At 37.6% G+C, this 144,179-nt stretch overlaps 1 protein-coding gene and 2 non-coding genes across 3 annotated transcripts; 2 read left to right on the top strand and 1 right to left on the bottom strand.

The window, feature by feature from the left end:
- Positions 1-51,364: 51,364 nt before the first annotated feature.
- LOC141710349 (small nucleolar RNA R71) lies at positions 51,365-51,469 on the top strand. Its single transcript, XR_012570875.1, has one exon. It is a non-coding gene; the product is annotated as a small nucleolar RNA R71 (small nucleolar RNA).
- A 6,228-nt stretch (positions 51,470-57,697) lies between these two features.
- Positions 57,698-57,804, bottom strand: LOC141710130 (small nucleolar RNA R71). The gene has a single exon (XR_012570665.1). It is a non-coding gene; the product is annotated as a small nucleolar RNA R71 (small nucleolar RNA).
- Positions 57,805-66,987: 9,183 nt separating this feature from the next.
- LOC141695778 (uncharacterized) lies at positions 66,988-135,066 on the top strand. The gene is made up of 3 exons (XM_074499996.1): positions 66,988-67,723; positions 133,889-134,271; positions 134,353-135,066. Exons 1-3 carry the CDS (start codon positions 66,988-66,990, stop codon positions 134,899-134,901), a joined length of 1,668 nt encoding a protein of 555 aa, XP_074356097.1. The 3' UTR covers positions 134,902-135,066.
- The last annotated feature ends 9,113 nt before the right edge of the window (positions 135,067-144,179 follow it).

The raw sequence follows: 144,179 nt of genomic DNA, 5'->3' as shown, positions 1-144,179 counted from the left end.
TCAAATGGGGGTCTCTAGTCCATTTCCTTTGTTGTGGTAGATTAGCTCTAGATGAAGAGGCCTCAAAGTTGTCTTGATGTGTGACTGAGTTTTGATTATGAGAAACTCCCACTGAGTTTATGGATCTTTGACTTGAAGTTGGGGTCCTCTCTATGTATGAGCTATACTGACTTTCAACTTCTATTGATGGTTCAATGGATGTTGAGTTTTGTATTTCGACGGATGATCCAATTTGTCTTTCAACGGATGATGCACATTATCTTTCGACGGATGCAGAATTATGTGCTTCATTTGTTGCTGACATTTCTGTATTTTCCTTAGAGATAACTTCATGATCACTTTAATCATCACTATCATCACAGTTCATCTCAACATTGTCAAATTTGAGGCTTTAATGGAAAACTTCATCTCGCAGTCCTTTAATCTTCTTATCATCAAACACAACATGTACATATTCTATAACAACGTTGGTTATGAGATTGTAGACTCTATATGCTTTTCCAACTGCATACCCGGAATAAATGCCTTCATCTGCTTTGGCATCAAACTTTACAAGCTGCTCAGTTTGATTCCTTTGAAATATAACATTTGCAGCCAAAGAAATGAAGAAAGTTTAGTGTTGGCCTCCTATTCTTGAACAATTGATAAGGAGTCATGCATTTTTCTTGATTGACCCAAGAAATATTCTGAGTATAGCATGTAGTGTTTACAGCTTCTGCCCAAAAGTAAGTTGGTAACTTTGATTCTTTTAGCATTGTCCTTGCAGCTTCAATAAGAGATTTATTCTTTCTTTCCACCACTCCATTTTTTGTGGAGTCCTTGCTGCTGAAAACTCATGCATAATCCCATTTTCTTCACAGAACAACATCATCACAGAATTCTTAAACTCAGTTCTGTTGTCACTCCTGATTCTTCTAACTTTGAGATCAGGATGATTGTTGACTTTCCTTATATGATTGATAATAATTTCACTAGCTTCATCTTTAGATTTGAGGAAATATGTCCAGGTGAACTTTGAGAAATCATCCACAATCACTAGGCAATATCTTTTCTTTGAGATTAACAACACATTGACTGGTCCAAATAAGTCCATGTGCAATAGTTGCAGTGGTTCTTCAATTGTAGATTCAAGCTTCCTTTTGAATGATGCCATGATCTGCTTTCCTTTCTGACAGGCATCACACAGTCCATCTTTTGAGAACTCAACTTGAGGAATGCCTCTGACTAGGTCTTTCATGACTAACTCATTCATAGTTTTGAAGTTCCAATGAGACATCTTCTTGTGCCACAGCCAACTTTCATCTTGACTCGATTTGCTGAAAAGGTAAGTGACTGATTCTGAATTTGATCAGTTGAAGTCAGCTAGATACACGTTTTCTTTTCTCATTCCAGTAAGAACCATATTGTTGTTCTTCTTGTTTGTAACAACACAGGCTTCTGAATTGAATGTTACTGAGTTGCCTTTGTCACATAGCTGACTGACACTCAGTAGGTTGTCCTTGAGTCCATCAACTAAGGCAACTTCTTTAATGATGACATTATATTTATAAATCAAGCCATATCCCACAGTATACCCTTTGGTGTCATCTCAAAAAGTAATACTTGGACCAGCTCTCTCCTTGAGCTCAGTGAGCAGGGTAGAATCTCCAGTCATGTGCCTTGAGCAACCAATATCTAGATACAAAAGATTCTTTCTATTTCCCTGCACACATCAAAATCAAATCAAGTTGATATTGGTACCCAAGTTTCCTTGGATCCTTCCTTGTTAGCCTTCTTTTTAGGTTTCTTAGGCTTGTCCTCATTTGACTTATGTGATTGAGATTCAACCTTGGTCATTGGAGTTGGCTTTGAAAACCATTCATAATTACAGAATTATCATGCATAGGTTGGTTAACGTGAAATGGCAAGAAAGTGCAAACATGTTATTCCAGTAAGACATCCTAAGAGAGGCATTTGTGGCATATTGAAGGCAGCATAATAATGATTTTGTGCAAATGGTATATTACTGAATTCAGCAATTAAATTTTATGCAGGCATAATAGGCATGGCATTCATTGGTAATGTGGACATGTTGGAAAATGAGGGAGGTGCAGACATGGGTGCAGGCATGGCAGATTTGCAATTAACAAACAAATGATTAACACTACCACACTTGACACAGGTTTTTCTAGGTGCATATTTGTCAGGTATGTAGTTGTTATATTTGTTAATTCCTACTTTCCCATTCCTGTTGTTCTTCCTTTTAGAATCTGCCTTGACCTCAATTTTCTCCAGTCTGTCACTCAACTGTTTCATGATAGATGCCCCACATTTACTCTTTTATTCTACTTGGCTTGACTTGATTCTCCTATAACAAAGTTCTTAGAAACTGATCCATATTTTTCATTAAGTTTAGCTAGCTTGGCTCTGCTAATAGGCTTATTTCTATCGACAGTTGTGGTTCCTTTTTGACTATCGACGGATAAACTTCATCATCCGTTGACTCCTCATCCGTTGACACACCTTCTACTAACTCATGATCAAGTTTCTCTTTGCTCTTTTTCCAGGATTCTTCACAGAATGACTCTATTCCTTGAAACTTAGTAATTTGGGCATGTACATCTCTTGATGACTTCCAAGCCTTGATTACCTCTTGGTATCGTTCAAGCTGCTTTCTTATAATCTCCTCTTTCTTCAAAGTTTCAATCAATTCATCTTTTGCAATCTTACACTCTATCTTTAGTTTCTCAAACTCAACAAATTGAGTTTTTAACACAACATTTGTCTCACTTAAAAACTGATTGTTATCTTTACTTCTTATGTTTTATTTAGTGAGTGATTTAAGTGTAACACGTAAATGATATAATTCAGTTGGCATATCATTTATAGCTTCATTACACTCATCTTTAAAAGATTGTGCTAGATTAGTAGTGATTACCTGATTTCTTGAAGAACTTACTTCTGCTTCATCTGATTTGGCCATTAGGGCTAGGTTGACATAGCTTGGTTCTTCATCTTCATCTTCTCCATTTGCTGCCTAGTCATTTTTTTGAGTAAGGAAATCCCTTTCCTTCTGTTTAAACAGTTCAAAGTATTTCTTCTTATAGTCAACTGGCTCAAACTTCTTTTTCTCAGAATTGGGCTTTCTGCATTCACTTGCAAAATGACCACTCAAGCCACATTTGAAACACTTGAATTTGGATTTATTCACCATGTTTCCATTTGGCTTGGCTGCTCCAAAATTCTTTTTGAATTTGAGCTTGGAAAATCTTATTGATAGGAAATCTAGATGTTCATCTATGTCCTCCATCTCATCCTGACTGAGATGATCTTCATGCTCAGCTACTAGCCATTTTCCTTTGCCTTCACAAACCCTAGAGTTTGGTGCAGATTCCATAGCTTCAACCTTCATTTCATTCACTCTCTCTTATTCAGCTACCAGTGCTATAGATCCTCCCTTCTTCCTTCCTTTCTCTATCTACTCATCTTGCTCCAACTCGAGCTCATAAGTTTTTAGAATTCCATACAGTCTCTCCAAAGTGAACTCATTATAATCTTGAGAATTTCTTGGAGAGACAGTCATAGGTTTCCAGTCTTTTGGTAGATATTTGAGGAATTTCAAGTTAAAATCTTTTGTCTGATAGACTCTTTCATGCAGCTTCAGTGCATTTAGTAGTTTTTGAAATCTACTAAAAATGTCACTCAAAGATTCACTGTCTTCACAATGAAAGTGCTCATACTGTTGGATTAGAAGTTGCATCTTATTTTCCCTCACTTGTTCAGTTCCATCACATATGATTTGGATTGTATCCCAAATATCCTTAGCAGATTTATAGTTGATAACATTGTCAAATATATCGCTATCAAGACCATTCAACAAAATATTCATAGCATTTTTATCTTTGTGCAGTTGCTCAATGTCTTCATCTGTCCCCTCAGATTGTAGCTTTGGAATGCTTTGCTCATTGCCTACAGCTCCATCAGCATCTGTAGCAGCTCTTCGAGAACCATGAGGGCCTTTCTCAATGTAATCAACGTACCTTTCATCTTGAGAGAGGAGACGCAGGTGCATTTTCACCTTCCAGTGGTGTTAGTTGTCTTTATCCATAAAAGGGATCTTCACTCCAACATCCTCCATGCTCATGTTGTTAGTTGCTTTGATCTTTAAACTCCTAATGTGTCGAGAGCTTGCCAATTGTTATTCCCGAACAATATAACAACAGAATTACAGAAGGGGGGGTTTAATGGAATTCTGGTTTCTTTTTGGATTTTTGGATTTTTGAAAACTTCTTATGAAGATATGTATATACATAACAGTGTTTGAATAAGCTAGTTGCGGATAAGAAATATTTAAGTATTTAAAAATAAAGTAAATAAACACGAATGTTTAAAAATTTTCTGGTGGATTGATTTTTCCACCAGAGATATATATATATAAATGTAGAAGATCTCTGTGATGCAAAAGCACACAGGTGCTTACAAGAGTTTTTACAAACTTAAACTTGAGGGTTCTTAAAAGATACAGCTTACAAATGCTCTCAAGTTCTTTTTTGTTTTGACATTGTCAATCGATAATTAACTCTTTTCTACTCTTGGTTTATATATCACCAAGTTACGTATATGATAAGATAAACCATACGTCTATTATCTAGGTCTAATCACATGTTGCTTCATTTCTCTGTCCCATGCAATCCAGATAGATATAGCATCTTTGAACGTCCCTGTTTTGCATGAAAAAAGAAATGCTTCTTGATCTTCAAATCCTGATTACAGGCTACCATATTCTATTTGTTTACAATCAACCCATGTGACTGTCAAGTCGCTTTCAACTGCTATTCAGATCTGATTGTTCTTTTAGACTTCAACATTATCCGTTGAATCTGTTATGAATTATCTGTTGAAGGTGGCTTGAGTCATCCGTTGAGGGTTTTACAGATTATCCGTTAATAGTGTTCCTTAGCACTTGATACTCTTTCACTTATGTAGAATTACAATGCATCATCTATTTACAATTATCAAGCCTATTCTGCATATCTTGCTAGTAGTCAACATGACTTGGAATTTCTAAAAATTTCTAAACTTCTAAGATATTGTAGTGTACAGGAATGTCCTACAGACTTATTTACACATAAGCTACTCCATCACTTTGATGGTTACAAAATCATTTAACTTATCTACTTAAAGTGTTTTGTAGAGTTATCATCAAGCCTACAACATATTCCTAACATTTATACTTTTTTAATCTAAACACCCAACCCAAATTTAAACGAATGGAAAGGACAAAATGAATATTAAATAATATATGTAGCTATTAGTAATCTCATCTAATCGACACGATATAAAGTTCGAACATGTCACATATTTTATAATTTGTTTGCATACAAAAGTTAAAATATGTAACTAAAATTTTTATATACTTTTGTAAGTAATAACAATCCATTTTGTAAGTTGTAACAATCCCTGATAAATAAAGATTGGATATTAAAAATATTGACAGATTTAACTTTTTATTAAATATTTTTATCGGGCCGGTGTCCCTTATAGCATTTATTTTAAAATTAAAAAAAATCAATGTGCATTTTATACCGAATTCTTAAGGAAATTTGTAATTATTTTTTGTATTTTCATATCAAAAACCAGATACAATAAAAATTGCATCTACGTCTCCAATTTTGTTAGGAAAAATATTATGGAACTAATTAGTGAGATCACTACGGGTCTGATCTTACGGAATAACAAAAAATGTATCAAGATGGATGAGTTTAGTGACAAGTGACAATGACTTAGCTGGAGAATGAGACTCGTGAAAATTGGAAAACATACGTGTTGCATTTATAATCTATCTTTTGTAAGAAATGGTGAGTTTTGTGAGATACATACTAAGTAAATTTTCTTATTATGAGATGAAATTCCAATGTATACCTATGTGCTTACAAAATAAAACGTGATAAATTTCACGTCACTTTATTTGATAAAAAAATTGGAAACTGATACAGGTTTTTTTTGCGCTCCTCATTTTTTTCTATCTATTATTTAATAAAGATTATTTATCCTTGAGTAATTTCATACAAAATTATATATTTATTATATAAAATATTATGATTAAAAATGGTGTCATAAATAATAATTATCACTTACTTTTTATCTTTATTATCATATTTTATTAGGCTTTTATATTTAAATTAAATTTTATATGTTTGTCCCAAAGTATCGTAGAAATGAGGAGTTGAATATGACACCTACAAGTTTTTTCAATTCTTTTCAAATTTTTTGTTTAAGGTGTGGAATTAAAATAAACATAAAATAATTTGAGAATATATTATTTTATTAATATAATTCTTGAGTTTTCTATACTTTAATCAATTATGATTAATTACATTCATTCATTTTGTGTAGACTTCAATTCTTCTTGGACTGGTGGCACCATTATGTCCATTTGTTTTGAATTGCTTCAAAATGAATGCAGCTGAATATGTCAAGTGAAATGTGTCGACAAAAACTATGTGTCAACAAGAATCCTGAGCCTTGGTCTTAAGTGTCAACATAACTCTTGCCCTTGAAACTAATGTGTCGATAGAAGTCTTGGTCTTGATCCTAATGTGTCGACAACAACCTCAGACTTGGCTAAGTGTTGACAGGAGTCAAAAAATTGGATAAGTGTCGACAGGAGCCAAATAATTGGCTAAGTGTCGGTACATCAAGTCATAGCTATGGAATGTGTCGACATGAACAATGACATGTGTCGACACAAGCCATAGCTTGAATTAGAAACTTTTAGTCTCTGTTCATGTCTTCATTCCTGATATGTTTCTGTTAGATATAATTGATAATATCAGACAGAAACTATCATAAGTTCTTATCAGGACTTATATCAGTATTTACTGAAGAGTGACGTCATCAGTACTTATATCAGTACTTGATGATCAGCAGATAATGTCATCAGGATTTGTCACATCAGTAGATATTCGAGAAGCAAACGGAAAGTAGAAATTCAAGGCGGTGAAGGACTTTATCTCAGAAGCAATCATACATTGATATGTAATAGGTTTCCTTATTGAAATAGAATAGGATTCCTTATTAATTGTGTACGATGCTCTATATAAAGCACATATTAGATTTATGCTATAAGCATTGTATATATTGTTATATCATTCGCATAACCTAGCAGCTCTCAAGGATAATTGTTCATCCTTTGAGAGAGTACTTTTGTAATCAGTTTTTATCTGTTAATATAAAAACTGTTGATTCTATTTAAGCTTCAACGAATTGTTTGCATAAACTATATTTAACCCCCCCCCTCTACAGTTAATTACAGACCTAACAATTGGTATCAGAGGTTGTTGTTGACATACAAACAGTTTAAGATCTAAAAATCAATCTTTAATTGTAGACAAAGATGTTGGGGTTAAACCCAATCTGTGGTATGAGCTTGGTGATACAAGACATAATTGGATTGGGTAATATTTGTATTTGTTGACAATTATTATCATAATGGGATTGAGTAATAATTGTATGTGTTGACGATTATTATCATAATGGGAATGGGTAATAATTGTATGGGCAGATAATTATTATTGTAATTAGATTAGGTATGTCTTGTTGGCTAAGTTTGTGATGGCTATATATAAATAGTCATATTATTGTTTTAACATATGCTTAAGAGATGTAGTCATCCTAGGTATCATGCGAGAGATGCTTGAGTATTGGCTGGCTCAAGTATCAGTTTGGGACACCATTGAGGTGTTATGTATTGATGTATTGTTGATAATTATTTTGATTAATAGTACAAGTTGGGACGTGGGTTTTCCACGTCAAATATATTATTGTGTGTTTGTGTGCGTACTCTGTATTGGTAGAATTGAATCTCGAATATGTGTGTGTGTTTCCTCCTAACAAGTTGTATCAAGAGCCGAGGTTCGAGGTTCGTGATGAATTGGGTTAGAGGAACGTTCGAGGTTCAATTGGTATGGTGGAGCATGTTGATGGATTTGCTGACAAAATTACATGCGGTATGGCGGTTGACTTGCACCATGGATCAATTCATTCGGACTCGAGGTGGAAGATGGATGGGATCATTGTAATAGTTTCAATGGTTTGATGGTTGATCGACCAGGTGAAATTTTTTGGATGATACTCATGATGTTCTTCAAAAGAGGCTGAAGGATTGTGAACGCAAGGATCGGGTGACTCAATGCTGAAAGGAGGCACTCGTGGTTGATGCACGCGATTTTGTGGATGGATATACTGTTAGGATGAAGAACTGTAGTTTGAAGGTATTGGAGGTCACTATACGGGCCTTAGTGATTCTCAAAAGTTAGAAGAACGGGATGAATGGATTCTTGTTCGAGGGGAGGCATCGATGAACAGACGTTGATGTTTTGATGGTTACCATTCAACCTAATCTGGAGTATTGGGTTGAAGGGGAGGATTGTTGGGGTTAAACCCAATATGTGGTATGAGCTTGGTGATACAAGACATAATTGGATTGTGTAATAATTGTATTTGTTGACAATTATTATCATAATAGGATTGAGTAATAATTGTATGCGTTGACAATTAATATCATAATGGGAATGGGTAATAATTGTATGGGTAGATAATTACTATTGTAATCAGATTAGGTATGTTTTGTTGGCTAAGTTTGTGATGGCTATATATACATAGTCATGTTATTGTTTTGACATATGCTTAAGAGATGTAGTCATCTTAGGTATTATGCGAGAGATGCTTGAGCATTGGTTGGCTCAAGTATTAGTTTGGGACACCATTGAGGTGTTATGTATTGATGTATTATTGATAATTGTTTTGATTAATAATACAAGTTGGGACATGGGTTTTCCACATCAAATATATTATTGTGTGTTTGTGTGCGTACTCTTTATTGGTAAAATTGAATCTCGAATATGTGTGTGTGTGTGTCTCCTCCTAACAAAAGAAGGTCCACAGAATCCACCACCACCACCCCCAACCTCATGACAGATTAGCAGCAACATGAGTAGATATGAAGCCATCAAGGTGTCAATCCTGAAGATACATGAATATCCAATCTAGAAAGTCAGGATGGCCATGTGCTTAGAAGCCACAAATCCTGAATATCTAAGCAGGATTTATGATGGTCCTCATAAGCCAATGAAAGTAGTTGTTTCTTTTGTAGGAGAACTAGAAAAGATGGTTGATAAAGACAGGAAGGACTACTCTCCTGAAGATCTTTCATCTGTTATGAAGGATGCAAAAATCAGACACATCTTGCACAACAGTCTTGATAGTGTTATGTCTTATAGGCTTATTGGATGTAAAACATCAAAGAAGATATGGGATGCTTTAGAAGTAAAGTGTCAAAGCACAACTGTTATCAAGAAGAATAGGAGGACATTACTTACTCAAGAATATGAGCACTTTGACTCAAGAGATAATGAGTCCTTAACAGAGATCTATGACATATTTCAAAAGCCGTTGAAGGACTTATCTCTTGTCGATAAGGAATATGATTTAGAGGACTCAAACTTGAAGTTTCTACTTGCACTCCTTGAAAAGTGGGACTTTAAAGTCACATCAATAAGGGATAATTATGAGCTTAATGAAACACCTCTAGATGAGATCTATGGAATACTGAAAACTCATGAACTAGAGATGGGGCAAAGAAGCAAGAAAAAAGGATCCAAGTCGAGACCAGTTGCACTCAAAGTTGAAGAGAAGCCAAAGGAGAAAGCTAGGAGAAAATGCCACTCCAAAAGAAAAGCTATGATTGCAAAGTTAGATACTGAATCATCAAACTCTGATGATGACTCAAATATCGATAATGAATCAAATATTAACAGTGATCATGACAATAATGAAGATATGGAACAAATGGTTGCTCTACTGGTTAAAAGCTTCAAGAAGATGGTCTATAAGAACTTCAAGAAAGGGAGAAGATTTGCCAGAAAAGGTTCCAGTTCCTCAAATTCTGATAAGAGGAATAACAGAAGAAATACTGACTGGAAGGAATCAAAATCTGGAAAACTTGACAAGTCAAAGGAAAGATGCTATAACTATGATGGTATTGGATACTTTGCAGCTGACTGTAGAAAACCCAAAGCTGAGAAGAAACAAGCCTTGATCACAAAGAAGAAAAACTGGGATGATTCATCTGAATTCAGATGATGGGGTTAACTATGCTCTTATGGCAAATGCCGATACTGAGGCTAACAATGCTAAATTAAAGTTACCTCAGACTACCCTTGCTTTTGATACTGATGATATCCATGAATTAAGATTGTTTCTTAAGTCTCTCCATGTTAGTTATAGGGATCAAACCTTAGAGAATAATAGAATAAGAGTGAAAACTCTGAGTTAAAGAAAATGAATGATCGCCTAAAAATTGAGTTGCTTTCCATGCTATAAATCCAAAAAGAAAGAGATAATGTTCTTTATATTAAACAAAAATTGTTAGAAAAGCATGCTTATCTAGAAAAGGAGTTAGCTAAAAAAATAGAGGTTATTAAGCTTTGGACTAACTTAGGAAAAATAACTCAGGAAATCTTAGAGAATGGTTATTGGGGATCAAGATTAGGATATGCCTATAGATCTAATTCTGATAAGAAAATTGGAAAAGAAACTGAGAAGACGAAATCGGTAAATAATGATACTAAGGTCAAACTAAACAAGGTTTACTTGAAGACTATTAAATTTAATCCAAATGCTGATGCTGTTAAATCGGTTAATGAGGTAGGTTCAACCTCAGCACCTAGATCAAATATAATTACAGATAAGAGTGAACAAGTTCATACAAAATTAGTAAATATTGGTTTAATGACTCAGAAACAGCTTAAGAAAAAACTGAAGGATTTACACATGAAAAACAAGGAGAAAATACCTAGGAAAAATAGGAATGGCAAAGTAGGTTTTAATAAAAATGGTAATTATGTAACTGCTTCCAATGCACCTAGAAAAATAAGCTTGAACTGTGGTAGTACTAGTCATCTTGCTAATTTTTGTAGGAAGAATAAAGAGATAAATATTGTTCCTCCTAAATCAGAGTTTAGGAATAAAACAGTTAGATATAAACCTCAAAGTCCTTATTTTCATTGTGGTAGTGTTCGACACTCTACTTATACATTATATATGATTATTATGAACTGAAACCCTCTTTAAATCAAGCAAAATCTGTTTCTGCATGTGTAAATACTGATAGTAAGAATGTTAACATAAACTCTGATATAAAGTCTTCTGCTGCATATGTTAACAAACTTAAAAAGCCCAAAGGATATAAGCAAGTTTGGATCCTTAAACACTAATTGATTTCAAATACTAATTATAGGGTAACATGAGCAATTCTCTAGTCTTGGACAGTGGATGCTCTGGAGATATGACTGGTCATAAATCCCTGCTATCAGAATTTGAGGAGAAAGATGGCCCAATTGTTTCTTATGGAGATGGCAACTTAGAAAAAATCTTGGGATATGGAAAAATTAAAAATGGGAATTTCAACATTGAATATGTAGCTCTGGCTGTAGGACTCAAGCATAATTTGATCAGTGTGAGTCATATTTATGACAGAGGTTACCATGTGAACTTTTATGAGGAATATTGTGAAATTGTCAGTAAGTATGATGGCAAGATTGCAATGACTGGTGTAAGACATGGTATTTTATATGAAGCTAGGGTCTCCACAAATACTGATGAATCATAAATCTGTCTACTTAGTAGAGCATCTGTGGAAGAGAACTGGAACTGGCATAAAAGACTTTCTCACCTCAATTTCAACAATGTCAATGAACTTGTGAGGAAAGATCTTGTGAGAGGATTGCCCAATGTAGTGTTTATTCCTGATGGCTTATGTGATTCATGCCATAAAGCCAAACAAAGGAAAACATCTTTCAAGAGTAAAACTGAATCCTCCATTCTTGAACCATATCATCACCTTCATATTGATCTCTTTGATCCAGTCAATGTTATGTCAATTTCTAAGAAGAGGTATGCACTTGTAATTATTGATGATTATACAAGATACACATCGGTGTATTTTTTGCATACCACAGATGAATCTCCATCTATTATTCTTGATCATGTGAGGGAGCTGGAAAAAGGGTCAACATACAAAGTGATGATTATCAGAAGTGATAATGGAACTGAATTCAAGAATAGTTTTATGGAAGAGTTTTGAAAATATAAGGGGATAAAACAAGAATTTTTTGCTCCTGGAACTCCACAACAAAATGGAGTTGTTGAAAGAAACAATATAACTCTCATAGAAGCTGCAAGAACCATGCTAGAGGAAGCAAGATTTCCTACCTACTTCTGGTGAGGCTGTGCAAATTGCTTGCTTCACACAAAATGTAACACTGATCAACAGGCATGGTATAACACCATTTGATATGGTGAAGGGAAAGAAGCCAAATTTAAAGTACTTTCAAATTTTTGGTTGCAAGTGTTTTGTTCTCAAAACTCATCCGGAGCAGCTTACCAAATTTGATCTAAAAGCTGATGAAGGTATTTTTGTTGGATATCCATTTTCTATAAAAGCCTTCAGAATTTACAACCGAAGAACAAGAACAGTCATGGAATCTATACATATATCTTTTGATGACAAGAAGATTACTGGATTAGAAGATGTAGATGACCATGACCAATTAAGATTTGAAAATGAAGTACCATATGCTGAACAGCTAAATCCTGATACACTGACAAGTTCTAATACAATAAATCCTGAAATCACTCCAAGCTCTGATGATCCACATGAAAGTGGAAATTCTTCAAATACTGAAGCATATGTTGAAGGGCAGCAACATTATTCAAATCCAGAGTCCTCTACAAGTGATTCAACTCAAGGAACATCAGTAAATAAGTCATCAGACTCTCATTCTAATGAGTCAAATACTGATAACAATGGGAACACTAATTCAGGGGGAGCATCAGGGCATGATAGTGTTACTAGTCAAAGAAATAATATAGAGTTCATGGATCAATAGGGAGGTTCTTCTTCAAGGAGTCAACTTCCATCTGCAAGAAAATGGTCTAAGTCACACACACCTGACTTAATCATTGGAAATCCTGAAAGTGGTGTAAGAACCGGGAAAACCACTCAAAATGAATGTCTCTACCATTCTTTTATATCTCAAACTGAACCCAGGAAGGTGGAAGAATCTCTTTAAGATGCTGACTGGGTTACAACAATGCAAGAAGAGCTTAATGAATTTGAAAGGAACAAAGTTTGGACTCTTGTGCCAAAACCAAAGAACATATTAGTTGTTGGTACAAAGTGGGTGTTTAGAAACAAAACTGACAGTGAAGGCATTATTACAAGGAACAAAGCAAGACTGGTTGCAAAGGGCTATTCACAACAAAAAGGCATTAATTATGATGAGACTTTTGCTCCAGTTGCAAGGCTTGAGGCAATCAGAATTTTTCTAGCCTATTTTGCTCATAAGAAGTTTAAAGTGTTCCAAATGGATGTAAAGAGTGCATTTTTAAATGGAAAACTCGAAGGGGAATTTTATGTTGAACATTCTCCAGGGTTCATTGATCCAAAGTATCCAGATCATGTCTACTTACTCGATAAAGCACTCTATGTACTAAAACAACCTCCAAGGGCCTGGTATGAAACACTTGCTCTTTTTTTGTTAGAAAGTGGTTTCACAAGAGGTAGAATTGACAAAACTCTCTTTTATAAATACCATGGTAAGGACTTGTTATTAGTACCGATATTTGTTGATGATATCATTTTTGGATCTACTAATGATGAACTTTGTACGAGATTTGCAAAGCTAATGCAGTCTAGATATCAAATGATTATGATAGGAGATTTGAGTTATTTTCTGGGGTTACAAATAAAACAGACTGATGAAGGATCTTCAAAAATCGATCCAAATACACCAAGAATTTGCTCAAAAGATTTGGAATGCAAGACATCTCAACTGCATCAACTCCCATGGCCACTGCAACCAAGTTATATTTAAATACTGGTTCATCAACAGATATAACTAACTACATAGGTATGATTGGCTCACTCCTATATTTGACTTCTAGTAGACCTGATATCATGTATGCCACCTGTCTCTGTGCAAGGTTCCAAGCTGATCCAAGGGAACCTCATCTATTAGCTGTGAAAAGAATTTTTAAATATCTCAAAGGAACCATGAATCTGGGATTATGGTATCCTAGAGATTCAGATTTTAAGGTAACTGGATATTCAGATGTCGATTTTGCAGGATGCAAAATAGACATGAAAAGCACTTCGGGAAGCTGCCAATTTATTGGTGGCAGATTAGTTTCTTGGTTTAGAAAGAAAAAAAGTCAATTTCCCCATCAACTACAGAAGCTGAATATATTGTTGTAGGAAGCTGTTGTGCTCAGATTCTATGGATGAAGAATCAGCACTGGATTATGGGTTAGATTATTTTGTTATTCCTATATATTGTGATAATCAAAGTGCTATTGCAATGACAGGAAATCCAGTGCAATATTCAATGACTAAACACATCAACATTAGGTATCATTTCATAAGGGAACATGTGGAAGAAGGTATAGTGGAATTTGTCTTTGTTCCAACAGATCAGTAATTAGCAGATATATTCACCAAGCCTCTCTGTGAAGCTACTTTCACAAGATTGGTGAATGAATTGGGAATGAAATGAGGACATTTCTCAAACTCTGATAATTAAGGAATAACTATTGATAGTTAGAGTATGGTATCTTATCATTATGTATCAATACTTGCTAGTTATTGATAATTATATTAAATTCTGATTCCATAATAACATGTTATTAATTTCTATTAATTCTAGCTAGTAGCTGCATGTTGAACTCTGATTATGTGTATAAGCTCTGATATTGGTCAAATTTGTTTTGACTGATAGATCCAGACAATAGTTTTTAAATTATAAAATTGGTCAAACTTGTGTTGACTGATAAATCCTGATAGTTGTTGATTAAATACTGATAATGGTAAAAACTTTGCTTGATTATTAAATTTTAATGATAATTTAAATTTATTTGAAATAAATGGTTATTCAGTATTTTTAATTAACCGTAAGTTAGTGGAAAATCTTTTAATTACTTGCATGGGTTAGCTATTGCTGTAAGTAACTATCGAACACTTGACTACTTAAACTGGGAAAGGAATCTGAAAAGAGAGATTACTTTTTATTTACCTAGATACGCGTAAGAGTGTTTGCATGATGTGTTTAATTATTACATGGTTAATTGTTAGGACGAAAACACGCGCTAATATTTATGCAAGTATACGCGATTGCAAGTAATATAGAATTATTTTTAGTTCATTCCCACAGAGACTGGTTTAGGTTAATTTCAATCAATGCACTTATGCAACAATGGTATGGTTATTATTCAATGCTAAGATGATTAACAAATTGAGATTGTTTATAACTACGATTAACTAAGAGATTATACTAAAGAACATTAAATAAGAGATTTAAAAGAAATTGTTTTACTATATGACACAAACATGGGATTCTAAATTTATTACTACTTCATTCAATGGCCTTTTTGTTCTTAAACTTAGCATGCAATGGTGATGACACTAATCAAATAACACGAAACTAGTAAACGCCAACTTTCATTGTATGAATACCCTACTACCAGACATCCACAAAATAGATAGAAGCTGAATAGACACCAATTATATTGAGACCCTATATGTCTATAGAATTTGACAACATAATGGTTTAACGCACAAGTTATCTATCATGATTATATAGGGCAAGTAAGATGGTTAAAATTACCTACGAATCATGCATATCAAATACATGAACCTATGCTAGTATGGCAAGTTCTAAACCCCTAAATTCATTTTCGCTTCATTAGAGATTAACACACTATCTTATAAGTTCGCAACACTCATAAGATGAATAAGCACATTAAATACTAGGTTATCATACAATCACCACTCACTAAGGCATTAGAACGTATTAACTAAAGAATTCCATAAGTAAATCCGCTAGAACCAAACGATAACGATTAGTCCATAATCGGACTTATCATCAACGTGGGTTCCAATGAAAGCATGATATAATAAACGTAGTCTTTATACTGAATAAATAATAAAACCATGTACGTTACACAAGAGTATAGGTTCACAAATAAGAAAACTAGCATCCAAGATTACAACTTAAAATAAAGAATCACAAGAATAAACTAGATCCTCTTCGCCTTGGTTGAATTGTGCTCTACGGTCTTCTTACGCCTTCTCCTTAAGCTCTGGTATGTCTTGTTATGAAAAATGATCATAAGTTATTAATATATATGTTGTAGAATCAACCAGGGCTTCAAACTCTCAGAATCCAAGTAGAAACAGAATTTTGCCATCCCGACCTGGCGCGACCGCCCGCTACATCAGCGCGGGCGTCCTGTCTTTCTGTAAACCTGGCAAGGTCGCGCTTAGCACAGCGCGAGCGCACTGACTCTCTGGAAAAAATCCTAAAATTCTGTTTTTCTTGCCGGGTTGAGTTAGCGATATACGAGCAATCTTCCTGAACACCATTCTAACACCAATTTAGCACCAAAACAATGTTAAATCTCCTGATTCTTTTAACTATACCTGAAATGCAAAAACAGTACAAAAACACATCAAATACACACATAACTCGAGTATAAAACACCAATTAAAGCCTTTATAGAGCATTCTAAATGAACATTAATGCCACTTAACACACCCCCAAACTTGAACCGATGCTTGTCCTCAAGCATACACAGACTCAAAGAACAAAAAATAAAAATGCATGAAAATAAAAATGCCACTTAACACACCCCCAAACTTGAACCGATGCTTGCAACTAATATGAATGCAACGATCCCCTCAGATTAACTAATCTAACCAATAAGCAACATCTCAATAAATGCAGTTATTCGCACAAAGATCAATCAAATCCCACAAATCAACTTACCAGCCAGAAACGTGCATGTGTGCAAATGCTTACAGATATACTATCGCAACTAGAGCAACAATCATGACTTACTACTCATCAAGGTAATCACAAGGTTATAAATAGAATAAAAGCTAAACTTAAAATGACTTATATGACTTCAATTCTTATATCAGAGTTATACATGGATTCATGCTTTTATTCATAACACATAAATAACACAAATATGCTTATTTGATCGTGCAATGAGTGAGGTCCACAAAAGAGTTATACAATAATTTCCATGTAGCGAGCGTTAGGTTAGTGGATCCCAGACTATAAAAGCCTTAGGTCACTAGTCACAAAGTCTCCTAAGAACTTAATAACTCGAGTATTAAAGAGCTCACCCGTGATCAATTATGCATAACATATTTTTTTATTTTCTTTTTTTTTTCCTTTTTTTTTTCCTTTTTTCATAAATTTCTGAACGAGTGTGTTTCGCTCCATCTCGTTCAACCCTAGACTACTCATATAAAATGAGCCGGCTACTATCCATTTGACATCTAGCCACAACAACTAGCAATGAAATCCAATTTTTTTACTCCAATTTTTAAATATCCATATTATTTTATTATTAAGAGAATATCCTAAATTCTAAATATAAACATGTCATTATACCTCAACAAACAAACCATGATCATGATCTAGCACTCAAGCAACCTATAAGACTTGGTGAAATTATAATTGTCTCTAGCATGCAAATCAACTCGATAGGACTTAACATCACTCTATACGACATCACTACACTAGTATCAATATCACAAATCAATCGGAAAAGCAAACTTAAGGGATCATGTTATAATGTAAATGCATGAACTATATAAAACAATTATCATGCAAAAATTAAAAAAAACTACTAATAAAAAAAAACTACTACATGGCAAATATGCAACTATATGAACTAAACTATCATGAACATGCAAACTATAACATATAATCCTTAACTACTACCCCTAAACTTAAAATATTTACTGTCTTCAATGAAGATAATTGTAAGGAATCAGTAATACATACTCAGAATCAGGGTCATCACCCTCAACGGGTGGAGTGTCTGGAGGCGGGTACACAGAATCCTCACCAAATACTGGCCACTGGATGTCAAATCCCGTGGATCTGAATGCAGTCCCCAACGCCTGGGTAAAGTCCTTTGCAAAATGACTATGGATGTCATGCATCGCATCCATCCTCCTCATCAAGCGCCTATACTGCGTTGAACTCATACCAACACTGTCCTGTGCTTCCTTCTGCTGTTGCTGCTGCGATGGACCGGCCTCCTCACCCAAATCAGCTCTCCAAGCTGCTCTGCTCGCCTGAGTCGTGCCACCAGCATATACCTGAGGAGCTAGCCTTCCACCTGGCAGATGGTCATAAGAATATCCAAGCCCCTTAGAATCGGGCTTACCACCGTACCACTCCTGCATACTCAACAGCGTCGAACTATCAATCGGGGCACTCGGGAGCTGCAGCTGCTCGTGTGGGGGCCAATGAATGCCAACCGCCATACACAACTTTGTCATAATAGACGCATAGGGTATAGAACCCGTAGTACTCCCTCGCAAGAACCTCAGAATATCTTGATGAAACACCATCCCGAGATTCACATAATCTCCCTGAAGAATCCCCCACAACAACCGTGCACGCTCCACAGTAACATCATGCACGTGAGAAGATGGTGTGATGTTGGTACAAATAAAAGAATTACATGCACTTGCAAACTTGTTCATGCACGAGGCAGGAAAGTGGCATACTCGTTCGTGCCCTTCTTGAACTTTCACTGAGTCTCAGGCACACACAGGGTAGCAACGATCAAATCCAAATTAAAATTATCCCCCGTCTTCTCGTTCCAGTTTTCCTATTCTGTCCTCCTCGCGGGCTGCTCAATCGCTCTCTGAATTGCTTCAGCATTATAGTCCATCGTCAATCCCCTCACCACAGTGAAACGGTTCTTCTCCGTCTTTGCATTCGTGTAGAACTCGCGAACCACACTCATAGGTGCCGCAGAAGGTGCCTCACAAAAAGCTATCCACCCTATCTCCACAATCATCTCCAACAACTGACCATCCCTTTCCAATGGCAGAAAACCTCACTCCTTGGTTATGGGCTTCGAAAGCAGCCTCGTATACTCCGCCTCAGCCTCCAGAGTTGAAAACCAGGGCCTCACACCACCCACACTCGAAGAATTAGTGGTGTTGCTGCTAACTTGGGTTCGTTGTCTTTTGGGTGCCATTGAGATTGAATAAAAGAGAATAAAAGATGTGTGTATAAGAGAGATTTGTGTTTGAGAATTTGAGAAGTGATGGAGAAGTTTGTGTATATGTGTATGTATATATAGGAGATTAGGAAGAGAATTAGTTATGGAAAAGAAGTGGGATTAATGGGAGTGATGGGGGTAATGGAATTGATTTGGAATAGAAATTTTGGGAAGTGGAGGAGGGAAATTCGGGTAGAAATTGATTTTGTATTGAAGTCCCTGAAATTCTGTTTATTTCCTTCTTCTTTTTTTCGACTACAGGGACTCAGCGCGGTCGCCCCGCCTAGCAGCGCGGGCGTACCGTGCTTCTGGAAAACCAGCACAGCCGCCCCGCTACTCAGCGCGGGCACGCCGTGCTTCTGTAGTTGAACTTGAATTTTTTTTCTTTCTGATTTTTTTGTGATTTTCTCCCTCTATCTACTAATGTACAACAAACTTGGGTTGCCTCCCAAGAAGCGCTTGCTTTACATCGTTAGCTTGACGTAGAAACTCAAGATCAAGTAGACAATAAAACAGCACTACCCACCTCACGGTTTTCCGTATCCCCATAGTAATGCTTCAACCTCTGTCCATTCACCTTGAGCGCTTGGCCTGGATCATTTTCAAAAAACTCCACCACTCCATGTGGAAACACAGTTTTGGTAATAAACAGCCCTGACCACCTCGACTTTAACTTTCCAGGAAAAAGACGGAGACGAGAGTTGAACAAAAGAACTTGTTGCCCCGACACAAATGATTTGAGCACTAGACCCTTATCGTGCCACCTCTTGACTTTCTCCTTATACATATTATTGTTCTCATACGCTTGAAGCTGAAACTCATCGAGTTCATTCAATTGAAGCATTCTTTTCTTACCAACTGCATCGAAATCAAGGTTTAACTTCTTCAAAGCCCAATACGCTTTATGCTCAAGCTCCATAGGCAAATGACATTTCTTACCATAAACCAACTGAAACGGCGACATGCCAAGTGGAGTCTTGTATGTTGTTCGATACGCCCAAATAGCTTCATCATTTATTGGCAAAGCCTTGACTTCAACCAATTTCGAGACATAATCAACCGCCAACAAGATATACTGATTATTGCAAGATAAGACAAACGGCCCCATGAAGTCAATTTCCCAAACATCGAAGACCTCAACCTCGAGAAGCACATTAAGAGACATCTCATCCCTCTTAGACATATTACCCACACGCTGGCATCAATCACACTTCAAAACAAATTGATGCGCATCCTTAAACAATATAGGCCAGAAAAATCCTGGTTGAAGGATACGAGTTCCTGTCTTTTCTCCACCATAGTGGCCTCCATACGCAGTCGAATGGAAATCTCGCAAGATCCCCCCTGTTTCGCTGTACGGAATACATCTCCTGATGATCTGGTCAGCTCCTTGCCTAAACAAATATGGTTCATCCCACATGTACCACTTCACCTCTTGAAGAAACTTCTTCCTTTGAGCAAAAGACAAGTCTGGAGGCATGATATTGCTCACAAGGTAGTTCACAATGTCTGCATCTTCCTCCTGCACTCCAAACAACTGATCATCGGGAAAAAACTCATTTATCAATGTCTTATCTTGTGAAGTTGCATTTGGATCTTCTAAACAAGAGAGAAGATCAGCGACTTGATTCTCAGTACCCTTTCTGTCCTTGATCTCTAACTCAAATTCCTGAAGTAAAAGAACCCATCGAATCAATCTAGGCTTCGAGTCCTTTTTCGAGAGGAGATAGCGAATAGCAGCGTGATCGGTGAAAACTATCACCTTCGTCTCAAGCAAATCAGATCGAAACTTCTCAAAACCGTAGGCAATGGCTAGGAGTTCTTTCTCAATAGTAGTATAATTCAGTTGAGCAACATTAAGGGTCTTACTAGCATAGTAGACCACATGAAATATGTTGTTCTTTCTCTACCCAAGACCTGCTCCAACTGCATAGTCACTTGCATCGCACATCATCTCAAAAGGTTCATCCCAATTATGTGCAGTTATGACAGGTGCCATGATTAAACTCTTCTTTAAGAACTCAAAAGCAGCTAGGCACTCGTCATCAAACTTGAACGAGGCATCTTTCTCTAGAAGATTGCACAAAGGTTTAGAGATTTTTGAGAAGTCCTTGATAAAACGCCTATAGACACCCGCATGACCAAGAAAGTTGCGGACTCCCTTAACAGAAATTGGTGAAGGAAGGTTTTCGATAACCCCCACCTTGGCTTTATCCACCTCAAGATCTTTACTAGAGACCATGTGCCCCAGAATAATGCCTTGTCGTACCATAAAATGACATTTCTCCCAGCTGAGAACCAGATTGGTCTCAACACATCTTTTAAGAATGGTGCCAAGATTTTGCAAGCATTCGTCAAAAGAATCACCAAACACAGAGAAATTGTACATGAACACCTCCACATTATGGCCAATCATGTCAGAGAAGATAGCCATTATGCATTTCTGAAATGTGGCAGGTGCTTCACACAACCCAAAACAAACTCTTCTGAAGGCAAAAGTTCCAAACGGACAAGTGAAGTTAGTCTTTTCCTGATCCTCTGGAGCAATGTAAATCTGATTATAACCCGAATAGCCATCCGAAAGACAATAGTACTCATGCCCAGCCAACCTATCAAGCATCTGATCAATAAAAGGAAGAGGGAAGTGATCATTCCTCGTGGTCTTATTCAGCTTCCTATAATCCATGCAAACACTCCACCCCGTGACTGCTCGAGTTGGGATGAGCTCATTCTTCTCATTAGAAATAACTGTAATACCTCATTTCTTCGGTACATACTAAATTGGACTCACCCAAGAACTATCATAAATGGGATAGATGATCCCTGCATCTAGCCATTTAAGGATTTCTTTCTGCACAGCTTCTTTCATGATTGGATTAAGCCTTCTCTGTTGCTCAATATTAGGCATGCTACCTTCCTCTAGCAGAATTTTATGCATGCAATAAAAAGGTGTTAGGAATATGTTGTGTACTTGATGATAAGCTAAACAAAAAACCTTAGTAGATTTAACTTAGTGAATTTTGTAGCACCCTACGGTTGATCAATTATAGTCTCGACGGATGATTCAATATAGTCCCAACGGATGACTAGTTGATATTCACCGGGTGAGTAGCTTATATAACAATAAGTACTGTAGCACATTTCTGCAAACAACTTTGTATAGATTCTGTAGTAGCTTATGAATTATGTAGACTGCTAGTAGATGTGCAGAATAGGTTGATTAAATGTAAATATAAGATGTCTTGTAATTCTGCACAAATGAAATGGAGTCAAGTGATAAATGGCTACCCGACGGATGATCAACAAAGCTACCCGACGGATGATCAACAAAGCTACCCGACGGATGATCAACAAGGCTACCCGACGGATGATCAATTCAAATATCTGTTCACAGTGACAATATAGTCACATGTGTCGAGTTTTTGCAAAAGGAATGTGGCAGCCTGTTTAGCAGGGTTTTGAGAACAAAGAAGCAATACCATTTCCATGCTATTATGAAGATGTTCAAAGATGCTGGAATAGAGTAGTGAAGTAGCATGGAGTTAGACTTGATAGGTTTTGTTATATTATCTTGTCTTATTACTATGTAAACTTGGTAATATATATACCAAGTGTAGCAAGTAGAACAACAAACAAGACTAAGCAAATACATTCTTAGAGAAACATTTGTAAGCTGTATCATGTAGCATTTCTCTATAAGTTTAGTTGTTCATATTTGTAAGTAGCTGTGAGCTATTCAAGCTTCACAGGGTTCTCACCTCAAGCTGTGAGCAGTTGTTCATTCTTAGAGAAATATTTGTAAGCAGATATATATATATATATATATATATATATATATATATATATATATATATATACGGTGGATACATTCAAATCCACCAAAAAGTTTTAAAAACCTGAGTTTTTATTACTTTGTGTTTGATTTACTTAACTCTTATTCCGCACTTTGCAAATCAAACAGTTAGATATAAATTGAGTTAGAATCATTGTTTATAAATCTCAAAAAGAAGCCAGAATTACATTCAACCCCCTTCTATAATTCTTGTTGTATTTTTAGGGAATAACAATTGGTATCAGAGCAAGCTCTTGAAGTAAAAGGAGTTTAAAGATCACAACAAACAACAAGATGAACAAGAAGGATGTTGGAGTTAAGATTCCATTTCTGGATAAAGACAATTATCACCACTGGAAGGTGAAGATGCACCTTCATCTTCTTTCTCAAGATGAGGCCTATGTGGATTGCATAGAGAGAGGTCTTCATGTACCAATGAGAGCTGCAACAGGGAATGAACCATATGTTCCCAAGCCTAGGCATGAATGGTCAGATCCTGATATTGAGCAAGTCAGGAAAGACAAGAAGGCCATGAATATATTGTTCAATGGAGTTGATGTGATTTGTTTGATAACATCATTAACTGCAAAATAGCCAAGGAGGTTTGGGACACAATTCAGATTATCTGTGATGGTACTGAGCAAGTAAGGGAGAATAAAATACAGCCGCTAATTCAGCAATATGAGCACTTTCATTGTGAAGATATTGAATCTCTCACTGTCATTTTTAGTAGGTTTCAAAAACTACTAAATTCTCTGAAGTTGCATGGAAGAGTCTATCAGACAAAAGACTCCAATCTCAAGTTCCTTAGATCTCTTCCAAAGGAATGGAAACCAATGACAGTCTTATTGAGAAACTCTCAAGATTATAAGGAGTTTACCTTGGAGAGACTGTATGGCATCCTGAAAACTTATGAGCTTGAAATAGAGCAAGATGAGAGGATGGAGAAAGGAAGGAAGAAAGGAGGGTCCATAGCACTGGTTGCTGAATTAGAGAAAAAGAAAGAGATGAAGGTTGAAGCTGTTGAATCTACTTCAAAGGTCTGTGAGAACAAGGGTAAAGGGCTGGTAGCTGAAAATGAAGACAATTTGAGCCAAGATGATATGGATGATATTGATGAGCATTTAGCATTCCATTCCAGAAGATTTTCCAAGCTCAAGTTCAAAAAGAACTTTGGAACAGCTAAGCCAAATAGAATCATGGTGGATAAATCCAAATTCAAGTGTTTCAAATGTGGCTTGGCAGGGCATTTTGCCAGTGAGTGTAGAAAGTCAAATTCCAGTAAAAAGAAGTTTGAGCCTGTTGATTATAAACATAAGTATTTTGAGTTACTCAAGCAAAAGGAAAGGGCTTTCATTACACAAGAAAATGACTGGGCAGCTGATGGTTTGGATGAAGATAAAGATGTCAGCTATGTCAATCTAGCCCTAATGGCCAAGTCTGATGAAACAGAAACAATCTCTTTAAGTAATCAGGTAATCACCACTAACCTAGCACATTTATCTAAAGCTGAGTGTAATGATGTAATTAATGACATGTCTACAGAATTATATAATTTACGTGTTACACTTAAGTTCCTCACTAAGGAAAATGCTAAAATCAAAGAAAATAATCTATTTTAAAGTGAGAGGAATAATGTGCTAGAGTCTCAGTTCATTGAATTTGAAAAATTGAGAATTGAATGTAAGATTGCTAAGGATGAATTAACTGAGTCCTTGAAGAAAGAGGAGATTTTGAAAAAGCAACTTGAATGAGAAAAGGAGTGATTAAAACATGGAAATCATCCAGAGATGTCCATGCTCAAATCATTAAAGTTCAAGGTATTGAGTCCTTTTGTGATACAGCCTGGAAAAAGAGTAAGGAGAAGCTGGAATCCAATTTGGTTGAAGGATTGCTAACAGATGTAGACTCGACGGATGATGAGAGTCATCCGTTGGATTATCTAAAGGATTATTCATCGAGTGACATAAATCCTCATCCGTCGGCTGTGAGCAAACCTGTGAGCAAAGACAAACTTGCCAAGTTAAATGAAAAACATGGATCAGTTTCCAAAAACTTTGTTCCAGGAGAATCTAGTCAAGTGAAGAAGGAGAAGAAAGTGAATGTTGGACATCTGTCCATCAAGCAATTGAATGATAGACTAGAAAAGATTGAGGTTAAAACAGAATCTAAAAAGAAAAACAATAAGAAATGGGAAAGTAGGGATTAACAAATATAACAACTACACACCTGATAAGTATGCTCTAAGAAAAATCTGTGTTAAGTGTGGTAGTATTAATCATTTGTCTGTTAATTGCAAACTTGCCATGCCTACTTCTATATCTGTACCATCTTCTTTTCCCAACATGAATGTCATGCCTTCTATGCCTATGAATGCTATGTCTGCTCAGAATATGAATGCACAATTTGCTAATATGTCATTTGCACCTAATCCTTATTATGTTGCATTTAGTATGCCTCAAATGCCATTTAGCATGCCTTACTGGAATAACATGTTTACAAATAGCATGCCTTTTCCTGTTAATCAAAATGTGCATGATAATTATGTTTTAATGACTGGTTTCAAAGGTCCAACTCATATGACTAAGGATGAATTAGATATCCCCAAGTAAAATGAGATCAAACCTAAGAAACAAAAGAAGAAAGCTAACAAGGCAGGACCCAAGGAAACTTGGGTACCAAAATCAACTTGATTTGGTTTTGATGTGTGCAGGGAAACAGAAAGAATCTTTGGTACCTGGATAGTGGTTGTTCAAGGCACATGACTGGATATTCTACCCTGGTCACAGAGTTCAAGGAGAGAGCTGGCCCAAGTATTACTTTTAGAGATGACAGCAAGGGTTATACTGTGGGGTATGGCTTGATTTCAAAAGACAATGTCATCATTGAGGAGGTTGCCCTAGTGGATGGTCTCAAGCATAATTTGCTGAGTATCAGCCAGCTTTGTGATAAGGGCAATTCAGTAACCTTCAATTCAAGAGCCTGTGTTGTGACTAACAAAAGAACCAACAAAGTGGTTCTCACTGGTGTGATAAGAGGAAATGTGTATCTAGCTGACTTCAACTCATCAAATGCAGAATTTGTTACTTGCCTTCTCAGTAAAGCAAGTCAAAATGAAAGTTGGTTGTGGCACAAGAAGCTATCCCATCTAAACTTCAAGACCATGAATGAGCTTGTCAAGAAAGAACTGGTTAGAGGCATTCCTCAAGTGGAGTTTTTTAAGGATGGACTGTGTGATGCCTGCCAAAACGGGAAGCAGATCAAAGCATCATTCAGAAAGAAGCTTGATTCAACAATTGAAGAACCTATACAATTGCTACATATGGATCTATTTGGACCAGTCAATTTGTTGTCAATCTCAAGAAAAAGATTTTGCCTAGTAATTGTAGATGATTTCTCACAGTTCTCTTGGACATATTTTCTAAAGTCTAAATATGAGGCTAGTGAAATCATCATCAATCACATAAGGCAAGTTAACAACCATCATGATTTCAAAGTTAGAAGAATCAGGAGTGACAATGGAACTGAGTTCAAGAATTCTGTGATGAGATTATTTTGTGAAGAGAATGGAATAATGCATGAGTTTTCTGCAGCAAGAACCCCATAACAAAATGGAGTGGTAGAAAGGAAAAATAGATCTCTTATTAAAGCTGCAAGGACAATGCTTGAAGAATCAAAGTTACCAACATATTTCTGGGCTAAAGCTGTGAACACTGCCTGCTACACTCAGAATATTTCTTTGGTGAATCAAGCAAAGTGCATGACACCATATCAATTATTCAAGAACAAGAAACCAACTCTAAATTTTCTTCATGACTTTGGCTGAAAATGTTATATCTTGAGAAATCAGACAGATCAACATGGGAAGTTTGATGTTAAAGCAGATGAAGGAATTTTTGTTGGATATGTTGTGCGAAAAGCATATAGAGTCTACAATCTAAGAACCAACATTGTTATGGAATCAATACATATTGTGTTTGATGATAAAAATATTGAAGGACTACAAGATGAAGATTCTCATGAGAGTCTCAAATTTGATAATGTGGAGATGGTTAGTGATGACAGTGATGATGAAAGTGATCAGGAAATAATGGCGAAGGATAATGATGAAAAATCTACTACTAATGAAGCATAAAATTTAACATCTGTCGAGTTGTAAAATGCTTCATCTGTCGGGAGATAATCTGCTTTATCTGTCGGGAGACAATCAGCCTCCTCCGTCGGAACACAAAGTGCGCCATCCGTCGGGTCTTCAAAAGAAGCTGAAAGTCAGAATAGATCACTTACAGAAAATTCTCCTTTCTCAAATCAAGATTCACAAACTCAGGGGGAGTTTCTAATAATCAAAACTCAGTCACACATCAAGACAACAATGAGGCCTCTTCATCTAAAGTTAATCTACCTCAACAAAGGAAATGGAGAAAAGATCATCCTTTTGAGCTCATCATTGGTGATGTGTCTTCTAGAGTTCAAACAAGGAGAGCAACTCAGGAAGAATGTCTATATAGCAGCTTCCTATTTAAGGAAGAACCAAAGAAGGTAGAAGAAGCTTTGTTGGATCCTGATTGGATTTTAGCTATGCAGGAGGAGCTAAACCAATTTGAAAGGAATAAAGTATGGGAGCTGGTACCCAACCCTAAAGGAAATAATCCAATTGACACCAAATGGGTAGTCAGAAACAAGATGGATGAAAATGGCATAGTGGTCAGGAACAAAGCTAGATTAGTTGTTAAGGGCTATTGTCAACAAGAAGGAATAGATTTTGATGAAACTTTTGCTCCTGTTGTAAGACTTGAAGCCATAAGAATTTTTTTAGCCTATGCAGCTCATGCCAATTTCAAAGTCTATCAAATGGATGTCAAAAGTGCATTTCTGAATGGAGATTTGAAGGAGGAAGTCTATGTTAGTCAGCCTCCTGGTTTTGAAGATCCAAATTTCCCAAATCATGTCTACTATATTTTGAAAGCACTTTATGGACTGAAGCAAGCACCTAGAGCCTGGTATGATACTTTATCAAAGTTTTTTTTGGAAAATCACTTCACAAGAGGTACTGTTGATAATACCTTATTCTTTAGAAATGTTAATGGCTCTAGTATACTTGTTCAAGTTTATGTAGATGATATTATATTTGGCTCTACAAATGAAAAAATTTGCCAAAAGTTTGCCAAATTAATGCAAAGTAAGTATGAAATAAGCATGATGGGAGAACTAACTTACTTTCTTGGTTTGCAAGTTAAGCAAGTTAGTGATGAAATATTCATTAGTCAAACTAAATACATTCATGATCTTTTAAGAAGTTTGATCTAATGGATTGCACATCTGCAAAAACTCTCATGGCCACTGCAACTAAGCTTGAATTAAACACTACTGAAAAATCTGTGGATATTTCAAGCTATAGGGGCATGGTTGGTTCACTTCTGTACTTAACAGCTAGTAGGCCAGATATAATGTTTGCTACTTGTCTTTGTGCTAGATTTCAGGTTGATCCTAGAGAATCTCATTTAGTAGCTATTAAGAGAATTTTCAGATATCTCAAGGGAACACCAAAACTTGGCATTTGGTACCCTAGAGATTCTGGTTTTGATCTAAATGGTTATTCAGATGCAGATTATGCAGGTTGTAAAATAGACAGAAAAAGTACAACAGGAACCTGTCAATTTCTAGGAAACAAGCTTATGTCCTGGTTCAGTAAAAAACAAAATTCAGTTTCTACTTCTATAGCTGAAGCTGAATATATTGTTGTGGGTAGTTGTTGTGCATAGATTTTGTGGATGAAAAACTAATTGTTGGACTATGGTCTACAAGTGGATAGGATTCCTATTTTCTGTGATAACACAAGTGCAATTGCCATCACTGAAAATCCAGTACAGCATTCAAGAACAAAGCACATAGACATCAAGTACCACTTCATAAGGGGACATGTGATGAATGGTACTGTGGAACTGCATTTTATTCCAAGTAAAAAGCAGCTTGCAGACATATTTACCAAGCCACTGGATGAATCCACCTTCTCAAGGTTGGTAAGTGAGTTAGGTATGCTTAATTATTCCTGAATCATTTCAGATATTTTGCAAGTTGTTATGCAGCCAGAAATTTAATTGATTTTTCTGTTTTGGATGAAATTTTGGCTAAGTCAAAATTTACATCCCGACGGATGATCATTATCCATCGAGTTTGCTCATACATCGGAATACAATTTGTCTATAAATCAATTATTTTTCTGGAATATTTTATAACTCGACAGATAACTAATTTATCCTCATCCGTCGAACTGTCTCAATCCTAGCCGTTAATTCTCTGATCATTATCCATCGAGTATACTTACAGTCTATAAGCATGACACGACGGATAAGTGACGGAATTTTTTACAGTTTATTTATTTTTAAACGGCTATTTTAGGCAATTTTTATTGGTCCTTTATTTTACTTTATTATTTTGTCAGTTTATTTCTGAGATATTACAAAACCATATTCATTTTTTTTATTCTTTTCTTTTATCATTCTCAAGATTCAATTGCTCTAACTTCTTTCTTCTCAAAAGCAAACTCTCTCTCTGCAAATTCCACATCTCTAATAATGGCACCTGTAGTAAAAATCATGTCTCAAACCGGTTACATCTATGAGAAAAACAACTTCTCAGCTTTAGTAAACAAGGAGATTCAACAATCTGGTGACTATCACAAAATAATGGATTTTGTGAAGAACTGCAAACTCAACTATACCATGTTGGAATCACCCACCATTTATTGTGAGGTTGTAGAGGAGATGTGGACAATTGTAGTGTACAACTCAACAAACAAGACCATCCATTTCACTCTAAAATGTAAGCAGTTTTGCATAAATAGTGATATTATCAAAGCATGCTTTAGGATTCCTGATAATACTGTAACTGCTCCACACATAGACACTGACATTGTTAACATGCTTAATTCTATGGGCTATGCACTCACTACCTCTAAGTTAAGTGAAATTAGAAGGTTGGGTCTTAGGAAAGAATGGAGTTATCTTTGTGATGTGGTAACTAAAGTATTTTCTGGTAAGATTAGCAACTTTGATTCTATCAATATATCCATGTTCAACATGCTTTACATGCTAGTTACTGATAAGTATTTCAATTTCAGTGACTTCGTTTTGTTTGAGTTAGGCTTTAAGTTAGGAGAACTTAATAAGAGAGGTAAAAGTGTCTATTATGCTAGATTCTTTATGATGTTTGCTAACCATCTTATTGAGAATATTGAGATTGAGAACCCAACCAACAAGCTGAATTGTTGGGTTCAAGAAAGAAGGATTATTGCAGATTTAAATAGAGCAAATAATCACAAGGAGGTGCCCTTGTACTATTTTTCAGTAATGGAGGGACCTCAGGTAAGTGAGGTAATTTCTACTGTCTCTACTCTTCCAACCACACACATTTCTTTGCATTCTAGTGTAGTTATGGCATCTGTGTCAATGACCCAACAAATGCCTACCCAAGCTACCAAACCAACAAAAGTTTCTAAATCTAAAGCTAAGAAAGCCCCCTCTGATTTCTTTCAAAAGAAATCAGTTGTAAAATCTACTAAACCTAAAGAGGGGAGTGTGAAGGAGGGTAAGAAAGGTGAGGGACAGGGTGAAAAGCAAAGAAGCCTTAAGGATAAGGCTGGTGAGAAGAGTGTACCCAAACCTAGCCACACCACAGTTTCCTAACAAACTGTGGTTGTTAATAAGGAAATTAGCTCATTACTGGTTTCATCCTCCCAAAAGGATGTTACCATTGAAACAAGCTTTTAACCAGGAGCACAGGCCAAGAGAGGTAGGGACACCAGCTCACCACAAACTTATGCTAGAAAGAAAAGATCAAAAACCCCTGGGGATGCACAGGGCTCACACACTGTGCAAACTGGTGCTAAAGACACAGTCACTGCACCTTCTCAAAGTCATGTTGATATGGCTCCAATAAATGTGGAGCCACAGCCAAAATCTCTCATAATGGAAGCACCTGATACACCAAATTCTCCTACACACTCACTGGATGTGGACATGATTAATACATCACTTCCAAATTCTCCATCTTTAACTCTCTTGGAGAAGCTAAAAATCCAAGTGAGCATCATCTTTTAGATGATTTGTTGGCTCATTTACCATTTCTTTCTGAGACTGTTGACACATCTGTGCCAAAATTCTCATTAATCTGCACAGAGTCTACAATAGTCTCCACTCCAAACTCTTTCATTTCTACTATCCCGATGGATATTCATCATCCATCGAGTAGTGATTGTATCCCGACGGATAAGCCTAACAGCAGTCATCCGTCGGATAGCCATACTACTAACCCGATGGATAATCCTAATACATCGGGTGTCCCTGTACAACTTCAAATTTCTTCAATTCTTACAAGTGCAGAAGACTTAGTAGTAGTGAAATCACTATTAGGACTGAGGGAAGGGAGTGATTTGAGTGAGAGTCTGGGTTGCTCCCAGGAAAAAGGAGAGAAAAAGAGTGAACAACTGCAATTCATTTCTTCAAGACTGGAAAAAGTGAGTGAGAGGAGTCCCACCTTTGATGGTGAAGGTGAGGGTGTGAGGGTGGGGAGCCAAGGGGAGCCCTTGATGCAAAAACAGAGAGAAAATGAGAAAAAGGTAGGGACAGGAGAAATAAGGATGGATATCATTGCTAGTGAGTCAATAAATGCCAATGATGTAGACATTGAGAAACTATCTCAGCATAATCAAGCTGTTATAGGTTCCATCTCTTTGGATGCTGAGGCATTTACTCATCCTGTTCCAGCATATCAAATTTTGGCTGGACAGGGCAATGAAGATGCAGAAAGGATGCTGAACTTGGTGCACACCACCCAGTAAATATAAAGAGCTAAGGATGCCATCACATCTATGCCACCTAGAGCTGATGATGATGTTGACTATGGGACTGGGGAATCTACTGATTTCTTTGGTGATGTAAGTGAAGAGGGGTCACTGGACATAGGGGGAGAAGTAGGCCCTAGTTCCAGATTTGCTATGCCATCTTGGGCATTTTTAAAGAAGTGTGATGAACACTATTTCAAGACCACCCTCATTCAACTTATAAGTCTGACACACTTTGCTCTTCAATCCACAACAAATGCCAGCACCAAGAAGCTCCTACAAGCACACCTTGCTTCTCTTCAATTACAAAAAATCCAAGGTTTTCAACATACTCAGGATTTCACTTCTATCAAAGGTGAAATTGATCAAATGAAAAGGGACATTTCTGAAAGGTTGGATTCTAAACTTCCAGAAGCTACAATGCTTGATATTAAGAGACAACTCAGGAAGAATTTTGATCTTGCCACAAAGATAGATTCCTTTGATACCTGAATGACTGCAATGGAAGCTTCTTTAACAGCTATACATCTACATCAAGCTCAGCAAACTCATCTGCTACAATAACTAGTGGCTGCACAATCTTCATCCTCCACTCTACTTGATGATAAAAAAGGGGGAGAAAAGCTCAAGTAAGGGTGAGGGGGAGAAAGGCTCTAGTAAGGGGGAGCTTCAGCTAAACATACAAGTCAGCAAAGTGATTATGCCAATAATTGCTTTCACAAAACCACCAGTGTTGGATAACATTGATCTAATCCAAAGAGCAGCTGAAAAGCTTGAGTCAAAATAAAATCCTAAGATGCTTGATGTTACAGCTTTAGAGAAGGAAATAAAAGAAAAATGGAGAAAGATAGATGCAGATATTCAACAAAAGTTTGTCCCAATTCAGAAGCCAGACAAAGTCTTCAGTCATCACTCTCAAGTCATGAAAATCTCTATGAATGACATAAGTATGAACTATCTGGAAAGGGCTCAAACTTCCTGCATCAAATCTCCAAAGAAAGATCTCATTATGAAGGCCAAAAGGAACTACTCTAAGTTTTCAGACAAGAATCCTATGGATACAGTATTTGAAACACCTAGGCCAGATGAGAAGAAACTGTTGGCTAGGTCTATTGCATTTTACAAGGATCCAACTAATTCAGTGCTTAAAAGGAGAATTACTAAAATTTATAATTTGTGTGGTGGCTGGACACCCACTGTTTGTGGAAGCTAAGAAGGAAGAGAAAGAAAGAATCAGACTAGTAAAGAAGCAAGCTGCCTTGGATACTAAGAAGCACAGACAAAAGAGGGAGCAAGCTGCTATCTTGGCCAAGCTTCAAGATGTAAAAACCATAACAGAAACCTCTGCACAACCATCTGTAATTGCTGAATCTCAAGATCTAAAGGTGCAAGTTGAACCACAACAGAAAATAACTTTCAGATACAAGGAAAGGGCCAAAAGGAAATTGAACTTTAATGATGAGGAAAAGGAAGACCAAGTTCTCAAAAAGTCTACAACTACAACTCAGACATCAAAACCCTCAGTGGTATTTGAAGAATTCAAGGTGGTAGATCCAACAAGGAATATACATAGTGAGCCCATAATTCCAAATAGATGAACCAGTGGACTGGGATAGTCTACCAATTCCTGAGCTGGAATTTCCCATCTTCAAGACAAAGAAGACAAAGATAAGAGCTAGCAAGAAAGTGAATCCAGTAATTCTCAGAACCAAGACACCAATCAAAGCCAAATCTACAATTAATAAGGGAGACATGTTGTACATCTGTGACATCAAGGAGTTTTCTGACATAAACCTGTACTTAGATGAATTGGAAGAAGTTAGAGGAATTGATGCTCACAAACATATCCCTGAAAGGCTGGTGTTCAAATACAAGGGAGGAAGAGAGATCATATGGCCACTTCACAGGATTCTTCTAGAAAGCCAATCTGTGCTAATAAAAGTGTACTCTTCATTCAAAAAGAACTTTGGATACAATGTGACAGCAAGAAGATTAGTTCTAAAGAAGATTGAGGAGCTGAGGAGTAATAGAGCCAAAGATGCACTACCAAAGACTCTGTCAATTCCCTTTACAGGAAAGATAGTGATCTGAGGCCCTATTGGCTGATGGAATTCAGGGATGAAAAAAGAGTTAGAAGATTCTTCAGATTGGAGGACCAATTGAGTATTTCTAGCAATGAGACTCTTTTGGAAATTCAGGAAATGCTAGATCTCTCAAAAGCTGATGAACTTGAATTCCACAGACAACTCTAGAATCAAATTGAAGAAAACTACAGAAGGCTTGGGAAGAAATCCAGACAATCAAGAAAATAAATTTATCTGCTCAGACTAGAGGAGCACCTTGATAACAATTGTGAGCAATTTCTTTGTGTATTTTGCATTGTTCAATTTTTAGCAATTTGTAGCACTTATCAGTTTTATCTACTATTTTTCAATCTGTATCTTTAGGATGTTTTGTTATCATCAAGTTTCTCTTAATTTATGGCTACAATTCCAGTAGACATAAATTGGGGGAGATTGTTAGGAATATGTTGTGTACTTGATGATAAGCTAAACAAAACACCTTAGTAGATTTAACTTAGTGAATTTTGTATTACCCAACGGATAATCAATTATAGTCCTGACGGATGATTCAATATAGTCCCGATGGATGACTAATTGATATTCGCCAGGTGAGTAGCTTATGTAACAATAAGTACTGTAGCATATTTCTGTAAACAACTTTGTAGAGATTCTGTAGTAGCTTATGAATCATATAGAATGCTAGTAGATGTGCAGAATAGGTTGATTAAATGTAAATATAAGATGTCTTGTAATTCTGCACAAATGAAATGGAGTCAAGTAATAAATGGCTACCCGACGGATGATCAACAAAGCTACCCGACGGATGATCAACAAGGCTACCCGACGGATAACAAGCATGTACCCGATGGATGATCAATTCAAATATATGTTGACAGTGACAACACAGTCACATGCATCGAGTGTTTACAAAAGGAATATGGCAGCCTGTTTAGCAGGGTTTTGAGAACAAAGAAGCATTACCATTTCCATGTTATTATGAATATGTTCAAAGATGATGGAATAGAGTAGTGAAGCAGCATGGAGTTAGACTTTATAGGTTTTGTTTTATTATCTTGTCTTATTACTATATAAATTGGTGATATATATGTAAAGCATAATGTAATGTAACATGTAATCTAGAATTTATAACTCAACATGAAAACAGAAAAAGATAAACAATATTAAACTGTGAAGCACAGGATCCCTTCAGATGAAGACATGATAAACACAAAGAACCAAATGATGTGATTGATTCATTAAGTCCTTTAACAGATCATGGTAAGAATTTTATTGTTATGTTTAAGCACCCATGAAGAATAAGACATCAAAGGGCTTTAGACATCAGTTGCATATATTGATCTCAAGTGTTAATAGATCAAGGGTTCAGTGAAAGAAGCAATGGATAAACATCAGTCTGTATCAACTCAGGAACATAAGACAAATTGAATTAGGATCCTCACAATGCTAGCTGTTTGTGAACCAGACCAGTACACCAAATATCAGCATTCAAGAAAGTATTTTGATTCAATCAATAGAAGAAAAATGATTGATACATTGAGGAATGGTTTGACACAGAGCCAAAATATTCTAAGTTATGACAGCTCACTCTACCTGTCGCCACAGAATCTGTAACCACAGAGAAATTGCTAAGGCAACTCTGTCGCCACAGAGGTGTCGCCACAGAAGCTGTAACCACAGAGAAATTGCTAAGGCAACTCTGTCGCCACAGAGGTGTCACCACAGAAGCTGTAACCACAGAGAAATTGCTAAGGCAACTATTTTTCCACAGAGGTTGTCGCCACAGAGGTGTCACCACAGAAGCTGTAACCATAGAAGAAGCATAGGTGAAAGCTTGTCACCACAGAGCTGTCGCCATAGATGATTTTATTCACAGAATTGAATGCAACAAAATTAATGACTTGTGTGGTCAATAATTGGCCACCTGTCCATTAAATTTTGAAAGATTACAAAGCAGCAATTGAATGTAATTCATTCAGTTAGTTATCTTCTTCAGTAAGCACAGAAAGTTTACGAGAGCTCCATTAAAGCTTCACATTTATTATCCTTGTAAACATATTGTTATGCTGCTGAATTTATTGTAGCTAATCAATACTTTGATTAGATTGTAGAAACCTCAAGGTTTATATTAATAAAACTATATATTCCTCGAATTGTTTTATGTTGTTTTTGATTCCGTAATTTTAACGAAGAACTTGAAATGAATCGAAAAAGATTGTAGGTATCGTATTCAACCCCCCCCCCCTTCTATAATACTTTGGGACTAACAATTGGTATCAGAGATTGTTGATTGACATAAAATCAAGATCCGAAGAAAGGAACAAGTTCTTGAAAAATTCTTGAATTTTTTAATTTTCAAAAATTCTCATTTCTTGAAATTTTGAATTTTAAATAATTTAATTCCGCCAAGATAATGAATAACCAAAGAATTGGAAGTATAAAGGTTCCCCCTTGACAGAGACAATTACAACCTATGGAAGAAAAAGATGATGTTTTTTATGAAAGCTTCAAATCCACTTTACATTGGGATATTACTGAATGGACCTTATGTTCCGATGGAAGTAATTGCTGAATCCACAACCATAACTGGTGTGAGAATTCCTTCCTCATCCACTCCCAGGGATCCATTTAAATATACAGAAACCGATAAGGAGTTGATAAATCTGGACACAAGCCTTCAACTCATAATTGTGGAATCAATCGATAATGATAAGAGCCATCAACTTCTAGGAAGTAATCGTGCAAAAGATATGTGGGACACCATTGAGCTTTTGATGGAAGGAACAGAGGAAGTCAAAGAAAACAGGATGGATATTCTGACGACTCAGTCTGAGGCATTCAAACTTTAACCCGGAGAAGCACTGTCTTCACTCTTTGAGAGATATATAAGACTGTTAAGTGAATTAAAGCTGCAAGGGAAAGTCTATCCCATACGAGAGTCTAACAGAAAGTTTATGCTGACGCTCCTAGTTCAACTGGAATAAATGAACACATCAATCAGGGAAAGAGCATATTTTATCACTATGTCCCTGGATGTGATCTATGGTAAGTTAAGAACACATGAGCTGGAGCAAGAGCAAAGAGCCATTATCTATGGACCTGGTTCTATTGACAGTAAGAGTACGATACTTGCAAAAACCACCGCACTTGTAGTTCGTGAACCAGAATCTCAAGAAAATAAGGTTGCACCCTCCTCAACAATTAAAGAAATTTTCGTAGCTGAAATTACTGATGGTGAGCCAGAGGATGAAAATGAGTTATATACTCAAGAGGAACTTGAACAGTTGGAGGACAAATTTATGGCATACATGGCTGCAAAATTTAGTCATGTTAGATTCAGAAGAAAGCCCAACTACAAACCAAGGGGTTCATCAGGTAGATTTCAGAAAGGAAGCTACTCGTCAGGGTCAAGCTCTAGAGGAGGCTACAAGTCAAGTTGGATTGACAAGAGCAAAACTAGATGCTACAACTGCAATGAGTTAGGGCACTTTGCATCTGATTGCAGAAAGCCTAAGGCAGTTAAATCAAATGACTCCTATGAAAAGAAGGAAACTTATGAAGATCTGAAAAGGAAAAATGAGAAGCTGAAACAGAAGCTGAATGCTTATGTGGTAAAGGAAAAAGGAAGAGCATACATTGCTGAAGGAAAAAGCTGGAATGATACTGATTCAGATGAAGAGAAAGAGTATGTGAATCTGGCCCTTATGGAAGACTCTGCAGAGGCATCACCACAATCATCTCGGGTTCCTGAACTTACCACTATAGATATGTCTGTATCTGAATACAAATCTACTGTGCATGAACTTACTTTAGAATTGTATAATGTTCATACAAGCATGCTTGCATATAAAATGGAAAATGATAAGTTAGTTCTTAAATCTGAGAGTTTAATATCTAGGAATGAAGAATTAGAATTGTGTGTAGTTGGACTAGAAGACCTTAAGCAAAAGAATGAGTATCTAGAGAATAAGGTTAAGTGCAATACAGACATAGAAGCTATTCTTAGAACCCAAATTGCTGACTTAGAAAAGAAGTTACAGGCGTTTAAGAATGCAGCTCTGACTCAGAAAGGGATAATAGATAGTCAAAGATTTAAATCTAAGACTTTAATAGGACTTGACTACTCTAAGCTGAACAGTAAGAAATATAGTGGTACATCAGAGATAAACATGTTTGTCTCAGAAAAGGTTCCATATGTTATTAAGGATGCTGTATCTCCTCTATTCACTGAGTCTGTTTCAGAACCTTTGGATGAAGTAAGTTTTTTAATCAATGAGGAATTGATTGCTGAAGATAGAGAGAATGAAGAGGAATCCCCTAAGACTCCTAAGGCTCCAGCTACGAAATCAAAATCCATAGTTGACCTAGGTACCAAGGTGGATAGAAAGGAACCTGAAACACTTAAGAAACTAGACCCAATAGTCAACCCTAAGACAGGTGAGAGTGCTAAGGTTAAGACTAAGAAGAACAGGAATGGCAAGGTAGGTGTTAATAAGAAATCTGATTTTGCATCTTCCTCATCTGCATCTAGGAAGCTTTGTAATAATTGCAATTCTGTTGCACATCTTACACATGCATGCACTAAAAGTAAAGTAGAATTTGTTGCAACTTCCAGTATGCTTGCTATGCCTAACATGCCTAGTTTTCATGAACCTTGTGGTATAGTTGGATGTATGCCATGTGCATTTGTTACCATGTCTGAATATTTTAAAGCTTTTCATGCAACTGCTAGCACTTGCATCAACACTAAGACAAGCATGAGTAATAAGCACACACAAGACAAGACTGCTACTCCTATCTCTAAGTCTGACAACACTGTTGAGACTAACACTGAGAAGGAGCCAGTTAAAGTGAAAGCTAAGCCTGTTAAGGTTTCAATTATTGATTCCGTTTCTACCCCTAAACCTTCAGGACCCAAGAAAACTTGGGTACCAAAGTCTTCTTAATCAATCTGTGTTTATAGGGTAAGGTAAGAAAAGAAAAGATCATGTGGATTCTGGACAGTGGGTGTTCTAGGCACATGACAGGAGAAAAGGCCCTGCTCACAGGTGTGGTTGAGAAAGATGGCCCTATAGTTACCTTTGGAGATGACAGCAAATGATTTACTAAGGGATATGCCAATTTGAAGATTGGCAATGTCATCATTGAAAACATCTCTCTTGTGGAAGGATTAAAGCATAATCTTCTGAGCATAAGTCAGTTTTGTGATAGGGGATACAATGCTGATTTCAGAACAGAAAGATGTTTGATATCTCACAGGAAAGATGAGAAGCTTGTTTTACAAGGAGTAAGGAAAGGTAATCTGTACGTAGCTGACTTGAAGTCTGCCGGTGATGGAGTAAGCAAATGTTTCTACAGCAAAGCTTCATCAGAACTAAGTTGGCTATGGCACAAGAAGCTCTTGCACTTGAACTTCAAGACAATGAACTCTCTGATCAAGAGAGAACTAGTGAGCGGACTACCATGGATGGAATTCTATCAAGAAGGACTCTGTGAGGCATGTGAAAAAGGGAAATCAAATAAAGCATCGCATAGAAGCAAGGAAATGAAAAGTATAACTGAACCTCTTCAGTTGATTCACATGGATTTATTTGGTCCAGTGAACGTATTGTCACTATCAAGGAAAAGATATGCTCTAGTAATGGTCGATGATTTCTCCAAGTACACATGCGTGTTGTTTTTACAATCCAAGGATGAAGCACCCCAGCTGATAGTGGATCATATAAAGAAGATTGAGTTGGAAGCGAAATTACCTATTAGAAAGATCAGATCTGATAATGGGACAGAATTCAAAAATGCATTTCTAAATGAATTTTATATGGAGAAAGGTATTTCGAGAAAATACTCAGCTCCAAGGACACCACAACAAAACGAGGTAGTAGATAAGAAGAACCGTACCTTGGTTGAAGCAACAAGGACTATGCTAAGTGAATCAAGACTTCCTACCTACTTCTGGGTTGAAGCTGTCAACACAGCGTGTTCTCAAAATCATACCCTGATTAACAAAGATCATGACAAGACTCCTTATGATATTATGGCTGATAAGAAACCAACACTGAAATACTTTCATGTGTTTGGTGCTAAATGCTTTGTGCTAAAGGAAGGAAATGAACATCTAGGAAAGTTTGATGCTAAAGTAGAAGAAGGTATATTTCTTGGCTACTTTCTAGAATCTAAAGCTTACAGGGTTTATATAATTTCTGATTAGAAGGTGATTGAAAGCCTTAAAGTAAAATTCGACGACACCAAGCTGACAAGCCTGCAGAGAGAAAATGATTCTGAATCTCTGGAATTTGAGAATCTATCAGATGATCCTTTGGACATTATAGTTACTGAGGTTGCTAGAACTGTGCCTGTAGTTCAGGGCAATGCAGATTCAGGATCAAGTGGTGATAATGGTGGAAACAATGATCATGATAATCATTCAGGAACCCCACCAAGAACCACTACAAATAGATCAGAATCATTCAGTCATAGTGACAGCAACTCATGGGGAGCAGGAAGAGGATCTACAGTTCACACTCAACATCAGGCTGAACAAGGGGAAACATCAAGATCTTATCTTCCTCATCAAAGAGTTTTGAACATGGACCATCCCTTTGAATTGATCATTGGTGATCCTGCCACAGGAGTAAGAACTAGACATTCCACTCAGAATGAATGCCACTTTTCAGGGTTTCTTTCAGAAATGGAACCTAAGAAAGTGGATGAGGTACTGGAAGATCCAGATTGGGTTATTGCTATGCAAGAAGAACTCAATCAGTTTAAGAGGCAGAAGGTATGGAAGCTGGTACCCCAACCAAAGAACAAGTCAGTAATAGGCACTAAATGGGTATTCAGGAACAAGCTAGATGAAGATGGCATAGTAACGAGAAACAAAGCCAGACTGGTAGCTAAAGGTTACTCTCAAGAAGAGGGTATAGATTATGATGAAACATATACACTAGTAGCTAGACTTGAGGAAATCAAGATGTTTCTGGCATTCGCAGCACATTCAGAATTCAAAGTTTATCAAATGGGCGTGAAGAGTGCATTCCTGAATGGGGAGCTAGAAGAAGAAGTGTAGATGGAACAACCACCAGGTTTTGAAGATCCAAATCTGGGTGATTTTGTCTACTTTCATTCAAAGCTCTCTACGGTCTTAAGCAAGCTCCAAGGACATGGTATGACACTCTCTCTGAGTTTTTACTTGAAAATGGTTTTACTAGAGGTGTCATACATAAAACTCTATTTTATAAAATGCATAAATCTGATATGATATTAGTTCAAGTATATGTTGACGATATTATATTTGGTTCTACTAATGATGATCTTTGCAAGAGGATCTCTAAGCTAATGCAGAGCAAGTATGAGATGAGTATGATGGGAGAGTTGGACTACTTTCTTGGTCTACAAGTGAGTCAAAGGAAAGATGGAATATTCATTTATCAATCCAAATATATCAAAGAACTTCTTAAGAAGTATAATCTGGAAGATTTAACTCCAGCAAAGACTCCCATGCCAACAGCCTCCAAGCTTGATCAGGACAAAACTGGTAAGAAAGTTGACATCACAAGCTACAGAGGTATGATAGGCTCATTACTTTATCTCATAGCAAGTAGACCAGATATCATGTTTGCAACATGCTTATGTGCTAGATTTCAAGCTGAACCAAAAGAATCTCATCTAATAGTTGTTAAAAGAATATTTAGATACCTTAAGGGAACTCCAAATCTTGGAATTTGGTACCATAAAGGTACAGGTTTTGACCTAGTTGGCTATACAGATTCAGATTTTTCAGGTTGTAAGATTGACCGAAAAAGTATATCAGGAAGCTGTCAGTTTCTTGGAAGAAGATTGGTATCCTGGCATATCAAGAAGCATCACTCAGTATCCACATCAACTGCTGAAGCTGAATACATAGCTGCTGGAAGCTGTTGTGCTCAAATCTTGTGGATGAGGAACCAACTCCGGGATTATGGTCTCTTGGTGTCAAAGATCCCAATATTCTGTGATAATACAAGTGTAATAACAATCTCAAATCCAGTTCAGCACTCGAGAACAAAACATATTGATATCAGGTATCACTTTATCATAGAGCATGTCACAAATGGCACTGTGGAGTTATACTTTGTTCCCACAGAGGATCAAATTACAGACATCTTCACCAAACCACTTGATGAAAACACTTTCTCTAAGTTGGTTAGTGAACTTGGGATGTTAAATATTTCTAATTAATTTTAGAAGTCAATAACTGCAATTTATTCTGGTTAAATTCACTTGTTGTTTAAATTCAATATCTTAAGGACATCTGAATTTATATTCCATTAATTATTTCTTGTAAATCAATCATTTATGTGCTTACATACAATTTATATATATGATTGAGCACATTCATATTGATAAAGCTATTTAATTGAATTTCAGTGGACTTTAAGTAATTAATATTTAAAGGGGTTCATTGAAATTAATATTAAATATATTGCAGCATAATTATTTTTCACAAAAATATAATGTCATTAATAAAATGATAACATTTGTATAAGTAGTGAAATATACTTGTGATTTATTTTTTTTTAACTTGAGCAGCTCAGAAGGTGTTAGGTCGCAATAGATAAAATGACTTAGAAATTTTCTAAGTATACCTCATCTGTGTCGCCACAGAGAGATTGACTTAGAAATTTTCTAAGTATAACTCTTCTGTGTCGCCACAGAGAAGTTACTCAGTAAATTCTCTAACTAATCTCCAGTGTCGCCACAGAGGATTAACTTAGAATTTTTTATAAGTGTAGTTCGTCTGTGTCGCCACAGAAGAATCATTAGCACCAACTCATATTTGTGTCACCACAGAGACACTACAGTACTCTGTGGTCGCCACAAGTAGCTGTCTCCACAGAAACACTTGTGTTTCTAATTTGCTAGTGTGTTGCAAGCATATATATACATACATCTCAGTTTTGTCATTCATATACACATAACAGCAAAATCGCTGGAGAAAGAAATTATTTTTGTGTTGATCAAATCATTAACAGACCTCTGCCGAATTTTTTATTTTTTACAGATTCGGAGAGCCCATTATACAAGGATCATTTTAAGACCAGTTTCAACAAATTCCACTGATTATTTGTTGAAATCAATTTGCACTTAACTTTGTGTGTTTAAGGCTTTGTTTGGCAGTTTTAATTGATTTGGTTTTTAACCTAATATCTTCCTTAGGGCTGTGTTTGGTTAATTAATTGAGTATGTGTTAGAAGTTTATTACGATTTATTTATTTCTTTTAATAATTCGAAGGGCACAGTTGAATTTGTTTTAAATCTAAATTTTTATTCTCATTTTATTTAAATGGCGAATAATATTCAGATTCCAAAAACAAATTTTGTTTCTATTATTGAACGTGATCCAGTGAAAATGGTACACTTTGAGACTTGGATCCATTTTTTAAACGAACACTCAATTGTGCGTTTCGCATTAACTACTAATGTGAAATTGAATGTTGAGCTTCTCAGGCATGTACATACAACATCTACAGATTCTTCTGAAGATGCAAAGTTAGCTTTTTCCTTAAACATTGGTGATGATACAATCAGAATTACAGAGGACGACTTCAATGAACATCTTCAGTTACCTCGTGATAATTTTGATGACACTCCAGAAGATTGGGAATTACTCAGTTTCTTCAGAGCAATAAGGAGCACAATGACAGTAAATGATGACTTACCAAGTCATTTTAACAAAAGTCATCTTCCGAAGGAATGGAATCTATTCTTCAATATACTATCTCACCGCTTTGCTCCCAAGACGGCTGGATTCCACGGACTAACTATCTTCAATCAAGTTGTTGAGGTTGTTGTTGCAAATAATCTTTGCATCGACTTTGGGCGGTTATTCATGAAGCACATTTTGGAGAACCAATCACAACGTTAGAACTTTATCTTATATGCAAGGTTCCTTCAGATTGTGCTCAATGGAAAACTGTCAGAGGCCCAAAAGACATCAACTCACAGTGACATATTGGAAGATCCTCCAGTCTTGTCTCAACTATTAGTGACTAAGTTACACAAGAAAGGGAACTATCCAAACTCCGAGGTTGTTTTCCTAACAGACCACGTGATAGATGCCTTTGCCACTATCAATGCTCAATATGAAGAAGAAGAAGAAGTGGAAGATGCACCCGAAGCTGAAGATGAACCTCAAGCTGAAAATGACCCACTGGAAAACATTGATCATGAACCTGAAGAGAATGTGAATGCAGAAGCAGATCAACCTGATCCTAAGCATGGTAATCAAGCAGAGGCTGAAGTTGGACAAGAAGCTGAACCTGAAGATTCTCCACAACCTCAACCTGAAGCTGCTAGTCCACCACATCAAGTTGCCGAGTCTACTCATTCTAATACATCTGTCTACAGACCAATCTTCTCAGGTATGGGTACTTCTGCTATGAGTCATACTTTTGAAGCATGCTCTGATTTCATTAGCATAGATCAATTACACCTTGATTCTCAGCACACACAGATACTTGTTGAACAAGTAGATAGGCTAGGGAGTGAATTTGGCATGCCACAAATTCATAACCACCCTCTAGAGCCCAACCAAACACCGTCAACACTTCTAGCTCAAACCCTGGAGTATAAGGACCCCATGTAAATAGAAGGAGAAATTGCACTAGATGCAGCAAATAAGGAAGGTACTTTAAGAGAACCCGCAGCTCTATATCCTATGAAGCAAAGTAGTGAACATCCTGAGACAACTATAAACCTCCAAGTATCTTCTCAAAAGGATTCTCTGGCTAAAAAGGCAACTACACAGTTACTAGATCTATCTTCTCAACAAGGTAGATCCATTGAAATTCGCCCATCAGCCATGACATCATGTAATGAGTCAAACACCTTATCCAATATCCAAGCTCTTGAAGCTTTAAATGAGTCGATTAGGAGAGTACTATTTGGTGAGGAAGTATTGACGGAAACAGGGAATTCAACCATTTTACGGTTAGAATATCCTGTTCAAGGTCCTTCAATGGATCAACTGCCTTCACAGGTGTTAGGAGAGAGTGTTATAATCGCTGCCAAATCTAGCACAACACTTACCTCCCCAGGACTAATAAACCTGGATGCATATACGGATAGTGGATCTGACATAGGCGCGGATCGGCAACCCATTGGCGATGAACCAGATTTAACTGGTGAGCCTGAGGGGAATGTATCTTCACAGATACAAGGGGAAGTTGAGAATCAGATGCCAAATATGAAGGCCCCAGTGCTCCCCTCAGCGATTCTAACTCTGGATGAGTCATCTCCTGATGACAGGCAACTTATATCAGACAAGGATAGAGATTTGCGAACTCCCATTGCACCACTACTGACCTCCTTAAGGATGGCTCAAATGTCTTCTGCGGTACACTTGGAACTCGGAGCTTTGAGCAGAGTGAACTTGTGAGAACGAGTGACACACATGACCCTAAACCGAGTGATAGAGTGATGAGCGATACACTGCAAGAAGCCTGTGAGACACCTACCATCCAAACTACACCTATAGATCAATCAAACTATGTCACTAAAGATTATCTTAAAGAGCAGCTAGCTTTCAAAGACAATTATCTCAAGGAACAGCTGGCTCTTAAAGACCAACACTTTCAGACAGAACTATCTCTCAGATATCATCAGATCGCCAATCTTTCCGATCAACTTGAACATCAGCAAGCAGCATTCGCTAGTTTACGGGAATTCATTGAGTGATCTCTCTCTCTCATACAGGAAAAGGGAAAGCAATTTCCAAAACTGAGCCAAAGATCTCAGTTAGCAAGCAAGCGCCGCTCCCGGTCTCATCTGAAGCAGCTCTTGCCAGTACTGGGCCAATGACCTCAGTTAGGAAGCAACTGCCTATTCCTCTTGAGATCCATGTTTTAACCTTACATGCTCAATCAACACCAGCTCTGAAGGATAACCCGACTGAGGGGGAGAAAAAGGTAGTAGAACAAGAAAAAGTAGATGTTGTTGTTAACCTACTTCAAGATGCCTTTCAGGCTGCTGGTACTTATGATGAATTTGGAGATGGGATGGGGGAAGAACTAGAAGAGAGAATTGATGAAAGGGTGCTCCTCAAGGAAAGATTTTCTAAGGTAAGTGCAACATCTCAGGGGGAGCAATCAGGACATCTGAGCCAAATCCTTACAACTCAGAGAAATCTAATGTCTCAGATATATGCTCCAAAACCCCTATTCTCTGAAGATGAACTAGAAGAAGGTGAAATAGATGAAAGTGATGTTCCGATGGGGTGTGAGCCAAGATTCGAGAAAGTGGCTACAGAAGAAAGAAAGATTATCTCTGAGGATGAAGAGTTTGAAGATGAAGATGCTTTCTCAGATGACTGTCTGTTCTATGGACTTCCAGAGAAAATAAGCGCTCTTATGTAGAGATTCAAGAAGAAATGGAAAGATCAAAAGCAAGAATTTAAAGAGCTATTCAAAGAAGGAGGAACAGAGAAGAGAGAGAAGCATATCTTTGAGCTAACAGGAAAGGAAGCAAATGGGAAGATATAAGGAAGAAAATGGACAAACCAGAAACATATCACTATTCAGACCCTGGTAACTCTAATCTGCTGAGAACTGTGGAACATTACAGAAAAGAACATGATAACATCCATGAGTTCTATGATCAATTCAACAAAATAATTACTGGAACTACTGTGAACATTCTGAAGAATGGATGGAGAATCACTATCAATCAAAAGATGGTCTACAGATGAAGGTGTCTACCAGTGTACTGAAAAAGTTGAACATTGTTGAGCTATTTGTCCTAGCATCAAAAATCTCATGGCTGAAATCGAATGAGAACGGATACTTCAGAGACAAACTTTGGAGAATGATGATGGATGTATCTCCTCAAGAATTTATGTATCCATTTATGATCAAAGTATTTGCAGGTGGTAGGATGCAAAACAGCACCATGTCTGACCAACACATAAGAACCATTCGTTACCTACAACTTACTTTCCTGGAAAGTCAACTAAGGAGCAAAAGAGTTAAACTGGTAGCTCCAGGTGTTAAGAGATCTAAAGCAGACCTCAAAGCTGCTGAAGTTCTATATGCTCATAGGCTCAATGATAAGATGATCAGAGACACAGAGAAGGATATGAAGAAGGTTACAAGAGCGTATCATGAGATGGTGTTCATCAATGGGGAAGCAAAGATTAATCTTCTGAAAGACAATGAACCCATAATCAGCACTGACAGTGAAGGGGAGTTAGTCTTTAGAATTAACAAAAGCAAGATCAGAATCAAAGACTTCAAGATAAGTAAATCAGACTCAATACAGCAAGCCTTGATGGATGTCAAACTATCCACATGCAAAGAAGACAAGGTTATTTGGATTCCTATCATAAAGGTATTTGATAAACTGATGTAGGACGAATCAATCAATGACACCAAGAGAGTACGAGGACATCCTAAAAGGATAACAGTCTTCGTAATGTCCAGAAAATCATCTCTATTGTTTGATCTTGTTCCTAAATACACCAAAGTCAAATACCTTGAGATAATGCTTCATGAACTGAATAATCCACCTCCAGTCAATACACTTGAGATAGAAGCTCGTGATTGTGTGCAAGCTAGATTGAATGAGCTGAAAGAGTCTCCCCCAAAACCTTCAGTTCCCAAGAAGAAAGCCTCTAAGAGAAAATCTGATCAACCTCAAGAAGAAGAAGGAAGCAGGAAGCAGGAAGCAGAAGAAGACAAAGACAAAGAAGACATAGAGTATATGTTCAGGCTAGAGGAACACTTCTTTATAATTTGTATATTAAGAAATCTGGAAATGAATATATAATCCAGAATGTATTTAATATCTTTATCTGTTTTATAGTTCATACTTTTTCTTATTATCAGTTGAGTTATCCTTAGGGATTTGCTTGTCGAACTCTAACAATCAAATAGGGGGAGATTATAAAGCATAATGTAATGTAACATGTAATCGAGGATTTATAACTCAACATGAAAACGGAAATAGATAAACAATATTAAACTGTGAAGCACAGGATCCCTTCAGATGAAGACAGGATAAACACAAAGAACCAAATGATGTGATTGATTCATTAAGTCCTTTAACAGATTATGGGAAGAAGTTCATTGTTATGTTCAAGTAGCCATGAAGAATAAGACATCAAAGGGCTTTAGACATCAGTTACATGTATTGATCTCAAGTGTTAACAGATCAAGGGTTCAGTGAAAGAAGCAATGGATAAACATCAGTCTGTATCAACTCAGGAACATAAGACAAATTGAATTAGGATCCTCACAATGCTAGCTATTTGTGAACCAGACCAGTGCACCAAACATCAGCATTCAAGAAAGTATTTTGATTCAATCAACAGAAGAAAAATGATTGATACATTGAGGAATGGTTTGACACAGAACCAAAATATTCTAAGTTATGACAGCTCACTCTACATGTCGCCATAGAATCTATAACCACAGAGAAATTGCTAAGGTAACTGTGTCGCCACAGAGGTGCCGCCACAGAAGCTGTAACCACAGAGAAATTGCTAACGCAACTCTGTCGCCACAGAGGTGTTACCACAGAGGTGTCGCCACAGAAGCTGTAACCACATAGAAATTGCTAAGGCAACTCTGTCGCCACAGAGGTGTCGCCACAGAAGCTGTAACCATAGAAGAAGCACAGGGGAAAGCTTGTCGCCACAGAGCTGTCGCCATATATGAGTTTATTCACAGAATTGAATGCAGCAAAATTAATGAATTGTGTGGATAATAATTGGCCACCTGTCCATTGAATTTTGAAAGACTATAAAGCAACAATTGAATGTAATTCATTCAGTTAGTTATCTTCTTCAGCAAACACAGAAAGTTTACCAGAGCTTCATTAAAGCTTCACATTTATTATCCTTGTAAACATATTGTTATGCTGCTGAATTTATTGTAGCTAATCAATACTTTGATTAGATTGTAGCAACCTCAAGGTTTATATTAATAAAACAATATATTCCTCAAATTATTTTATGTTGTTTTTGATTCTGTACTTTTAACGAAGAACTTGAAACGAATCAAAAAAGATTGTAGGTATTGTATTCAACCCCCTTCTACGATACTTTGGGACTAACAATATATACCAAGTGTAGCAAGTAAAACAACTAACAAGACTAAGCAAATACATTCTCAGAGAAACATTTGTAAGCTATATCCTGTAGCATTTCTCTGTAAGTTTAGTTGTTCATATTTATAAGCAGCTGTGAGCTATTCAAGCTTCACAGGGTTCTCACTTGATATATATATATATATATATATCTGGTGGATACATTCATATCCACTAGAAAGTTTTAAAAACCTGAGTTTTTATTACTTTGTGTTTGATTTACTTAACTCTTATTCCGCACTTTGCAAATCAAACAGTTAGATATAAATTGAGTTAGAATCATTGTTCATAAATCTTAAAAAGAAGCCAGAATTACATTCAACCCCCCTTCTGTAATTCTTGTTGTATTGTTAGGGAATAACAAAAGGGCTGATTCCCTTAATATCTATTATAGTCTATCCAATTACAGATTTGAACTCTCTCAGAATGCTTAAGAGTTTTTCCTATCACTACCTGAAAGGTCAGATGCAATAATAACAGGCAAAGTAGATGCATCACCTAGAAAAGCATACCTTAAGTGTTCAGGAAATGGTTTAAGCTCAAGTGTAAGAGCTTCCTCAATCAGAAGGCTTGAGGCGCTTTGGAGATTTGCTTAGCTCCTCCATTTCAAGAGATTCAAAGGGCATATCCAACCTTCGCTTCCAGGGAGAAGCATTCAAATACTACAACTGCTCATCACCTTCGTCATCTTCACTATCTGAATTCCCCAACAAGGTCTTCTCTAAGGCATCAGACCTTAGCATTTGATCAAGTTCTGAAGTAACCACAGAATTGAACAACTCCACTTTTAAGCACTCCTCGTTCTCAGTCGGGAATTTGATGGCATTAAAAACATTGAACGTTACATCTCGATCCAACACTCGCATAGTAAGCTCACCCTTTTGCACATCAATCAAGGTTTGACCAATAGCTAAGAATGGGCTTCCCAAGATTATAGGAATCTTCTTATCCTCCTCGAAATCAAGAATTACAAAATCAGCAGGAAGGATGAGTGTATCCACCTTGCCCAAGACATCCTCCACAATGCCTCGTAGATATGTAATAGATCGATCGGCCAACTGCATGGTCATATAAGTAGGCTTTGGATCCAATTTCTTGAAGTTTGACAAGGGCATCAAATTGATGCTAGCTCCCAAGTCACATAAGCATTTGTCAAATAACACTTTTCCAATGGTACAAGGAATAGTGAAGCTTCTCGGATCTTTAAGCTTCGGAGGCAACTTCTGTTGCAATACAGCGCTGCATTCCTCCGTAAGAGCAACTGTCACTAAGTCATCAAGCTTTACTTTCCGAGAGAGAATACCTTTCACAAACTTCACATAACTAGGCATCTGTTTAGGAGCTTCAGCGAAAGGTATGTTGATATGAAGTTTCTTGAACACCTCCAGAAAATTCTCAAACTGCTTATCCAGCTTTTTCTTCTGCAGCCTCTTAGGAAAAGGAGGTGGAGGATAGATCTGTTTCTCCCCTGTATTACCCTCAAGAGGAGTGTGTTCAACAGTAGTCTTCCTTGCTTCGACTTCCACTTCCTTCTGCATTTCTTCTTCAGCCATAGCTTCTTCTTCCAAAACTTGAGAGTGTTCGGGATTTGCAACCTTCCCAGACCTCAATGTAATTGCCTTTACCTGCTCCTTAGCTTCCTTCTTTCCTGGCACTTCAGTGTCACTAGGGAGTGTACCAGGTTGACGATTTAGCAAGGCATTGTCAATTTTTCTAATTTGATTCGCCAAGGTCTTGATAGAAACTGCTTGACTCTTTCACATGAGCCTCAACTCCTCCAATTCAGATTTTTCATTAGACTGTTGCAGCTGGAGTTGTTTTCTTGATACATATTGCGGTTTCTGAAAACCAGGGGGGTTGTATTGCTTTGCTGCATACTGATGATAAGGCTACTGAACCGCATTTTGAGTATTGCTCCAGCTGAAGTTAGGATGATTACAGTTGTTGGGATGATAGGTGGCTGGAACAGGCTACTGCGACCTCTGAAAGTTGCTCACAAACTGAGCTGATTCACTAGAAATAGCATACTGCTCCATCTTATGGGCACCAGCACAAAGCTCACAGACACTAGTGATCTGATTAACTCCATAATTAACCCAAGAATCCACCTTCATCATCAAAGCCTTAAGCTGAGTAACTATAGCAGTAACTACATCCACTTCCAGAATTCATGCTACCTTGCCCTGAGTTAGTCTCTGAGTAGGATTCTGGTATTTATTAGCAGCCATCAGTTCAATCAATTCATAAACTTCATCATAGCTTTTAGCCCATAAGGCTCCTCCTGATGCTGCATCGAGCATGGGTCTAGAAGTAGCACCCAATCCATTATAGAAGCAGTTAATGATCATCCAGTTAGGCATCCCATGGTGAGGACACTTTCTAAGCATCTCCTTGTAGCGATCCCAAGCCTCACATAAAGATTCTCCAGATTGCTGAGCAAATTGAGTTAGTGTGTTTCTGATTAAAGCAGTCTTCGCCAAAGGAAAGAATTTAGTTAGGAACTTTTGAATAAGATCCTCCCATTTGGTGATAGATCCTGGTGGTAGAGAATGTAACCAACACTTAGCTTTATCCTGTAGAGAGAATGGGAAAAGCCTCAATTTAATAACATCTTCAAAAACTCCATTAAACTTGAAAGTATCACAGATCTCGACGAAATCTCGGATGTGCATGTTGGGGTCTTCTGTCGGAGAACCCCCAAACTGAACTGAGTTTTGTATTATCTGAATCATGCTCGACTTGATCTCAAAGGTGTTAGCCGAGATGGCTGGTCAGACAATGCTAGACTGAATATCATTAATCTTCGGTTGAGAGTAATCCATCAAAGCCTTCATATTCGCTTCTGGTTCTCCTATTGTAATAAGAGCCTCTTCTTCAACTTTCTCCTCGACAAGAACTTCCTCGAAAACTTCCTTAGCTACTATAACTTCTTCCTCAACTTGATCCAGTGTTCTCTTAAGAGACCGAGAACGCGTATGCATAACACTCACTAGAGTACCTGAAATACGACAAGAAAATAAGTAAGTAACAATGTACGAGTCAATGAACTTTAACGACCACTGATGACATACATAAACTAAAAATTAACACCGAGTCCCCAGCAGCGGCGCCAAAAACTTGTTAGGATAAAAACACGCACTAATATTCACGCAAGTATACGCGATCACAAGTAATATAGAATTATTTCTAGTTCGTTCCCACATAGACTGGTTTAGGTTAATTTTAATCAATGTACTTATGCAACAATGGTATAGTTATTATTCAATGCTAAGACAATTAACAAATTGAGATTGTTTATAACTACGATTAACCAAGAGATTATACTAAAGAACATTAACTAAGAGATTTAAAAGGAATTGTTTTATTATATGACACAAACATAGGATTCAAACTTCATTACTACTTCATTCAATAGCCTTTTTGTTCTTAACCTTAGCATGCAATGGTGATGACACTAATCAGATAACATGAAACTAGTAAACGCCAACTTTCGTTGTACGAATACCCTACTACCAGACATCCACAAAATAGATAGAAGCTGAATAGACACCAATTATATTGAGACCCCATATGTCTATAGAATTTGACAACATAATGGTTTAATGCACAAGTTATCTATTATGATTACATAGGGCAAGTAAGATGGTTAAAATTACCTACGAATCATGCATATCAAATATATGAACCTATGCTAGCATGGCAAGTTCTAAACTCCTAAATTTACTTTCGCTTCATTAGAGATTAACACGCTATCTTATAAGTTCGCGATGCTCATAAGACGAATAAGCACATCCATTACTAGGTTATTATACAATCACCACTCACTAAGGCATTAGAACATATTAACTAAAGAATTCTATAAGCAAATCCTCCAGAACCCTACGATAACGATTAGCCCATAATCGGACTCATCATCAACGTGGGTTCCAATGAAAGCATGGTATAATAAATGTAGTCTTCATACTAAATAAATAATAAAATCAAGTACGTTACACAAGAGTATAGGTTCACAAATAAGAAAACTAGCATCCAAGATTACAACTTAAAACAAAGAATCACAAGAATAAACTAGATCATCTTCTACTTGGTTGAATTGTGCTCTACGGTCTTCTTACGCCTTATCCTTAAGCTCTGGTACGTCTTGTTAACAATCATAAGTTATTAATATATATGCTATGAATCAACCAGGGCTTCAAACTCTCAGAATCCAAGTATAAACAGAATTCTGCCATCCCGAGCGCGGTCGCGCTGTCTTTCTGCAAACCTGGCGCGATCGTGCGCTAGCACAGCATGGCCACATTGACTCTCTGGAAAAAATTCTAAATTTTATTTTGGGGGAGTCACAGGGTACACACATAGTGCCAACTGAAGTCAAAGACTCAGTTACTGCACCATCTCAAATTCAAATTGATGTATCTCCAACAAATGTGGAGTCAGAGCCAAAATCTCTCATTATCGAAACACCTCATACACAAAACTCTCCAACTATCTCTCTGGATGTGGACATGATAAACACATCAGTTCCTGATTCTTCATCTCTTACATTCATGGAGGAGCCAAAATCTAGTGTAACTAAGCATCATCTTTTTGATGATTTGTTGGCTCAGCTGCCCATTCTTTCTCAAACTATTGAAGTATCTGTGCACCTAAATTTAAAATCAATATCCACAGATTCAACAATAATTTCAACTTCTATCTCTATTATTTCTACATCTTCGATGGATATTTCTCATCCACTGATCAGTGATTGTCCTTCGACGGATAAGCTTAACATCAGCCATTCGTTGATACTCATAGCTACTACTTCAACATATATCATTCATCCGTTGATAGTCTTTGCACCTCCTAATATATCTAAAATCGTTACTAGTGTAGATGATTTAGTAGTTGTTCAATCACTCTTAGGCTTGAGGGAAGGGAGTGGTATGAGTGAGAGGTTGGGTTGCTCCCAGGAAAAAAGAGAGGAAAAGAGTGAACATATGCATGCTATTTCTTCCAGCATGGAAAAAGTGAGTGAGAGGAGTCCCACCTTAGATGGTGAAGGTGAGGGTGTGAGTGTGGTGAGCCAAAGGAATCCCTTGATGCAAAAAGAGAGAGAACATGAGAGAAAGGTAGGTAGGGTGGAAGCCATTGCAAGTGAGTCGATAAGTGTCAATGAGGCAGAAAGGAAAATACTATATCAACAAGAATACAAAGCTGTAATAGATTATATTTCCCAAGATGCTGAGACATTTACTCATTATGTTACAGCCTATCATACTTTGGATGTCCAGAGCAATGAGAAAGCAGAGATGATTCTCAATTTGGTACATACTACAGCTTCAATGCTAAGAGCAAAAAATGCAATCAAATCTCTTCCACCTACAGCTAGTGATGATTTTAAGTATGATTCTGGTGACTCTTTTGGTGATGAGTCTAATGGGGAAGATACTGATGAAGCTGGCATAGACTTATGGGGAGCTGTATGTCCTAGTACCGTTACTAGTACTCCAGCCTGGACGCTAACCAAGATATGCAACTATCACCATTTTAACTCCACAATGTTCAAGCTTATTTCTCAGACTCAATTAGCAATAGAAGCCACTGCCAATGGTAGTACCAGAAGTCTTCTAGAAGCCTACCTTGAATCTCTACAGCTGCACAAAATTCAGACTCATAAAAAGAATCAAGATGTGGAAGAGCTCAAACAAGCCATTGATGTAGTCAAGAAAGACATCAATGACAGAATAGAGGTTAAACTTCTTGAGTCAACTATAACGGATATTCATCAGAAATACAGAAAGGACAATGATCTCAATAGCAAGGTTGAGGCCTTGGATTCCAGAATGACAGCTATTGAGAACTCAGTGGCCAAGATACTTTCAAACCAAGAAGATCAAACTCAATTACTTCAACAGTTGGTGGCTTCTCAAACTTCCAACCTTACTTCTCTTGATGATAACAAAAAGGGGGAGAAGGATGCAATTGTCCAACTCAATAAAGGGGAGAAGGATAGTAAAGGGGGGAAATGTAAATATTCAAGTCAACAAAGTGGTAGTACCAGTTATCACTATCTCTAAGCCACCGACTGTAGACAGTATTGATCTGATCAATCTAGCAGCAGCTGAGCTCAGGATAAAAGAGCAAGTGAAGAAGATTGATGACAGAATTGAGGAGGTTTTTGGCTCAACTGCTACTCAAGCTCAATCAGTGAAACATTTTACTCAGTTGAGACCAATCACCATAAAAGACATGCATCTTGGAGAAGGAGAAAAGGGTGAGCCCTATATGAAGAATGAGTTCAACAACTTTGTGGTGCTAAAACCCAAACAGGCAGATGCCATTATGTCAGCAAAGCATCCAATGTTAGTTGATTATTCTCCTTCTAGGGAAGATGAAGAAAAACTGATGGGTGCTTCAATTAAAAGCCTCAAGACCGCCAAAGATTCTAATTTGACATAAAGAATAACAAAAATCTATAGACATGGCAAGATGATTTGTGTGATGTCTGGACACCCTCAGTTTGATGAAGCAAAAGATGAAGAAAATGCAAGAATGGAAGCTCAGAAAAGAAGATTTAAGTAGACCACTAAAGGAGGAAAAAGGTGTTGAGTGGCATTTATGACACTTTATAATGCTCTATAAAGGCTTGGGTTAATGTTTTGTACTCAAGTTATTTGTGTTTTTGATGTGTTTTATAGTGTTTTTGCATTTCAGGCATATATTGAGGATCCAGGTGATTTGGCATTGTTTTAATGCTAAAATGGTGTTAAGAATGTGTCATTAAGGTTGTTCATGAAAAGGTTGTCTCAAGCAAAATAAAGAAGGAAGAAAAGCAGTTTATCCAGTAGGTCAGCGCGCCCGCGCTGTGTAAGCGCGCGCCCGTGCCGGAGTACAGAAGGACATCGCGCCCGCGCTGATAAAGCGCGTGGCCGCGCTATGTCGGGCTAAGAAAATCATGATTCTATTATAATTCTATTTCCTGGACTCCTGGATTTCTTGGGGGATGTTATATAAACAACTCTAAGTCATTTTTTAAGAGATATCAAGACATAGAGCAAGGAGAAGACAGCAAGAGACCTATAACACAATTCAATAAAGGCGAAGACGATCTAGTTTATTCTTGTGAATCTTTGTTTTGAGTTGTAATCTTGGATGCTCATTTCTTGTTTTGTTGAACCTATACTCTTATTTTATACTTTGTTTTAATTATTCGTTATAAAGACTATGTTTGTTTTACCATGCTTTTATCGGAACCCACGTTGATGATGAGTCTGATTATGGGCTAATCGTTACTATGGGGTTCTAGTGGATTTATTTATGGATTTCTTTAGTCAATTCATTTGATACCTTAGTGTGTGGTGATTGTATGATAACCTAGTATTGGTTGTGCTTATTCGTCTTGTGAGCGTCGCGAACTTATAAGATAGTGTGTTAATTCTTAATGAAGCGAAAGTGAATTTAAGGATTTAGAACTTGCCATGCAAGCATAGGTTCATGTATTGTTATACATGATTCATAGATAATTTTAACCATCTTACTTGCCCTGTGTTATCAAGATAGATAACTTGTGCTTAAACCGTTATGTTGTCAATATCTATAGACATATAGGGTCTCAATATAATTGGTGTCTAATCAGCTTCTATCTCTTTTGTGGATGTTTGGTAGTATGGTACTCGTGCAACGAAAGTTGGTGTTTATCAGTTTCGTGTTATCTGATTATACCATAACCATTGCATGCTAAGGTTAAGAATGAAAAGACTATTGAATGAAGTATTTAATGAAGTTAAAATCCCATGTTTTTTATATATATTAATTCAATCAATCTTATTCTCGTAGTTATAATTATTAGTTAATTCTTAGTTATAATCAACCTTAAATTGTGATTCATCTTAGCATTGAATAATAACCATACATCGTTGCTTAGGTACATGACTTAATTAGTTAACTAATACAGTCTCTGTGGGAACGAACTAGAAAAGATTTTATACTACTTGGGAACTCGTATACTTGCGTGTATTATTAGCGCGTATTTAGCGACTAACAAGTTTTTGGCGCCGCTGCCGGGGACTGCAGTGTTAATTAATAGTTTATGTGCTTTCCATCAGTGTTCGTTAAAGTTCATTGACTCATACATTTTTACTTATCTATTTCCTTGTTTTATTTCAGATGCTCTAGCGAGGGTGTATGCATACGCGTTCGAGTACTCGTAAGAGAACTCTGGATAAAGCTGAGGAAAAACTTGTGGTGGTTCGAAGGGAAGTTTTTGAGGAAGAAAAGAAGGTAGAAGAAGAAAAAGTCGAAGAACCAGTTGTAGTAGCAATGGGAGATCAAGCAGAAAATCCGAAGGCTTTGATGGACTATTCTCAGCCCAAGATTAATGACATTCAGTCGAGCATCGTCAGACTAGCCATCAGGGCTAACACTTTTGAGATCAAGGCAAGCACAATTCAGATGATACATAACTCAGATCAGTTTGGGGGTTCTCCTACTAAAGACCCCAACATGCACATCAGGGATTTCATCGAGATCTGTGACACCTTCAAGTTTAATGATGTGACTGAAGATGCTATCAAGCTGCGACTCTTCCCATTCTCTCTAAGGGACAAGGCTAAGAGCTGGTTACATTCTCTACCACCAGGGTCTATCACTAAATGGGAAGATCTGGCACAAAAGTTTCTCACTAAATTCTTCCCTATGGCGAAGACTGTTACAATCAGGAATGCTCTTACCCAGTTTGCTCAGCAAATAGGAGAATCTCTGTGTGAGGCTTAGGATCGATATAAGGAGATGCTAAAGAAGTGCCCACACCATGGCATGCCTGATTGGATGATTATTAATAGCTTCTATAATGAATTGGGTGCTACTTCTAGACCCATGTTGGATGCAGCATCAGGAGGAGCATTGTGGGCTAAGAGCTACGATGAAGCTTATGAACTTATTGAACTGATGGCTGCTAATAAGTACCGAAATCCTTCCCAGAGGTTGACTCAGGGAAAAGTTACAGAAATTCTGGAGTTGGATGCAGCAACTGCTATCGCTGCCTAACCTAAGGATTTGACAATGAAGGTGGACTCTTTGGCTAATTATGGAGTTAATCAAATCACCAGTGTCTGTGAACTTTGTGTTGGAGCCCATGAGACTGATCAGTGTGCTATTTCTAGTGAATCAGCTTAGTTTGTGAACAATTTTCAGCGTTCACAGCAACCAGTGCCAGCCACCTATCATCCTAACAACCGCAATCATCCTAATTTCAGCTGGAGCAACGCTCAGAATGCGGTTCAACATCCTTATCAGCAATATCCAGCTAAGCAGTACAACCCCCAGGTTTTCAACAACTGCAATATGCACCAAGACAACAACTTCAGCTACAACAAGCCAATGAAATATCTGAACTAGAGGAGTTGAAGCTTCTGTGCAAGAGCCAAGTTGTTTCTATCAAGACCTTGGAAAATCAAATTGGGCAAATTGCCAATGCTTTGCTTAATCGCCAGCCTGGTACATTACCTAGTGACACTGAGGTGCCAGGAAAGAGGGAAGCTAAAGAGTAGGTAAAGGCAATCACTTTGAGGTCTGGAAGGGTTGCGAATACCGAACAAACTCAAAAGTTGACTGAAGAAGCTGAGGCTGAGAAAGAAGTAGAGCAGCAGGAAGTAGAAGTGGAATCAAGGAAGACTACTATTGAGCACACTCTTCCTGAGGGTAATACAGGGGAGAAACAGATCTATCCTCCACCGCCTTTTTCGAAGCGGCTGTAGAAGAAAAAGCTGGACAAGCAATTTGAGAAATTTCTGGAGGTGTTCAAGAAACTTCATATTAATATACCTTTCGCCGAGGCTCTCGAGTAGATGCCTAGTTATGCAAATTTTATGAAAGGTATTCTCTCTCGAAAAGTGAAGCTAGATGATTTAGAGACTGTGGCTCTCACGGAGGAATGTAGTGTTGTACTACAACAGAAGTTACCTCCGAATCTTAAAGATCCTGGAAGCTTCACTATTCCGTGCACTATTGGAAAAGTATCTTTTCATAGATGCTTATTTGACTTGGGAGCTAGCATCAATCTGATGCCCTTATCAATCTTCAAGCAGTTGGACTTGCCTGATCCAAAACTAACTTATAAGACCTTACCGTTGGCCGACCGTTCTATTATGTGTCCGCGAGGTATTGTGGAGGATGTCTTGGTCAAGGTTGATAAACTCATCTTCCCTGTGGATTTCGTTATTCTGGATTTCGAGGAAGATAAGAAGATTCCCATAATCTTGGGAAGACCTTTCTTGGCAACTGGACAAACTTTGATAGATGTGTAGAAGGGTGAGCTCATGATGCGAGTACTGGATCAGGATGTGACTTTTAATATGTTCAATGCTATGAAATTTCCTACTGATAATGAGGAGTGTTTAAAAGTGGAGTTGGTCGATTATGTGGTTACTTCAGAACTTGATCGATTGTTAAGGTCTTATGCCTTAGAGAAAGCCTTATTGGCAAATTTAAATAGCGAAGATGACGAAGGTGAAAAACAATTGCAATACTTGAATGCTTCTCCATAGAAAAGGAAGATTGATATGCCTTTTGAATACCTTGGAATGGAGGAATTGAGCAAAGCTCCTAAACGCCTCAAGCCATCTATCGAGGAAGCGCCCACTCGTGAGCTTAAGCCTTTACCTGAGCATTTAAGGTATGTGTTTTTAGGTGATGCATCTACTCTGCCTGTTATTATTGCATCTAACCTCTCAGGTAGTGACGAGGAAAAACTTTTGAGGATTCTAAGAGAATTCAAATCGGCAATTGGATGGACTATAACAGATATCAAGGGAATCATCCCTTCTTATTGCATGCATAAAATTCTGCTAGAAGAAGGTAGCAAGCCTACGGTCGAGCAGCAAAGACGCCTCAATCAATTCATGAAGGAAGTAGCAAAGAAGGAAATTCTTAAGTGGATAGATGCGGGGATCATCTACCCTATTTTTGACAATTCATGGGTGAGCCCGGTACAATGTGTACCAAAGAAATGTGGTATTACTGTGGTATCCAATGAGAAGAATGAGCTTATTCCTACTAGGACAGTCACTGGGTGGAGAGTTTGCATGGATTATAGGAAGTTGAATAAAGCCACTAGGAAGGATCACTTCCCTTTGCCCTTCATTGACCAGATGCTTGATAGATTGGCTAGTCACGAGTACTACTATCTTCTTGATGGCTATTCAGGTTACAATCAGATTTATATCGCTCCAGAAGATCAGGAAAAGACTACCTTCACTTGTCTATTTGGTACTTTCGCCTTCAGACGAGTTTCGTTTGGTCTGTGTGGTGCACCAACCATATTTCAGAGATGTATGATGGCCATTTTTTCTGATATGATTGGCCAGAATGTGGAGGTGTTCATGGACAACTTCTCTGTATTTGGCGATTCTTTTGATGAATGCTTGCAAAATCATGGACACTTTCTTAAGAGGTATGTTGAGACCAATTTGGTTCTTAATTGGGAGAAATGTCACTTTATGGTGCGACAGGGCATTATTCTCGGGCACAAGGTTTCGAGTAAGGGTCTTGAGGTGGACAAAGCCAAGGTGGGGGTCATTGAGAATCTTCCCCCACCTATTTATGTTAAGGGCATTCGCAGTTTTCTTGGTCATGCGGGTTTCTACAGGCGTTTCATCAAAGTCTTTTCTAAGATTTCAAAGACGCTATACAGTCTGTTAGAAAAAGATGTTCCTTTCAAGTTTGATGACGAGTGCCTTGCAGCTTTTAAAATATTGAAGAAGAGTTTAATCACGGCACCTGTCATAACTGCACCTAATTGGAACCAACCTTTTGAGATGATGTGCGATGTAAGTGACTATGCAGTTGGAGCAGTTCTTGGGCAGAGGAAGAACAACATATTTCATATGGTCTACTACGCTAGTAAGACCCTTAATGGTGCCCAACTGAATTATACGACTACGGAGAAAGTGCTTTTGGTTATCATCTATGGTTTTTGAGAAATTTCGATCTTATCTACTTGGGACTAAGGTGACAGTTTTCCCTGATCATGCCGCAATTCGATATCAAGTCTCAAAGAAGGACTTGATGCCTAGATTGATTAGATGGGTTCTTTTGCTCCAAGAATTTGAACTTGAGATCAAGGACAGAAAAGGAACTAAAAATCAAGTCGCTGATCATCTCTCGCATTTAGAGAATTCTAATGCTACTTCATTAGATAAGACATTGATAAATGAGTTTTTTCCTGACGAGCAGTTGTTTGGAGTGCAAGAAGAAGAACCGTGGTTTGCAGAAATTGTGAACTACCTTGTGAGTAATGTCATGCCTCCCGACTTATCCTATGCTCAAAGAAAGAAGTTTCTACATGAAGTGAAGTGGTATATATGGGATGAGCCATTTATTTTTCGACAAGGAGCTGACCAAATCATCAGGAGATGTATTCCTTACAGCGAAACGGGGGGGGGGGGGGATCTTGCGAGATTGCCACTTAACGGCTTATGGAGGACAGTATGGTGGAGAAAAGACAGCAGCTCATGTTCTTCAGGCAGGTTTCTTTTGGCCGACCATATTTAAAGATGCTTACCAGTTTGTTTTCAAATGCGATCGATGTCAATATGTGGGCAATATGTCTAAGAAGGATGAGATGCCTCTTAGTGTGCTTCTCGAGATTGAGGTCTTTGATGTTTGGGGAATTGACTTCATGGGACCATTCGTCTCATCTTGTAACAATTAGTATATCTTATTGGCGGTTGATTACATGTCAAAATGGGTTGAAGTTAAGGCGTTACCAATGAACGATGCGAAGGTGGTGCTTAATTTTCTTCACAAGCAGATATTCACAAGGTTTGGAACTCCAAGAGTTATAATCAGTGATGAGGGATCGCATTTTTGCAATCGCAAGTTCACTGCTATGATGCAAAGGTATAATGTGAATCATCGCGTTGTCATGGCTTATCATCCTCAGAAAAATGGTCAAGCTGAGGCATCTAACAGAGAGATCAAGCACATTTTAGAGAAGGTGGTGTGTCCATCGAGGAAAGATTGGTCTTTGAAGCTTGATGAAGCTGTTTAGGCTAATAGAACAACATATAAAACTCCTTTGGGAATGTCATCGTTTCAGCTGGTTTATGGTAAGGGGTGTCATTTGCCTGTGGAGCTCGAGCATAAAGCATATGGGCTTTGAAGAAATTGAATCTGGACTTGGATGCAGCTGGAATGAAGAGGATGCTTCAATTGAATGAACTCGACGAGTTTCGACTTCAAGCTTATGAGAACAATAAAATGTATAAGGAAAAGGTCAAGAAGTGGCACGATAGGGGTCTAGTGCTCAAATCGTTCGTGCCGGGACAACAAGTTCTTTTATTCAACTCATGTCTCCATCTTTTCCCTAGAAAGTTGAAGTCAAGATGGTCAGGGCCCTTCACAATCAAAACTGTGTTTCCACATGGAGCAGTGGAAAATTTTGAGAATGATCCGGGCCAAGCATTCAAAGTAAATGGTTAGAGGTTGAAGCATTACTATGGTGACATGGCAAACCGCGAGGTGGTTAGTGCCATTTTATTGTCCGTTTCAGCTCAAGATTCTACGTCGAGCTAACGACGTAAAATAAGCGCTTCTTGGGAGGTAACCCAAGTATGTTGTACATTAGTAGGTAGAAGAAGCAAGAAGAAAGGAGAAAAACACAAAAAAATCAGAAAAAGAAAAAAAAATTCAGGGCCAACTACAGAAGCTAGGCGCGCCAGCGCTGATCAAGCGCGCGGCCGTGCCATTTTTCCAGTAACCAAGCGCACGCGCGCTGATCAAGCGCGCAGCTGCGCCGGTTTTCCAGAGAGCAAGCACGCCCGCACTGTCCTAGCGCGCGGCCGTGCCGGGTCCTGTTCGAAATTAAAACAACAGTTTTATAAGGTAAAATCGGGACTTTTATTCCAAAATCAATTCTAATCCGATTTTTACTCTTCCACATCCCATAATTCCCTATCCTAATTAATTCCATTATTCCCACGATTCCCATAATCAATTCCCACTTATATTCCTTATCAAATTCTTACCTCTCCACCTATAAATACATACACTTATACACAACTTCTCCACCACAGCACAAACTCTCAACACAGATTCTCTCTAAACACTTTCACTTTTATTTTCTCTCATTCAATCCCGATAGCACCCAAGAGACAAAGAACACAAGTAAGCAGCAACACCACCGATTCTTCATCTGCGGGTGGTGTGAGGCCCAGATTTTCTACTCTTGGGGCTGAAGAGGAGTACACGAGGCTTCTCTCGAAGCCTATTGCTAAGGAGTGAGGGTTTTTGCCATCAGGGAATGATGGTAAGCTTTTGGAGATGATTCTTGAGATGGGTTAGTTTCCTTTTTGTGAGGCTCCCGCTGCTGTGCCCATGAGTGTTGTGCGGGAGTTTTATCCTAACGCAAAGGTAGAGAAGAATGGATTCATGGTGGTTAGGGGGATGACTGTCGAGTACAATGCTGATGCTATTAGGAGGGTGATTGAGCAGTCCGTAAGGAAGGTGGGTCAGGACACATGGAACGATAAGACTCCGGAGGACTTTAATTTGGATCTGATCATTACAACGCTCTGTATGCCTAAGACTTATTGGAAGTTCAAGAGGGGCACTATTGATTACTCCATGTTCCCTGCTTCGTGCATGAACAGGTTTGCACGTGCTTGGAACTCATTTATTTGTGCTAATATCATGCCTTCTTCGCATGTGCATGAGATTACTGTGGAGCGTGCTCATCTGTTGTAGGGGATTCTGCAGGGTGATTACATTAATTTAGGGATGGTGATTTACCAGGGGATTCTGATATTTTTTAGGGGAGGTACTACAGGTGCTATTCTGTATGCATCAGTTGTGATGAAGTTGTGCGTGGCAGTTGGTGTTCATTGGCCAGCACATGAGCAGCTGCAGCTTCCTAGTGCTCCTATTGATAGTGCTACGCTGCACAGCATGGTTGAGTGGTATGACGGCAAGCCCGATCCTAGGGGGCTTGGTTACTCTTATGCTTATTTGCCAGGTGGTGTGCCTATGGAGGCAACTACAGCGGGAGGTTCTCAGTATGCCCGTCGAGCAGCTTGGAGAGCTCAGTATGGAGAGGAAGCTGGTCCATCACAGCAGCAGTAGCAGCAGGAAGAGGCAGCAGGAGCAGAGATGGGAGTTGGTTTGAGTTTGATGCAGTATAGGCATCTAGCACGGAGGATGGATGCGATGCACGACATCCACAGTCGTTTTGCACGCGATCTCACCGAGGCACTTGGGACATCTTTTAGAGCCACCGGAGTTGGCATTCAGTGGTCAGTATTTGGTGAGGACTCCGTGTATCCACCTCCGTACACGCCTAACACTCCACCTGTTGAGGGTGAGGATCTGATTCGCAGTAGGTATGCCTGATTCCTTACTATTACCTTCACTGAGGACAGTGAATATTTTTAGTTTGGGGGTAGTAGTTGAAGGAATATAGTTTGTGTTGTGTGAGTCTCATATAGTTGCATGTTCATGATAGTTTAATTCATATAGTTGCATTTTTATTTTTCCATGAAGTTTTTTTTTATTTATTTCATTTTTGGTAGTTTTATGATATTTTGTTCATATAGTTTCATGCATTTGCATTATAACATGATCCCTTAGATGATTTTTCCGATTGAGTGGTATTATTGATGCTAGTGTAGTGATGTCGTGTTTAGAGATGTTAAGTCGTATTAAGTTTATTTGCATGCTAGAGACACTTGTATTTCACTAAGTTTTATAGGTTGCTAAAGTGCTAGATCATAGTTTTGGTTTGTTTATTTGTTTGTCGAGGTTTAATCGCTTGTTTATATTTAGAATTTAGGATATTCTCTTAATAATAAAAGACATGGATATTTAAAAATTGGAGGAAAGTGGATTTCATTGCTAGTTGTATGGCTAGGTGTCAAATGGCTAGTTGTTGGCTCATATTTATATGAGTAGTCTAGGGTTGAATGAGATGGAGCGAAACACACTCATTCAGAAATTGAAAAATAAAAAAAAGAAAAAAAAAGAGAAAAAAAGTTCTTAGGGGACTTTGTGCCTAGTGACCTAAGGCTTGTTTAGTCTAGGATCCACTAACCTATCGTGCGCTACATGAATACTATTGTATAAGTCTTTTGTGGACCTCACTCATTGCACGATCAAATAAGCATATGTGTTTTGTTTTGTTTAAATAAAAGCATGAATCCATGATTAATTACGATATAAGAATTGAAGTATTATAAGTTATTTTGAGTCTAGCTTTTATTCTGTTTATAAACTTGCTATTGTCTTGATAAGTAATGAGTCCTGATTGTCGATCTAGTTGCGATAGTATATCTGTAAGCAGTTGCACACACGCACGTCTTTAGTTTGTGAGTTGATTTGTATGATTTAATTGATCTTTATACGAGTAACTGCATTTGCTGATGTGTTGCTTGTTGATTGGTTGAGTTATTCTAGTGGGGATCATTGCATTTATATTAGTTGCATTCATGCATTTTTATTCTCTTATTTTTTAGTCTGTTTATGCTTGAGGACAAACATTGATTCAAGTTTGGGGGTATGTTGAGCGGCATTTATGACACTTTATAATGCTCTATAAAGGCTTGGGTTGATGTTTTATACTCAAGTTATTTGTGTTTTTGATGTGTTTTGTAGTGTTTTTGCATTTCAGGCATATACTGAGGATCCAGGTGATTTAGCATTATTTTGATGCTAAAATGGTGTTAGGAATGTGTGATAAAGGTTGTTCATGAAAAGGTCATCTCAAACTCAGCAAAATAAAGAAGGAAGAAAAGCAGTTTATCCAGTAGATCAGCGCGCCCGCGCTGTGTAAGCATGGGGCCGCGCCGGAGTATAGAAGGATAACACGCCCGCGCTGATGAAGCGCGCGGCCGCGCTGTGTCGGGCTAAGAAAATCCTGATTCTATTATAATTCTATTTCCTGGACTCCTGGATTGCTTGGGGGCTGCTATATAAACAACTCTAAGTCATTTTTTAAGAGATATCAAGACAGATATCAAGGAGAAGACGGCAAGAGACCTATAGCACAATTCAATAAAGGCGAAGATGATCTAGTTTATTCTTGTGAATCTTTGTTTTGAGTTGTAATCTTGGATGCTCATTTCTTATTTTATTGAACCTATACTCTTGTTTTGTACTTGAATTATTCATTATAAAGACTACGTTTATTTTACCATGCTTTCATCGGAACCCGCGTTGATGATGAGTCCGATTATGGGTTAATCATTATCGTGGGGTTCTAACGGATTTATTTATGGATTTCTTTAGTTAATTTGTTTGATACCTTAGTGTGTGGTGATTGTATGATAACCTAGTATTAGTTGTGCTTATTCGTCTTGTAAGCGTCGCGAACTTATAAGATAGTGTGTTAATTCTTAATGAAGCAAAAATGAATTTAAGGATTTAGAACTTGCCATGCTAGCATAGGTCATGTATTGTTATGCATGATTTATAGGTAATTTTAACCATCTTACTTGCCCTGTGTTATCAAGATAGATAACTTGTGCTTAGACCGTTATGTTGTCAAATTCTATAGACATATAGGGTCTCAATATAATTGGTGTCTATTCAGCTTCTATCTCTTTTGTGGATGTCTGGTAGTATGGTACTCGTGCAACGAAAGTTGGCGTTTATCAGTTTGGTGTTATTTGATTAGTATCATCACCATTGCATGCTAAGCTTAAGAATGAAAAGGCTATTGAATGTAGTATTTAATGAAGTTATAATCCCATGTTTGTCATATATATTAATTCAATCAATCTTATTCTCGTAGTTATAATTATTAGTTAATTCTTAGTTAAAATCAACCTCAAATTGTGATTCGTCTTAGCATTAAATAACAATCATACATTGTTGCTTAAGTGCATGACTTAATTATTTAACCAATACAGTCTCTGTGGGAATTAACTATAAAGATTCTATACTACTTGCGAACTCGTATACTTGCATGTATTATTAGCGCATATTTAGCGACTAACAAAAGGAAACTGAAGATGCCTGCTACTTCAAGTATAACTGAGAAAACTTTAGATGATGACCCAAAGAAGAAAGAATTACGACAAGAGTGGGTAAAAGGAATTAGAAGGAAGGCCAATGCAAAAAGGCTAGTTAGTCCTACTGAAAGTGAAACTGATCAAGTTCAATCTACAACTTCAAGTCAACCAACTGTGTCCACTAAGAAACCTGTTGAAGTTAAGTTTTATCCAGAAATCAACTTTTATGGTGAGCCTATCATACCCAAGGATGAACCTATAGATTGGGACAGTATACCCTTAACTGATTTGAACATTCCAGTACCCACCACAAAGAAAAACAAAAGAAAGAGGAAGATTATAGGAGTCAAGTCAAATCCACTTCAACACAAAGTGATCTCCAAGCCCAAGACCAAAGTCAACAAAGATGACCAATTGTTCATATATGACATCAAGGAATTCTCAGACCTTAATCTCTACCTGGATGAGCTTGATGAAGTAAGTGGAATTGTTGTTAACACCAAGCTACTAAAAAGATTAGTGTTTAGATACAAGGGAGGCAGCGAGATCACTTGGCCTCTATACAGAATCCTCAATGAAAGCCACATTATAATGAAAAATGTGTTATTTGCTACAAAAAATGATTTTGGCTTCACAAAAATAGCCAAAACTGAAGTTCTCAACAGGATCAACCAAATTAGACAAAGTTGGAGAAATCCAAATGCACTGCCTAGAGTTTTAACTATCCCACACACTGGTGATACAATACATTTGGGACCTTACTGGATGATGGAGTTTAAAGATGAAAGGGGAGTCAGAAGATTCTTTAGACTTAAATATTAACTACAAATATCTAGCAATAAAACTCTCAGAGAAATGTAAGATAAACTGGATCCCAATGATGGTAATGAAGCTGAATTTCATAGACAACTCCAACATCAAATTGAGGAGAATAACAAGAAGCTAGGGAAGAGGTCCAGACTTTCAAGAAGAAAAAAATGATCAGCTCAGGCTAAAGGAGTATCTTGAAATGACATGTAACCATACTCAACTTTTGTTAGGTAATGAATCACACACAGAGGGGGGGTGAATGTGTGTTTTTCTGATTTTACGCTTTTCTTGAAAGATAATGGTTGAACAAAGTAAATTAAATCCTGTATAGAAAAGTGTTCATGCAGAAATTAAACTTGCACAAAATAAAGAACACAGATCTTCAAAACTCACTTAATTTTTGTATTAAAAATTAAGATGTTTTGCTACAAAATTTCTAAGCACTTCGAACTTAAAGAGCTCAGATTCTTCTCGAGAGTGTTATAAGAATTTGATCTAAATTGTTACAACTAGAGGACCAGTGTTAACTTTATAGCTCAGTTAACTGCTGGTTTACACAGTGGATAATAAACATGATATTAACTTTTCTAAATTATCATTTTTCATTTCTATTTATAGAAAAGCAAATCTTCCATTTCTAGCTTAACATATCTTTAGCATCCCGTGTTTACTTTAATCTTCCTCTGTCAGTTAATCTTTTCCATTGATCTTGCACACACTTTAAGCTGCTTTTTGTAGACTTGTCAATCCAGCTGTTGGATTGTTTGTTGATTGTTTATCTTGGATATTAAACTGATCTGCAATTCTGTACTTTGAGACTGTACTTCGAGATCTCCAGTTTGAATTATTAGAACACTTGATATCTCGATAAGTACAAAGGCTTATCGAGATCTCTAGTACTCCATAATGAGTCTGGCTTGTAGAGGTCTACAGCTCATTGAGATCTCTAGTCTTCATAACTTCACTTGACTTGTAGATATCTCTGAGTTCTCGAATGGATATAGACTTGTCAATAACTCTGAGTTCTCTAGTGAAAGAATGACTTGTCGATATCTTCTTGAGTTCTCGAGTAGCTTTCCTGACTTCTCTACTCCCGATGGATACTGCTTATCTGTTGCGTAGATATATAGCTCATTCATCGAGTAGATATATAGCTCATCCATCGAGTAGATATTGCTCATCCATCGAGTAGATGTTGTTCATCCATCGAGTAGATATATAGCTCATCCGTCGAGTAGATATTGCTCATCCGTCGAGTAGATATTGCTTATCCGTCGGTACTCTCTGGAGTTTGAATAACTTCTCGATAAGTCATTCTGGAGTTCTCAAATGACTTCTCTATAACATTAAATCTGTGACTTGTAGAGATCTTGACTTAGAACATTTTTCTCCAAACAGATTTATTCAACTCCAAGATTCTTCAAAATTCTTCTGAGGCATGATCTTCTTGATCTTCTTCCAGATAGAATTCTTAGGCTTGATACTGTTTTAGGAAAAAGAATCCAGTCTGCTCCTTTGCAATTTTATAGACATTAAGTGTTACAAGTACAGAATACAAATTTAGATAACAATCCAACTTACTTAGGGTTTGATAAGTTGTTTTAGTCTTGTTAAAGTATAGGCATGTCTTTTACAACAATCTCCCCCAATTTGTGAGAAGATTACTTCACACAAATTCATGCCTGTTAACAAGACTAACCCCAAGTTAAAAACTGATGGAAGATAAGATTAAAACATAAAGCTTGATAGAATTACAACTTGTACAACATAAGATTCACCAGGCTCCAAGATTATAGGAATCAGTTAAAGACAGTTTTTACATCTGCTTCTTCTCTAAGTTTATCCTTCAAGTGATCAAGAATTTCAAGTTCTTTTTATGATGAGTGTTCCACTTAGAGCTTCCACAAGTTTTTGCCTTGCTGCCTTAGGGTACCCCTGGTCCAGATACTTTAAACTGAATCTTGAGAATCCACCAACTTTGATGTTTAGAAATCTACCATCTTTAGAAATTCTGCTCATTCCTTTTGCTTTCAACTCTTCTGATCTTTTTATAATCATATCTATTTCTTCATCATGTTTCCTTCTTCTTTCTTCAGCTTCAGCCTTATCTCTTTTCTTTATTTCCTCCCTTTCAATCAACCATTCAGCCAAAGATGATCTCCAAGTTCTTGTAACAGTGTCCTTGCCTTTTAACAAACTTAACACTCTCTTAATTTCTGCAGGAGTCAAAGAATTCATTAAGTCTTTGTTTAAAAGAGTGAATGTACCATCCTTAAAATAGACTCTAACTTCTCTCAGGGATACAACCCAGACTTTGACAATTTCCTCAGCTGAATTTTGGAAATGGTCTTCATCTGAGATGCACCAATTTAGAGGTAGAAAGTCAGATTCTTTAAAGCAATTACAGATGGCCCTTTTAGCGACTTCCACTTCCTTTACAGGCTTGACTTTCTCAGTCTTTCTCCCCACAGATTTGAGATTGAATTTTAGTGAAGGTTTGGCTAAAGGTAGAGTTGTTATTTTCTTGAGATTTGTGAGACTTGAGGTGATTGGAACTTTTAGGTAGGAGTTGGCAGTTTGTCTGTAAAGAAATTTTGGCTTAGGTGTTTGGGAAGATTCGATGTTAGAGATAGTTGATGTTGTGAGTTGAGCTGAGGTTTGAGGTGGTTGTGTTTGGATTTTTAGGGTTGTTTGAGTTTTTGAATCATCATGAGGTTTTCTGCTCTTCCTTTCCCTTCTTCTCCTCGTGTCTTCATCTTTCTTGTCATCCTCCTTCTTCTTCTCTCCACCCTTCCTTCCAGATGGCTTAGTAGACTAACTTGAATTTAAGCCAGAAGGATTTTGATCATCTTTCTTCTGCTCATCATCATCCAAATCATCTTTGTTGATTTTTGTTTTGGGCAAGTTTGCTTCTGCACTATCCAGATATCTTCTCAACAGTTTTATCATCTCCTCATCTTCAACAGTTTTGTTCCTTTTTACTTTCAGCTCAGTTTCAAGAGTCATAATGAGCCTTTTGGTTGCCATGACACACTGTTTAGGAACTTAAAAATGTTTGAAATATTTGGTAGTAGAATAAATGTATGCCACTCCCTTGCTAGGCTGTAGATAAGCTTCTGGGAAAGCAGCTACTTGTGCATTCTTCAATTCTGTTAGCAAGAGAATATCTTTATGAATCACATTTTTGACTTTGCTTATCAAAACATCTAATTCAGATGCCCTCCTAGAGATAAGATAGTTATGGGACACCTGCATATATATGTCTACCCCTGAGTCATTGAAGTTGACCACTATCCTTCTTTCCTCGAAATTGTCTTTAGTTACCAAGATCACTCTTATTGAGTTTATTATCTTGTCCAATACTTTCTTGTAGGTGAAGAAATTTTTATTGAGAGAAACTCTAAGTGCCTTAAGCAGTTCATCGAATTCTCTGCTTTGCCTGGGACCCTCGGCTGCTTTAAAAAGTCTCTCCATTCTAATATCAATTTTTTGATTTAAACCCTCTTCAGCACTTTGGAATTGTTGTTGAGATGACCTTGATTGTGCCAACCTAGCCTCTATCTCCCCCTTAGTCTTGTTGATAGGCATGAGAAGGGGAGTAGGGATTTCAGGTCTTACTTGTTCAGGCAAAAAAGTTAGTGGTATGTTGAGTTTACCCATGATGGATCCTAAAGCTATGGAATTTTGCATTTGAAGATGCTTATGGGAGTCCACCAGAGTTTGGATGTCTGTTTGTTGGCTCTTGACAAGAGATGTCAAAGCCTGAACTTGTGCAGTGAGAGAAGAGTTGGAGTCTTGCAAAGTTATGACTTGATCTTGTACAGACTGAATATGCAGATTTGTTGAGGTGGATCCAGGTTGATAAAAGCTGCTAAATGTGCCAAAGTTTTCTTCTACAGCCTCTTTGATCCCTTCCACCAGCAATGCTGAAGGCTTATATCTGCTCTGGTGAAGTTGATCCAGCTGGACCTTGGTCTCATTTGAGTGAGTAATTTGTTGCTGGATCACTGTATGGAGATTTGTGAAGGATAGTTTGAGATTTTTGACTTCCTTCTCAATAGAGGCAAGATCCATCCTAGCCATTTGCTCAGAAAAATGCTTGAATTTTGAAGAGATCTGCTCTTGGGATGGTATGATCTTGTCCATTTTCTCATTCACCAGTTTTCTGATTCTGTCTTCATGACCAGTGAGCTTGATTTCAAGAGCCTTACCAAACAGATGAATTATTTTGAGCTGAGCTTTGTATACATCTATAATGGCATCATAAAAAGCTTATGGACTCAAATCTTTTGCATTGCTGCCCAAAATAGTAACATACTCTTCTCTAAATCTGGCCAAAACTTGATTCATCTCCAAGGCAAAGTCCTCAGACAGCCATGCATCCACATTCCCATCTGGCTCAGCATCATTGACAATTTTCTCCTTTTGCTCCTCAACTTCTTCATTATAAGCAAGCATAATGGCTTGATAATCTTGGTTGCTCATGTTTGAAGTTAAAAGATGTTGTGAGATGTTAGCCAGTCTAGAGATCTGCTCTACTAGTAGATCATCTACATGAGTTGGTTGAGAGGCAGATTCTTGCAGCCACTGAGAGAGTATGTGAGGTTGTTGAGGTTAAGAGCTTGATGGTTCATCAGAAACTCCTGTGACTGAAATCACAGTTTGACTCACAGATTTCTCTGTGGTTATGACAGTGTGTTGTCCTCCACTCATAGTGGGAACCTCTATTTGAATTGGAGGGGATTTGACTGGGTTACTGCCATGTGCACTAGCCTCAAACCCTTGTGTGTCTTGCAACACACTGGCACTTGAATGTGCTAAGCTTGCCTCCCCTATGACAGGATCATGGGCAATTGTACTCCTAGCTTCAACTGCAGAGGCAATTTCTGCTAGAGTTGTGAGGGGAGTTGTTCCTTCTTGAGGAACCTCCAATTGAATTGGAGAGGATTTAGATAGCTCCCCCTCAGGAGTACTACCCTCAAACCTTTTAGTCTGTGTAGACTGTTTTGCACATGAAGGTGCATTAGAGGTAATCATGGGGTCTTCAATAAAGACTGATGAATCCCCCATGTTTGTGATGGTGTCATCAAGGTCTACCCTAGCATGTAGTTTCTCACCATCTAAATGAGGTGTCTGGGTGGTGAACAAAGCTTCTTGAGCTAAGTCACTTGATTTTTGGTGCACTTGAGAAATGGATCAAGTGGAGTTGAAATAGAAGAAATATTAGATAAAAGAGATTGTTGCTCAGTTGTGAGTGTTGGCAGCTCCCCCTGAATAAATGTGGAAGCTTCAAGAGATGTGCTCTCACAGTGAGGGCCTTCCTTGTTTCTCCTACCATACACTTGAATTGCTTCTTATGCAGGCTGTGCAGACTCACTCCTGGTTGTTTTAACAACTACATCATGTTGGGAGGATGCAGAGAAAGATAGAGTGGTCAGCTCAGTTTATTTACTTCATTTGGATCTTTTGACCAGAGGTAGTACTCTTTCAGCTTTTTCCTCACCACTCTCATTTAACACAACTAGGTTTATCCCTTTTCTCTTCTTTTTACTGACCTCACCTTTTTGAGAAGATAAGGTAGTTGGTTTCCTAGCTTCTAAAGGTTGTGAAAGAATGGTTGCAGCTTGGGAAGATCCCTATTGGTGATCTTGTATTTGTACTTCCACAGGTTCAGGAATCATAGTTGTACTAGATTGTGCATTAGATCTCATGTCAGGCATAGGATAATGATAAGTCCTAAATCTTTCCAACATAAATGGAGTGATTGTCAGACTTACATTCACCTTATTCTTTGTAGTAAGTGAGCCAAATATTATCTTGGACACTTGCTTACAGTTGCCTATCTTAGTACTATCTATACCATTCAACAAATGTATGTCAGCTACCTTATTATTTAAAGTGGACATAATAAACCTAGGAAAGAAGATTTACTTACCTCTAGTTGTTAGAGGCATAACCAGCCTGGTTGCAAGTTCTTTCAGGATCAGTAGACCAACATTCAGGTGTCTGTTGTCGGCATTTGAATACACCAGCTTTTGCACAACACTTGAGATATTGTCATATCCAGTTTTTCCGCAAGTAAAGGCCCTTACTACAGAGTCAAAGATGAATGATCACTCCTTCCTTAGATTGGTTCTGTTTAAGCTTAACAGGTTGATTCTCCCACCATAATTGATGAAGTTCATAAACTCAGTCAGCTAATCAGGAGTTGGTACCACCACCAAATTCTCAGTTGGCAGCCCCAAAGCTTTATTCACATCTTGATCATTGAATTCTATTTGTTGGCCTCCAATTGTGCATGTCACCACCAGAGAGAGAGAGTTGTTGTTAACATCAGTCCTCACTACAGCTGTAGTCCAGAAATCATGTAGCACATCTAGATACAGTACTAGATATGCAGTCAAAGCACCTGCAAGATAGGATTCAGACAGCAGTTTTACAAACCCCTTGAAACTATCAGGAGCTTGGTTTGCATCAGTGAAAGCAAGATAGTTAGTTCCTTTCTCCGGGATAGATGCCCTAGCAACATTTTGAGCCATAGTTGATTGATGAGAATGAATGGGTAGGAAAGATCTCTGAGAAAGGATGAAAAACGAGAGAGAAAACGGTTATGGATTGAAAGCTAGGTCACTTTAGATCTCGAAAGATGTAAGTATAAGTATGTATCGAGAAGTCTGGGTATTTATAGTATAAGAAGATGACTTGTCGAGAACTCAAAGATAGACATTTAGAGTTTGTCTATCGAGAAGTCATTTAGAGAAGTGAAGTACATATCGAGAAGGCATTTTAAATTACTCTTATAGAGAACTCAAGAAAGACTTATCGAAATGTCAGATAAATGCCCAGTTTTTCCAAAAAAGACTGAATTAATTCTAACTATTATTTGAATAAATTCAAAATAAAATTAGAATAAATTTTCCAAAAGTAATTTACCAAAATAATTTATAAATTTAAATTATCTCAGTTCTGAGTTATTAATAAGTCAAGAATTGTACTTGTAGAGAACTCTGTGAATGAACATTATTAGAGAACTCTATAAGGACTTATCGATAAGTCATTTTAAACCTATCGAGAAGTCACTCGAGAAGTCAGTAAGTTGACTTATTGAAGACTCACTCGAGAAGTCCTAAAATGACTTGTCGAGAAGTCAATTTATACTCATCGAGAACTCAGTTTTCTAGATACTTTTGGTTATTGTAATTCTGCCTTGAGTTAATTTTACATATTTAAGGATGTAAATTAACAACTAAGCAGTTTACTCAGAATTTTGAAAAATTCCACGTTAAATGAATTTGAAATACAAATATGCAGAGATTTCTGAAATATTTATATTTCATACTTCAGTTAATTTCCAATTTAATCAAATTAACTTTGATTTACTGGATATTAATCTGCTGCAAAACATTAGCTAAGTTCTTGCCTTAGGATGAAGAATTGAGCATTCCAATTTTACTTACAAGTCTAGTGAAAGTTGCTTCATCCAAAGGTTTAGTAAAAATGTCAGCTAGTTGTTTTTCTGTTGGTACAAAAATGAGCTCAATGGTACCATTAGTAGCATGTTCTCTAATGAAATGGTACCTCACATCAATGTGCTTTATCTTAGAATGATCAACTGGATTAGCTACTATAGATATAGCACTAGTATTGTCACACATGATAGGAATTTTGTGTAACACTAGGCCATAATCCATTAGTTGATTTCTAATCCAAAGCACTTGAGCACAACAACTTCCTGCAGCTATGTATTCAGCTTCAGCTCTAGAAGTTGATACAGATTGTTAATTCTTGATGTACCAAGATACAAGTCTTTGTCCAAGAAATTGACAGCATCTACTAGTACCCTTTCTGTCAACCCTACATCCAGCAAAATCTGCATATGTGTATCCAACAGCTTCAAAACTGATTCGCTTGGAATGTCATAATCCCAAGTTGAGCTTTCTTCCAGTATCTGAAGATCCTCTTTCTCCCCCTGAGGTTGTGCAATCAAACTCAGGTGTGTGAGATGAGCTTCCATTGCTATGATTCTCTTGTAAAGTAGTTTCTTCATTTCCTTAGTATGACAAACTTTATAAACCTCAACTTGAGCAAGCTTGTTTCTTTCTCCTGATATCTTTGTTATGGCCAGTATTTTGTGGAATATTATTTGTGAACTTTGAATAATATTAGAGCCGATTATAAATATACTTAATGATTGTACGTTTGTGTGAATGGAAATCTCTGCATTATAAATTATTTTATGTAGAATATAAATTTTTTAAAGCAAGAGTTTTATTAATTGCCCTTATTTTTGTTTTATAAGGAATATTCTTTACCATGGGAACATTATCTTTTAAAATTATTTCATTCACAAATTTCAAAATTGATCTCATAAAATTTCTAAAAATCCAAGTTATTTTATGGTATAAATTTTATAATTTTTGAACTTTTATTTTATTTTATAAAAATAAATCTTTGAAAATTAGTTGCTTAGTAATTATCAAATTACATGGTTACCCTTGCATGCAAATACTCTTCCATTCAACTAAGGGGCAAGGAGGGCATTTCCAACCCCACTAACTTTCATTCTACTAGCCAAATTACCACTTTGTCCTTGCATGCAAATCTACCTAACTTTAGCTAGAAGGTTACTCTTGTCATTTCTTAAATCCACTCACTTGTGGTCAAATCAAAAGCATAAAAACCAAACATATATGATGATCACTCCACTTTCACTCCACCATTCCACACCCCCTCCTTTCTCTTCCCTCCCCTCTCGGCCCTCCTCCCTCTCGGCTCTTTTGGCCGAGCCCCACCCCCCTCTTTTCTTTCATTTTTCATTCAAGCTTCTATCTCCCATTCAAGTAAATGTTACTTCCTATATCTTGGTCATATATAATCCAAAGAATTTTGAGTGAAAAGTTTAAGTTTTGAGTTTGCATGTCAAAGTTTTAGTTGGAACTCAAAGTATAATCTTGATTCTCATGGATTTAAGGTTGTATTTTGAGAGAACTACAAGGAATGGTGAAATGCCAAGTCATGAGAATGAGGCTCTTGATTTTAAATGGTCATTTCCCTTCCATTTCATTCGGCCATGACCTTGAGGGAGCTGAATGAATGGTTCTTGAGGTTGTTTTGTTGCCTTGTTTCATTTTTATGTGTTTTTGGTGGTGATAACATGAATTTTGTAGCAAAAACTTGATAAAATCCTTTGCATGCTAAGTGATCATTTAGTTATAGCTTATGCTAGGCTTGCATGTTAATTTCATGGTAAAATTTATTTTGGAAACCATATTGTTTTGGTTTGAATATTCGAAGGCATGCATGCATGTAAACCACTCATGTATTTCGAAAGTTTTTGATCATTTGGATTGATTTTGTTAGTAATCCTTAATTTCAGTAGGATTAAGATATTAATCTTGATTTTTTCTCCTTGATATGTGATGTTAATTTGTATATATTATAAAGAATATATAACTTGTCGTTTTCAAAAACTTGATGACTTGTAATTTGTGTAATGTGTTAACTTTTATTTTGCTATGTTGCACCTTAGGTAAGGATGATCTCCACCAAGCTTATTTTGAGTTTAAGGGAGTTATTTCAGTAGAACACCTTAGTTAAGGTTTGGTTTGGGTTTTTAGTTGTTGTTGGTTGGGTTTGTTAAGTAAGAACCTTGGTGAAAGGAGAGTATTAGTTTCTGCAGAAAATCAGTTTGGTACCCTGAGGTTTAGAGTGAGATTTGACCTTGTCATTGTTGTGCAATTTGAGGCCCAAGCCACCAGAAGCTAGCACTAGGAGTATATAATGGGTTTTAGGTGTTTGTTGGAGGTTTGTAAGATGTTTGGTTAGGTGCACGAGTGGAAACACCAAATCTGTCCAGCAGGGGACAATTTTATTGCAACTTAGAAATGGGAAGTTTTTACCATGTCATAGGTAGGCCCTCATTAGTCCATGTTAGGACTTAGTTAGAGGGAGTGTCAGAGAGATTTTTCCAGCCATAGTTCATAGGATTTAAGTTAGAACCATGTGTCATAAGTTAGTTCAAATTAGGACCCTTTTCTGCCCAGAAAAACAGGGGAATCATGGACTTTAAGCTTAGGCCTAGGGAGGCCCAAGCTAGGCCCTTGAGCCACATCAAGTTTGGGAGTTGCCTTATGATCCTAAGAGTCTAGTGTAGAAGTTTTGAAGGAAAATTTAAACTGTAAGAGTGTCAAACGCACCCAAGAAACCTTAGAGGTCATTCTGAAATTTAACATAATAAGCACCTTCACTTACCACATAGTTTTAGAGCACCTATGATTGAGGCCTAGGTTGACCACCATAGTTGCAAGATAGCATAAAGTCAGTCGAGTGAAAGGCCCAAGTGAGGGTCAATAGGAATTGGATGGTTTAGTAAAGGCACTTCGAGTAGGAAGCCAAAATTTGGAGATTTTGTCTAGTTTAGCGACCAAGTGACTTATGTATGTGGAGCGAGATCATCCAAGCCTAGTGTTGCAAAATGACGTGTTTGATGTTATTTGGTATTTAAATATGGTATGTGAGCATATGTGGCTATGTGTACTATTATGTTATAAGGTGATTATAAATTGCGTGTATATAGGCCTAAGTGCCATTGTGTTTAATTTCGGTTTGCAAATAGGTTGAGTTGGTGAGAATAAATTATAATGAGGTTATCATTATTTGTGTAAGATCTTGAGACGAGGGTAAACTTTCCATAAAGGTCGAGTAAAGCTTACAGTTGCTCCTACCTGCCAGTCCAGTCCAGCCTTTTTCAAGGCAAATGATTCAACCTGCTTTTCTTCTCGTTTACACTGCAAGTGTGTGATAACTACTTGCTATATATGATGCGAGTATTCTAATTTACCTTGATATACATTAACCAAGTGGTTTTCAAATCTATCTTCGTATTATACCATGAGCCCTCAAGTGTCTATTGCAAGTAATTTTACCTTATTTGAAGATTGTTATGCAAGTAGATCAAAAAAGTCATATTATGCTAGTATACCAAAGTAATGGTGATGTTGAACCACGTGTAAGTTATAATCAGTAACCTCGGCTTGAAGCCTAAAAGCCAATCATTCCTTAAAGATTTGTTAATGATTGTTTGATAACCCTATCCTTACCCTAAGCGTGATACCCTGTTATACCTTGAGCTGATGATCACTTTCTTTATATTTAATACCTATATCATACCTGGAACCAGTGATGCTTATCTTCTTCATATTTTAATACCTATACCTTATTTGAAACCATTGCTTTAAGCCAAGTCTAGCATTACTCTTTCATATCATCCGATAGCCTTCTAAATCTCCTTGTCAAAGTCCTTGTAAACAGAAACCTTTCAATTACCCTGGTAGAGTAAAGTCTAGTGGATCATGGCCCTAGTGGATATATTCCCAGTGTTTCATAGTGGATTTATAACCCTTGATAAAGATATTTACTGTTTAAGAAATTAATTGTCAATCGGCATCCGTTTTTGAAATGATCAAAAATTTGGATTTTCAGTCCCAAAGGGGGACAAATGTTTTCTTTAAATAGTGGATCTGGACTGAGACGCAAGTCCTTTCCGCACTTAAATTATAGGCTTAAAAGTTGCCTAGGGATCCCATTAATATTTTAGAACCCATCGAGGTTCGAGATTACTTCGTGGCTGATCACCGGCTGTAATCCGTAGCGTCATAAAATGGTTTTTGATTAAGAAATGATTTTTGGAAATGTTTTAATACAAACAAATGATGTCGTCACCCAACAGTCTATCTCTTGTAATTATTAGCTCTATCTTTCCATTGTTATTCTTTTATCTTATTTTATTGTATAGCACTTGTTGAGCATTCGGCTCACTACTTATTTTCATCCTGATATTACAGCTAGCAGCTATGGTTAGATTCAAGCAGATAGCACGTAAGACTTGTGATGCCGATGCGTATGTTCGAGCTCAGGTAGAATAAGAAATAGTTTGTGTGAGGAATCGATATTAAAAACCAGATTGTAATAGTTAATAGTGTTGGGTTATTCCAAACCCTGAACTGTAAGATCTTGGATTCGGCTATGTTTACTATCTTTTGTTAAATATTGTAAAAATTTGTATATTATTGTCGAGTTGGGGGCGTGACAGGTTTTGGTATCAGAGCTACGGTTTAGAGTCCCTGGACAACCCAGTTAGGTTATAGGATATATGTATAAGTTATAGGATATTATGCGAGAGAGTAGGTTAAGCAAATTTATCATTAATACTCCTCTTATCTATATCTATGTATGGCTTGTCAGTGAAGGGCGCACTCCTCGTCATCCTCAGGGTCGGATGACACTATTGTTTTCTCTATGTATGCTGAGTTGAGGCGCGAGTTCGATATACTTCAGGGCAAGTACGACCGACTGTTGGACCGATTGAAGAACGTGTATCCGGACAGTCGAAACTATGAAGGAAAGCCTAAGGAGCAGATGACTGCGAGACTTGATACTTTGGTTCTATACGTCAATACTAAGCTTGAGGAGATGCCATCACACCGAGACCGTACCAGCCAGTATATCATCCAGATGGTGGAGGACGAGCTCTAGAGTATTGTGAAGATGCTTCGAGAGGAGAAGACTACCAAACCCCATTCTGATGGAGTGGAGCCTTAGTTCTTTCCATTATCTACCTTTCATGTTGTTGTATTATCGGACTTTGTAGAATTCCCTGCTGTTTCCTTTAAATAAGCATGTTATTCCTAGAATCAGACTTTATTCTAATCTTGATGTATCTTGACCTTTAAATTTCAATTATTATGCACTATCGTTCCGTTTGCTTTCAACTGTTATTTTATGCCTTTATATGCATCACCCTATTCATTTAAATTGAAATTTGACCTCATATGTGAACAAGAATGCCATGTGACAACCTCGAATTATCTCATTGATCATACCTGTTTTGACATAACTTTTGTTTCAGGATCATGCCACCCAAAAGGAAGAACCCAACAACCACCTCTACCACAGATCCTAATATTCTTCGATTACTGGAAACCTTACAACAACAAACAAATGATATAGCTCAACAATAACTAACTCTTCAACAACAATTTGAAAACCAAGATAAATGTGAACCACATCAACCACCTGATCCACCAGTACCACCTCGACAAGTTGTTACTTTCAAAGCTTTTCAGAATGTGAATCCACATGTATTTCATGATACCACTGATCCAGTAATAGCTAACACATGGATTAAGGAAATGGAAAGGGCTTTTGAATTGGTACAGTTAGGGGACGATCAGAAGACACCATATGCTACTTACTTCCTCAAGGGCGAAGTCATCTATTGGTGGGATTCAGTGAAAGATATGGAAGCAAATCAACAAGTTTCTTGGGAAAGATTTAAGAAGTTATTTCTGGAAAAGTATTACCCTAAGTACATGCAGAATCAGATGGAGCTTAAATTTCTTGAATTGAAGCAAGGGAGTATGTTTGTACTGGAGTATGAGAAGAAGTTCACAGAGCTGTCAAGGTTTGTGACAAAGTATACCAGCAGTGAGGAGGAAAAAGCAAAATGATTCCAACAAGGATTAGAGTCTTGGATCAGAGATAGAGTGGCTATGTTTGAGCTTGATACTTATGCAGGCGTAGTGCAGAAAGCTGCTCTGATTGAGAGTAATGGGATGCAGTCAAGGAAGGAAAGGGATAATAAGAAGAGGAAGGTTCCATTCTATGGAGAAAAGTCTGAAGCCGGAAACGCACAAGACAGGAATGTAAAAAGGATTGGATTCCACAAAGGCGGAAATTTTCAGAAGAAAGGAAGTTTAAGCAAAAGACAAGAATCAAAGGGGAACAACCAGGCAAGCCATGGACAAGTTGGAGAAAAAAGATTTCAGAGGCCAGAATGCAAGCATTGTGGAAGAAGGCACTCCGGAGTAATAGTGATGCTGAACCACGTGTAAGTTATAATCAGTAACCTCGGCTTGAAGCCTAAAAGCCAGTCATTCCCTAAAGATTTGTTAATGATTGTTTGATAACCCTATCCTTACGCTAAGCGTGATACCCTGTTATACCTTGAGTTGATGATCACTTTCTTTATATTTAATACCTATATCATACTTGGAACCAGTGATGCTTATCTTCTTGATATTTTAATACCTATACCTTATTTGAAATCATTGCTTTAAGCCAAGTCTGGCATTACTCTTTCATATTATCCGATAGCCTTACTAAATCTCCTTGTCAAAGTCCTTGTAAACAGAAACCTTTCAATTACCCTGATAGAGTAAAGTCTAGTGGATCATGGCCCTAGTGGATATATTCCCAGTGTTTCATAGTGGATTTATAACCCTTGATAAAAATATTTACTGTTTAAGAAATTAATTGTCAATCGGCATCCGTTTTTGAAATGATCAAAAATTTGGATTTTCAGTCCTAAAAGGGGACAAATGTTTTCTTTAAATAGTGGATCTGGACTGAGACGCAAGTCCTTTCCGCACTTAAATTATAGGCTTAAAAGTTGACGAGGGATCCCATTAATGTTTTAGAACCCAGCGAGGTTCGAGATTACTTCGCGGCTGATCACCGTCTGTAATCCGTAGCGTCATAAAATGTTTTTGATTAAGAAATGATTTTTGGAAATGTTTTAATACAAACAAATGATGTCGTCACCCAACAGTCTATCTCCTGTAATTATTAGCTCTATCTTTCCATTGTTATTCTTTTATCTTGTTTTATTGTATAGCACTTGTTGAGCATTTGGCTCACTACTTGTTTTCACCCTGATATTACAGCTAGCAGCTATGGTTAGATTCAAGCAGACAACACGTAAGACTTTTGATGCCGATACGTATGTTCGAGCTCAGGTAGAATAAGAAATAGTTTGTATGAGGACTCGATATTAAAAACCAGATTGTAATAGTTAATAGTGTTGGGTTGTTCCAAACCCTGAACTGTAAGATCTTGGATTCGGTTGTGTTTACTATCTTTTGCTAAATATTATAATAATTTGTATATTATTGTCGAGTTGGGGGTGTGACAATCTTGGTGTAGAAGCAACAAATACCATTCTTATTTGTTGAGTCAAAATCTTCAACAAACAAGCTTCATTTCCTTGCTCCCTTAAGAGCAACTTCACCGGTTTTTTTTGTTGATAACAGTGCATTCTCTTTGTAGAATAAGACTTGAGACCATTGTCTACAATATGCTAATTCTGAAAAGACTCACTTCAAGATCAGCTACCAGTGCTACATTAATCAAAGACAATATTTTCAAAACATCCTTGCCATATCCCATTTTGAATCCTTTGCTGTTGTCTCCAAAGGTCACAAATGGGCCAGCTTTCGCCTCAAATTGTGATAGCAGGGTTTTACCACCGGTCATATGCCTGGAACACCCACTGTCTATGATCCAGATGACTTAATTCACTGGCCCTGCACACAATGAGTCTTAAGTGTGTTTGGAAACCCAAGCAGTGTTGGGTAGTTTCTTCTTGATAACTTTTTCAGGAGAAGTAGAATAATAATTTTACAAGAAACAGAATTCAGTGATTGTTGTGCATGTTTTCCTTCTGATGTAGACTCATTTCTTGATTCTTTAAGATCTACTCTCAGTTTATGGCAACTCTTCATTACCTTCATGTTGCAAGTAATGCAGTCAAACTTGTCACAGAATGAATAGGGATCATTAGAATTAGTTTCATTGTATTTGCAAGCTCCTTCAACTGGCTTGCTAACAACCTTTTTACAAAAGGTGAGTTAGATGATTTGAACAGCCACATTTTTCACACTTCTTTCTAGGAGCATTTGCAATATAAGAAAAATTATTACTTTTGTTATCCCTATTTTTCCATTTCTATTTCTCTTTTTCTTTCTTGCATCTTCAGCTTTGGTTTCTTGAACAAGAGTCTTGGGACATTGTTTGTTCATGAGCTTCTTTTCAGTTTTTGAAGACTGAACTGATTCTTCAGTTTTCTTTTCTTTATCTACATCAGCAATTTCTTGCTTGATTATCAATTCTTCTTCACTGAAGTTGACTACACATGCTTTGAATGTAGGTGTATTAACCTCTTTCAAAAAGGTTAGAACATTCCCAGTCTTCTTGGCTTTCCCTTTGTCACCTACAGTCATCTTTTTATTACTCATGTCTTCATAGTCAAGGCCAATAGCAATGTTTGTACATGGCTTATTCTTCTCATGATACTGTTCAACCAGTTCAGATGCATTTTTGAAAGTTTTCATTTTTACTTCATTCTTTTCTAGCTTCTCCCTTAACACTGCTTCAATTTCATTTGCACACTTGATCTTGTTATTGAGATAAGCATTTTCTTGTTTTAAAGCTTCAAGCTCAACCAGCAACAATTCAGTTTCTTGCTTCTCACTCTCAAGCTTCTTATTTATCTTTGTTAATCTGCTAACATCTTCATTAGCAGCAACCATGCTTGTGTGAATGTGAAACATTTCTGTGCTCATCTTTTCAACAGTTTCCTTGTATTGATTTACATTTAAGTCAATAGTGGTAAGAATTGGTGTTTGTCCTTTTGATGAGGATGATTCACCTTGCTCCAAGTCCATTAGAGCATATTTTCCAACTTCTTCATCTTCATCATTATCTGAGTCATCCCAATTATTTCCCTCTGTAATGTAAGCTTTGTTCTATTGCTTTTTCAGAAAAGCTTCATACTTTGCTTCCAGTTCAAGATAAGCTTTGTCTTTCTTTGCCTTCTTGGGTTTCCTACATTCTGTAGCAAAGTGGTCTAGTTTATCACAATTAAAGCACCTTATATTAGATCTGTCAACAGATCCAGTTTTGTAACCACTCTTGCTGTCAGAATTATACTCCCCTTTCTCTTTTCAGCTGTTGTCTTTGTTGAAGGATTATCCTTTATTCCTGAAGTACCTTGGCTTCTTTATTCTAATGTTAGAGAATTTTCTAGCTAGATAGGCCGTAGACTGATCTAGCTCATCCAGTTCTTCAAGAGTGTAAAACTCATCCTTTTCCAACTCTAATATGACTTGCTCCTGTGAATCATTTGTACTCTGCTCACTTGATGAGGCATCTAAAGTTTGGTATTTTAGTTCATTATTGAATGAGTGGCTTTCATTAAAAATGAAGGCACTTGAGCCATCCATAACATGTCCTTGACCAGACCTCAGCGATTGCCTTTGAATCATCTCTAGTTCATATGTTTTGAGAATCCCATACAAAACTTCCAGAGTTATTCTGCTCAAGTCTCTTCCTTCCCTGATTGCTAAGATTTTCTGTTCCAAATGGTCAGGGAGAGTAAGCAAGAACTTTAGATTCACTTCTTCAGCTTAATAGTATTTGTCATGAAGCTGCAAGTCATTTATTAGCTTGTTGAATCTTTCAAACACATCAATAATGCTTTCCTTAGGCTTAGCCGTGAAACCCTCATACTGTGAAATCAGTATCCTTCTTTAATTAGATCTAACCTCCTCAATTCCTTCACATAGTATCTTAATCTTTTCCCATATCTGCTTGGCAGTGTCACAGTTGATAATATTGTTGTACATCACATTGTCAAGTGACTCAATCAATATCATTTGCAAGCTGCTATCCAGGGAAACCTTCTCCTTTTCAGGATATGTATACTCAGCAGGATCTTTTGGGGCATAATGAGCTGGTATGATAATGTCTCCATCTGTAGATTCCTCAACCCTTACCATAAGAATGAAGGGTCCATTCTTGAGGATCTGAATGTAGAATGGATTTGCCATCCTGATAAACAGCATCATTTTCTTTTTCCAAAGAGTGTAGTTAGCTTTGTCAAATATAGGAATTGTGATGCTACTAATTTTCTGTGTATTCATTCTTCCAAGATCTTAAATCTGTTTACTTTCAGATTTTGCTCTGATACCACTTGTTACGTAATGAATCACACACAGGGGGGGGTGAATGTGTGTTTTTCTGATTTTAGGCTTTTCTTGAAAGATAATGGTTGAACAAAGTAAATTAAATCTTGTATAGAATAGTGTTCATGTAGAAATTAAACTTGTACAAAATAAAGAACACAGATCTTCAAAACTCACTTAATTTTTGTATTAAAAATTAAGATGTTTTGCTACAAATTTCTAAGCTCTTCGCAGTTAAAGAGCTCAGCTTCTTCGCAAGAGTGTTACAAGAATTTGATCTAAATTGTTACAACTAACTAGAGGACCAGTGTTAACTTTATAGCTCAGTTAACTGCTGGTTTACACAGTGGATAATAAACATGCTATTAACTTTTCTAAACTATCACTTGTTATTTCTATTTATTAAAAAGCAAATCTTCCATTTCTGGCTTAGCATATCTTTAGCATCCCGTGTTTACTTTAATCTTCATCTGTCAGTTAATCTTTTACATTGATCTTGCACACACTTCAAACTGATTTTTGTAGACTTGTCAATCCAGCAGTTGGATTGTTTGTTAATTGTTTATCTTGGATATTAAACTGATCTGCAATTCTGTACTTTGAGACTGTACTTTGAGATCTCTAGTTTGAATTATTAGAACACTTGATATCTCAATAAGTACAAAGGCTTATCGAGATCTCTAGTACTCCATAATGAGTTTGGCTTATAGAGGTCTTCAGCTCATCGAGATCTCTAGTCTTCATAACTTCACTTGACTTGCAGATATCTCTGAGTTCGCGAATGGATATAGACTTGTCGATAACTCTTAGTTCTCTTGTGAAAGAATGACTTGTCGATATCCTCTTGAGTTCTCGAGTAGCTTTCCTAACTTCTCTACTTCCGGTGGATATTGCTTATCCGTTGAGTAGATATTTAGCTCATCCATCGAGTAGATATATAGCTCATCCATCGAGTAGATATTGCTCATCTGTCGAGTAGATGTTGTTCATCCATCGAGTAGATATATAGCTCATCCGTCGAGTAGATATTGCTCATCCGTCGAGTAGATATTGCTTATCCGTCGATACTCTCTGGAGTGTGAATGACTTCTCGATAAGTCATTCTGGAGTTCTCGAATGACTACTCTATAACATTAAATCTATGACTTGTAGAGATCTTGACTTAGAACATTTTTCTCCAAACAGATTGATTCAACTCCAAGCTTCTTCAAAATTCTTCTGAGGCATGATCTTCTTGATCTTCTTCCAGATAGAATTCTTAGGCTTGATACTATTTTAGGAAAAAGACTTCAGTCTGCTCCTTTGCAGTTTTACAGACATTAAGTGTTACAAGTACATAATACAAATTTAGATAACAATACAACTTACTTAGGGTTGACAAGTTGTCTTAGTCTTGTTAAAGTACAGGCATGTCTTTTACAACAACTTTCTTTATTTTGAAGCATTTTGCAACTTATCTACTGCTTACTGTCTTAGTCTTATTTAGGATGTTTTGTTATCATCAAGTTAATCTGAATTTATGCCTATAAACCTATTAGACATAAATTGGGGGAGATTGTTAGGAATATATTGTAGGCTTGATGATAACTCTACAAAACACTCTAAGTAGATAAGTTAAATGATTTTGTAACCATCAAAATGATAGAGTAGCTTATGTTTAAATAAGTCTATAGCACATTTCTATACACCACAATATATAAGTTGTTAGAAATTCCAAGTCATGTTGATTACTAGCAAGATATACAAAATAGGCTTGCTAATTGTAAATAGATGCATTGTAATTCTGCATAAGTGAAAGAGTATCAAGTGCTAAACAAACACTATCAACGGATAATCTGCAAAGCCCTCAATGGATGACTCAATCCACCTTCAACGGATAATTCATAACAGACTCAACGGATAATGTTGAAGTTTAAAAGAACAATCGGATCTGAATAGCAGTTGAAAGTGACTTGACAGTCAAATGGGTTGATTGTACACAAATGTAATGTGACAGCCTGTAATCAGGATTATGAAGATCAAGAAGAATTTCCTTTTTTATGCAAAACAAGGACGTTCAAAGATGCTATATCTATCTGGATTGCATGGGACAGAGAAATAAAGCAACATATGATTAGACCTAGATAATAGACGTATGGTATGTCTTATCACATATGTAACTTGGTGATATATAAACCAGGAGTAGCAAAGAGTTAATTATCGATTGACACAGTCAAAACAAGCAAGAACCTGAGAGTATTTATAAGTTGTATCTTTTAGGAACTCTCAAGTTTAAATTTGTAAAAACTCTTGTAAGCAGCTGTATGCTTTTACATCACAGAGATCTTCTACATTTATATATATATAGCTCTGGTGGAAAAATCAATCCACCAGAAAGTTTTTAAACATTCGTGTTTATTTACTTTGTGTTTGAATACTTGAATATTTTTATCCACAACTAGCTTATTCAAACATTATTATATATACATATATTCGTAAGAAGTTTTCAAAAATCCAAAAATTCAAAAAGAAACCAGAATTCCATTCAACCCCTCTTCCTTCTGTAATTCTGTCGTTAGATTGTTCGGGAATAACAATAAAGTAGGAGAGAAAGAAAGAAAAATGAGTAACATCATTCGATCAAATAATATTTTATCTATATAGTGAGTGTGGTGAAAGAAATAGTCAATATATTTTTAGATTATGAAATTTTATTACTTTTTTTTAATGTAAACAATTAAGAAAGACATCCAAAAAAGTAAATGTAAACAAACAGTTAGTAAAGAGAAACATGAAACAAGAAGCTCCGGTTTAACATGTTTATCAACAACAAAAAATAATTTCAGTCATGCATGTCTATATATCATTAACTTCTTGCTATTTTAATCACTTTAATCTAATTTTATTAATTTTTTTAGTTCAGTAAAGGAAAAGTTAAAATTTACATTTTTCAAAATTTTAAATGAGAATTTTTTTAGCAAAGATGACAAAAAATTTAATTCGAAAATGTATAAATATAAAATGAATATCAATTTTGATTGTGCTATACACTGTATTCAACCCCCTTCTACAGTGTGTGTGACCTAATTAGTGGTATCAGAGCCTATCTGTTAACACACAAACAGTTTAAGATCCAGAAACAATCATGTCTGAAGCAGAAACTCCAACCAAGCCCACTAAAACTGAAGAACCACCAAAGACTCAAATTCATAGTCGATATGAGGCTATTAGAGTTCCCATACTGAAGCCATCTGAATATCCCATATGGAAGGTGAGGATGACTATATTTCTGGAAGCTACTGATCCAGAATATCTTGACAGAATCCATGAAAGACCTCACAAGCCAACAAAACTCGCTGTTGTAGTTGCAGGTGAAGCAGCAAAGTCTGTACCAAAGGAGAAGAGTGATTACACTGCTGAAGATATTGCTTCAATTGCTAAGGATGCTAAGGTACGACACTTGCTGCATAGTGCCATTGATAATGTAATGTCAAACAGGGTAATTAACTACAAGACTGCAAAGGAGATATGGGATGCCTTGGAGACATGGTGCCATGGAACTGATTCGATTAAGAAGAACATGAAGACAATACTCACTCAAGAGTATGAACACTTTGACTCAAAGCCAAATGAGTCATTGACTGATTTATATGACAGATTTGTCAAACTCTTGAATGATTTGTCACTAGTTGATAAGGAGTATGATATTGAAGATTCAAACCCTAAATTCCTGTTAGCTCTTCCTGAAAGTTGGGATTTGAAGGCAACAATTATAAGAGACAACTATCATCTTGAAGAAACAACTCTTGATGAAATTTAAGGGATGCTCAAGACTCATGAACTTGAGATGGAACAAAGAAGCAAGAGGAAAGGAGGAAAGTCAAGGACAGTTGCTCTTAAGGCTGAAGAAGAATCCCCCAAGGTAGCTACCTCAAGGAAAGACAAGGGAAAAGCGCTCATCACAAAATCTGATACTGAGTCATCAAGTTCTGATAGTGATGATGACTCAGAAACTGAAAGCTTGCATGAGATGGATGTTGATGAAGAGATGATGAAGCTGTGTACTCTTATGGTGAAAGGAATCACAAGGATTGCATACAGGAAGTTCAGGAAGGGAAAGAGGTTTTCCAGGAAAGGTGCAAGTTCTGATAAGAAGAATTTCAGAAAATCTGAAGGCAAAGGAGGGAAGTCTGACAGAGGAGATCACTCAAATGTCAAATGCTACAACTGTGGTGAGAAAGGCCACACATCTCCTGATTGCAAGAAAATGAAGAGTGATAAAGGCAAGGCTCTTGTCACAAAGAAGAAAAGCTGGACAGACACTTCAGATTCTGAAAGTGAGGAGAACTATGCCTTGATGGTAAATGCTGATATGGCAAATGCTGATAGCAGTCCTGAAGCTGCTAAGTTAAAGGTACCTCAAACTACTTATGCCTTTCATACTGATGATATTAATGAGTTGAGAAGATATCTTAAAACCATGTTTATTAGTTATAGAGATCAAACTTTAACATGTGAAAGATTAACTTCTGAAAATCTTGCTTGTAAAAAGAGGAATGATTATTTAGAAAAAGAGTTAGTCATGTTCCATCAAACTTAGAAAGATAGAGATGATGCTTTCTATGTTAGGGATGAAGTACTTAAAATGAATGAATCTCTAAAAACTGAGATAGAAAAGGAAAGAGAGATTATCAGGACTTGGACTAACTCTGGCAGAACAACTCAGAATTTGTTAAGTAGTGGAAACTGGAAAGAGGGCTTAGGTTCTGGAGATGATAAGAATGATAAAGGAACTGTAGAAATTAAGCCTATATTTGTTAAACAAAAGCCAAAGTTAAAACATGTTAAGTTTGTAGCTGTAAAGTCTGAAACTGAAAAATCAGAAGTTAAAGAGGAATTAACTTCTGACAAACTAAAACAGGAAAAGACAACTGAAGTAAATATGGGCTTAACGACCAAGAAGCAGCTTAAGCATAAGCTGAAAGAAGTTAAGAATATAAAAAAGGTAAAGTCACCTAGGAAAAATAGGAATGGAAAGGAAGGTGTAAATAAAAGTAATGATTATAAGCCTGTTCCTAATGCTCCTAGAAAAACATGTCATAAATGTGGAAGTTCTAACCATCTGGCTTCTTTTTGCAGGAAGAATAAGAACATAAACTCCTTACCTTCAAAGTCAGGAGTTAAAAGTCAGTCACTGTAGAAGGGGGTTGAATACAGTGTATAGCACAATCAAATCGAATTCAAATAACACAAGTAACAGAAAACAGACTTTATTCAATGCAATAAACTCTGTTACAATATGGAACCGTCCTCTCTCAGTGATGAACAAATATCACGAGAGCTGCTAGGGTTACAATGAATAATATTCTCAATATTGATAACACTTATAGTGTAAACCCTATATATGTGTTTATATACTACACAGTTACAAGATAATCGCTAATTGATATGGAATATAATTCTGGTTCCTAAAATATATCAATCAGATATCTTTTCTTCCAAGTATTCCATTCTTCATAGAATTCCTTCTTCATGCATATCTCTTCTTACGTTTGTCTCGATCTTCTTTCCTTTCAATCAGCCGCCTTCCTTATCTGAAAGTTTCCTTTAAGTTCTGATATTATCTCCTGATAAATATCTCCTGAACCTTAAGTACTGATCACTTAAGTTCTGACTTCAATATAAGTGCTGATTTCAGTTAAGTACTGATTTGTCCTGTTTAAGTAAGATCTGAAAACTAAACATAAATCATATTAGTCATGACATTATCAAATATATCTAACAATCTCCCCCAACTTGTAAATTAGCATAATATACAAGTTTAATCAGATATGTGATGATGTCAAAAATATTAAGTACAAATGCATGAGAAATTGACTAGATAACTATAACTTATAGTCTTTAAAGCTTTACCAACTTTAATTTCTGATAACAACTTTAGTCTGTATATATATCAGAATTTGAGCAGTTGTAGATCTTGACTTGGCTTCACTTTTTGATCTCTCTGATGTCAGGAGTTGTTCTGAGATAGTTCTTTAACAAACATCTCTCAGCATATCTGAGTTCATCAATCATCCTCCTTTTAGCATCTTTGAGTTCTGCAGAATCTTCACCAGTTTGAAAGATAGCAGCCCTGAGATAATTTATTCTAGCTTTCCTTATGTCCTGATCCAGTCTGATCAAATATGCCTTGTCAGACTCAAGATTGAATTCTACAGCCTTATAACCCAGAAAGGTAGTTATAATCTTAGTAGAGTTAGGCTTCATCTCAACAATATCACCCTTGTGATCTCTGTACTTTGGAAGATATGTGTTGTTAGACTTTACAGAATAAAGCCTTTTCTGTCTCCGAATTTGAGTCTTCAAATAGTTTGCAGCACTTTCTGTTATTCTGCCATTCACTTGAAGTAAGAATAAAACATATTCTAGTTCTTCAAAATACTTTAGTGGTATAGCATTTTCCCTTATATGGTAAACCCTACCATCTGTCATGAAATATAACAAGATGTGTTCTTTCAAGTAGGTATGGTAGACCATCTGTACAGATTCTAGTTGATTCAATCTTTCAGGAGTTGCTCCAACACCTGGTTCACTCAAGGAAGTTGGATCATTGGTTGTGTTCTGCACTCTTCTTTCATCAGCACTACCCAATCCAGATTTATCTTTTACTTCCTTTCCAGTAACCATTCTTGCTTCATAACCATTTGCTGCAGTCTTCAAAGGTTGAGTCTGTTTGGCTTTAATGAAACCTGGTAGGAGTAACCTTGAGGATTTAACATGAGCAATGTTAGAGGTTTCCTTTTATTTATCTTCTGATATCAAGCCAACTTGAGCTATGTCAGAGGTTGCTTGCTTCATTATTATATCAGAACTAACTATATCTTGACTCTGAACAACTTGAGCCATGTCAGAGGTTGTCTTAGAAATCTTCCTTGAAGTCAGAGTAAGATCAACATCTTCAACAGAAATTTCTTCATCCATAGGAGGCACATAAACCTTTATAGGTTCACCAACTTTTTCTTTGCCCTTGAACCTTGGATCTATCTGCAATTGTGATTTGACCTTAGTTGCCACAGGATTTGTCCTTTCTTTTATCATAATGCCTTTAGCCGTAAGAAGTTTCTTTTAACCAACAGAAGCTTCAGATTTGGAGTTGACTTTTTCTGACTTAAGTCTAGCTTCTTCTTCCATTAGATTTTCAAAGTCCATTCCTGGATTTTCTTTCATAAATAACTGTCTTGAAATTTCTTCATCAAGATCCAAAAGTTCATCAGAACTTATCCTTTTACCAGTATCAGAAGTTATTCTTCTCCCTGTATCAGAACTTGTTCTATGACTTGTAGTTCCAGCTCTTCTTGATGAGAGACCTCTACCTTGACCATGACCTCCACCCATTCCAGAGTTTCCCTGGTCATCTTTTTCATCATCCTTCCCCTTCAGTGTCTTAACAGTTTTGTATTTGGACTTAATTACTTTCTCCCCCTTTTTGGCATCAGCAGGTAAAAGAAGAGAGACAAGCAATTCCACTGAGGATTGAATTTCATCGAGTTGAGATTGCTGAGAAGCTTGATTTTTCAAAATTTCATCAATCTGAGATTGTTGCTTCTCTTGGGTTTTCTCAATGTAAGCAACTCTATCAAAGGTAGGTTGGAAAAAACTTTTCTTTTCAAGTTTCATAGTTTTGCTTGAGTAAAGCTTCTTGAATTTTATGCACCTCGGCATGAGTTGTGGAGTGTTGACCTTGAAGGTGTCTAGTACTCAATGCAGTAACTCTCAACTGTGTCTTGAAATCATCATTAACTAGCATCTCATCAGCTTTTGCCAAGTACTCAGCAAGAATTCTTTCATTTGGAACAAAGGTAACTGTGTTCCAATCCTTAGTCCACTCCTGTCCTCTAGGAGTTTCAATCCAACGTACTGGTGCATCTCCTCTAACAAACTTTTTAACTAGTTCATCTTTTGAAGGAGCTTGTAGAGGTGCATGTCCAGAAGGACCAGCTTCATCAGCATCTGCATTTGTAGCAGCATCACCAGTATCATCAGCATTTGCAGCATCAAAACTTACAGAGTCAACATCCTCTGATAAAAAGAACAGTATGAGAGGCTATTGAGGCTTCAACATCAACATCATCCTCTAAGTGCTGATCTGCTTCCAAGTTCTGATCAACAGCCATATTCTGATGCTCACCTATAGTCTGATCTTCAATGTCTAGATGCAGAGAAGGTGTTGTAGACAATTCTGGAGTTTCATTAGCATCAGGAATTGGTGTTGTTGATGGATTGAGTGGAGCTGGTGGAGCTTCTAAGTAGAGAACCTCAGGCATAATTAGGTTGTGAATATCAATCTCAGGACTTGTGCCTGGGTCTGCAGTAGATACTGGTTCATTTACAGGAGACACAGGTGGTGTAGATACTTTATCTTGAGCAGCTTCTTGAGTTGGTGACAATGGAGGTGTAGATGCAGTAGCTTCAGCAAATTCTGGCTCTTTTGAGATCAGAGATTCCTGATCTCCTTCCTTAGCTGCTGCTTCCTCATCCTCTGAAACTAACTCAGCCCTGTACCTTTATGCTCTCTGTTTCTTGTATCGCTTTGAAGGTGGAGATTCCTTGGGAGTTTCAGCAGAATACATCCTTCTAAGCCTTTTGAGAAGCCTAGAGCCCCCAATTCTAGTATCCTTCTGAGAAGAGACCTTCTCAGCTTCTTTGACAACAGGTTTTGACATAGGAACCTGTTCCTCACTGTCTGACTCATCTCTCATAACAATCCTCCTTCTCTTCTGTGGTGTTTGAGGTACAGTCTTTGTCCTCTTGGGCTTTGAAGATGAAGGCCTCACAGTATGTGCTGATGATGAAGGTTGAGATATCTGTGAAGGTTTGATATATGTTCTGATAAAGGGTTGAGTAGGTTGAGGTGTATATGTGGTATGTTTTGATGGTTATTGTGGTGTCTGGGATGTGTTGGTGGGTTGAACATCAGGGTAAACAGATCTGTAGGTTTGAGGATCAGCATTTACCAGGATCTGTTTTACAGACTGAGGTATTTGTAAGGGTCTAACCACCTTTTTCTTAAGGTCAGCATTTACCAAGTCATTAAAAGCCCGTTTTGCAAGCTTAAAAGGTGGAATTAAGTCAGTGGTAGGTTGGGGTTCATCAGCACAACAGAAGTTATATATAAGCTGACAGAATCTAGCAAAGTATACTACATTCCTATCTTCTGTCATCCTATCCCCTATAAAACCTAGCACAGCTCTTGCAAAATCAAAATGAGTTTGGAGAATAATAGCATACCCGATGTGTTGACTCATAATTGGAATGGCATCAAAGTTAGAACACTTATTGGAGAATGCCTTAGTGATGCAGTCGAAGAAAAAGCTCCATTCCTTTCTGACATGTGCTCTTTTCAACTGTCCAAGCTTGGCCAAACTCTTCTCATACCCCAAATTGGCCATGAGCTGCTGTAGAATGGGTTCCTCCGCTGTTGAGAAAATGCAGCCTTCTGGTAAGTGTAGAGCTTTGTGAACTGCTCCAGGAGTTACCACATGCTCAACATCATTTACTTCAAAAATAATGCTTGGAGTACCAGTAGCACCACCATTATCAAAATGTCAAGTCCGCCAGAACGTCAGAACTTGTTGGCTTGAAATTACTTGAGGTCGGGTCAACGCAGACCCAATCTCACTGTGTGCTAGAAGATCTTGCACAAAGTGCAAATCAGAAGGAGCTTCAGCATAGTTCAAGATTGCAGCATAGTTGTTGGGTATAAACTTGGCTCCATCTATAATCCAATCCTTAGGTGCCATGAGAAAAATTGAGAAATAAGGTTGCCTGTAAGGTGTTTGATAAAATGTCTGTATGAAAAAGCGTCAGGAGATGAGAGAGAATAGTAGTAAAAAGAGAGAGATAAAATGTGAAAGTAAATAAAAGATTGTAGAATCTTTTCTCTCTTTTACTTATACACGGTAGAAAAAGTAACCGTTGAACACCTGTCAGACATGCAGCAGTAAAGGATAATTAATGGGCACAGGAATACAGTAATCATTACTTATCACATGCAGTTTTTCAAGGAAAAACTGTTCCACTTACCAAGTAATCCCATTAATTAAGGTAGTTCAGTTTTATTTTAAAATTTAAAACTGTTCCCACTTAATAAATTATTTTCACTGCGAGACCAATATTCTGTAAAAATATGACCAATGAACTTAACAGTCATCAGAACATGATTTCTTAACTCAAAAAATGAATGCCTATTTCTGCAATTCTTCACACAAATTTTGATTTCATTTCTTCAGAACTTAATCATCAGAACTTCCATCAGACCTTGTCCTCAGAATTTATGCAATCCGACACATAAACTGTTCATCTAAAACATCATTTATCACCACAGTAATTTTCATCATTCATATGGAGTGAATGTGTGTGCAGTAAGCTAAATATCAGATAAAGATTAAAGTCTGATTCACTTCAATACATCTTAAAAATAAGGCATAACTAAGAACTTTGCTCAAAACCTGTCATGATTCTGAAGTCTACTTTAGAATGAGTTCATGCATGAGTCTACCTCAACTATTTTGTGCTCATTTTATGCATCTTTTGAAATTCCATTTTATAGTGGCTTCCAACCATAAGGATTGAACAAGTGTCCTTGTGATGATGTAATCAAGGTGAGATCTGTCGAGTGACAAGGAGCCACATCCGTCGGCTGTGAGTAAACCAGTTAGCAAAGCTAAGCTAGCTAAGTTGAATGAGAAATATGGATCAGTTTCTAAGAACTTTATTAGTGTAAGTGAGGCACGACTGCTTATCAGAATTTATGCTATTATCAGAGTATTTCTCCAGTAATCATAGAGTGTGAAAAGTCACCAAGAATAATATTTATTTTTTCTTTTCTAATGCATATTACTTAATACTAGCAATGCACTTGGATCTTCCCTTCCACAGTTTTTACTCTAGATCTCAAAGGAGTACCTGATTTTTATTTCTTTTTCTTTTCCTTTTCTTTTGATAAGTGAGGCTTATCAGCACTTAGTACATTCATCAGATTTAATAACATCAGAACTTAACGGATGAGAAGCATTATTCTAGTTTTTGACTTAGTAATAAGATAGACAAAGTAAACTTAACTAAGCTCAATATCAGAATTTGCTTGTGTCAATAGATTTCCACATAAATAATTACTTCTAACATGGGATTTTTAGTATATTAAAGACTACTAGGTCAGCATCTAGCATATTTATCCTCATTGGATTGAATGGTCACAGAAACATTTATATCACTATCAGAGTTTAGAAATTCAGATCAGACAACAATCAGTACGTAAGCAATTTTCAATTAGGCATAGAATACACAAAGATAGTAATATCTGTAAATACTGATCATAAAGTCTGATGTATCAGAACAAAAGCTAAGCAGATTTAGAGAAAGAACCTAAAACCATTTCAAGTTCATATACCAATCTCGTAAAAGTAGCTTTACACAGTGGTTTGGTGAAGATATCTGCTAGTTGTTGATCTGTTGGAACAAAATACAATTCCACTGTACCTTCATCCACATGTTCCCTTATGAAGTGGTACCTAATGCTGATGTGCTTTGTCATTGAGTGTTGAACTGGATTACCTGTCATAGCAATAGCACTTTGATTATCACTGTAAATAGGGATTTTAAAGTATGTTAACCCATAATCCAGTAACTGATTCTTCATCCAAAGAATCTGTGCACAACAGCTTCCTGCAGTAATGTATTCTGCTTCTGCAGATGATGTGGAAATTGACTTTTGTTTCTTGCTAAACCAAGAAACCAATCTGCCTCCAAGAAATTGGCAGCTTCCACTTGTGCTTTTCCTGTCAATTTTGTAACCTGCAAAATCTGCATCTGAGTAACCTATTAGTTTAAAGTCTGATTCTCTGGGATACCACAATCCCAGATCAGCTATTCCCTTAAGATACTTGAAAATTCTTTTCACAACTGTCAAGTGAGGTTCTCTTGGATCTGCTTGAAATCTTGCACAAAGATAGGTATCATACATGATATCAGGTCTACTAGCAGTTAGATAGAGTAGAGAGCCAATCATACCTCTGTAATCAGTAATATCTACTAATATACCAGTATCCTTATCCAGTTTTGTTGCAGTGGTCATGGGAGTGGATGCACTTGAACAATCTTGCATTCCAAATTTCTTCAGCAAATTTCTGGTGTACTTGGTTTGACAAATAAAAGTGCCTTCTTCATTCTGCTTGACTTGAAGGCCCAGAAAATAGCTAAGTTTCCCCATCATACTCATTTGATATCTTGACTGCATCAGTTTGGCAAACTTCTTGCAAAGTCTGTCATTTGTAGAACCAAAGATGATATCATCAACATATATCTGAACCAAAAGTAAGTCCTTTCTATGGTTGAGGTAGAACGGTGTTTTGTCTATAGTTCCTCTGTTAAATCCACTTTCCAGAAGAAACTGAGCTAAAGTCTCATACCATGCTCTTGGAGCTTGCTTAAGGCCATAAAGTGTTTTATCAAGCCTGTAGACATGATTTGGATATTGGGGATCTACAAAGCCTGGAGGTTGTTCAACATATACTTCCTCTTCCAATTCTCCATTTAGAAAAGCACTTTTCACATCCATTTGAAAGACAGTAAACTTTTTGTGAGCAGCATAAGCCAAAAATATCCTTATGGCTTCCAATCTAGCAACTGGTGCAAATGTTTCATCATAATCAATTCCCTCTTGTTGAGAATATCCTTTTGCAACCAACCTTGCTTTATTCCTTGTAATTATGCCATCACTATCAATTTTGTTTCTGAACACCCCCTTTGTACCAACAACAGATTTGTTCTTTGGTCTTGGCACTAGGGTCCAGACTTTGTTTCTTTCAAATTCATTTAACTCTTCCTGCATTGCCTGCACCCAATCAGCATCTTGAAGAGCTTCTTCCACTTTATTTGGATCAGTCTGAGAAAGAAAAGAATTATAAAGACATTCACTTGAAGTAGTTGTTCTAGTTCTGACACCTGCATCAGGATTTCCAATAATTAAGTCAGGTGTATATGATTTAGTCCACTTCCTTGCAGATGGAAGGTTTTCTCTAGAACTGGATGTTCCCCCATGATCCATGCTATCTTCATCAACATTTTCTGATTCTTCCCCTGAAACTATGCTCTCTGAGTTGGATCCTTCAGAATTTAAGTTTTCAGAACTATCAGAACTTGTCTTATCAGAACTTGATGAATCAGAACTTGAAGAGCCAGTTGTACGTTCTAATGCTTCTTGAGATGTGGTTGTATCTTCAGTATACTCCCCCTGCACAGGTGTATCTTCCTTTGACATAGTCACCACAGTTTCAATAACATCAGAGTTTAATCCATCAGAGTTTGCAGTATCAGGATTTAGACTGTCAGGATTTTCAGTATCATAATTTAAGTCTTCATTTTCGAATCTCAGCTGATCATGATCATTGAAATCTTCAAGTCCAGTAATCTTCTTATCATCAAAGGAGACATTGATAGATTCCATGACAACCCTTGTTCTTAAATTGTAGACTCTGAAGGCTTTTGTGGAAAGTGGATATCCAACAAAAATTCCTTCATCAACTTTTAAGTCAAATTTGGATAGCTGTTCAGGATGAGTCTTAAGAACAAAACACTTGCATCCAAATATATGAAAATACTTCAGATTTGGCTTCTTTTTCTTCACCATCTCATATGGTGTCTTTCCTTGCTTGTTAATGAGTGTTGCATTCTGAGTAAAACAAGCAGTCTGCACAGCTTCAGCCCAAAAATAGGTTGATAGCTTTGCTTCATCAAGCATAGTTCGTGCAGCTTCAATAAGAGTTCCATTCTTTCTTTCAACAACTCCATTTTGCTGTGGAGTTCTAGGAGCAGAAAATTCCTGCTTGATTCCATGGTCTTTGCAGAACTCTTCCATTGTCAAATTCTTGAACTCAGTGCCATTATCACTTCTTATTATCTTCACGGAATATTTGACCAATTTATCCAGTTGCTTGACATGATCAATCAAGATAGATGCAGTTTCACTTTTTGTGTACAAGAAATACACCCATGTGTATCTGGTGAACTCATCCACTATGACCATAACATATTTCTTCTTTGCAATAGACATGACATTCACTGGACCAAATAGATCAACATGTAGTAGGTGATAAGGCTCTAGAATTGATGATTCAGTCTTGCTCTTGAATGAAGATTTTCTTTGTTTAGCCTTCTGACGAGAGTCACAAAGGCCATCAGGAGCAAATACTGACTTTGGCAGTCCTCTCACAAGATCTTTCTTGACCAGTTCATTTATATTGTTGAAATTTAAATGAGAGAGTTTCTTGTGCCAACTCCAGCTTTCTTCAATTAATGCTCTACTCACCAGACAGATTGCAGACCCATTAGTACTTGTTGAAAGCTTGGCTTCATAAATGTTACCATGCCTGTATCCTTTCAGAACAACTTTGCCTGTAGATTTGCTTTCAATTTCACAGTGTTCTTCAAAGAAATCCACATGATAACCTCTGTCACAGAATTGACTAACACTCAGCAGATTGTGTTTAAGTCCTGAGACCAGAGCTACTTCTTTAATAATGACATTCCCAAGATTGATATTGCCATATCCCAATGTTTTTCCAATGTTGTCATCTCCATAAGAAACACTTGGGCCAACCTTCTTCACAAAGTCTGATAACAGGGCTTTATTTCCAGTCATATGTCCTGAACATCCACTGTCCAGAACTAGGATGTTTTTCCTGTTGCCCTGCAATCACAAAAACCACTAATGATTAGTTTTAAGGACCCAGACTTGCTTGGATACTGTGGCCTTATTAAGTTTGTTAACATTTGCAGCGGATTTAGCATCAGAGTTTATGTTAACATTTTTCTTATCAGTATTTATATCAGAACTTACACTAGAAGGAACAATGCTAACTTTCTTTAAAGAAGGTTTTATTTGATAATAATCATAGTACAAACTATGATATTCCTTACAAGTATAAATGGAATGCCATAAACTACCATAATGAAAACAAGGATTTTGTGGCCTATATCTAACAAAATTTTTTACATCATTTGATATTGTTAGGAATTGTATATTAGTTTGATGATAAGTTAAGCAAAACACTTAAGTAAAAATCTAGTGTTTGTAGCCTCAAGGGATAAGACCATTTTGGCTATCCGTTGAAGGAGTAGCTTTACTTAGAAATAAGTTTAGTATTGTAGCACATTTCATTCTCTGTATTTAAGTTGTAATTCTTAGATGTTGTGGGAAATTATCAGTCATGTTGACTACTAGTGGATATGCAAATAGGAGGGCTAATTGTAAATATTTCATGCCTTGTAATTTTTTATAAGTGAAGTAGTATCAACTGATATTAAAGGCCTTCAACGGATGAGACCAAGGATGTGGTTGAAAGAATGAACATGGCTATTATCTTTAGAGAGGGAAAGAGTATCTGTGTGATACAAGGACATCCCAAATTCTCAATAGCCAAGAGGGAAGAAGCCAGAAGGTTGAAAGAAGAAGCTAAAAAGCTAAAGGCTGACAAAATAGCACAAGCAAAGCTTGAAAAATAGCTAAAGTCAAGTCAAGCTGAAGAAAAGAAAGAAATTGAAGACAAGGATGAAGATGTAGGTATGGGGGACATGCTTAATGATGATGTGGAAGAAAGAAGCAAGGAAAGAAAGGAATGGCAGAAAGGGAACAGAAAGAAGGCCAATGTAAAAAGGAAGATTGTAGATGAAACTGAAGAAACCCAATCAAAATCCAAACCACTACCTTCTATTCCTGAACCCATTGTGCCTGACCCCTTCATAAACATCCATGGTGAAACAATCACTCCTAAGGAGGAACCAATTGATTGGGACACCATTAAATTTCCCACTTTCTTAACCACTTCTCCACCATCAAAGAAACAGAAAAGAAAATGAAATCAACACCTCCTTTAACCTCAATCAAATTCACTCAGAAGCCTAAGCCTAAGCCACAAGCCTCAAAGGATGATTATGTTCACATTTGTGACATAAAGGAATTTACAGACATTGAACTCTATCTGGATGAGCTGGAGGAAGTAAGGGGAATAGATGCTTACAGACAGCTTCCAGAAAGACTAGTGTTCAAATATAAAGGAAGTGGGGAAAGGACTTGGCCTCTTTACAGAATTTTGGATGAAGGCTATTCTACCTTGGTTAGAGTCTACTCAGCTATAAAAAAGGATTCTGGCTTTACCAGGACTGCCAAAACTGAGATTCTCAACAAGATTGCTAGCATAAGGAAAACTTGGTGGGAGCCCAATGCCTTGCCTAGAACATTACTCATCCCAGAGAGAGGAATTACAGTTCATAAATCACCTCATTGGTTGATGGAGTTCATGTGTTTGATAAGTGTTTTGTTATCATCAAGTTAAACCCAAATTTATGCCTACAGTTCTAGTAGACATAAATAGGGGAGATTGTTAGGAATATGTGTATTAGTTTGATGATAAGTTAAACAAAACACTTAAGTAGAAATCTAGTGTTTGTAGCCTCAACGGATAAGACCATTTTGGCTATCCGTTGAAGGAGTAGCTTTACTTAGAAATAAGTTTAGTATTGTAGCACATTTCATTCTCTGTATTTAAGTTGTAATTCTTAGATGTTGTGGGAAATTATCAGTCATGTTGACTACTAGTGGATATGCAAATAGGAGGGCTAATTGTAAATATTTCATGCCTTGTAATTTTATATAAGTGAAGTAGTATCAACTGATATTAAAGGCCTTCAACGAATGAGAAACAAAGCTTCAACGGATGTCTCTAAAGCTTCAACGGATAACATCCATCAACGGATGAGTGCTTCAACGGATAAAGCTTCAACTGCTAATGCATAAACGGATAAAGCTTCAACGGATAAAGCTTCAACGGATAAAGTCATCAACGGATAAAAGCTTCAACGGATGCTTAGTTCAATAGCAGTTGATAGTGACAATTTATAAGATGACAGAGGCACATGGGTTGACAGAGACAAACTGGAATGTGGCAGCCTCTAGGAGGAATCAAGAAAATGCAGCATTTCCATTCTGGTGCAAACAAGGAAGTATTCAAAGATTCACAGCTAAACCTAAATTGCATTGGATAGAGAAATGAAGAAGAAACATGTGAAGAATCTTTTAATCGTATTTTACAGTTTTGTCTTCACTTGTAAACTTGGTGATATATAAACCAAGCAGCAGCTAGTGATTAGATGGTGAATTTTCCAGAGCTGTTTAGAAAAATCCAGAGAGAAAATCATCTAGTTTGTACTAGGACGCAGCTGTAATTTAATTCTTTGAATCACAGATTTTCTGAAATAACACATCTCTGGTGGAACAACAAATCCACCAGAAAAGTTTTTAAGTTCTTTGTGTTCTTTACATTTGTGTTTGAATATATATATGTATGTATTAGCTTCAAGCAATTCACACACATTTGTTCACTAAAACACTTAGTCTTAGAAACTGCTCAAAACTTGAAAAAGTTTTGAGATTTACATTCAACCCCCCTTCTGTAAATCTCATTGTTAGTCCACTGGGAATAACAATTGGTATCAGAGCAAGCTCTTAACTTACAAAGAGTTTAAAGATCTATTCTACTAACATCGTGAGTCAGAAGAATCCTCCTGCTACCATCATAAGTAGGAAGGATATTGGTATAAAGATTCCAGTCTTGGAAAAAGATAACTATCATCACTGGAAAGTGAAGATGCATTTACATCTACTCTCTCAGGATGAAAGCTACATCAACTGCATTGAAAATGGCCCTCACATCCCTCACAAGGTGGCTACAGCTGCTACTGCAACAGTTGCTGTTGGACAGTCCATTCCCAAGCCAAAAGCAGAATGGACTATTGAAGATATTGAAGAGATTCGCAAGGACAAGAAAGCCATGAACATTCTGTTTAATGGCTTAGATCAAGATATGTTTGATAATGTCATTAATAACCAAACTGCAAAGGAAGTTTGGGATACTGTGCAAATCATCTGTGAAGGTACTGAGCAGGTTAGAGAGAACAAAATGCAGCTTCTCATTCAACAGTATGAATATTTTCATTTTGAAGAAGGAGAATCATTAAATGATACCTTCAACAGATTTCAGAAACTGTTAAATGGATTGAAGCTGTATGGTAGAGTGTACCAAGTCAAGGACTCCAACTTAAAATTTCTGAGGTCTCTACCAAAGGAATGGAAGGCTATGACTGTTTCACTAAGAAATTCTCAAGATTATAAGAACTTCACACTTGAAAGATTATATGGAATTTTGAAGACTTATGAACTTGAGATGGAGCAAGATGAGTTGTTGGAAAAGGGAAAGAGAAAAGGAGGATCAGTTGCACTTGTAGCTGACAATGAGAAGATTGAAGCCATGAATGAGGAAAAGACAATGCCAAGTCTTAAAATTGGCACAAGCAAATCAGAATCAAGCAAGGGAAAGGAGCAAGTAGCTGAGGATGAAGACAATTCCAGTCAAGATGATTCTGATGATGTTGATGAACATCTGGCTTTTCTATCCAGGGGGTTTGCAAAGATGAAATTCAAGAAAAATACAAAATTCACTAAGTCAAACAAAAACATGGTGGACAAATCTAAGTTCAAATGTTATAACTGTGGCATTAGTGGACACTTTACAAATGAGTGCGGGAAGCCAACCTCTGATAAGAAGAAATTTGAGCAAGTTGATTACAAAAAGAAGTATTTTGATTTGCTCAAACAAAAGGAAAGAGCTTTTCTCACTCAAGATGATTGGGCAGCAGATGGAACCAATGAAGATGATGATATGGAATATGTCAACCTAGCCCTGATGGCTAATTCTGATGAAAATGAAATTAGTTCATCAAGCAACCAGGTAATTACTACTGACCTCTCTCGGCTTTCTAAAATAGAATGCAATGAAGCCATAAATGATATGTCCAATTAATTATATCATTTGCGTGTTTCCCTTAAATCACTAGCTAAAGAAAACACAAGAATCAAAGAGAATAATGTGTTTTCAAGTGATAGGAATGCTGTGTTAGAGGATCAGGTAATTGAGCTTGAAAAGATTAAAATTAAATTCTTGACTGTTGAGAGTGAACTAGAAGAAGCTGTTAAGAAAGTAGAAATTCTTTCTAAACAGTTAGAAAGTGAGCAAGAGGTAATCAAGCCTGGAAAACATCTAGGGATGTTAGTGCTCAGATTGTCAAGGTTCAGGGAATTGAATCATTCTGTGAGAATTCCTGGAAGAAAAAAAAAGGAGTTAGAATTAATTGATGGATTGTCAACGGATGTGGAATCAACGGATGATGAAAGTTATCCGTTGAAGGAAGAAAAAGAACATCCGTTGAAGGCTCATCAATTAAAACAGGCAAGTGATTCTAAAAAGAAAAATCTCAATAAGAAGGTTGGTTCAACTTTCAAGAACTTTGTCAAAGAAGGAGCTAGCACATCCAAAGATGCCAGTAAGGTGAATATAGGACACATGACTTTAGATCAGTTGAAAAATAGGCTTAAGTTGGTTGAGGATAAAAAGGAAACTAAAAGAAAATCTAATAGAAATGGGAAGGTAGGGATTAACAAACACAACAATTACACACCTGATAAGTATGCTCCTAGAAAAAGCTGTGTGCATTGTAAAAGTGTTAATCATCTATCTGATAACTGCAAATCTGTCAAGAATGCTCCCATGTCTTTAACTCCCTCCATGCCTAACATGTCTATGTCACATCTGCATGCTATGCCTGTTATGTCTCATCAGAATCCACATGCACATTTTGCAAACATGCCATATGTTTATAATCCTTATTTTACTGCATTCAGTATGCCTCAGATGCCATACAACATGCCTATGTGGAATAATATGTTTGCACAATCCATGCCTTATCAAATTCAACCAAATGTGCTAAATGATTCTGTGACTAACCCTATACTTCAATGTTGGGTCCCAATGTGTTTGTAGAAGGGGGGGTTGAATACAAACAGTACCGAATAATCGAATTAAATGCGGAATAAAAAATGTGAAACAAAATTCAAGTTAAATAAAAATATTATTAAACTTGAAAGGTGTTACAACAACTGTATCGATTACAAGGAATTAATCTCAAATTAATTATCACAAATCTAGAATAAATTCGACATGAACTTTTTCTATTTTTGTAATAAAAAAGATTCAAATGCTAAACGCAATTTGAGATTAAGTTCTAGGGATTTTGATCCGCTAGATTGTTACACAAGAACAAGATAAAGATTTCTAGTTGATTGGATTTAACTTTACAATCTAGAAATTGATCTTGAATTAAACAGATGAAAAATGTAATATTTCAAGGCGGCTGCTTTTCTTGTTCTTTGTTCTTCTGTTTGAATGATCGATTATTGAAAGAAGGTCTTCTGCTTCTTTTTAATCAACAAACCAATAGAATTGAATTGGCATGACAATCCTATAGCTGGCAAGACTTTCGGTAGGACAATTGAATGAACTAGCAAGACAATCTGAATGAACTAGCATGACAATCAGAATGAACTAGCAAGACAATTATCCTCCTAGAGTAACTTTCGGTATGACAATGGAAAATGGCCTAGCATGACAATCGGTATGACAATCCTGATTGTCATGCTAGTTCATTTTCAATTGTCTTGCTGATTTAATGCTTGAATTTAATCCAATTAAGCTTCTGAAAATTCCTAAAATTCCTAGAATTAATTCAGAATTAATTAATCAATTAATTCAATTAATAAATAAATTATTCTTCGCAGATATAATTTATTTTCTTAATTAAATTAGATGACTTAATTAATTAATAGAGAATTAATTCTAGTCTTGAGCAGCAACCATTCTTCTGCAAATCTTCTGAAAATCACTGAAAATTATGAATCAATTCCACCACTTCAACGTTGACACTCGATGTACTGTCTGGTTCATGAGTGACTAACTTCCGTGACGTTTCTTCATGTCTTGACTTTGACACTTTGATTTTCTTCAGATTAAATCCTTGTAATTTATTGATACCCTGACGAGATCTCTGTCACTTGATTAAATCCACGATCTTGATTTATATCACTGAGGCATGATCAACTTCTTGAACTTCTTCCAGTGAATTAACTCCTCAAGTCTGTAGATGAACATTGTCTCTGAATCCTTTGACAGATATTACTTTGCGAGATCTCTCTGACGGTAGATCCACTATTTACTTATTACATTCTTATTTGAGTTGAGTTGAATCCTCGAATATACAAATAGGTCTATGACATATGACTTACAATCTCCCCCTATTTGTTTGTTAGACAATGACACACAAATACCTAGAGGATAACTCAACTAACAAATAAGAAAAAGATATAAACATACATGCAAAGTAAATAGTAGAAAAGTTCTGGATGAGATTTAACATTTTCCAGATTCCAAGTAGATGTTCCTCTAGACTGAACATATCTTCAAGTAGTTTCATCTTCATTTGTACAACCACATTTCCTGTTGAGAAGCCCATATCTCTTGCTTCTCCCCCTATGAGAATCAACTGATTAAAGAAGATCACCTTCGTTTTACCACCTCTCCCGTACAATAGGATCCGCAGATAAAAACCAATGGTACTCCCCTAACAGCTTCTTCCCTTACTAGGAAATCACCTTGTGTTTACCACCTCTCCCGTACAATAGGATCCGCAGTTACAAACAACAATGGTGTGGTGTAGTGTACATGTTTAGGATCTTTTTCTTCCTCCCTGCTATTTCTCCCCCTTAGTTGAGGAATCCTCCAAACTATTACTTACGCTTCTATCTCCCCCTTAAAGAAGGAATGTATGTCGTCGTTTGAAGGAGTTCTCATATTTCACTTGGTTGGAAAAGAAATAACAAGTAGTTTCTTTTTCTTCCTCACTGTGAGTGTGTGATTGTGTTTTAGTGTACCTCACATGTGTTTCACTCTTCTCTCCACTCGTGTTTACACTCATTCTCACAAGTGTATCACTCTTCTCTCATAGCTCCATAATCCAGCTGTACCTGCAAGGAAAATCACCTTAGCCATCCTTAAGGAGGTCACAGGTGGTGCAATGGGAGTTCGCAAATCCCCATCCTTGTTAAACTCGTCAGATGAATCTGAGTCATAGTTTACAAGTTGCTAGTTTCCTTTTTAGGGTTCCAGATTTGAATTCTGGGAAGGTAAACAATGATCCAAAGAATTTAGCATAAAGATCAAAGTTCCCTTCTAATGTCTGTGAAGACATTTCCTTGTGACTTATCAGGTAATATCTGAATCATTGTCAACAAGTTGCCGATCTGCACCTATGTCAGATCCACTATCCGCAGATGCATCCAGGGGATTTAAGCCTGGGGAGGTAGACACTGACCACTGACATATGGCTTTTGGATCAGTATCCTCTCCTAACACCTGTAAAGGCAATTGGTCCACTAACGAACCTTGAACAATCGAATCTGACCTTAAAATGGTCGAAACTCTTGTTTCCGTCAACTCATCCTTTGTGTGTGTAACCTCTCCTTGTGCATCAAGAATTGATTATGTTTGAAGTGGTGACACTACATCGGATACCTTGGCCGACAGGCAAAATTTCAATAGACGCACCCTATTGAGAGAATGAATCTAGTAACTGTTTTTGTGCCTTTTCAGCCATTACATCTTTTTGAGAAGATGTATGGGGGCTAGCAGTTGTCTCGGTTTAAATACTACTCATCTATGTAGGAGACAGAGCTACTGGGTTGACTACAGAACCTTCCTTATGTGGTGCACTAAGGCACTATCTCCCTCACGCTCATTCATACTACATTTAGTGGTAAGAGAGTGTTGGTTGGTTCTGTTTCTGTGTTTGTCTTTACAGTCTGGGATAGATGTTGTGGGTTTTCAACCTCATGACTGTCAATGAAAGAAAGTCATTGGTGACTGAACCTGTAACACAGAACATATGGTAATAGAGAGAAAATGATTTACAATAGTGATTTTAAAAGATTTTACATGAAATAAGAAATCACTAATGTAGAAAGAAGTTTAATTTTGTTTTTCAATATGAATGAGTTTTTGATAAAACATTGATCACTTAGGGTAAAGTCTAAGTAATTCTCATTCATGTCAAAAGCTTACAAATATCTGCAACATAATGTTAACAACATATCATTGACCGATACTTGTCAAGTACTTCAGATACTAATTGTTATGTTGCATAATCAATATACCACTGCACATATAAAACAATATGTTTGTGCCTAGTGATAAGATAGTTATTAATATGACGACTCTACTAGTTCATATAAAATTACAACTTCTGTTAGAGTGTCATACCATGTTCTTGACGATTGCTTGAGCAGTATACTAGTTCATACCAACCTGAAGTGAGATTGTGAAGAAGAGATTGCATAGTCCAATAGATCTGCAGCTGCAAAGTCCATGAACTGTGGTGCATTGACTTCCTCTTTTGACTCACCAACCAGGAGTACACTTGTACATATCTTACTAGAGTACAATTCCAAGTGTAATGTGCAGCAGGTGCCTGATATGTCGTAATATTCTCAAGTCTCGTCACTGGTGCTATATGTTAGATACTGCTTCCTGATAATAACCTAGCACAATATACAAAATTACAATGATAACATTCCCAGCTTGCAAACAGCCATATCCCTCAGATAAACCTTTGCTGTTATCTCCAAAGGTAACCAGGGGGCCAGCTTTCTCAATCCTCATTTGATAGCAGGGCTCTATCTCCGGTCATATGTCTTGATGATCCACTGTCAAGAATCCACACTACCGGTTACACCTGTATACTGCCCTGCACTTCAAATGGATTAGACCTTCTTCGGAACCCAAACTTGGTTGGGCCCGGCATACTTGTAGAATTGTCCTTTGTCAGGCAAAACAACATTTTTAATTTTAACGATCTCAACATCCTCAATGACTGAACATTTGACCTTGTAAACAGCCTTAACAAATTTCTGTTTAAGCTTAGGCACAAATGTCTCCTTTCTAGCCTTAGAAGGACTAGCAGTCTTAGACCTATCATGCTTCTTGTTATTCACATGCTGACGAGTAGTACTCTTATCATTAGACACATGCTTACCATTAAAATAAGCATACATCATATTAAAAGCACAAGACATACAATTAGCAACACTACATGCTTTATGAGAGTGATTAACAGCAGGTAATTTATGCATGGTAGACATGGCATTATTGTTATCCAACTCATATGTGTCTGAGTTAGTCTCAGTTGCTTTCACAACTTTGACTGGAACTTTCGACTCACTTGACTTGGAAACAATCTTCTCATTAGCATGATCCTCAGCACGTATTTCCTCTTGAATAACAGAAGAGGTCGCATCAAATGGTTCAGCAATTGATGCTTTATAGAGGGGTTCATCAACACCCTTAAGCACATGTGGTACTTCCCTCCCTTTAGCACAGACATGAGGAGGGGAGTTTATGCCTAATTCTCCAATAGCAGCATTGTAATCATATCCTATTCCAGATGTTTGATTAACAGCTTGCTTACTGTAGAACTCTTTAGCCTTCGAACAAGAATTGAAGTAGGCTCTAACCTTAGTCTCAAGACCGGTGATCTTGTCTTTGAGAATAGTTTCGAGTTTTCTATAACAGTCAACTCTATTCTCTAGAAAAGATACCTGTTCTTTTAATTTGTCTTGATTAATGTGCACAAGTCTTAATTCATTGACCTCTTTCTCAAGGTCTGTGATCTGTAAACTTAACAGTTCATTATCACGACGTGCACAATCTAAGTTACCTCTTAGATGATAAACCATTTCAGCATCAGAAAGTTTTACCTCTATTCTTGACGATGAAGCTTTTCCATCAATAGCCATAAGAGCAAGATTTCCTTCATCTTCATCTTCACTGTCAGTATCATCCCAGCTTCTTCCCTTTGCCAGATAAGCCCTTTCAGAGTTCTTTCTTACTTGCTTTGGCTTCCTACATTCTGTGGCAAAGTGTCCCAACTCATTGCAGTTATAGCATCTAATGGTGCCCCGATCAACCATCCCTGTTTGGTATCCACCACTGCTGGTGTTAGAGGATGAAGATCCACCTTTCTGGAATTTGTTGTAGTTGGACTTGTACTTCAGCTTGGGATTCCTCTTGAATCTGACATGGGAGAATCTCTTGATAATTTGGGCCATTGACTCGTCTTCCAATTGCTCCAGCTCTTCCAAGGAATAAAAATCATCACTTGATTGATTTGTAGTAGGAGGATCATATTCTGCTACTAACATATTTTCCTCAGCCTTGGAATACTGTACCATTCTCTCCAATTGTTGAGATTGCTGTTGTTGTTGACCTTCAGCTACAAGTGCAGTAGATGTGCTGACCATTCTATCCTTCCCGTAGACTTCCTTCTGTTGAATCTGCTCCAACTCATAAGTTTTTAACACTCCATAGAGCCTGTCCAAAGAAATCTCACTCAGATCTCTAGCTTCTCTAATGGCAGTGATTCTATGTTCAAGATGAGCTGGCAGTGTTAAAAGGAACTTTTTGTTGACCTCCCTGATTGAATAATACTTTTCATTGATGTTCAGGTTGTTGATCAACGCATTGTACCTCTCAAACACTTCAGTAATTCCTTCTCCTGGATTTGATTTGAAATGTTCATATTCAGAGGTTAGGATTTCCAACTTGTTCTCCCTAACTTCCTCTGTGCCTTCATTAATCACCTCAATAGTTTCCCACATGTGTTTGGAATTTTTACAGTTCATCACATGTCTGTTCATCAAGGGATCAAGGGAATCAATTAATATTAATTGAAGGCTGGCATCCAAGGAGGCTTCTTCCTTCTCAGCAGGAGTAAAATCTTCAGGCTCTTTTGGATAGGTTCTAGCTTCAGTAGTCACCACACCATCTATTATTACCTCCGGTTCAATAACCATCGGAGTTTTTATACCCTTCTTTAACAAGTTTGAATATTTGGGATTTGCAACTTGTAAAAATAATAGCATCTTCTTCTTCCACATGATATAATTCTCTTTATCAAATTGTGGAATTTTAACGGTTCCAACTTTATGTGAAGTCATTATGAATTTTTGAATAAATAAAAATTCAAGGAGTTGAAAAATCACAAAAGTCTAGGATCTTGATTTGTTCGTTAATCAGAAGGCTCTGATACCAATTGTTGGGTCCCAATGTGTTTGTAGAAGGGGGGGTTGAATACAAACAGTACCGAATAATCGAATTAAATGCGGAATAAAAAATGTGAAACAAAATTCAAGTTAAATAAAAATATTATTAAACTTGAAAGGTGTTACAACAACTGTATCGATTACAAGGAATTAATCTCAAATTAATTATCACAAATCTAGAATAAATTCGACATGAACTTTTTCTATTTTTGTAATAAAAAAGATTCAAATGCTAAACGCAATTTGAGATTAAGTTCTAGGGATTTTGATCCGCTAGATTGTTACACAAGAACAAGATAAAGATTTCTAGTTGATTGGATTTAACTTTACAATCTAGAAATTGATCTTGAATTAAACAGATGAAAAATGTAATATTTCAAGGCGGCTGCTTTTCTTGTTCTTTGTTCTTCTGTTTGAATGATCGATTATTGAAAGAAGGTCTTCTGCTTCTTTTTAATCAACAAACCAATAGAATTGAATTGGCATGACAATCCTATAGCTGGCAAGACTTTCGGTAGGACAATTGAATGAACTAGCAAGACAATCTGAATGAACTAGCATGACAATCAGAATGAACTAGCAAGACAATTATCCTCCTAGAGTAACTTTCGGTATGACAATGGAAAATGGCCTAGCATGACAATCGGTATGACAATCCTGATTGTCATGCTAGTTCATTTTCAATTGTCTTGCTGATTTAATGCTTGAATTTAATCCAATTAAGCTTCTGAAAATTCCTAAAATTCCTAGAATTAATTCAGAATTAATTAATCAATTAATTCAATTAATAAATAAATTATTCTTCGCAGATATAATTTATTTTCTTAATTAAATTAGATGACTTAATTAATTAATAGAGAATTAATTCTAGTCTTGAGCAGCAACCATTCTTCTGCAAATCTTCTGAAAATCACTGAAAATTATGAATCAATTCCACCACTTCAACGTTGACACTCGATGTACTGTCTGGTTCATGAGTGACTAACTTCCGTGACGTTTCTTCATGTCTTGACTTTGACACTTTGATTTTCTTCAGATTAAATCCTTGTAATTTATTGATACCCTGACGAGATCTCTGTCACTTGATTAAATCCACGATCTTGATTTATATCACTGAGGCATGATCAACTTCTTGAACTTCTTCCAGTGAATTAACTCCTCAAGTCTGTAGATGAACATTGTCTCTGAATCCTTTGACAGATATTACTTTGCGAGATCTCTCTGACGGTAGATCCACTATTTACTTATTACATTCTTATTTGAGTTGAGTTGAATCCTCGAATATACAAATAGGTCTATGACATATGACTTACATTCAACCAATTACATCTGAGACCAAGGTTGACCCAAAGTTACCTAAGTCAAAAGATGCAGGAGGAATGAAGTCTAGGAAAAAGACTAACAAGGCTGGACCCAAGGAAACTTGGATACCAAAATCAACTTGATTGATTTTGTTGTGTGCAGGGAAAAAGAAGGAATCTATGGTACTTGGACAGTGGTTGTTCAAGACACATGATAGGAGATTTCACCCTGCTCACAGAGTTCAAGGAGAGAGCTGGCCCTAGCATAACCTTTGGAGATGACAGCAAAGGGTTCACTATGGGATATGGCTTGATTTCAAAAGAAAATGTCATCATTGATGAAGTTGCATTAGTTGATGGTCTCAAACACAATCTATTGAGCATCAGTCAACTATGTGACAGAGGGAATACTGTTTCCTTCAATTCTGAAGCCTGTGTTGTCACAAGTAAGAAAGACAACAAAGTGGTTCTAACTGGAGTTAGAAAAGGGAATGTGTACCTAGCTGACTTTAACTCTACAGATTCAGAATCAATTACTTGTCTTCTCAGCAAAGCAAGTCCAGATGAAAGTTGGCTATGGCACAAGAAGCTGTCCCATTTGAATTTCAAGACAATGAATGATCTAGTCAAAAAGGACTTAGTTAGAGGAATCCCTCTACTGGAATTCACAAGGGATGAACTATTGTCAGAAAGGAAAGCAAAAGAAAGCATCATTCAGTAAGAAGCTTGAATCATCAATTGATGAACCATTACAACTGCTACACATGGATCTTTTTGGACCGGTCAATGTATTGTCAATTTCAAGGAAAAGATATTTCCTAGTGATTGTAGATGATTTCTCAAAGTTTTCATGGGCTTATTTCCTTGGATCAAAGGATGAAGCTAGTGAAATCATTATCAATCATATCAAGCAAGTCAACAATCATCCAGATTTCAAAGTAAGGAATATCAGGAGTGACAATGGAACTTAGTTCAAGAATACAACCATGAAGTTGTTCTGTGAAGAAAATGGGATCATGCATGAGTTCTCAGCTCCAAGGACTCCACAACAAAATGGTGTGGTGGAAAGGAAGAACAGATCACTAATTGAAGCTGCAAGAACAATGCTTGAAGAGTCAAAACTCCCAACATACTTTTGGGTTGAGGCTGTTAACTGTGCATGTTATACTCAGAATATTTCTCTAATTAATCAGGCAAAAGGCATGACTCCCTATCAATTGTTCAAGAGAAGAAAACCAACTTTAAACTTTCTGCATGTCTTTGGTTGCAAATGCTACATTCTAAGGAATCAACCTGATCACAAAGGGAAGTTTGATACAAAGGCTGATGAAGGAATATTTGTTGGTTATTCTGCTGAAAAATCATATAGAGTCTACAATCTAAGAACCAACATTATCATGGAATCTATGCATGTTGTGTTTGATGATAAAAAGATTGATGGACTAACAGATGAGAGACATCATGAAGGACTCAAATTTGACAACATTGAGATATATTGTGATGATAGTGAAGATGAGAATGATGGAGAAGGCACCTCGAAAAAAATTCAAAATCTGCCTTTGGATAATGCACAGAATGCTGCATCCGTTGAAAGTCATAATTCAGCTTTCGTTGATAGAAGCAATGCAGCATCCGTTGAAAGACAAAGTTCATCATCCGTTGAAGTTCATAATGAAGCATCACAGTCTGTCAACGGATAATCATTTCACTTCATCAGTTGATAGAACTCCCAATTCCTTTTAAAGGATCAGCAACTCAGGGGGAGTTTCAACCAATCAATGTAATGACCCCCAAAATTTTCAACTTTTTGTAACCCTTGTGAATAGTGTTTTAGCTGAATGAGAAAACTTTTCATGCCACACTATGTAGGGTTCTATTATGGATATTCTGAGATTTTATTAGTACTCTATATGGTATCTAATTCCGAACACTTTGGTTTTTCCCGGAAATCCACTAGATACGGAGAGAATTGAGTATAAGGTAACAGGATAAAAAGGATTTAAATTAAAGGATTATAATAGAGGATCATAAAAAGGAATATAATGTATTGAGAAGGGTTAAGGGAACCTAAGTAATAAGATCCCGGGTATGATCCTTCAAACGATAAACGAGAACGAAAGTTAAGCGAACCGTATAACAGATCAGCGGTCATTAGGCAAACAATTAGGAAGTTAATCAAAGGGATTAGAGAGAGTGATGTCACCCAACCAATGAGAAGAGGACAAGGAGGGAAAGATGACATCACCACATGACATGGGCATGACATGGGAAGGAAGGAGATGTGGTGGCTTTTTAACCACACAAAATCAAGGGCAACTAGGTAATTTACTAAAACAAACACAAAATCAAACCAACCAAGCCAAGCAAATCATTTTTCATCCAAATCAAAAAAAAAAAAGAAACCAAGGCATTGTTCTTCATGCTCTCGGCTTTTTGACATTTTAAAGGCAAGGAAATTCAAAATCAAAGATCCAAGCCTCCTAAATTGGTAAGATAATTCCCTAATCATCTTTATGCTTAGTTAGGGCTATATCATGAGTTTAAGCCATCAATTCCTTCTCAATATTCTTCATTTAATCAAAGAAGAAGACAATGAATAGTGTTTTCAAGTTTTTAACTTGAAATTTTTCTTGATTTCCTTGAAGATCCAAGCATTCCTAAGACTTCCCAAAGCTTCTTAAGGCTTCCTAGCTCCTCCCACCACTTCAAGGAAGGTATACCATCTCCAAACCCTAGATTCCTATGTATTATAAGATGATTTTGATTAGTAGGGTGATATTGTAGCTTAATGTTTGTGATTTAGAGTTTGGGATTGAAATGGTATTGAAATGGAATGGTAAATGTTGTTGTTTTGGTTAAAAGATTGTAGTATAGTTAAATTCAAGCTTAGGCATAAGTATGAATATTAAAATTGAATTGGTTGGGGCTGATATGAGGTGATAAGGATGGATGTTGGTTGTATGATTGATTTGAGGTTGAATTGGGTTGGTTTTGAATGGTTTTAAATTGGGAAATCGCGTAAACATAGCCGTCGTAACATCCGATTTTCTTTAGACTGTTTTTGTGCATAACATTAGGACCCGAGAACCCCCTGCTAGATTATGACCATTGCCATGTTTAGATAGTTCGTGTGACGAGCTTCGTTTTGATATGTAGTTCGTTTGATTCCGATGCACGGTTTAGGAGAAACGACCGTTTCAAGTAACGGCGTTTCGCGAACGAAACTTTTCCCCTCGTCTTACTTTGAAACATAGGTTAAAGACCAAAAAGGGTTAATTAATGTATGAAACATTTATGGTAAGTGTGTTAGTCAGTTGGTAAGACACTCGTGAAGGAATCGCCTTAAAACTCGTAAAGGTTACATTATTAAAAATGGTGGAGCCGAGGGTACTCGAGTGACTTAAGAGAATCAGTAAGCGCAAAATAAGCGTTAGAGTCTAAGTTAGTTAAAGTATAGATTTACAAGTGACTTTGGTTTAATTCCAACTTACTTGTTGTTTATAGGTTACCAAACTCGTCCCGAGCCTTTTTTCACCCCAAGCCGCTCAGGCAAGTTTTCTACCCGTTATAACTGTTGTTGTGATGTATTTGTGTATATGCATGATCTTGCGTTAAATGCATATTTGTTATAGCAAATTCTTGCGATATATTGTAGCATGTTATATGGTATATATGCATGCCTATTTCGTATTCTTGCTATATATATCTGTTGATTCAGTTGATAATACCTATGCTAGAGGATAGCGGTAACTTGCATATACCCTTAGTATAGGGACCCAAAAGGTGGAAATATTTTCTAAACCGGGAGTCGAGGATCCCGAGTAGATTTTGTATATATGTATATATATATACTTATATATATATATGGTTATAGTTTTCAAAACTATTAATCGAATAAGGTTTATTCGATAACTTTATTTTATTTAATGAATATTATTATGAATATTCATTCGAGGGCTTATGACTTCTTTATTTTATTAAATGAATATTATTTGAATATTCATTCGAGGGCTTATGACTCTTTATATTATTTATTGATTATTATTTGAATATTCATTCGAGGGCTTATGACTCTTTATATTATTTATTGAATATTATTTCGAATATTATTCGAGGGCTTATGACTCTTTTATATTATTATTGGATATTACTTGGATATTCATTTGAGGATGTATGACTCCTTTATTTTATGAATGTTATTTATAATATTTATTCGAGGTATTATGACTCCGCTTATTACTGCAATATATTCTTTATTTTATTAAAGAATAAGGTGTCAATAATCAAACTTATTTTCGATTATTCAAATAAAGATAGTACTTTCGTATAAGTATATCTTTGGTTATTTAATACTCGTTTCAAGTATAAGTTTTAATACTTCTACTTCAATTATTTTTATAAAGATTATTCTTTATGGGAATATTATTTAAATAATAATATTCAGACATTTTCTAAATATACTGGGGACTGATTTACTTCATTAAATCAGCTTTACTCCAAACACTCTTTAAAGTGTTTTCGAGTCTTCAAAATGATTTTTAAAAGTTAGAGCGGATCCCAAAACTCATTTTTATATTTAAGATCTTCCTTTTAAGGGGATTTAAATACTCGCTCAAAACCTGAGGGATCCGGCTCTGTGGTATATTTTATATTCGCAACAAGGTTGCAGTTTTGGTAAATGAATTGATTACTTACCCAACGTTCGGGAAGTAAGTCCATCTATTGAGTCGGCATAAGCAACATGAGCTCAGTGGGCGTCCATGATAGTGTAAGTGGCTCAGTGGGAGTCCATCAAATGCATAAGTGGCTGAGTGGCAGTCCAGCATAAGGTCCTATTGAGACCAGGGTGATGACCAGTGGGGAATTCGTCCATCTACTAGTAGAAAAGGTTACTTATTGGTATCTTTGCCTGATCAGCGAGATACCTGGTTTATGCCAAAATTCTTTTCCTTTCCCAAAATTTATTGGATGTTTCAAACTCTGTTCATACTTTACATGACAGAGGTTTTCAGGAAATGTATAAAGAAGATGTATATGTGGATATATATATATATAGATCAGAACTTAATGAAGTATATCATAACTTCATTTCCTTTAATAATATTTCAAAGGTTTAATCTATTCAAATCTTTTCTTGTAGTCTCATCTATGTGATGAACTGGTAAAAGCTCATTATACTTTGAACAGTGGTAGTTCAAGTAGCTTTATAAATGATATAAGTGTAGTGAAGTATTTGGTAACTTCCTCCCTTGTTTTTACTTATATCTAGTAAGTAATTATCTTACACATGATAAAAGATTCTAGTAAGTATCCATTTAGATACTTATATCATTGTTATCACTACATATTATCTTGCGAGCTGTAAGGCTCACTCTTGCTTTATTTCTTCATCACACAACAACAGTTAGGAAAGATGGCCAGACTCCAGCAGACCCAGCGCAAGTGCGTGGGAAGCGTCCCGCGTCTTCCCGATGATGTTGTAGCTGTTATAGATGCAGAGGTAGATCTATTGTAGATCAGACCATCTACTTTTGAGAATCAATTATGTATAATTATAACTTGTGGCAGATAATGGCAATTAACTGTAAATTTATCAAGTAATCATTTTGGGTTGTAATAACTTTTAAATTGTGGATTCAAAGACTTGTACTTATTTCAATTTTATCTCTGAGACTATAACGGGTTGTGGTGTGTGTTAGTGTGGGGTCACATCATAAGGTTATTATTATTAATTAAGTGAAGTGATATTGTGGAAAGAAAGACCGTGACGACCCGGATCCCCGACCCCGGATCTGGGGCTGTTACAGAAATGGTATCAGAGCTAAGCGTTATAAACCTCAGAGATGATGCGTCGATATAATAACAAACTCACAAAGATAATAAGAACTCTTGCCAAGTTCATGGTCGGACTACTTAAAGTAGTGCTGACAGTTAAAACCCTTACGGGAACCCTTATAAGTATCATGATAGTAACTTAGCTCGTTTAATGTGTAGGCGCCTGAGATAGAGGACCCTGAGATGTTCGAGCGTGAGCATGATGAGGCACTGCTAGATGTTAAGGATCAGGAGGAGCCTGAGATGGAGGAGGATGAGGAGGACTCCTCAGAGGAGTCAGAGACGGAGGTCATTGCTATTTCAGATGAGGAGGACCCCTCAGAGGAGTCATAGACAGAGGTTATTGCTATTCCAGATGAGGAGGACCCGGATGAGGTCCCAGTAGCTGAGAAGCGTGTTGGACCTATGGTAGTGTATGCTGGTACCCCATTACCCACACTTCCGGTGGTCAGAGCCCCTACCCCTCCACCACTATCTTGGATTCCCGATTATGACAGCTCAGAGACCCATACTTCCGAGCCTAGGCAGACCGAGGAGGCACCCTCAGCGGCTCCGGATTCACCACCTCTTGACCCTGCCCACAGGCAGTCTTCGTTAGCTCATGGATATGTTCAGGATGTTCTGAGGACCCGAGTGGCTGTTGCCGAGGGCCGACTGGATGAGGCCAGGAGGGAGTTGGATGCAGAGAGGGCGGGTAGGCGTACCCGATCTTATGAGACTAGGGCTTCTATACCCCGATCCTTGAGGAGGGAGCTTACGGGGATAGAGCTCACATCCCGAGCGAGGCTCAGATCGCTCCAGGGGGACAGGCATGGTAGGATCTCCAGGCGGCAGGCCGACTATATCTTCCGTCGTGCGATGGAAAGGGTATGGGAGCTGACCCGCTCCAGTGTATGATTCAGGATTGATGATGGAATAGTCTAGTTGTCTAGTTAGCCGAGGCCTTAGTAAGAACCAATTTTCCGGGATAGTTGACTTATATATAGCATCCCTTTTTCTGACTAGACAGATAGACTCTTGTGTATCACTTTTGGGACAGATGACTATAGCACTGTTGTACTTTTGACCAGATCAAACTATGTATTTCTCGCATTATGTATATATTTGTTTCCTTTCGGTTCAGTTCCATAGTGACGGGATCACTGCTTTTATCATTATTATTACTGCACTTCTTATTAGAACTGTCATAAAATAATAGAATTGCGATATACGTTCTCCCCATTATAAGAGCTGTGCAAGGCACAATATTGTATATGATTGTGACCTAACGTTGAATTTCCCAATAATTTTTTTTTATTATCAGAATCATGCCGCCAAGAAAGATTGGAACTAGGGCGAACCCTGGATCTGAGGACCAGGGAAGCCATAACTAGGATGATAGGAACCAGGAACACAGTGAAGAGGAAGATGAGGATTATGTGGAACAAGATGACTCCCTGTATGAAGAGGAAGAGGAAACATATGATGTTGAGGGATTTGAGATAGAGGCTGAAGAAGGAGAAACCGAGGTTGAGCAACCGGTACCAAACCCGGGCATGGATCCCATGGGCCAGTTCATGCAACTCCTAAGGCAGAATTTGGAACGTCAACCCAACCCACCCCCTCAAGGAAATAACAATACTGTGGCAAACTCTTTCAGGGCTTTTAAGTCCCTTAAGCCCCCTGAGTTCCACGGATCAGCCGACCCAGTTGAGGCAAGGGCATGGTTAAAGGAAATGGAGAAATCCTTTGAGATTTTGAGTACCGATGAGGCACAGAAGACTGTATTTGCTACCTACCTTCTGAAAGGAGAAGCTAACTACTGGTGGGAGGCCAAGAAAAACATGGAGACAGATGCTATTATGACCTGGGAGAGATTTAGTCAGTTGTTTCTGGGAAAGTATTTCCCGAGGTTTATGGAAAACCAGATGGAGCTCAAGTTCTTGGAGCTAAAGCAGAATAACTTGTCTGTAGCAGAGTACGAAGCGAAATTTACTGAGTTATCAAGGTTTGTGCTGGAGTTTGTGAGCACCGAGGAAAAGAAAGCTAGGAGCTTTCAGCAGGGACTGAAACCGTGGATTCAGAATAGGGTGGCAATCCTTGAGCTTACGGACTATGCCACTCTGGTGCAAAAGGCAACGATTGTAGAAGTCGGAAGTGAACAGATGCAGAAGGAAAGAGAGAAGAAAGGAATAAAGAGGAAAAGTATGAGCATGGGTGGAGGTTCCGCAGGAAGGAGCTTCCCAACTAGATTTAATCGAGGAGCAGTGTCCCTACCAGGAAGAAACACTGGGTTTAAGCGGCCAATGAGTGTGAGCGTGAGCCAGGGCGGCCAGAAGTCAAGAATGTCCTATTCCAACCAGTCTCGACCCCCATTGCCAGCCTGTAACATATGTGGAAGGAATCACACTGGGGAGTGTAAAGGAAAGCCAGTAACCTGCTTTAAGTGCGGTCGGGAAGGCCACTATTCAACTAAGTGCCCATTATCAACCCCTGCCGTCATTCCAACCACCACTTGTCATCAGTGTGGACGCCCAGGTCATTGGAAGAGGGAATGCCCAATGAACAAACCAGCAGCTTCGGGAGCAAGCAGGGCTGCTTCTAATAAGCCACCTACTGCGAGGACTTTCAACATGACAGTCCAGGATGCTATTAAAGATTCAGATGTGATAGCAGGTACCCTTTCTCTAAATTCAGTCAGTGCAAACGTTTTATTTGATTCGGGAGCAACTAAATCTTTTATATCAAAGGACCTTGCGCGTAAGTTAAGACTTAAGGCTGAACCCTTGATAGAACCCTTACAAGTAGAAATAGCCAATCATGAAATTATTCCTGTTAACCAGATTCACCCCGCCTGTGAGATAGGCAAAGGGGAGTAATCTTTTAGTATTGATCTGATTCCTTTTAAATTAGGGGAGTTTGATGTAATTTTGGGAATTGACTGGCTATCTAGCAATGATGCTCAGATAGACTGTAAAGGGAAGAAAGTTAAGCTAAATATCCCAGGGAAGAAGGAAGTTATATTTAGAGGAAAGAGGCAGACGCAGAAATTTTTGACTATGGCCCAGGCCAGAAGGATGCTACGAAAAGGAAATGAGGCCTACCTAGCCTATGTGGTGGACACGCAGAAGGAGGTGCCCAACTTACAAGATATTCCAGTAGTCAACGAATTTGAAGATGTATTCCCACAAGACCTTCCGGGATTACCACCCGATAGAGTGATTGAATTTTCTATTGAGTTGGCCCCGGGGACGGCGCCATTTTCAAAGGCACCTTACCGGTTAGCCCCGTTAGAAATGAACGAATTATTTATCCAATTGCAGGAACTCTTGGATAAGGGTATGATAAGACCCAGTGTGTCTCCGTGGGGAGCACCAGTTTTATTTGTTAAGAAGAAAGATGGGAGCATGAGGCTGTTCATCGACTATCGAGAGTTGAACAAGCTAACCATAAAGAACAGGTACCCATTACCTAGAATAGACGATCTGTTCGACCAGCTAAAGGATGTTGTTTATTTTTCCAAGATCGACCTGAGAACTGGATATCACCAACTAAAGATTAAACCCGAAGATATTTCCAAGACAGCGTTCCGTACCAGGTATGGGCATTATGAGTTCTTGGTAATGTCCTTTGGATTAACCAATGCCCCAGCGGCTTTCATGGATTTAATGAATAGAGTATTTACGAAGTACTTGGACAAATGTGTGATAGTTTTTATTGATGATATTTTGATCTACTCAAGAACTGAGGCAGAACATGCAGAGCATTTGAGGATAGCTCTAGGAATACTCAGAGAGGAGCAGTTGTATGCCAAATTCTCGAAGTGTGAATTCTGGCGGAATGAAGTACAGTTTTTAGGACATGTGATCAATAAAGAAGGAGTATTGGTCGACCCCTCCAAGATAGAGGCGGTCTCAAATTGGGAAAGGCCAACCACACCCACAAAGGTAAGGAGTTTTATAGGATTGGCCGGCTACTATCGTAGATTTGTACAGGACTTTGCGAAGATCGCAGCCCCTTTGACACGACTTACTCGTAAGACAGAGAAGTTTGAATGGACGGAGAAATGCGAGAACAGTTTTCAGGAATTAAAGAAAAGGTTGATAACGGCCCCGGTATTGGCATTGCCAGACGGAAAAGGGGATTTTGTGATATATAGTGACGCGTCGCACAAAGGATTAGGATGTGTGCTTATGCAGCACGGTAAAGTGATTGCGTATGCGTCGAGACAATTGATGGAATACGAGGTTAGATATCCTACTCATGACCTTGAGCTCGCGACAATAGTATTTGCCTTAAAAATTTGGAGGCACTACTTGTATGGACAGAAGTGCGAGATTTTCACAGACCATAAGAGCCTCAAGTACATATTTACGCAGAAAGAGCTCAACATGCGCCAGAGGAGATGGTTAGAACTAATCAAGGACTATGATTGTGAGATTCTCTATCATCCAGGGAAAGCCAATGTGGTGGCTGATGCCCTTAGTAGAAAGGAAAGACTCAGAATGATAACAACTTCGAAAGAATTGATAAGGGATTTTGAGAAAATGGAAGTAAAGGTAACCGGAACCGGAACTGAAAAGCTTTTTGAGATCTCAATGCAGCCAGAGCTATTGGAAAAGATCAGATTGTGCCAGGAGAAAATAATGAATAAAGGTAGAGAGTCAATGACTGGAGAGGAGATCCATACTGAGAAAGATGATAAAGGGATAATGAGGTACTCCTACCGGATTTGGGTTCCGAATGTTCAAGAGCTTAAAGATGAGATATTGGATGAAAGCCATAGTTCAAGGTATTCCATTCACCCGGGAAGTACCAAGATATATAGGGATTTGAAGGAATATTACTGGTGGCCCAACATGAAGAGGGACGTAGCAGAATGGGTAAACAAATGTTTGACTTGCCAAAGGGTAAAGGCAGAGCACCAGAGACCCAGTGGACTCTTACGACCCCTGGAGATTCCCGAATGGAAATGGGAACAGATAGCGATGGATTTTATTGTAGGCTTGCCAAGGACGAAGGCCAATCATGACGCCATATGGGTAATTATAGACCGACTGACAAAGTCAGCTCATTTCATTCCTATCAATGAGAGATACACAGTTGATAGACTGGTGGACATTTACCTTAAGGAAATAGTGACGCGACATGGAGTCCCAGCGTCCATTGTCTCAAACCGAGACCCCAGGTTCAACTCCAGATTTTGGAGGAGCTTTCAGGAATGTGCGGGGACCAAGTTAAATATGAGTACCGCGTACCATCCCCAGACGGATGGGCAGAGTGAAAGGACCATCCAGACACTAGAGGATATGTTGAGAGTCTGTGCAATAGACTTTAAAGGGAGTTGGGATGATCACTTGCCGTTGATCGAGTTTTCTTATAACAATAGCTTTCATGCTAGCATCGGAATGCCACCTTATGAGGCCCTATACAGAAGAAGGTGTCGATCTCCCTTATACTGGGATGAAGTAGGAGAGCGGAAGATGCTCGGACCCGAAGTGGTCCAAAGGACCAAAGATATAGTGGATCTTATCAGAGGGCGACTTGTAGCAGCCCAAGACAGACAGAAGAAATATGCAAACCTAGCCCGAAAGGACAAGGAATATGAAGTAGGGGACTTAGTACTGCTAAAGGTATCCCCTTGGAAGGGATTAATGAGGTTCGGAAGGAAAGGAAAACTAAGCCCAAGATACATTGGACCTTTTGAGATATTAAGACGGATTGGAAAGTTAGCTTACGAGCTAGCCTTACCCCCTAACTTGCAACAAGTTCATAATGTGTTCCATGTGTCAATGCTAAGGAAGTATCATCGGGATGCCAGACACATAGTGGAGTACGAGCAGGTGGATATGCAGCCAGATCTAACTTACGTGGAGAAGCTAGTAAGGATTATAGATAAGAAGGAGCAGGTGCTTCGGAACAAAGTGATCAAGCTAGTCAGAGTACTATGGCAGAATCATAATGTGGAAGAATCAACTTGGGAACTAGAGAGCACAATGCTAGAAAAGTACCCCCATTTGTTTTCTGTTTGATTCCGGGACGGAATCCTTTTAAGGAGGGGAGACTGTAATGACCCCCAAAATTTTCAACTTTTTATAACCCTTGTGAATAGTGTTTTAGCTGAATCAGAAAACTTTTCATGCCACACTATGTAGGGGTTCTATTATGGATATTCTGAGATTTTATTAGTACTCTATATGGTATATGAGTGTATGTAAAGATCGCCAGAATCCAATTCCGAACACTTTGGTTTTTCCCGGAAATCCACTAGATACGGAGAGAATTGAGTATAAGGTAACAGGATAAAAAGGATTTAAATTAAAGGATTATAATAGAGGATCATAAAAAGCAATATAATGTATTGAGAATGGTTAAGGGAACCTAAGTAATAAGATCCCGGGTATGATCCTTCAAATGATAAACGAGAACGAAAGTTAAGCGAACCGTATAACAGATCAGCGGTCATTAGGCAAACAATTAGGAAGTTAATCAAAGGGATTAGAGAGAGTGATGTCACCCAACCAATGAGAAGAGGACAAGGAGGGAAAGATGACATCACCACATGACATGGGCATGACATGGGAAGGAAGGAGATGTGGTGGCTTTTTAACCACACAAAATCAAGGGCAACTAGGTAATTTACTAAAACAAACACAAAATCAAACCAACCAAGCCAAGCAAATCATTTTTCATCCAAATCAAAAAAAAAAAGAAACCAAGGCATTCTTCTTCATGCTCTCGGCTTTTTGACATTTTAAAGGCAAGGAAATTCAAAATCAAAGATCCAAGCCTCCTAAATTGGTAAGATAATTCCCTAATCATCTTTATGCTTAGTTAGGGCTATATCATGAGTTTAAGCCATCAATTCCTTCTCAATCTTCTTCATTTAATCAAAGAAGAAGATAATGAATAGTGTTTTCAAGTTTTTAACTTGAAATTTTTCTTGATTTCCTTGAAGATCCAAGCATTCCTAAGACTTCCCAAAGCTTCTTAAGGCTTCCTAGCTCCTCCCACCACTTCAAGGAAGGTATACCATCTCCAAACCCTAGATTCCTATGTATTATAAGATGATTTTGATTAGTAGGGTGATATTGTAGCTTAATGTTTGTGATTTAGAGTTTGGGATTGAAATGGTATTGAAATGGAATGGTAAATGTTGTTGTTTTGGTTAAAAGATTGTAGTATAGTTAAATTCAAGCTTAGGCATAAGTATGAATGTTAAAATTGAATTGGTTGGGGCTGATATGAGGTGATAAGGATGGATGTTGGTTGTATGATTGATTTGAGGTTGAATTGGGTTGGTTTTGAATGGTTTTAAATTGGGAAATCGTGTAAACATAGCCGTCGTAACGTCCGATTTTCTTTAGACTGTTTTTGTGCATAACATTAGGACCCGAGAACACCCTGCTAGATTACGACCATTTCCATGTTTAGATAGTTCGTGTTACGAGCTTCGTTTTGATATGTAGTTCGTTCGATTCCGATGCACGGTTTAGGAGAAACGACCGTTTCAAGTAACGGCGTTTCGCGAACGAAACTTTTCCCCTCGCCTTACTTTGAAACATAGGTTAAAGACCAAAAAGGGTTAATTAATGTATGAAACATTTATGGTAAGTGTGTTAGGCAGTTGGTAAGACACTCGCAAAGGAATCGCCTTAAAACTCGTAAAGGTTAAATTATTAAAAATGGTGGAGCCGAGGGTACTCGAGTGACTTAAGAGAATCAATAAGCGCAAAATAAGCGTTAGAGTCTAAGTTAGTTAAAGTATAGATTTACAAGTGACTTTGGTTTAATTCCAACTTACTTGTTGTTTATAGGTTACCAAACTCATCCCGAGCCTTTTTTCACCCCAAGTCACTCAGTCAAGTTTTCTACCCGTTATAACTGTTGTTGTGATGTATTTGTGTATATGCATGATCTTGCGTTAAATGCATATTTGTTATAGCAAATTCTTGCGATATATTGTAGCATGTTATATGGTATATATGCATGCCTGTTTCGTATTCTTGCTATATATATCTGTTGATTCAGTTGATAATACCTATGCTAGAGGATAGCGGTAACTTACATATACCCTTAGTATAGGGACCCAAAAGGTGGAAATATTTTCTAAACCGGGAGTCGAGGATCCCGAGTAGATTTTGTATATATGTATATATATATACTTATATATATATGGTTATAGTTTTCAAAACTATTAATTGAATAAGGTTTATTCGATAACTTTATTTTATTTAATTAATATTATTATGAATATTCATTCGAGGGCTTATGACTTCTTTATTTTATTAAATGAATATTATTTGAATATTCATTCGAGGGTTTATGACTCTTTATATTATTTATTGAATATTATTTGAATATTCATTCGAGGGCTTATGACTCTTTATATTATTTATTGAATATTATTTCGAATATTATTCGAGGGCTTATGACTCTTTTATATTATTATTGGATATTACTTGGATATTCATTTGAGGATGTATGACTCCTTTATTTTATGAATGTTATTTATAATATTCATTCGAGGTATTATGACTCCGCTTATTACTGCAATATATTCTTTATTTTATTAAAGAATAAGGTGTCAATAATCAAACTTATTTTCGATTATTCAAATAAAGATAGTACTTTCGTATAAGTATATCTTTGGTTATTTAATACTCGTTTCAAGTATAAGTTTTAATACTTCTACTTCAATTATTTTTATAAAGATTATTCTTTATGGGAATATTATTTAAATAATAATATTCAGACATTTTCTAAATATACTGGGGACTGATTTACTTCATTAAATCAGCTTTACTCCAAACACTCTTTAAAGTGTTTTCGAGTCTTCAAAATGATTTTTAAAAGTTAGAGCGGATCCCAAAACTCATTTTTATATTTAAGATCTTCCTTTTAAGGGGATTTAAATACTCGCTCAAAACCTGAGGGATCCGGCTCTGTGGTGTATTTTATATTCGCAACAAGGTTGCAGTTTTGGTAAATGAATTGATTACTTACCCAACATTCGGGAAGTAAGTCCATCTATTGAGTCGGCATAAGCAACATGGACTCAGTGGGCGTCCATGATAGTGTAAGTGACTCAGAGGGAGTCCATCAAATGCATAAATGGCTGAGTGGCAGTCCAGCATAAGGTCCTATTGAGACCAGGGTGATGACCAGTGGGGAATTCGTCCATCTATTAGTAGAAAAGGTTACTTATTGGTATCTTTGCCTGATCAGCGAGATACCTGGTTTATGCCAAAATTCTTTTCCTTTCCCAAAATTTATTGGATGTTTCAAACTCTGTTCATACTTTACATGACAGAGGTTTTCAGGAAATGTATAAAGAAGATGTATATGTGGATATATATATATATATATCAGAACTTAATGAAGTATATCATAACTTCATTTCCTTTAATAATATTTCAAAGGTTTAATCTATTCAAATCTTGTCTTGTAGTCTCATCTATGTGATGAACTGGTAAAAGCTCATTATACTTTGAACAGTGGTAGTTCAAGTAGCTTTATAAATGATATAAGTGTAGTGAAGTATTTGGTAACTTCCTCCCTTATTTTTACTTATATCTAGTAAGTAATTATCTTACACATGATAAAAGATTCTAGTAAGTATCCATTTAGATACTTATATTATTGTTATCACTACATATTATCTTGCGAGCTGTAAGGCTCACTCTTGCTTTATTTCTTCATCACACAACAACAGTTAGGAAAGATGGCCAGACTCCAGCAGACCCAGCGCAAGCGCGTGCGAAGCGTCCCGCGTCTTCCCGATGATGTTGTAGCTGCTATAGCTGCAGAGGTAGATCTATTGTAGATCAGACCATCTACTTTTGAGAATCAATTATGTATAAGTATAACTTGTGGCAGATAATGGCAATTAACTGTAAATTTATCAAGTAATCATTTTGGGTTGTAATAACTTTTAAATTGTGGATTCAAAGACTTGTACTTATTTCAATTTCATCTCTAAGACTATAACGGGTTGTGGTGTGTGTTAGTGTGGGGTCACAACATAAGGTTATTATTATTAATTAAGTGAAGTAATATTGTGGAAAGAAAGACCGTGACGACCCGGATCCCCGACCCCGGATCTGGGGGTGTTACAATCAACATTCTATCTCACATCATGACAATACTGAGGCAACCTCATCTAGAGCTAATCTACCACCTCAAAGGAAATAGACCAAGAATCATCCTTTTGAACTGATCATTGGTGATGCTACATCTAAAGTGCAAACTAGAAGGGCTACTCAAGATGAATGTCTGTATAGTAGCTTTCTATCACAGGAGAAACCTACGAGAGTGGAAGAAGCTCTATTAGATCCAGATTGGATTTTAGCAATGCAAGAGGAGCTAAACCAATTTGAAAGGAACAAAGTATGGAAGCTGGTACCCAAGCCAAAGAACAAGAGTTCTATTGACACAAAATGGGTATTCACAAACAAGATGGATGAAAATGGCATTGTCATAAGGAATAAAGCCAGATTGGTTGCTAAAGGCTATTCTCAACAAGAGGGAATAGATTTTGATGAGACATTTGCTCCAGTTGCCAGACTTGAAGCCATCAGAATCTTTCTAGCCTATGCAGCCCATGCCAATTTCAAGGTCTATCAAATGGATGTCAAGAGTGCATTTCTGAATGGGGAATTGAAGGAAGAAGTTTATGTAAGCCAACTTCCAGGATTTGAAGATCCAAATTTTCCAGACTATGTGTATTATCTGTTGAAAGCACTCTATGGACTAAAGCAAGCACCTAGAGCCTGGTATGAGACTTTGTCAAAATTTCGTCTAGATAATCACTTCACAAGAGGTACTGTTGACAAAACTCTTTTCTTTAGAAATGTTAATGACTCTACAATACTTGTTCAAATTTATGTAGATGATATTATATTTGGTTCTACAGATGATAAGCTTTGTAAAAAGTTTTCTAAGTTAATGCAAAGTAAATATGAAATGAGCATGATGGGAGAGCTAACTTATTTTCTTGGTTTACAAGTTAAACAAGTTAGTGGTGGAATTTTCATTAGTCAAACTAAATATATTTATGATCTTTTAAAGAAGTTTGACTTAACGGATTGTTCATCTGCAAAAACTCCCATGGCAACTGCCACCAAGCTTGAATTAAACAAGGCTGAAAAGTCTGTAGACATTTCAAGTTATAGAGGCATGGTTGGCTCACTTTTATATTTAACTGCTAGTAGACCTGATATAATGTTTTCTACATGTCTCTGTGCTAGATTTCAAGCTGACCCTAAAGAGTCTCACTTAGTGGCTATTAAAAGGATTTTCAGATATCTCAAAGGGACTCCAAATCTAGGAATTTGGTACCCTAGAGAGTCTGGTTTTGATCTAATTAGCTACTCGGATGCAGATTATGCAGGTTGCAAAATAGACTGGAAAAGCACAACTGGCACCTGTCAATTTCTAGGGAATAAGCTTGTGTCATGGTTCAGCAAGAAGCAAAATTCTGTTTCAATATCAACAGCTGAAGCTAAGTACATTGTTGCTGGTAGTTGCTGTGCACAGATACTGTGGATGAGGAATCAACTATTTGACTATGGACTAACTGTTGACAAAATTCCTATATTCTGTGACAACACAAGTGCCATTGCCATTACTGAAAATCCAGTGCAGCACTCAAGAACCAAGCACATTGACATCAAATACCACTTCATAAGGGAACATGTGATGAAAGGTGTTATGGATTAAAACTACTATATATAATTGCTGTATTTAATACTAAGGAACGTGAGCTTCGAGGCTCGATTTGACTGCTCTTGTGTTTCGTGACTCAATCTGCCTTAACAAGATGCCTACGTACCTTGCTGATTGCCAAGGATCAAGTCAAAAAACGTAGTTCTGATGGGTGGGGGTGAGACCCCTTATATAGATGTGGGAGTCCTTGAATTGGACTTGGTATAGGAGACTTGGTGGATAAGCCTCTGAATTAGGATAGACTTAGGAGTCCTAGGAAGTAGGAAGCTGATTCCTTATCCTTTTAGGTTCCCTTGAGGCTAATCTCTAAGGACTTATATCCTCATCGGGACTCTTTTCAACATCTGATTTCTCCCTTATTAATTAATTACGAAATTAATTAATAATCAGGGCTTTTTGGCCTTTTTTTATTCCACCAGGCCTGATCTGGTCCGTCAGGCTTAACCTTTCTGGTCTGAATATCATACATCTTCTTATTGGGCCTAGCAGCCCATTAATTATAAAACCAGGACTTATTTATCCCTATCATTTGCCCCCCAACTTTTGGGAAACATTGATTAGGTTTCGCAGAAGTTAAATCTATTCGTTCCCTTACAGGGTTTCGTTTTTGCGTAAAGTGTGGAGCGACCTACACATTTACAACGAATCTTCCTTTTATTCAGAAATTATCTTAATTTCCAGGAATTTTTCCCTAATTTTCTGGGATTTATCCTTAATTTTCTGGATTTTTCCCTTAATTTCTGGGATTTATCCTAATTTTTCTGGATTTATTCCTTATTTCTGAGAATATTAACATTTTTCAGAAAATATTTAAGGAATTTCCTTATTTTTCTGGATTTTTCCCTTAATTTCTGGGATTTATCCTTAATTTTCTGGATTTTTCCCTTAATTTCTGGGATTTATCCTAATTTTTCTGGATTTATTCCTTATTTCTGAGAATATTAACATTTTTCAGAAAATATTTAAGGAATTTCCTTATTTTTCTGGATTTTTCCCTTAATTTCTGGGATTTATCCTTAATTTTCTGGATTTTTCCCTTAATTTCTGGGTTTTATCCTAATTTTCTGGATTTTTCCCTTAATTTCTGGGATTTATCCAATTTTCTGGATTTATTCCTTATTTCTGAGAATTTTTCAGAAAATATTTAAGGAATTTCCTTATTTTTCTGGATTTTTCCCTTAATTTCTGGGATTTATCCTAATTTTCCTGGATTTATTCCTTATTTCTGAAAATATTAACATTTTTCAGAAAATATTTAAGGAATTTCCTTATTTTTCTGTAATTTTTCAGAGATTTTTCTTTTCTTTTTTTTTTTTTTTTTTTTTTTTTAATATAAAATTCGACCAGGAATCCATTCGGCCAGGATCCTGGTCGAATTACCCTTCAGTGTGCCTTGGTCGACTGAATTTCGAGCAGGGTCTATTCGATCAGGAATCCTGGTCGATTTTCGGCCAGGATTTTCACCCCTTCCCCTTTTTTTTTTTTTTTTTTTTTTTTTTTTTTTTATTTAGCAGAAAATTTTCGACTAGGAATTTTTCGAGCAGAAAATTTTCGACTAGGAATTTTTCGAGCAGAAAATTTTCGACTAGGAATTTTTCGAGTAGAAAATTTTCGACTAGGAATTTTGTTGTTCTTTCGGTCAGGAGTCCTGCTTTTTGACCGAATTAACCTTCATTTGTTGCCCAGGTCGATGCAAATTCGGGCAGGGCTCATTCGATCAGGAATCCTGGTCGAATTTCGGCCAGGATTTTCACCCCTTCCTCTTTCTTTTTTTTTTTTTTTTTTTTTTTTTTTTTACAATTTTCGACCAGAAAATTTTCGACTAGGAATTTTGTTCCTTTCGGTCAGGAGTCCTGCTTTTTGACCGAATTAACCTTCATTTGTTGCCCAGGTCGAAGCAATTTCGACCTCCTGTATTTCGACCAGGATTTCCACATGATTCCTGGTCGAATTGGGTCATATTCCTGATCTTTTTATCCATTTCTCCCTGGACTTTATTTTTGGGCCACCTTCACTTAGCTGGGCCTTCATTCTTTTGGCCCATTATGACTGGATTTTGGGTTATGGGCTGTTAACCTTAAATATCTGGGCCCTTTTCTGGGCTTTTTAAACACTTGGGCCCTTAGCTGGGCTTTATTTTTTCAAGGTTTTTTTTAGAATTGGGCCTCATTTCTAAGCCCAAATTCCAAACTCTTCTAATATCTTTCTGGATTCTTCCAAAATCTTGAAAAAACTCAAGTTTTTCTTTTGATTTTTTTACTAGAATTCTCTTGAATTTTCCAGGAACTTCCAGAACCTTCCAACTTTTGGGCCCAAATGGGCTTTTTAAGGTCCATTACCCATTTATTTCTCCTATATATAGGTGGGATGAGAGTGTGATTCTTCACACCTCTCATTTCATTTCTCTTCACCTACAACTTTCTAATCTTCTCCTCTCTCAAATCCACTCCTTCTTCCTCCCAAGTCTTTTCCAGTCTTTACTAGATGGCCGACAAGAGTTCCGAGAGGGCGGCCAAGATAGCCTCGGCTTCAAAACGAGGTAAGGATATCGAGATCCGCTCTTCATATATGTCTTTAATTGATATGATTAATACTAGGGGGGATGAATATCCTTCCACTGCACATCTCGACTCCTTTAATCACTGTAATACTTGGCATAACATAGATTTCAATAAACTAAATGCTCGTTATAACGTCCCTCCTCCCTTTAGACTAGTTCCAGTCTCTGGTGGTGACCGTACTTGCCACTGGAGGCCTGATACTCTCTTCATCTACACCGACGCCCTTAATGCTGGGCTCAGGTTCCCTTTTCATCCTTTTATCCCTCATCTTTTGGCTGACTTACAAATTAACCCGTGTCAGCTTCCTCCAAACGCCTGGAGGAATATTCTATGTTTTATGGTTTGTTGTCTTAGGGAGGGCTTTCCTCTTTCTGTAGCCGTTTTTAGGAAAGTCTTTCAATGTTACAATAGTTCTTCCAATATTTGTGGCTGGGTTTATGTCAAACAAAGGCCCAAAAGCAAACATATCTTTAACAGCGCCTCTATTCCGGATAATAATCCAAATTGGAGGAATAGTTTCGTCGGGTTACGTTGGGAGAATGGCGATTGGGGCACGCTCTTTCGATCTTCCTTCGGGAAGGTCAGTGATGGTAGCCTCAAATCCATTCACTTAACTCCTGAAGAAACTATCATTTATAATGGGCTCACTCAGGATGATGGCACCACCACCAGCTGGACTCTTTTAGAAGAGTTTTCCCTGATTCATGTGGGACTATCCTCTGTTTCTCAACAGGGTATTTCTCTTCCCTTCTCAATTTTTCTTTATTTCACGCATTATTAACATCACTTATTTTGTCTTTTGCTTTGTTTCAGCTGCTAAGGAGATTAACGAGGACAATGTCCCCTTGGTCGAGGAAACAGCTAGGATGAAGAAAGCTCGGTTAGCAGGCCTAGACACCAGAGGAAAGGCGACAGAGCCTATCTTCTTGAGAAAGCACAAGGAGCCTATGGGGGAGGCTTCAACTGAAGGAGCTGAGGGCCATAATGCTCCTATCACTGCTGCTGCCCCTGCTGCTGCTGCTACAGGCGCCTTTCAGCCTCTCTGGGGATTCCGCCGAGGGGATACCGTGGTTGGTTCCACGAAGCATGCTTGGGATTGGTCCTACCATAGCGTGACCCCAAAGGACTTTACTGATGTGGTGGCCACCCCTGACCTTGAGAGGATTAAGCTCATGGGAGCCCAGTCTCTGGCTTCGGTATGCCTTCTCTTTTTTAAACTTATTTCTCGTTCTTGTAGCACTTTCTTGCCTTATACTTTGTTAATTGTTTTGTTTCAGTCTAACGCCTACTTTCAAGGCGCTGTGAGGCAAGCCGAATCATGGAAGCGGGCTTCTGATAAGGCCGATAATGCCCTCAGGAGGCAGCAGAAGAAGTATGCTACCCTGGAGAAGAAGCTCAAGCGCAAGGAGGAAGAACTCGGAGAGTCTAACGCCGAGCTGGTGGTACTTCGGGCGGAGAAGGATAAAGCTATAGACAATTATCTGGACTCGGAGGAGTTTGCCCAATCCATGAGGATTAGGGATGATTCAGTCTTTCCCGAGTTTTTTAGGACTGGCTGGGACACGGCCCTTGGGACCGTGAACGAGGCTTGTCCTGATATTAACCCGGCGGACTACATCTGCCCTGACGATGAGGCTTTGCTACAGAGGTTTCGTACCCGAGTAGTTGTCTCGGATCATGTTCCTCAGGATCCACTTCTTCCTCCTCCCGAGTCTTTTTCCAGACCTGCTGAGGATGACAGCTCTTCCTCCTCCGAGACGACGGAGACATCTAGCGAGAGCGGAGAAGACGATGATATGGACGCCGAGGGCACCTCAGCTCCTTAGAGCTTTTTCAGCCCTGCGTGGCTTTTTTTATTTTCGAGACTTTATTTATCAAACTTTTGTAACATCTATCAGATCTATCTCATTTATCACCTTTTATGCTTTGCATCCATGCATTTGATTTTTATTTGTTAGGCCACAATCATACTTTGAAGAACTTATGAATTTCATAAAATTGTCTGGGATTCGTCCCTTACACAAGTCTTAATAAATTTCGTAATAAAACTAAAACATATAAATCCTAGGCAAGCAAAGCTTCAAGGTGCTTTTCAACCTACTCGCCATCCTGACGAGTGAGAATCGTACTTCGACCATCTTACACGTAGTAAACCTTCAGGTTTTGTGCGTGCCAGGTTCTCGGGACTTCAAAACCATCCATAGTCTCCAGCTTGTAGGTTCCTCTACCCTGAACGCTCTTGACTCTATACGGCCCTTCCCAATTTGGGGCAAGCTTTCCTTTCTGTCCGACACCAGAAGCCTCTATTTTTCTCAAGACTAGGTCACCTTGTTTGAAAAACCTCTCTTTAACCCTTAGGTTGTAGTAGAATGAAGCCTTTTTCTGATATTCTACTATCTTTGCGTGTGCTTTATCTCGTACTTCACCGATTAAATCCAGGGCTAACTTCTGCCCTTCCTCATTTTCTTTTTCATCAAAAGCCTGAATCCTTGGAGAAGAATGTGATATCTCCACGGGAACTACTGCTTCCGCCCCATATGCCAACATGAAAGGAGTTGCATCTGTCGTGACTCTACAGGTAGTCCTATAAGCCCATAATATGGGAAGTATCTCATCTACCCAATTATTTCTCGACTTTTCGATCCTCTTCTTTAGTCCATCCAGGATTATCCGATTTGCTACTTCCGCTTGCCCATTGGCTTGCGGGTGAGCCACAGAGGTGAATCGTAACTCAATTTCATTTTCTTCACAGTACTTCTTGAATTCCTCATTATTGAATTGCGTTCCATTGTCAGTGACGAGGATACGGGGAATTCCATATCGGCACATAATATTTTCCCACAGGAATTGTGCAACCTGCTTAGTTGTGATTTTGGCCAAAGGTTTGGCTTCGATCCACTTGGTGAAATAATCAATGGCTACAATCAGAAACTTCCTTTGTGCTGTGGCCATAGGAAAAGGCCCTAGAATATCCATCCCCCACATAGCAAAGGGAATAGGTGAGTTGATAGAGGTCAGCATCTCGGGGGGTTGTCTGGCGACTGGTGCATGCTTCTGACAACGATCACACTTCTTTACATATTCTTTGGCATCAGCCATCATTTCTGGCCAATAGAAGCCTAAACGAGTTATCTTATGAGCCAAGGCCCTGCCCCCCAAGTGTTGCCCACAAATGCCTTCATGCACTTCCTCGAGAGCCAAGCGTGCCTCATCGGGCCTAAGACACCTCAAGTAAGGAACCACGAAAGATCTTTTATATAGAATCCCATCTATCAAAGAGTACCTTAGTGCTCGAACAGTTAACTTCCGTGCCTCAATTGTTTCGCTTGGCAACCAACCGGTCTGAATGTGAGCCTTGATGGGATCAATCCATGACGTCCCCAAGCCTACGGGAGCTACAAGTTTAACATCTATGCTTCGTGTCTTCAAAACACGGAAGTACACACTTCCTGAACTTTTTTCAATCTCAGATGAAGCAAACTTTGATAGCGCATCTGCTTTAGCATTTTCTTCCCTTGGAATGTGTTCAACATGGCATTCATTAAATTGGGTCATCACAGCCCTTACTAGGCGAACATACTTTGCCATCGTATCATCCTTTGCTTCAAATTCTCCCTTTACCTGGGATATGATCAACTTCGAGTCTCCACGGACCTTTAAGTTTTCGACTCTAAGTGTCCCAGCTAGACCAAGGCCAGCAATCAGGGCTTCATACTCTGCCTCATTGTTTGTGGTTGGGAAGTCTAGCTTCATGGCATACTCAATTAAGAATCCATCAGGGCTTTGCAAAACCAACCCTGCTCCACTGGAATTTGTTTTTGATGCTCCATCAAAATAGAGAACCCAATATTCTTTCTCCTTGTCCCCATTGTCGACTCTCTTTTCTTGAGGTGTGGTATCTTCCTGCCCCCCGACTTCTTGGTTGGGTATGGTACATTCCACCACGAAGTCAGCTAGTGCCTGGGCTTTTATGGCCATACGTGGCTTATACTTGAGATCGAACTCTCCCAACTCTATTGCCCACTTAATTAGTCTCCCACTTGCCTTGGGACTGTGAATGATATTTCTCAGTGGCTGATTTGTTAGCACTTCAATTTGGTGAGCTTGAAAATAAGGACGCAGCTTTCTTGAAGCCATCACCAAGGCTAAAGCGAATTTCTCAATGGCTGAATAATTCAACTCAGCACCATGCAAAATTTTGCTGACATAGTATACGGGTTTCTGGACTTTCAGTTCCTCCTTAACCAACACCGCGCTCAAGGCGCTTTCTGAAACAGCCAAGTACAAGAATAAAACTTCACCCAAAACTGGCTTGGCCAACAACGGGGCCTGGCCCATATACTTCTTTAACTCTTCAAATGCCTTCTGATTTTCCTCACTCCATACAAAGTTTTTAATGTTCTTTAATGACTTGAAGAATGACAAACACTTGTCTCCTGACTTGGAGATGAATCGCCCTAGCGCAGCAACCCTTCCTGTGAGTTTCTGAACATCCTTGACAGTTTTTGGGGGTTCCATGTCCAGGATTGCCTTTATTTTATCGGGGTTAGCCTCAATTCCCCTCTTTGAGACCATCAATCCCAAGAATTTTCCAGATCCTACTCCGAAGGCACACTTCGTGGGATTCAACATCATCTTGTGGTACCTCAGGACCTCAAAAGCTTCCCTCAAATGGGTTATATGATCAATCTTTACTAGACTCTTGACTAGCATGTCATCAACATAGACTTCCATAGTCTTCCCAATAAGATCCTTAAAAATTTTATTCACCAACCTTTGATAGGTGGCTCCTGCATTCTTGAGACCAAACGCCATAACAAGATAACAATAAACACCAAAGTCAGTGATAAATGATACCTTTGGAATGTCATCCTTATGCATTTTGATCTGGTTGTATCCGCTAAATCCATCCATGAAACTCAGCATCTCATGTCCAGCGGTGGCATCAATCAAAGTATCAATTCTAGGCAGCGGAAAACAGTCTTTGGGGCATGCATCATTCAGATCGGTGAAGTCTATACACATCCTCCACTTTCCATTAGCCTTCTTCACCATTACAGGGTTTGCTAACCACTCCGGAAATTGAATTTCCTCAACGAAACCAGCCTCTAAGAGCTTTTCCACTTCCTGCTTTATAGCCTCTTGTCTTTCCGGGGCAAAATTTCTTTTCTTTTGTTTCACTGTCTTCCGGCTTGGATCCACGTTTAACTTGTGGGTAATTAACCCCGGGTCTATGCCTGGCATATCAGCTGCTGACCATGCAAACACATCACTATTTTCTTGCAAAAATTTCACTAACTTCCCTCTAAGGGGCTCCTCTAATGTAGCTCCAATGAAAGTCATCCTCTCAGGATTCTTGGGATCTAAAGGAACCGAAACCAATTCTTCTGCTGGCCTTCCTCTATTTTCATCATTTTCTCGAACATCCATATCTTCAATAGGAAGAACCTGCCCCCCGACTCCATCTGCCCTCAAAGAGGCCACATAACAGCTTCTAGCCATCTTTTGATCTCCCCTCTCTTCTCCAATCCCGTTTCGGGTGGGGAACTTCATGACTGAATGGTAGGAGGAGGGGACTGCCTTGAAAGCATGTATCCCTGTTCTCCCCATGATAGCATTATAAGTTGAACTAGCCTTTACCACCACAAAATCCAGCATCTGCGTTGCTTGCCTAGGCTCCGTACCTATGGTGGTTGGTAATTTAATTATCCCTTCCACAGGACATTCTACTCCAGCAAATCCATATATCGGCATGTCGGTTGGTGTCAACTGGGAGTCGTTATACCCCATCCTTAGAAAGGTGTCGTGGAGCAAGATATCCACAGAAGCACCATTATCCACAAGGACCCTCTTAACCGGGCTATTTCCTATTATCGGCGTTATGACCAGCGGGTCGTCATGGGGAAACTTCACACCCTCTAGGTCGGAATCATCAAAAGCCAATGTTACTTCTGTCCTGGCCCTCTTCGGGGCTTCTCCAACAATATGCATAACCTCTCTAGTATATGCCTTTCTGGAATTTTTGGACAATCCAGCAGCAGTTGGACCTCCAAAGATCGTGTTTATCACAGGACCTCGAGGTCTCGGCCCTCCATAAATGGTGTTTATAACTGGTCCTCTAGGTTGGGGATTCCGCCCCTGATCATCTTGGTCCCTCCTACGATCTTCAAAGTTCTTCCTTCCATTATTGTTTCTGTCTCCTCCATCTCCAGTATACTTGTTCAGCCTTCCTTTTCGAATCAAAAACTCAATTTCATCTTTCAACTGCCTACACTCATCGGTGTCATGGCCAACATCTTTGTGAAACCTGCAATACTTGCCCTTATCTAGCTTGGCGGGATCAGCCTTCAAGGGCTTAGGCCAGCGAATATCTCTGTCTTTCTCAATCTCCATCAAAATCTGACTTCTGGGGGCATTCAGCTTAGCGTATTCAGTGAACTTTTGCCCAGGTCCTCCCTTCTTGGGGGTTGAATCAGGGTTTTGTTCAGTTCTAGGATACTTATCCTTAGCGATATACTCCAAATCAGTTTTTCGTTTCTTGCCTCCAGTGGGCTCATTACTTACTACGGTCTTCCTCATACTCTCTTCAACCTTGATATACTTCCCTGCCCTCTCTTGGAGCTGCAACATGCTCTCAGGGGGTCGTTTGGCCAAAGACATCTTGAAAAACTCATCCCTAGTTCCTTGTTGCAGTGCTATCATGGCTACCTTATCATCAAGGTCTGGGACTTTTAAAGCCTCCTTTGTAAAACGATTTAGGTAATCTCTTAAGGATTCTTTAGCTCCCTGCACAAGACTCATAAGAGATGCTGAACTTTTCTCATGGACTCTTCCACTGATGAATTGCTTAATAAAAGCCTGACTTAATTCTCTGAATGATCCAATAGAATTTGGGGGTAGGCGACTGTACCATCTTTGAGCCATACCCGACAGGGTTTGAGGGAAGGCCCGACATTTTATAGCATCATTCACGGGTTGCAGCAGCAGTGCATTAGAGAATGTCCTAACATGATTAGCGGGGTCTCCCGTGCCATCATAGGCTTTGATAGTGGGCATCTTAAATTTTCTTGAGATATGGGCATTCATTATCTCTTCTGTGAAGGGTGGAGTTGGATCATCAGGATCTCCAAGGGGAAGGAGATTGCTTGGATCAGTTCTTGGGATAGCAGCCCTTCTTCTTACCGGACCATCCAGGTCTATGATAGGAGGAGGATTTCTCCCCCTAGGAGGTATGTGGGGTCTGGTGGCTTGGTGAGCCTCCAAATCACGCCTCAGCCTTTGGATTTCAGCCTCATGAGCCCTGATCTTTTCCTGCACTTCTTGGGGATTCGCCCCTGGGGTGCTTTGGGGGCGTTGCCTTCCATCGGCCATTGGCTCTTTCCCAGGACGCCTCCTTCTCGGGGCCACTTCATCATCCGAAGATTCGGAGTCTCTCTCAGTGTATGGACCAGAAAATTCCCGATCCTCAGGGATAGGATCCAAACCTCGTATATAGGGGGGCGACCGCCCTCGTGCTTCGCTTCGCCCAGCATATCCACTTCCTTGAACAGTCGGGGGAGTTGTCCCTTGTGGCTGAGGATGAGTTGCCCCTGTCTGGGCTTCCCCCTGAGTAGATGCATAAGTTGAATGGGGAGGAACCTCCACGGTTGATGAAATCACCTGGGTTGTCCCTGATGGTGTTCCCTCCTCCAGAGTGCTGGTTGTTCTCCGTGTTCTCGCCATGGTTGTTGTTGCGTATTTCCCACAGACGGCGCCAAATGTTATGGATTAAAACTACTATATATAATTGCTGTATTTAATACTAAGGAACGTGAGCTTCGAGGCTCGATTTGACTGCTCTTGTGTTTCGTGACTCAATCTGCCTTAACAAGATGCCTACGTACCTTGCTGATTGCCAAGGATCAAGTCAAAAAACGTAGTTCTGATGGGTGGGGGTGAGACCCCTTATATAGATGTGGGAGTCCTTGAATTGGACTTGGTATAGGAGACTTGGTGGATAAGCCTCTGAATTAGGATAGACTTAGGAGTCCTAGGAAGTAGGAAGCTGATTCCTTATCCTTTTAGGTTCCCTTGAGGCTAATCTCTAAGGACTTATATCCTCATCGGGACTCTTTTCAACATCTGATTTCTCCCTTATTAATTAATTACGAAATTAATTAATAATCAGGGCTTTTTGGCCTTTTTTTATTCCACCAGGCCTGATCTGGTCCGTCAGGCTTAACCTTTCTGGTCTGAATATCATACATCTTCTTATTGGGCCTAGCAGCCCATTAATTATAAAACCAGGACTTATTTATCCCTATCAAAAGGTATAGTGGAACTTCATTTTGTTCCAAGTGAAAAGCAGATTGCAGACATATTTACCAAGCCACTTGATGAATCAACATTCATAAGATTAGTAAGTGAGCTAGGTATGCTTAATTATTCATAAATTCATGTCCTCATTATAATCTGCTTTGAAGCCTGAAATGAATTTGTGGCAAGAACAAAGTTGGCTTTATGTAAAGTTTATTCTATCAATAGATATTCCCTATCCGTTGAAAACCAAAATTGTTCTATCAACGGATGTTCATTATCCGTTAAAAGACAAATACATTTCTGGTAATTTTATCCTTCAACGGATAAAAACAGTGTTAATCTTCAACGGATAACTATTTACCTCATCCGTTGAAGTGTCACATCAGTTACTTTAAGTGAGTCACAACCGTTGATTCGTTTACTTAACCGTTGATACATATATACACAGTTGTATGTATTTGTATTAAAGGCAGTTTTCAGAATTTCTACAGTTTTCTTTATTCTCAAACGGTTGTAATTTACTTAAAAGTATTATTTAATCATTCTATTTACGTTTTAATTCGAGAAAGTATAAAAGCCCATTGAATTCTTATTTTCACTTTACGCTTTCTTGCAATTTTTACTCTCTTTCTTTCCCAAAACTCTCAATCTTTTCTCTGCAACCTCTACTCACAACAATGGCACCAGTAGTCAAGATTATGTCTCAGTCTGGCTTTGTTTATGAAAAGAACAATTTCATAGCCTTGGTGGAAAAGAATGAAGCCCACTCAGATTTTTACAAGATGATGGACTTCATCAAGAACTGCAAACTAAGCTATGCAATGGTGGAAGCCCCAACTATCTATTGTGAGGTAATTGAGGAGATTTGGACAACTGCAGAGTTCAACTCCACAGATATGACCATTACTTTCTCTCTCAAAGGTAAGGATTACTGTATTAACTATGATGATATACAGTCTTGCTTTAAGCTACCTGAGAATAATGCCATGACACCACACACTGATAATGATGTATCTGCTATGTTAGATTCCATAGGCTATTCTTTTGATTCTGCTAGTTTAGGGAGCATTAGAAGAAAGGGCCTTAGGAAAGAATGGAGTTTTCTTGGAGATGCCTTTATCAAGGTTTTCTCTGGGAAGATTAACAATTTTGATGCCATAACTTCATTTCTTGTTAATATGCTCTATATGCTAGTTTCTGATAGGTACTTTAATTTTAGCAACTATGTCATGCTAGAATTAGGTTCCAGGTTAGGTAACAAAGCTAATAGACCTCATAACATCTACTATGCTAGATTTTTTATGTTATTGGCTAACCATATTGCTGAAGGTTTGGTCATAACTAATGAGAGCAATAAACTCAAATGTCGGGCACAAGAGAAAAGGGTCCTTGCAGACCTTTTGAGAATTAACCTCAACAGCCAGGTGCCATTGGTATATTTACCAATAATGAATGCACCTCAGGTAAGTGAGGTAAATACTTCTGCAACTCCTACCTCTTCCAACCCCATTGTTTCTTTTCCTTCTAGTATGGCAATGGAATCTCTGTCTTTGTCCCAACAGATTCCTACCAAAGCCACCAAAACTAAAATTCCAAAACACAAGTCAAAGAAAACTACCTATGTTGTTTCTCAAAAGACAACAGTTGTAACAACTACCATAAACCCTGAAGGGAGTGAACAGGGTGTGAGTGGTGAGGGGAGGGGTGAACATCAAGAAACCCCCCAGGATAAGGTGGGAGAGGTGAGTGGTACCCTAGCCAGCCAAGCCACAGTTTCTCAAAAGACTGTGGTGGTTCAAAAGGAGTCAAACACATCCCTAGTTGCATCCTCCCAAAAGGATGCAGCTATTGAAAATAGTCCCCAACCAGGGACACAGAACAAAAGAGGGAGGGACACTGAAGCCATACATTCACCTATCAAAGCCTTTTCAAGAAGAAAGATGGCTAAAACCCTAGTTTCAACACTGGGGGCACACTTTGCACAGATACATCCACCTGTATCTTTGCCTTCTCAAATTCAGCTTGATGTGGCTCCAGCAAATGTGGAGTCAAAGCCCCATTCTCTCATAATAGACACACATCAATCACCAAATTCCCCATCACCATCTCTGGATGTGGATATGATATTCACATCAATTCCTGATTCTCCCTCTTTAAAACTCAGGGAGGAGCCCCACTCAAATCCTGGTGATCATCATCTTTTAGATGATTTGTTGGATCATCAGCCAATTCTTTCAGACTTAGTTGAGGAATCTGTGTCACCTCACTTAAAATCAATTCACACAGATTCAACAATTATGTCACTTTCAATATCTACATCTTTTCCTTCTTTAACGGATATCTCTCATCCGTAGACAAGTGGTTGTTCTTCGACGGATAAGCTTAACAACATTTATCCGTTGATATCATCAGTTTCCACTTCAACGGATACTCCCTATTCGTTGATGGTCTCTACACATATAACTGAATCAATTCCAAGTGTAGAAGACATGGTTACTGTACAATCACTTCTAGGATTGAGGGAAGGGAGTGATAATTTGAGTGAGAGGCTGGGTTGCTCCCAAAAAAAAGGAGACGTTGAGAGTCAAAATATGCATGCTATTTCTTCCAGCATGGCAAAAGTGAGTGAGGGGAGTGCCACCTTAGTAGGTGAGGGTGAGGGTGTGAAGGTGTGTGTGAGCCAGGGGGAGCCCTGATGCAAGAATATAGATAAAATGAGAGAAAAGCAGGTACAGAGTCTATAAGGGTGGATCCAACCATTGCTAGTGAGTCAATGATTGTGGATGATGCTGAAAAGGGAAGACAA

Source organism: Apium graveolens, chromosome 2, assembly GCF_009905375.1.
Source record: "Apium graveolens cultivar Ventura chromosome 2, ASM990537v1, whole genome shotgun sequence".
NCBI classification, from domain to species: domain Eukaryota; kingdom Viridiplantae; phylum Streptophyta; class Magnoliopsida; order Apiales; family Apiaceae; genus Apium; species Apium graveolens.
Note: the sequence above shows the minus strand (reverse complement) of the source record. Positions and strands in the feature narration are given on the sequence as shown.

Excerpts from the sequence above, each read along its gene's own strand:
- LOC141695778 (XM_074499996.1), top strand. The coding sequence starts at position 66,988 with ATGCCTGCTACTTCAAGTATAACTGAGAAAACTTTAGATGATGACCCA. Across the intron at positions 67,724-133,888 it reads TTTAACTATCCCACACACTG|CTGCTAAGGAGATTAACGAG; the intron begins GTGATACAATAC and ends GCTTTGTTTCAG. Across the intron at positions 134,272-134,352 it reads GAGCCCAGTCTCTGGCTTCG|TCTAACGCCTACTTTCAAGG; the intron begins GTATGCCTTCTC and ends GTTTTGTTTCAG.